Raw genomic sequence first — 144,179 nt, 5'->3', positions numbered from 1 at the left:
CATGAATACTGTATGTTGTACATCAAAAAATGTATTCAATATCAAAGCAGCCTTTTTTTTTTTTTGGAATTTGGCTACTTTTCCATTTTTAGCTTTTTCTGATGCAAATGATTCTTGTGTGTGGGGGGGGGGGCTTTAATAGTTTATCATTTTAGGCTTTTGAAAAATTATTTTAAAGAGCATTAATTGATGACAAAGTAACCTTTTTCAAAAAACTTCTCATAGAATGACCATTTTAGCAACTTTCTTCAATACTTAAAACTTCATATATGTTAAATTTAGATCAACATTTTTCTGAGTAGGCTCTTTTAGGAATTCACTGTGACATTATTGTGACAGGGGGAAGGGAAAGGATAACAAGAAGTGTGACATCACGCGTTGTTTATAACAATATGCTCATGTTGAACAGCGTTACATGTAACAAGGAGGGAGGGGGGGATTTGTTCAAAATTTTGCAACATCCTTTATGGACAGCCCCTTAATTTAATTTATATTACAATTTCAGAGTTCCTGAAAGCTTATTAACAGAAAACCCAAGGAGTTCAAAATTATATAGTTCAAGACATTTTGCCTTTTTTAAGCATAACAAACAATCATAGAGCATTTGGCAAAAACACGTTGTGTATCCACTGCTCAAAAGTAATCTTTCGCAAGCCCAGAAATCATGAATACCGTTAACTCAACCACAATTTGTACATAAATATCTTAAAACTTAAAGACAACAGTGCAAAAAAAAACATATTTTTTTTTAGTTTGCGCACAGAACCAGCTTGTTTGAATAACATTGCAGGGGCGTAGTTGGGGGAAAATGTTTAAGTATCGAAACCACGACCTCCGGCGTTCAAAGCTAATCTTCTTATCTCAGAACTACGGAAGCCCATCAAGGAATGTTTTTTGATCAAAATAACACATGCTAGCGTATGAAACAATTTAATCGAAACCGAAAATATAAGATTAGTTCAGTTAAAAGCCTGTTTCAATAAACTTGTTTACATATTAACTGAATATCAACACCAAGTTACGTTGCTTCTGATAGCAACAAGTATATTCGCAGAAAATTTTGATATATGTATATTGTCAGCTTGGAAAATCCATTTCGAATAAATGCGTGTACAAGGTTGAAAAAATAAAGAAATAAAAAGTTGCAAGTTAACCGTTTCAAATATTGAAGCAGTATGCTGAAATTACAAATTACAGACAAAGATATCAGAAAGGAAACTGACAATTGTTTGTGTAATGGAGGAAAAGTTAAGTAACCTTAACTGCATGAATTCTAATCGATAAGATGTTAATTTATTTATCTGAGAAAAGTACTTACCTCCGAACTTTAAAATTTATTCCATGAGGCGCCCGATTTTTTTCTTCGCATGCAGGTTGTTCGGTAGCGCAAATCGCTGACTCACTCAGCAGACACTCAGACACTTACAAGACTAATCATATATATATATATATTTTTTTAATTGCCTCTACATTCCGGTACGTTTAAAGGATGAGATAAATTCAAGAGTATTGTGTTCAAGAATGTGCATCCGAAGTTACATATTTCCTATTTCATCTATTTCAACCAGAGCAAGCAGCACTCTATTTGCTTGAAACTGCACTGCTTTCAAAGTTTCGCGCCAAAGATCGACGACTGGTGGCGTAACGAAGCGGGGGGGGGGGGGGAGAGGAGTTGTCTGGCCTGTTATCACGTGGGTCTCGCCTTAGGACACCACAATAACCCTGATAATTTTCATCTTTAATAATGGAAATCTTATTACTAATAACATTTTCAGCTGCTGTTTCAGCAACAGACGCATCAACAGCAGGAAACTCTCTTCCTATTTTCTGTTCTAGATCTCATCATTTCTGTTATTTTAATATTTTAATACTTTCGTAGAAAGAAAAATCAATTTTCTGTAAATCAGTAGCAATTTTCTCAATTTTAGTTCATTTAAATTCAACAGAGTTATTAAGTACGATGAAATTGGCTTTTTCGGTACTGTACATTGCAGCTTGGGACAGTGCCCAAACCTGCCCCACCTTCCCCTACTCTAGAGATTGATACATAATAAATACTTATTTTGCGAAGTGATTATTTATTTTCATGATTTTCAACAGACTCATTTCAAAATACATTTTCCTTTTCGCCCCATTAATGCTTTTTAGGCAATGGAATCCTCCCAAACTTTTCTCTAATATTATATATATATATATATATATATATATATATATATATATATATATATATATATATATATATATATATATATATATATATATATATATATGTATGTATATATATATGTATGTATATATATATATATATATATGTATATATATATGTATACATATATATATATATATATATATATATATATATATATATATATATATATATATATATATTAAAAATTATTTTGAATTTTGACATCTGGAATTCAAATTATGTTTTTCTCAATCACGAGTGTGTGTGTATGTAAACTTATGTGTAGGTGTGTGTGTATGAGCGTGTGTGAAGGATATGGATGCAACCTGGAAACGGTTTTCGCTAGAGGAGCAGTATCAGGAGCGGCCAGTCTACGGTGGTACTGCAGAAGGAGGCGGGGGGGGGGGGGGGGATAAAATCAAAGGAACATCAAAACCGTCAAGTGAGAACAATAAGCAATGTAATTGCTCAAAAAAATGCATATTTAAAAAGAAATGAAAGAAGAAGCATGTCACAAATAAGCAAATTATTATTATTATTTTTAAAGAAGCTTTTTTATTCAAGATTAGAAGTACCGTTAAAATGTAAAAAAAGATCATTGAAATAAATATAGTAAGTGAATTTAAACCATTGGAAGCTCTCTAAAAACTTGAAAAAAAAATCCACCTAAAAATACTTAAACCGCAAACAAATCATTTAAAGGTCAATTAAAATATTAAATAACACTATATAAAAACTTTTCAAGAAAAAAAAAAACTGTTTCTGATTTAACAATACTGTTTCCTTTGCTAGAGCTCTAAGTATTCAGACTTTGCACATTGCTAGATTAGTTGTTCTCAGTTTGAAGAATTTTAGTTTTTCTATTAGTTTGCGTTTTATAATGTTTTTTCTTTGGGGGCTTTTAATGAAAATAAATTGGAAAATTCGTTCGATTTACTGATCACTAAACCGAAGTTTTTGCATGGACATTAAGTATCTTCCTGTTTTTATGATGGCACTAAAAGAAAAAACAATGATTGGAAAGGAGTGAAATCGTTTTACATAGTGTAATTGAAGCCCAGCTGGCATTTTTGTCAGTTTTACAAATTAAATAGTTAAACTCGGTTAATACGAAATGTCGAAAATTCACGAATTTGTTCGTATTAGCCGTTATTCGTAACAACCTGAATGAGTGGTACTGTGAAAAAACGAAAGAATGATTACCTCTATGTAAAAAATATTGCTACAAATAAACACTTTGTAGTCTAACTGTTGGTGCATTCAGAAAAAAAAAACACTCATCTATATATATAAAAATGACTGTTTGTCTGTATGTCATCCATGGACTCAAAAACTACCCGGCAGATTTTCCTGAAACTTTCACCGTTTGTTATTTTTGGTACTGGGAATGTTTATAGACCAGTTCGAAAAAAATCCGATCCATAGTTCCTTTTTTATTCCAATTTAAGTCACAATCCATTGGATAAATACGAATAAAATGATCGGCTGCAGAAATTAATTCGCGTGAAAGATCTCATTGATAAGAAGTTAGCTGTTGCCATTTTTCTTGAGTTTGAACAAATAAATTCTTTCTTTATTGTTTTATGGCTTTTCATACAACGGGAGGATTTAAAACTTTTCTATTTGATATTTTTAGCGATTGATTGATCTTGCAAACTGCGTGAGTACAAAATTTGAGTATAGTCACGGCTTCACTTGATACCTGGACCGATTATTATGAAAATTGCTATATATATGTATTTTTCCACGGAGAAGGTGCATAATATGCTCATTGAAGCCACTCGCCACCAGGTGGCACTGCAGAGTAGCAACTTCTTCCCCGTTCAACCGATTGTCATGAAAATCAGTATAATGATGTATTTTTTTTTTTTTTTTTTTTGTTGGCGTTGCAACGCGCGTCGGGTACAGCTAGTTTCTTATAAATGAATGTTTACAAAAAATTTTGAAGATGATAACCAACAATCGAGGAAGAGGTTGTTATCCACAATGGTAAATTGAAATGTCCACAGGTAAACAAATGTACGGACTTTATTTTCTATGCATAATTTTTAATATTTTCTTCCCGATAGACAATGGAACTTCTATTACCTATAAAAAAAAATGATGAACATTTCGAAAGAAGAAAATTACAGTATTCACAATCATGAACATTTTTAAGTAAAGAGATTAAAAATTTTTTTTCGTTTTAACCGATAGTTTCAATTTAGTGTACGAATCATTCGTGAAATTCTTAATGCAATTAGATAGCAAACCAAACTTTACGAACAAAACGTTCGTTTTAGCCGTGATTTCGTATTAAACGTGATCGTATTAAGAGAGCTTAACTGTATTGAAAAGGGAAGGATTACTCACCGCTGTTCATACAAGTCTCGTAGAGCATCTTAGCTTTGATGAGTGAGCCTCCGGTGCGATACAGAGTGGGAGACTCTAAGGCACCTGTATAGCAAAGGATTAGTGCACACAATCACGAAATAAGTTTTCACAGTTTTACCTTTATGCACAATTTCCCGATATGCAGGTTCATTAAGTTTTCATTCAAAAATGAATGACATTAAAATCTAAATATATAGCCCGTCCTCGTTTAACCTGTAAAACCTCTGTTTTCACAACTGCTAGCCCTAGGTTAATACATCTAATTGCAAAAATTATCAAAGAAGCAGAATGGGGTCGTTTTCAAAATTAAAAAAAAAAAAATTCTGAAAAAGCATGCTTAAAAACATAGGATTTGACAATTTTTTAAATAATTTGTTTAAGTTTAATATTTCAAAAAAAATACTTAAATTGGTGCGCTTCATTGTTTGTTTCTGCCGATGACATCACAAATGATGAAATGCCATTCAATGTTGCCATTCTAAATATTTAATTCCCATCATTACTCACGTGTATTGGCGACGATAGGTTTGATAGCAAGCGTAGAGCCATGGCCCCACTTAATTTGTATAGGCCGTGGCAATCGCTGAAACCCATGGCAACAAAGAGGGCGCTACAGGGCACCCCTGTTTTCATTACTCTGCCATTGATTGGTGGATGCAGGGGTTCCCTGTGGCGATTCTTGCGGTCAAACTGAGCGACATCCAATCAAAAATAAACAAACTTTGAAACATTGACATTGATTGGTGGATGCATGAGCTGCATCGGTTTAGCACAGAAAAGTTAAAAGTTGTCAAGACCCGTAAGCGTAAGCGGAAATTTAGTGGGGCCATGGTAGAGCGCAATTTTAATTCGCTTCTTGATTATCATAACGTGGAAATGCGGTAGAAAGATGCGGCAAAGTGCATCATTTGTGACGTCATCAAGACCACGCCTTGTTTGAAAAATGGGACATTTTTAAAAATTAATTAAAAAATAAATGTTGGGGAAAATGAAAGTATTTTCTGAGTCTATGTTTTTTTCTTATTCTATCAATTTCAGTGACTAAAACTAGTACTTTTGACTGAAGGAAACAATCCCATTAAGATACTGAAAGTTTGAAACAAGAGAGAAAATTAGTGAAAAAAACACGAAATATAACTTTTTATATGGACCCCAGGTCCCCTAGCTTATGTTTAGGAAAATAATCTCAATTGAAAAGTAATTCCAACACAACAAAAATTGAAGCATTTGTGACCTAAACTCATGAGATATTCCGTTCAAAATTTTAAGGGGCCGTGCAAAAAGATGATATTGAAACTTATCGCTCTTTCAGAAAAACAGCAGGTTGTCGCGGTAAAAAAAAAAAAAAAGATACATGTATTTTTCATAGCTATAGAAAATAAATGTAAATTTAATGTTATAACACGTAATACTACGGTGCAGAATTTAGAAATTGAAGGTTTGAAGATGAAAAGAAAATTAGTGAATAAATTCGAAATCTTACTTTTCATATCCACCCTAGGTCCCCTTACTTATAGTTTAGAATATAAGTTTCGTTGAAAAATAATTCCAACGCGACAAATATTCAGCGAGACATAAACTATTCGGCGTTACTACTCGGCGTTTTGTATTTACACTACTTTACATCCGTGGTTAATAACACCTTTTGGCGTAAAATATAGCGGTTAACAAGGATTTAAAACTATATTTGTGCATAAAGTGTGCTTTTTAAATTGTACGAGATTTTGTTGCGTGTTTTTACGTATAATCATAGCATAAAATTTGCATTAATTTTTCACTAGCAATGAAAAATCTAAGCATTTTGTCTTTGTACTTCAATACGTACATACAAAGTCCAAGACACCTTATTATAATTATCCCAGAGACGGTCAATATAGATGTTTCGATTTCCTATGAGTTTGTAATTAATTGAGCAAGGACTGCTTAACGCATAAAATGAATCTTTAAATCAGACTGAGGATTAAACAGAGGAAATCCAGAGTAACCTAATTAATTGGCCCGGAACTGCTTAACACATAAAACGAATCTGATCATCAGACAGAGTATTAAACAGAGGAATTTCAGTTTAACCTAATTAATTGGCAAGAGTGCATAAAACAAACGCATAAAACAAATCTTTACATTAGACTGAAAATTAAAAAGCGGAAATCCAGAGTAACCTTTGGGTAGTAACCTAATTAATTAGTCAGGAACAGCTTAGCGCATAAAACTGATCCCTACATCAGACTGATGATTAAACAGAAGCAAATCTATTATCCAGAGTAATCTAATTAATTGTCCAGGGACTGAGTAATCAAATGGCAAAAAGGGATTAAAATGCAAGAGTTTCCTTTGAAAAGACCGTTGACCAAACTTGGGCCGTATTCTCAAATGGTCGAAACAGTTTCATCGGTAAACAAATACTGCGCAATGATTTGTCTACTGGTGTAGTCCTTTCGACTATGCGAGAATACACATTGATAATCGGTTGAAGTAAAAAAGAAAAGGTATAAAGGTCTTCCTTAGCACGAAGTATCTTAGTTGAATCAACTGTTCCAGCGAGCGGTTAGCAGGATGTGTAACCAGGTAGAAATGGGGAGGAATCGTTCTGCATCCTTTACGCAACAGGTCAGCTCATCAGACACATGTGCCGCTACCATTCTCATCCCGATGAGTTGAATCAATTTTTTAGTTGATTCTACTCATCAGTGCATTGACAAGTGTTTGCTCTACACACGATTAACAACTAGTTGAATCAACTCCGTTCAGCTTTGACAGCTTTGTGGAGCAGCTGCTCGAATAAGTACGGTTCATAAACAAAAAAAGTTGATTCAACTAAGTTGCATCAATTCAACTAGTTAACAGGCAACTTTTGGAAAAGGTGAATGAACTAACTGCAATGTGTTTAGGAGGCCTAAGACTAGTGGTAATAATGAGGATTGAGCAGAAACTGCAAAATGCACTCACGATAGATGAGCATAAGTACTTCGTCCTCCATGTTCTGCGTGACGGACATGGCGTGGATGTTCTCCGGTAGGACCGTCCTCCGGATGTAGTGGCCGCAAGCGAACTCGTAGAAGTCCTTGCACGGGTGCACGGTCTGGTCCAGCTTGTCCAGGATGGCCCCGGCTGAAAAGTCAACAAGGATGAACTGTATAATAACTTATGCAAATGAACTCAGTACTTTGTGTCCTTTTATATGAAGTAGTCCTAAAACCGGCTGGGGTCTAAATACAGGCTACCTGCTGAAAATGAGGGAAGCGGATCGTGAGCAGTCTGAACAATCACAACAATTGTGCCAATAGATCAGCATAAAATGGCTAAAGAGTGGTGAACGAATCACTTTGTATGTTAACGGACATGCTTTCTTGAGAACCGTTTTATAAGAAAAAGTTGCTTTTAAAGAACTCAAAACTTTTCGACGTCTTCGTTTGTTCAATATAATTTCATGATTTCTAAATTATTCAGTACAGTAAGTGGTTTCAAATTCAAAACATATTATGTGGGCTTTTTGCTGGGCACTTGTTTTAAAATATTTTTTTCTTAGTAGTAGTTTAGTACACCATTAGCTTAAAGTAGTGGATGATCTAAAAACGGGCTACCAATGGTGGTTCAAAAAACGGACTATCTCTCTTTATGATTTGGGTGATTTCAGCTCCCTGAATCCACTATCAAGTGCCGAAGCTTCATTGTCCAAACAAGTTAGTCCATAATTAGTTTCTGCAATCCCCACTATTGCAAAGAAAAAGAACAATCGTGATCACAAGACTGCAATGTTTTGCAACCATAACTAGAGTTTTGAAACATTTGTGACTTCTGCGAGTAAAAAAGGAAGTAAATGATTTTGATTTTTCATAAAATATCTGAAATAGTAGGAGAGACTGGGGTTAGTTGTACCAGGGGCGAGTTGTGCCACCAAGCCTCCTGACTGAGCCAACAGGTTTTACTCGCAGCACCTGTTGTGTCATGTGAGTGATCAGGTTGTTGGCTTTTGAGTCTTGTGTAAGTCTGGAAGTAAAAGCGTTGGACTGTTTTCAAGATAAAAATATTTATCATGCTTTCTGCAGCAAAAGTAAATTTTGTGACCTGCGTTGGAAGTGTCATTGCCGCTAAGGATACTGAGGTGTGAAAACTTTAATAACATTATTTTAATATCTATGTTTCGAGCTGTTATTCCATGCATTTCATTTGTTGATCATGATAATATTTCGGAAAATATTGAGCAATGTTCAAAATGGCGTAACAGGGGCTAGTTGTGACAGTCAAGGAGGCACGTTGTGACAGTCAAGGAGGCGCGTTGTGACAGTCAAGGAGGAACGTTGTGACAGTCCCCCTACTTGCTTCGGTCCGTTACCCGCCAGAGATGAGAGCGTTGATGGCCAAAATGATGGTGGAAATAAATAAATATGAAGCTGCTACCAAAACCAGCGCTTCAGCAAGAAATCTAGTCGATGAGAAGAATTCAGAAGTTTTCAGAAGTGAGAAATCTCATTGGGTTAGATGAGTCTATGACTGTTGACATTAGCATTGTCACAACGGTACGTTTTATAGGGAAAAGACTGCCACCTAAAGCTGGAAATCGAAAGTGCAACCTCTCCGCTCGTAAATGTCTTAAAACCTGTCATTCTAGAAATAGCAAATAAAAAGAAAGAAAATCGAGCAGAACAAAAAGCAAGAGAACTCAAGAAAACAAACCGAAGAAAAGAAAAATAAACTAGTGAAATGCAAAAAAGTAACAATAGCGTTATGTAAAAAATGAAGAAGAAAAATCCAAATACCTCTGAAGATGATAAAAATTGATTATGTCTGGTTTACACGAAAACACTGGTTTACATGATGTCTGGTTTACATTTTTCATGTATTTCTGCCTTAGCCCTGGCTATAGGGCGGTAACTTACTGAATATGTCTGGTTTTTTTTGGAGAAATACTAAATTTCAAGACCTGTAGAAGACTGGATACAATGCATGACTCTTAAAAAGCTGGTCTCATGTCAAATGTACCAAAAAAGAAACCTTATTTTATTTGCAACAACAGCACATCGGATGTTGAAACAAGCGATGATAATGAGTGTTTATAAAAACAGCTAAATTCTGTAAGATATGGGCCTATACATTGTAACGAGTCAAAGATTGACCTGGCCAAAAATTAGTGCTCTTCTACGTTTTATCTTTCCTGATTAACACAGTTTTTTGATGTGCTCTAAAAAAGAGTTCACAAGTGTTAATAATTTAACTATGTTACTTTCATTTCGTTTAAAATGTTATTGAAAACATAAAGCTGTTCTCTTTTGTATTAAGATCATTATAAATGAATAAATTGTTCATTCTTAACTTAAAATATCCCATTTAATTGCATTTCTTACCTAATTTGTACATTTTACAACGTATTTGTACGCGTTTTTTGCGTGTCACAATGTGTCTCAAGCATATCTCTACTAGCCCCGCCACGGGGCAAGTTGAAACAAACTTAGAGGCTCCACAAATTCCATTTTATGTCATGAAAAACGTTTAAAATGTTGATAATTGTTTTATAAATATTTTTGCTCAAGAGTTACTCTAATGATATGATGCACTAAATGTTTCACATCAATTCAAATCTTACAGTAGTATCAAAAATGACGAAAATGTCACTACTAGCCGCGGTCTCCCCTACTTAATAAAGTTTTTGAATGAAAATTTCATGCTTTTTATTTATTTTTAATGGGATAAAATACTTTTTCCTCAAGTTTTGGAACATCCTTTGGCCCAACCGTCATTTTTCCTTCTTTGTCAGATCATATAATTAGAGGCAATTAAAACTGGTATTTTGTGTTTAAGTCCTCACAGCTTCAAGAACGTTTTTAGAAGCAAATGACTCTGAAATGATCCTTTTTGAGTGAATACGTAAGTTGCTGGGTACCAAAATGAAGTCCGTTTTGGGTATCCTTCCTCTAACCGTTGCGGTGCAATCTTTTCATTCAATTTCAGAAATGTCTGAAGTCAGCTAAGTTAGTTTTTACCATGGCTTAGAGCTAACATTTCATGTGGAACAAAAAAAACCTTTTTTTTTAAACTTAATTCAATTTTGACTTCTGAATTCTTGAAATAAATTGATGGATAGGTACTCACGTCAATTTATTAATAGGTCACGAGTGGACTAAAGTTCCCAATAAATCGTCAAGCTACGCTTTATCAAAACGAAACCCAGCAACCCCCACTCATTCTCAAATATTTGCAGTTAAATACAGGATAATGTTATAGTTACATACACCAAGTTGGCATCTTTATACGTTACATTTTTCGGACGCGAGTGTAGGGGAGGAGGAATGTGACTGGAAAACTCCGGTACGCAGTAGATGCCATACATTAAAAACATATTTTTTACATATTTATATCTTACCTGCTTTTAAGCATGACTCTTTTGTGCAAATAACAGGTTCAACTGGTTTTGTCTTTTCTCCTTCCTTTGTTTTGTCTTGAAAAATAAAAGTGGCATTATTGAGAGGTATTTAAAACACTATACCAAGAAAAAAAATTAGTTATTAAAATACAAAATCAGCATTTTAAATTAGTAATAATAACAAAAAATTCAAACACGTGTTTCGAGTCTTAAAATAATTTCTTCATTTATCGTACTAAAAAAAATCACATTTTAATAGCTTTCAAATAATTAAAATATTTACGATTTTTCGGTTTTAACTTGTACTTCATGATCCGTATTGTAAATTTCTTATATATCACTTATGGTGGCTGAAGCGGATGCAGACTACCGTCTTAGAATGACGGGTCATGAGGAAGAATATAGGGTTTTGGGTTAAAAAAAAATTCTGAAACTGCTTGGGTGTTGAAAAAAGGATCGAATCGGCCAGGAACAAGGCACCTAGTAGGGCATAAACGCAACTAATTAATTTTATCAACAATAAAAGGAATTGAGGAGTAATTTATTAAAAGGGAAAATATCCACTTTTTAGAAAAAATCATTTTATGACATTTTCTAAATATTTCAGATGACTTTTATCAAATCACTTACTCTCAAGAAGTCCAAACGGGGAAAACCCTCTTTTATTTTAAGTGTAAAGTTTGTCTTTTTGATCAAAAAGTAACAAATCCAGCCTCTGCACGCTTTATTTTGAACAAAAGTGGACATATCCTGAATGAATCTGTAGTACGAAGATTTTTAGATTCGAAAGAACGCATGTTCAAAATCCTCAAATTTTAATCCACGACTTTTAGGTTCATGTACTTCGATAACAGAATTTGAGAAGATGAGATATTAGGGTTTTGGTGAAATTGGAATTTCCAACATTCAGGTTTTCGTTCAAAAGAGCACATATCCAAAATTAATATGACGATATCTCTCTTTTCTTTTACACAAACATTTCTTACTCTGGGCCGTGATTTGCTGTTATTTTGTGCTCAACTTTGTACCCAGAGAAGTTGATAAAACTATTTTGCTCTTACCCTAATTCATTTTTCTCACCTCTTTTGGAAAATGGATATATTCCCTTTTGATAAATTAGTCCTCAGTTAATATTTTAAACATTTACTTTTAAAATAGTTAATTAATTGAAAACTTTTTTACATTTTATTCACAAAATATTTGAACTCGACGTGGATGGATAATCCTGTCTGCTTAAGGGGAGGGGGGAGTCGTTCAAGACTCCAATGACTCTCCCCATGTATCCGCCCCTGTATGTTGGCACAATGAGCATAGACAGAAAAGGATATGTGATGGAACAGCATCAGCATTCACCCACATCTCCAATAATCAGGTTGTCTACGATTGGTGAGCCAAACTAACTGTAAATAATTCAGTTTTTCAAGCTGAACTTTTCTCCATTTTTCACGCTTTACACTATATCGCATCAAAAAATATTATCTCGAGCACTGCAATATTCTCAGATAGTATGTCTTCTCTCAAAGCGATAATGGACCCGATGCATACCTCAAAGTTGGTCAGAGACATTCAAACTCTCTGCAGAGAAAACCCAAATATAAAACTAAACTGGATTAGAGCTCATATGGGACACTTCGGCAATGAACGAGCCGACTTTTTAGCTAAAACCGCAGCAATGAGTCTTACACATCCATTCGTCTATAAAATTCCGTTGCCAAAATCTTTCCTCAAATATCTCCTCTGGTCTGAACTTCTTCAAAATTGGCCAGAAATCTGGGACACTGCAGAAACTGGTCGGAGAGTTCATGATTTCCTGCCAAATGTAAAACTAAAACAACGCTGCAAACATCCAGTAGAAGTACAATTTCTAAGTGCACATGGACCATTTCCAGCGTATCTACACAGATTTAAGTTAATTAGCTCACCATTATGTGTATGCAGTCAACCTGGAACTCCTGAACATTCATATTCAACTGTCCTCTAACCAGCACTTTCCATTGCATTTATAATTCCAACTTTTCTTTCTCCAAAAATATTTCACACATTCTAGAACCCTCACCGGGGTTGGTACGGTGGTGATTGGTGGGGTTTAAATAAATAAATAAATAAGACAGAAAAGGATAATAGAATATGAATGGGTATTGAGAAATGCTACTACAGCTAAGTACTGATCTAAGTTTTAAAAATCTGTGCCAATCCTTTATACTCACCTTTGATTTGAAAAGTGGTGAACAGTATGAGGGCCGTACATGCTGCTAATAGCAATGGCGACACAGTCATTCTGAAAAAGAAAATACACGCGCATCTGCAGATTAAAAACTATTATGATGTGGGCATTCGGAATCTTTTTTACTAATTTTATACGTACCACCTCTTTCGAAAAATTGGCACTAAATTATAATTAGCTTTAGTTAATGTTGAGATCCAAATGTGAGCTTCTTTTTGAAAATCCTTACATCATTTTTTTGAGTTAAAGTAGGCTATTTAATGCGCCTACTATACCTGTGTTTAGCTCTTTAATTGGTGTTTACACTAGAAATATTGAACGCATCTCCCGTTTTGAAAGATTGGCAATAAAATATCATCATTCTGATTGCATGTGGCTGCCGCTGTTATAGTTGATAGACACTCTTGGCTTTTAGTCACAATAGAAATAACAATCCATACGCATGACGTAACAAATACACAATACGTTTAACAAAATTTAATTTGACTAAAAAATAAAATTTAAAAATATATATTTTTCAAAAAATATATATATAAATGAATAAAATAATAATCTTAATATATAACTAGTATGTTGTGGCCATCACGAAACTTTCTTCTATATTTTTCCTTTTTCTGATCCCTCCCCATGCTTGACGAGGAAGCAATATTCCCAACAAAAACAAAATTACACATGCAAAAACTTGACGACCATCCCAATGTCTGAATTATTGCAAAAGCAAAGCAAAGAGCGAAAATTGAAAGTTATTTTAAAAGCCTTGCTTGAATTAATTACAAATATTTTATTTGTTAACAAACATAAGATGGCAACAGTTAAAAATTTTAAATCATTGAGATAATATTTCCGATAATTTCCATACAATTAAAATCACGAGAAATACGCAGACGACAATCTATTACGATTTATCTTTCTTATTGTTGCATTAATAAAGCTATTTTTATTCGCAAAAAAAAAAAAAAAAAAAAAAAAAAATCAACACCTCTTGGAGCGATTGGCGTCAAAATTGAACCAAAGCCTGTTTACGTATGGATTCACATATATTCCAAATTTCAACCAGAACGTAGCATTACTTCTTGAGATATTGTACTCACAATGGAAAAAAAGAACGCGCGATTGCGCTACCCCCTTTTTAGCTGTTGACACCAAAATAAAATCAGCTCTTATACCCTCTAAGGGCTACTTGCCGATAAATTTTTCTTTCATTCCGTTCATTATTTCTTGAGATACAGCAGTCACAATTGACGACGAAAAAACGTTCTATAGCTCAACCCCCGTTTGGGTTATTGACACCAAAATTGAATCAGCACCTGTTCCTGTTAATGGCAACATATGGACCAAATTTTGTTTGATTCCGCCAGTTACTTCCTGAAGAATAGCAAGCACGCGTAACTCAAAAAACGTCCCATTGCTCCACCCCCCTTGGAGGAATTCGCGCCAAAAACCAATGGGCACAAGTTCACATACGGGCACATATGTGTACCAAATTTCGTTCGATTTCATGCGGTAGTTTTTGCTGTAGAGCGGCCAAAAAAACTGGTCACACACAGACGTGACACACATCCATACACACACACACACATACATACATACACACACACACACAGACAGACAGACATTTTCCAAAAATAGTCGAAATGAACTCAGCACACCTCAAAAGGTTCAAATCCGTCAAAATTCGAAATTCGAAAATTTGCACGAATCCAATACTTTCTTCTATATATTAGATATACAAGAAAGTAAAAATCAATGTCCTGAGATAACATATATATATATATATATATATATATATATATATATATATATATATATATATATATATATATATATATATATATATATATATCAACGCACAGCCAATACCGCTGAAGCCTCAGACTTGAAATTTGGCAGGCATGTCCACATGATTACGAAAGTATCCACTAAACTAGTATGTTGTGGCCATCACGAAACTTTCTTCTATATTTTTCCTTTTTGTGATCCCTCCCCATGCTTGACGAGGAAGCAATATTCCTAACAAAAACAAAATTACACATGCAAAAACTTGACGACCATCCCAATGTCTGAATTATTGTAAAAACAAAACAAAGAGCGAAAATGGAAAGTTACTTTAAAAGCCTTACTTGAATTAATTACGAATATTTTATTTATTAACAAACATAAGATGGCAACAGTTAAAAATTTTAAATCATTGAGATAATATTTCCGATCATTTCCATACAATTAAAATCACGAGAAATACGCAGACGACAATCTATTACGATTTATCTTTCTTATTGTTGTATTAATAAAAATATTTTTATTCGCAAAAAAAAAAAAAAAATCAGCACCTCTTGGAGCGATCGGCGTCAAAATAGAACCAAAGCCTGTTTACATATGGATTCACATATATTCCAAATTTCAACCAGAACGTAGCATTACTTCTTGAGATAGGGCACTCAAAATGGAAAAAAAGAACGGGCGATTGCGCTACCCCCTTTTTAGCTGTTGACACAAAAATAAAATCAGTTCTTATACCCACTAAGGGCTACTTGCCGATAAATTTTTCTTTCATTCCGTTCATTATTTCTTGAGATACAGCAGTCACAATTGACGACAAAAAACGTTCTATAGCTCAACCCCCGTTTGAGTTATTGACACCAAAATTGAATCAGCACCTGTTCCTGTTAATACCAACATATGGACCAAATTTTGTTTGATTCCGCCAGTTACTTCCTGAGGAATAGCAAGCACGCGTAACTCGAAAAACGTCCTATTGCTCCACCCCCCTTGGAGGAATTCGCGCCAAAAACTAATGGGCACAAGTTCACATAGGGGCACATATGTGTACTAAATTTTGTTCGATTTCATGCGGTAGTTTTTGTTGTAGAGCGGCCACAAAAAACTGGTCACACACAGACGTGACACACATACATACACACACACACACACACATACATACACACACACACACACACACACACACACAGACAGACATTTTCCAAAAATGGTCGAAATGGACTCAGCACACCTCAAAACGTTCGAATCCGTCAAAATTCGAAATTCGAAAATTTGCACGAATCCAATACTTTCTTCTATATATTAGATATAGAAGAAAGTAAAAAGGATTTTTCGAAATATAAATTAGTTCAGGAGAAATTAATTAAAACCCCTTAATTTCTGTGAAATTAAAACCTGTCATTGAAATTTAAATTCCTTATTTTCAGAGGCTTTCCTCCATTCAAATCATTATTCAGTACTTCATCTCAACTTTTGGTGGATAGCGGAATTTTAAATTTGATATTGTTTTCGTTTCTCAAGTGATTCTTTGAGGCTTTTCTCAAGTCAAATAATAATGTTTCTGTCTTTTGCTTTCATTTTTTCAAAACTAGAAACGAAGTTTTTAAGAACATCATCACAGGTAGACTATCCTTTTGAATTTATGAGAGTGCAGTTTCCTGTAAAAGTTTGCTTTGCAATAACCGTTAATAAGTCACAAGGGCAGACATTAAAAGTAGCAGAAATCGATTTAAGAAAAGACTTTTTTTCAACACGGCCAATTTTATGTAGCTTGCTCCAAAGTCAGTTCATCAAGCAGCTTAATTTTGCACCAGAAAAAAAACTGAAAATTTTGTATGCAAAGAAGTTCTTGCTTAAACATAGGTATAACAATAAAATGTGGATGGCCTGTGTTTGCAAAGAAAATCAATATTTTAAAAGGATCGTTAATGACAGTTAAAGAATCGGTTAAGGACAAGGGTATATATATATATATATATATATATATATATATATATATATATATATATATATATATATATATATATATATATATATATATATATATATATATAGCCCAGGGGCCCCGGGACCCTCCCACAATTAGAAAAAATTATTAGGTAATAAGTAATTATTATTGGGGATTTTCGTAACTAGGTGCACCAAGACCTGTTATCCCCTGCTAATTCCATTACCCGAGCAATGCCGGGTACGGGAATGCTAGTAATAATAATAATAATAGAACCGATTCTACAAAAACGCAGCTAAAAATTGCTCAAAAAAGTAAAATATAATTTTATTTTTTAAACACCATCGGATACTAATTTTAGATATAACTTTTGATGTCAGCTTGATTTCGGCGCAAAGCAAAAAATAAAATCATACGCAACCGCAATTCAATACAAGTATAAATTTTACTTCACTCAGGTTCTTCAAGAACATTGGCACACATTACATTGATAACAATATGTTTGCGTGAAGGTGTAAATGTTTCGTGCTTAGTTTTAAGTGGATTTTCTGAAAAATATAAACGAAATATTATTGCATTAACATTTTATCTATGGTTTTTGCCCCGAGTTCAAAAATTGCACACACTCACACGCACACACAAGTAATTCAAAACATCAATATGCCAATAGATTTGCACACAGGCGTAAATGTTTCGTTAATAATTTTGAGTTAGTTTTCTGAGCAGAAAAAAATTGAAATTTGCAAACATAAACTTTTAAGGTTAGTTGTTATTTTAAAATCATTAACATTGTTTTTCGTTTTTATAAATTCAATATATTCATCTGAAGCGTTTTCAAATGACACTGAATTTGTATTTCTACTTAGGTTATAAATAGCTCAAGTTGTACGTACAATTTTACTTTCAATAACGATTTTTTCAAAAAGTCAATTTTAAAAACATAATGCTCCTTTTTCTAGAAAAACTACTTCACATATTATACTTTAAAAAGTTCACCACATTTTATTTATATGTTCAGAGCTATACTTTAGTAAATTTTTAATTTGGGACTCACAATTTTTCCTAAACTGCTGTTTTTATGATCAAAAATGTGTTTTTTCCTCTTTAAAAAGTCACTTAAAATTTGATAATTTTTTCAAATAAATGAAGTTGACTTAAAATTTCACGTCAGTTCATTCTTTGATATCTCTTGAAAACACTGAACATCGTATGTTTCTATCATTAAAACGTTTTGAGAAAAAGGTGCAGAAAGTTTAGCAATGTAACATTTTGCGCATACAGTTTACCTACTCCCCTCACTCAAAACTGTACTAACTTACGGATAAAAACAAACGTCTGTGCATTAAGGCTACAGTGGACACATTTTTTTTTTCAATTACTGATCTAGATGCCTAAAACTTGTATGTTTACTACGTCCAAAACAACAGCAAAAATTGGGTACAAAAGAAATGAATACTTTTTCAGAAATTTAAAATTAAAAACAAAAAATTCAAATTTAAAATTGCTCTATGCGCCTAATATGTTTTCAAACTTTGAACTTCCGCTTGTTTTTCAATCATTAGACATAATTTCACTGTCGTACACATTACATGTAATGTTTTATGAGAAAATTTATAAACAAATGGCTGAAAAGGAGAATTTATGTGAAATTTTAAGCAAATACGGTAATTTTAACAACAAAAGAGTTGAATTTCTAGTTTTACGTAACCGTCATTAATGAAATTCATGCGTACAATTATAACTAGATATTATCCTAATGTGTTTCCAAAGTTTCATTATAATTCGATAAGTATTGTGGTGCATGGAATATTTTAAGTATATATTTTTATGTAAATAATGACAGCAGTGCATACGTGCTGCAAAATGTAAACTAAGGGCGTGATCACGGATGCGCGAAACAAAAGTTACCCATGATTCACTAAGTAATGCATGGAATGAAAAAAAATCTTGTTGTCCTGAATACAACAGATGATATAGTATTTAAAAAAAAAAGTTAAAAATATTTTTCGATTTTTTGCTGAATTTTCAGCACTTTTAGTGTCCACTGTAGCCTTAAAACATAAAAACTAATTCCACCGCTTAAAAAATGCACCTTACCTGTTTCTTCATGGGAGGTCGAGATTTAAAAATCCTGTGTTGTGGTCATCTTCATGAGCAGTGTAAGGGAGCTTCTTTCTAGCAGCAGGAAGCGAGACAAGATCGCACGGGATGTTGCGGTACACAGCGGACTAATTGATCCTGTCCCATTTAAAATCTGTTACGTAGCTGAATTTGATCGTTCACGACTTGTTGTAGTCTTGCTATTTGATCTAGATTTTTCTGTTGTGTACAGTTTTTTTCTTTCTCTGTTTATACATTAAGTGGAGTCAGTACCGTAAATAATTTCGAAAATTCGATTTTTTAATTTTTATGTACTTTGAAACTCCATTTCAATACCTTTTTAATGATACAAACTTCTTGATCGTGCTCATATTCGAAATTAGTTAAAATAAGCTAAAAAAAATTGTAAACCTATTTTGATGAGGTATAATTTTCCCCTTTAAAGTGCAATATCTGGAGATGATATTTTTGAAACTAAATGTTCCTTTTTCTCAGAAACTAAATTGTGTTAAGCTTTGCAATTTTTACCACCTATTCCATACACCTAATTGCATATACTGAAGTAAATGTTTTCTCATATTCGAAAAATATTTTTTATGGAGCTGATTTCGTATTGCAAAATGGCATTTTTTTGAAAAAAAAAAAGATTAGTGACTTACAGATTAGATTTAAAAAAAAAACTAAGCTTTTTTCCAGTAAAATTTTTCTTTAGTATAGAGAAAAGAGTCTGCTTAAGGTACAGAAAAAATTTCATAATTGTATCTTTAATGGATTTTCAGGAAAAATTACATGAACCAGTGCAAATATGTCAGTGCAACGGTATAGAGGGTACTAACTCCCATTAAATGTACTTTTTAGTTATATGCTTGAACTATGAAAGTATATAGGTAATGTGTGTGACGGAATGACATTTACAGTGAAGTTTTAGTGATTATAATAAAAGTTATTTTCATTAAGATTGACATTTTTTTTCTTTGCATTTAATCGTTAATAGTTAAAAAATTATGAAAAATATTTGAAAAACATAGCGGAAAAATAATTTTTATTGTTTGCTAGCTTTTACACGCGACTTTGCTCCCATTGATGTAGATTTTGTCAATATATTCAAATTCCAATTAGTATCATTAATCCTCAAAATACCAGATAATCATTAAGCGTTTCATAAATTTCAAAGTAATTCTACAATGCGTTAAAGTGGTCGCTTGGCGAGTCTGGTGATAAAAAAAATGGACTTGGCATCCGCCAAGTAATGTACATTTTAATTGATTTTTTAGTGGGTTTTGAACGTTTTGTTTTATTTATTTGACGGATTATCTTTCACTTTAATATCGAATTTAATAATATTTTTACTTTAATTGATTTGGCAAGATTTTTTTTTATCACTTTAATGCAACTTTTGAAAAGGCTGGGGCGGCAAGATATTTGAATTTTTCGTCACGACCGCGTTATCGTAACTCTGCCAACTAAATTAATAAATAATGCAATTTTGGGACCATTTTCCATTTTTGCAAATTAAATATCATTTATGTTGGCAACAGCCCGACTGCATTGGGATGTTGAGAACATGGTGATTGCATCTGTCGGTGTAGCGCAACAGCTCCTAATTAATGTTTTGTAAATAAAACCATCTTTCGTATTTGTTGCGTCCACGTTAATTAAGCACACTCGGCACACCTCAGGCACGGATAACATACAATTTAAAACTGCGTCACAAAGAAAAATAATCCTCCTGGTGTATTTTTTTAAAAAATGGCTGGCTTTATTTAGTAACTGTATTACTTTACATTATTTCAAAAATGTGAAGCTTGTCCATTTGGAACCTATCAAAAGTTTTGAAAAATCTTTACCATTTAACAAAATTTTTTTCTTTTTTTTTCAACTCTGGGAATGTACTTTAGTTAATTGAGACTTTGGTTGGCAAATTTCGGAAAATGATCATTTTTTCGTACATCAACAAAGCCGTTAAACGTTAGAATTCTTTGGCGACAATTGGAAAAATTACCAAGAGAATTTGTTTTTGAAATCTTCCTGCAAGTTCCACGAAGTTCAGGGTTAGTCGAGTAATACGTTAGGGCTAAGAAGCAAAAAGTGTTTATATACCATACTTTGTTTTTAAAAAAAGTTTAACATAAAGCCAACACCATCCCTTCTATAAAAAGTTGAAACGGCAGGACTGTTCTGGTCAATTAAAGAAATTCCAGTCAGTAATTATTAACCTGGAGCAAGACAAACCTATGCAATTTGTTTTTTGAGCAATCACGATTGTTAATTGTTTGCATTTGACCGTTCTTGTTGTTTGGTTCCTTTTTCAACCCCACCGTTCTCTGCAGGCGCGGCTCCTCCGGTCCTGAGCACTGTCCCCCGGAATCTGCTTCTCCCAGTCAGTGGCGTCCATTTCCTACACAAACGCACGCTCATACACATACACACTCACATGCACACACACGAGCGCATTTACACACATACACTACACACACGCTAACGTGCATTCACACAGTTCTACGCACACACTCAAGCCTACACATACGCAACTATACACACGTAACCGCCCTTGGCTTGGTGGTACACTCGTGATTGCGAAAAACATTATTTGAATTCAGAACTTCGGAATTCAAATTAATTTTAATTTTTTTAAATATAATATATATATATATATATATATATATATATATATATATATATATATATATATATATATATATATATATATATATAATATTTTTTTTGGCGACTTTTAGTTTTCAAAATGGTTGCGATTTAATACTAAACTATATTACATCTAATGCACACAGGGTAAGGAATTAGAGCCAAAAAGTTTGTACCAGACTCTTAAATTTAATTCTAAAAAAAATATACATGCACTTATTCATGCACTTATTTTAAGCAAAACATTTAATTTTGGCCTCAAAATGGCTACCTGTCTTGGCAAAAACACGTTGAAATACAAAAAACTCAAGGAAAGCTTCGTTTTATAATCGTAATATGAAAATACTTCTTCCTATCTTAGCGAAACCGCTTTAAAAATGAAAGTCCAAAAATCAAGATAAGCTTCGTTTTAGATTATGAGATCAACTTAAAATTGCGAATTGGTGGGTGTTCCAATTATCTCTCGAACCTCGGGTGACGATCACCTCTTGCAGTTTTTCAAGGGCTTTAACATGCTGCAAAATTGAACAAATATGACTTTTTTCGCTGAGATATTTGCAAATTTATGATTTTCTTTAAAGTTGATATAAAAATCACGGAATGATTTTTTTTTTTTTTCAAAATGAAAAGTACCCTATGTTCACCTCGGCACCAATAACAACGTGTAGGGGTCATTCTCTAGAAAACGTAACTTTTGAAATCAAATATTTTTCAATTTCAAAATCTTTTGTTTTCTTTTTTTTATTTCTTACATGAAAGCGTTACCTACTAGAAGTAACCATAAACAATGGCCCAGCTAAGTTCCAATTTATTTACTCAAAAATTAAAAAAAATTTAAAAAATGCCTTGTTCACGGAAAAAAAAAAGAAAAAAACTTTTAATATTTAAAAATTGAGGCCAATTTAATATCAAAGTAGTAATTTTGTTAATTGTGCAAACAATCAGCTATTTTAATGATTAGTGGGAATATAATATTAAGCTCTCTTAAATAAAGTACGGCTTAATTAGTAGTTTCAAATATATGTTTAAAAAATAGTATTTAGTAAATTTCAGGATATACTGGCAATTTATAATTTCAGTAGAATGCCTATTATTGATGTATTTGACACCATCATTTATTTTATATTCAGAAATAATGACATGGATAAGGTCTGTCATGGAGGTGAGGAACTATGTGCATTAATATAGACCTAATAGATACATTTTTTCAGGGAAAAATTGTTTTTCTTCGTTGCTACGATCTGCACATGTTAAGCATATGAAAACATGTTCACTTCTTTTTTCAGATTGATTTACATCACTGAAATTATCTCCTAAGGTTCACAGAGGTGAGAAGTCAGAATAAACATACTAAGTTTTTTAAGCAAAATGTATCTTCTTGTTTTCCGACAAAAACCTCACAGCTTCAACTATGGCTGAAAATAAACGATGGGGCTCCCTTGTATCATGGAAAATAGAATTTGATGTCATTATTTCCACGTGTTAATGAGGAATGGCATTTTGTGTTTAGGTAACGGAGGTGAGAATTTATTGTGTGACACGATTCCTTGCCCTGTCCTACTAAAACGAACTAAAACACAATATTAAAAAATTAAATATACTCAAATAATTAGTATTTGAGACACTTGGTGAAAAGAATAATCAATAAATAAGTATATGATTTTAATTTAACAAGTTATTAAGCAACATAAACAATCCCACATGCCATAGAGGTGAGAATTCGCATGTTGTGAACCAAAAATATACTAAAATAAAAATTATTATTAAAAAATTGTTTGCAGGTTTAAATAGATACATTTTTGATGAAATTAAAAATAATTGTTAAATGAATTGTTCCTTAAAGTTTTTACTGTAAAAAGAGTGTGACAGAAAAGTTACACTTTTTGAAGAATGACCCGTATGGAGAATTTCAGGATGATCGGTTGGGTAGTTAAGGCGTGAAGAGGTAACAAACAAACAAAGTCACTTTCACATTTATGATATTAGTAAGGATTTGAATTATTATTATTATTATTATTATTATATATATATATATATATATATATATATATATATATATATATAATAATAATATATATTGCTTCGTAACGGAACGATATTGTTCTCGAAATTGAAAATTTTGAGGATTTTTTTTATGCTATACTTGCATCCCGGAGTATCTAGCCTAAAAAAGCATTAAAATATAAAATATAACTAAAACTATGCGTGCTAAAAACTAAAAAGACATGTAATTTCAATGTTTTTTTTTACTGAAAGTAAAGAAAATGTCATATATTCAGTTATGAAATGATTGGATATGCTGTCTTTTTTTGCACTTCCTATTTTTGCTGTGCATTATCAAGGCATTATAGATTATAACACTATTCACACAGAAAGCCGTGTGCACATTAGTTACTTTCATTACAATAAATCACCAGCATTTTAACCTAATAATCATAAAGGTGAAATTATGCTTTCAACTTCTGTAGATATTATTGGAAAGTGCATGAAAAGTTTTTTTCCTGTTCAGAATATTTCTCTTCTTCCGCAATTAAGTTGTACTGGGTGTTTATAAAACTTGCACAGACAAAAAAAAAAAAAAAAAGAAAAAAATGAAAAAACATATTTAAGATTTATGCATAATTATGTTTTTAAAATTTTTTATTCCTACCTCCCCTAGTTTTTTCTTCACTGGTAGAATATTGGCTCAAAGATTGCTGGTGGCGCTAACATCGAATAATGAAAATGGCGTCTATGAAAGAAAAAATTTCCAGGATCACTATAAAATGAGTTTTGAGAGTCAACCTCCCAGAACTTTGGGTTTCAACACAAACTGTCAATATTAATGACAGTTTATAACCGTATAAGGACTGTTATGACCAAACCCTAACGCCCAAGAACGTATATCCTAGCTTAGCTGGCGCTCGACGTGAATTTAAAATCGTCTATATCTTTTCAGAACTATGGAAAGTGCAAATGTAGAAGTGTATTAAAGCTATGAAAGAGAAAAAAAAAATCGTTTTGAGATAAGAGTCAAAATGAAAAAAGATTATGATAATTTGAAGTAGTTTTTTTCCCCTTTTTTTCCCAATACAATTTTTTTTTTATCAATGCAAAGTTTAAGGAGCACCCTATATTTCTACCTATGATCGAACCTTTTGAGAAATCGAACTTTTCAACTTTCTCTGCTTTTAATGCTTCAAGCAAATTTATGTGGTAAGAAACGAAACACTATTCAAAGAACTGACGTTGTAATTTTGCTACTCAAAAATCTCAGTCACTTAGACCTACTAAACGCTTCTTAAAACAAATACTCTACATAGTAGGGGTAAACCTAACTTGGCAGTGTCGTAATCCTGCAGTTAGGATCTCCGTTGTCTTCATAATGCTGCCAGACTAGATTCGCCCCCATTATAATCCAGAATATCTTACCGCATCCCCTCCCCCCTCTTTGGACAACACGTAAGAAAGCATTCATTTCCGGAATGGCTTTCCATGCATAGATCGTCCAATTTTTCTTCCCTTCTATGAAAAACAAAAGGTTTAGCAAATATTTTCTTCATTTAAAAAATCTAAAAGCATCTGAAAATGGTATGCATTTTTAAAAAATGCAATTTTTATCGATTTTCATGCAACAAAAGTCAAAAAGAGCAAAAATATAGGTAGATATACTTTTAATTAAGACTATTAAGTTAGTAATTTTGATTTTTTTTTTCAAAGATAGATTTCACTTATTGTAGCAAGTTGGAATAATAGTTCTCGTGGTATCTTTCTCATTTCTCTTAAATGATATTCATTTTCGTAATTTTTTAACTTAATTAAAACATCCTCATTGTGGACTCATCCGTCTTAAATCAGTCAACAACAGGTGGGACACATATGTTCTCTCATTGAAACTGAGATTACCAACAAACTGTTAGCTAAAATTACTTAATCAAAGCTAAAATTACTTAATCAAACCAGTGAGAGTTCGCAAGCAATGTTGCGGTTCAACTCGAAAATGAACGAACAAGCTAAACTTTCCGCCCTTTAAGCAAGAGCTAAAGCGGAACAAATGGAATTTACCGACAGCTTGGTACCTAGAACTTTATCCACATTTTCTAGTTGAACCGAGCAACTTCTTGTTGACTCTTGCTGATATGCTTAACTAATTTTAGCAAACTGGAAGTTATATTGTGTTGTTAATGATTCAGTTATATTTATGTTTTGATCAACAAATTTGAACATAAACACGTTGTAAAAAATTAAATTTATAATTGTATTGCTTCTTAAAACTTGATAGCATTTAAAACATTAGAATTTTATTGCAGGGTTCCAAACATTTGTTAAATAAAAACGAACTGATGTGTGCATCACATGACTTCCTTTTACACCAATTTAATGTTATTTCTCCATTATTGGCAATTTGAATGTGATTCAATTGTTAACTCTCTAAATATCACCAACAGGGGCCAAATTGAAACCGGATTCCAAAAAAATAAATAAATAAATAAATAAATAAATAAATAAAAATCGCCAAATTTGTCGCCAAGTTGGCGACAAAACTTGGCGACCAAAAGACTGGCGATATATTGCCAAGTGTCCGCTAAATTATGACACCACTTGAGTTTGCAGCGAAATTAACAATGATTTCCCCCAAAAAGGTGCAAAAGACCCCTTTAAAAACACCTGAATGCAACTAAAAGGGGAGGTGCACAACTAGACCCCAGTAGGAGTCTACGTACCAAACTTCAACTTTCTAGGACATACCGTTCTTGAGTTATGCGAGATACATACTCACATACGTACCTACATACGTAGATACGAACGTCACCCAAAAACTCGTTGTAATTAATTCGGGGATCGTCAGAATGGATATTTCGAGTGTCTATAACGTTCTTAGGCATATATCCACATGTAGTAGGGTTGAAAAAAAAAAAATCTCAACATTCATTCGGGGGCGAGCAAAATGGAAATTAAGGCCTATTTTTGGGTCAAATTTTTTTCGTGAATACGATACTTCCTTTACTATGTGAAAGGAAGTAAAAATAAATTCAAGGAGACCCACTTCAGTTAAAAGTGTTTCGGGTAATTAAGGTTCTACTGCATGTAGAGATTGCATGAACAATGTAGGAAGCAAGAAAGAGTCCTCTAGACGAAGTAAAAATTGACACACTAAAACAAAAGTTCACCATCTTTTTTATTACACATGCTATGGCATTGTAAATGAAGTGATTGGGAAAAACATGAATCAGTGGTAAAAAGTCATTAAAAACAATACGTTTGTAAACAAATTCGTTTTCTGTTTGAGTTAGTAAGAAGCAAAGGGATGTAAATAAAAATTTTAAAGTTTTGATTAAAACGAGTTAAAAGATCAGATCTTAACTAAACTTTTATTGACATTTTTTTTCCTTAATTTTGCCGTATAGCAAAAAAAAAAAAAAAAAAGAGAGAGGTTTTCGTACAAGTTGCACTTTTTATCTCTAAATTATTAATTTTGGCCCGTACATACCTTTTGCTTCTTACTGCCCCATTTGATGATACGTAAAAACTTTGATCACATAATTAAAAATTATAATTGAAGCAGTTTTAAAATGCATTTAGCATTTAAAAAGGCATTTTAGCCATGAACGTATCAAACGTATCCTAATTAGAACATAACAGTTCTTTAGACATTCTACCATTTCTGTTGAGACTTAGAAGCAAAATTCAATCAATGCTTAAGAAACACCTGAAAACATTGATCTGCAAATGTGACAGGCATAGAGACATGAGTTCTAGGGAAACGCTTCAGAAACAAGGCGCCGCATGAAATATTTAAAAAAAAATTATTCAGGTATTTGCTTTTGAAAAACTCCTTAAAAACAAGTAGCTGCATAAATCAAAGTTACGAGAAGCATGTGCTGTCGAAAAACTAGTTAGACATCAGGAGTTGAACAAAACCCTAACTTTTGTACTCCAAACACTCATGAGAAGCTCCTATTAAAAAAGGAGTGGTATAAAATAAAAAAAAAAAGCTATAGGCGTATGCGCTTTAAAAATACCTTATAAACAATTAGCAGAATAAAAAGCAAATTTGACATAAAAGACTTAAGAGGAGATATTTCTACAACCACCAGAAAGACATGATACGTCCATAGCTAAATTGCGTAATGTTACAAAATTTTGAACCAACTGAAATATACTAAAACTTGTGGTTGAAACACTACAGGTCAAGATTTAAAAAGTTCACGAAGACGGCAGTGTAAAGTAGAAGTTTTACTTTATCGTGAGAGGCGTATGCCTTTATTTTAAGTAGTTAAAAGTCGGACGGATGTTAGTATTATACAAATAAATATTCCACTGAATTTCTATACACTTTTCACGCAACTTCATTCTCTATCACAGTCGATTTTCAAAACTAAAACTATTAATCTGGACAACAGCCACTCTTGTAACGTCCCTCAATGTAAATTTACTCCAGTTACCTTTTACATCAACAATATTACAATGTTTGGGAGACAGTAAATAGTTCTAATCTCGAGGTTTTTCTGGATGAATCACAAAAGCTATTATTGTCGAAAAGTCAATTTGAAACATCACTGTTTCAGTTTCTTAATAAGATCATCCGTTTGATTATGAACACACAATCCAAGAATAAAGGCTGCTAATACGAATATTTTATTCGCAGTCAGCTTAAACAAGTTCCTTGAAAAGTTGTTTTTCTTTTAAACATATCAAACATTCTCGTTTTCCGCAATACAAAATGATTTGAAAGCTAAAAATCGTTTTCAACTTGTAATGAAATGATTTTAATGCACGTATGGCATGAATATGTCTGTTTGTTTAATATTTTTGAAACGGAGAGAAATCAATATTACATAAAATATTGACCTTGACCAAGTTCAGTATGTCCTAAACTTTAAAACGCAAAGTCGAACATCATGGAGAATCGTCTCGCTCTCCCGCGGACTTAAGACCTCTTGTTTGCATGCCATCGTAAGCGATGGTGAATAGAGACTTCTTTTCCATTAGGTTAGACTTCTTTAACCTCAGTGCTGTGCCATCTTTTCCGATACCAGAATCAGAATCTTCATCTTCCCCATCTGTGTGCAGCAGAAGGTGATCTTCCGGCCTCGAATTTTCATCTTCTGTGGTTCTCACTCCTAATCTGTCTGAATCTTCGTGATTTTCGCGACTGTCAACTGCGTCTGTATCGTCTAGTCTCGTAGCTTCTGAATCTTCCGTAGATAGTGGATGTAGTCTGGACATTCTTCTTTGAGCTGGACACTCTTCTGCTGCTTCCTCAGCTTGTTCCGGTGGGGGCTCTTCGGGTGCCTCACCCTCACCGTTACCATTTTCTTCTTCTGCAGCTGCTTCTTCTTCTTTCTCTGCCTGATCTTCAGCTTCTGGTTCTTTTTCTTCCTCTGCTGGTTCAGTGGGACTTTCCGGGGCGTCTCCACCCTCTTCATTTGGTGGTTCTTCAGGAGGATCTTCAGGAGGAGGTGCTGGACTTATAACAACCGTTCGAGAATCATCATTAGGCTCATCCGCATCCCCTGGTTCTGGTGGTTGAGCTTCTGTGCTAGCCTGTTCCACAGTTTGCTGTCGTTGAATTTGTCGCTGTGCATGTTCTGGAACACGGTGACGGTACATATCCGGATGTGGTCCTTGAGTTCTATACGGTTCCGCAAGTTGATGATGGTGATGCCTGTGGTGTTCTGGATGGTGGTGCGTGTGAGCAAATTGATCAGGGTATGGATACATAGGATGTGGTTGCATGTTCGGATGTGGTCCTCTTTGCATCCCGGCGAACCCGTGGGGACCATCTTGAGGATATCGTCTGTAATCTGGAGCATTGAACTCCGGTCCATCCCATCTCTCTAGTGGCATCCTGCCAGTACGAGCATATTCGCCCTGCTGGTTAAAGGGTACCCAAGGAGGACCGTGCGGATTAAAATGCCGTTCCATTTCTGCTGGGTCATCTGCAGCAACAATAACATCACCTTCGGTTCTGTGATACCTAGGAAAACAAAAGTAAAGATTACCGTTCGAAACGTGTGGTACAAATACATTTATTTTCATTTCTTTGAGAGAAGCATAAGAATTATTGGGTTCACGAAAAATTTTCATACTATTGAAGTTCGACTAGAATATCCATTTTAATCCCGTCCTTTGAATAAAATGAAACTAGTTTTCTCCTCCCGTCAGTGCGTACGTGCACTTCCACGAGCGTATAAGTAATCACTCCATGTATAGGCATCGTTATATCTATGTCCACGTCCATCGGCTATGTCCACGAATAAGCATTACAGGGTTCGTATTCAATTTCAGAAATAAAAGGAAGGAGTTTTGAAAGAGTAAAATGAGATTTTGAAGGAGTACTAATGGGCTGTCATTAAATGATGTCGCACTTTTTTCAACACATTTGACCCCCTCCCCCCTTATCACAAAGCGTCATACTTCACTTAACTCCTCATCTTGTCACATGGCATATTTTTTTTATAAACAGTATTGTTACAATAACTGTGTGATGTCACTCTTTTTGACACCATCCTCACAATTTCATGAACCCGGAAATTCCCTCCAGAGCTAGCTGGGCTCGTTAAAGGAAATATTACCAATACAGCATCAACAATGACTTTACTGGAGAAACTATGCAAGTTTCGTTTCCGAAACATTCGATATGTGAACCTTTCGCAATGCGGCAGATATCAGGTCTTACAATTAATTCTTCTCTCACTCGCTATAACATGTTACGATCAATGGTCGGACAGTTTCCAATAAGAGGCATCCCCATTATTTATATTTCGGAAACAAAACTTCTACAATTTCATTCTTCAGTAAAATCATCATTGTTGCTGTATAGGTACTCTGTTTGTTTTAAAAAGGCTTCCAAACCCCGGAGAGAGTTTTGATATGTGTACATGTTTATAACAGAGATAGACTAGGGTGCTGTGAAAGAATTACAATTCTCTAAAGGGTGCCGTGGGTCGGAAAAGCTTGAGAATCTCTGTAAAAACAATTGTTTTTTTAACACAATGACTTATGTATTTTTAAATATTAAGACAACCTGAAGTTTGCTGCTCTGGTGGAGGGGAAAAACAATCATCATAAAAATTGAAAAAATAGCCAAGTACCAGTTAAACATGTTTTACTTTACTTATGAAATGTCTTAGTCATCTAATAATATTTTAACCTTCAACTTTTAAGACTTAACCCTTATGACGAAGTTAGTTGTCAATCGAAGTATTTTAAGTTACTGTCATAGAGGAAGATTATGTGGTCTTGAACAAAAAAGAGGGAGTTTTGAAGGAGTTAAAACCAAAAAGAAGGAGTTTGAAGGGCCCTTCCAAAAAATTTCCTTAATGAAGGAGTATTGGAGGAGTTTTGAAGGAGCGTACGAACCCTGGGCATAGCCCAATTTTATGATCTCCAAATGCATTTTGACAACTTCTGTTGTATCTCATCACATGTATAGTATAACTTCGATTTAACAATACCCAATTTAACGATATCCTCAATTTAATGATACATTTCCCTGGTCCAGATTTGATGGCACTGAATGTCTATACTCCTCGGTTTAACGATGTCCTTTATTTAACGATAACTTTTTCCAGTCTCTTTCCAATCGTTTTATCGGGGATATACTGTACTATATATTGCACTCTAAAACGTTGAAATTTTGCAAGTAGTATTTGTGAAGCGTATAATTTTGCTTCTTGGATGGTCCAAGTGGTCTTATTTCCAGTTTTTGAGCCAAATAATTGCGAAGTTTGCTTTTTGCATGATGGAAATTTCTCCATGTAGCTTATTTCGCATAGCCGCACAGTTAACCGAATATTTAGCATTATGAGTCGAGTGTTAGTAGTGACATATTTTCCATTATCTTTTTCTTCAACTTTATTTTTAGTTTACTTCATATTTTTACTATTTAGTTTTAAAAAAATGTACTTTCGAATGATTTCGCCTTTCATATTCTGGCGGAAATCATTTTTAGGCATCCAAAATGCCATGCTGTTCAAGAAATGGCCTTGAAAGCAGTTTAGATCTAAAACAGATAATATTGCACACATCTCTACCTCGAGAAATTTGGAACTTTTAACTTTGGAACTTGTTTTATTCGCTCACCTAATGCCTCTTTCTTCATTACGTTGTACCCAAATTTCGCTAATTTTTGAGCTATAGTTTCGCGGATAGACACCATTAAAGTAGAGTCGTTTCTTTATAAAAACCATTTAACACTGAAGTGAAAAAAATCCACAAAACAATTGAACTAAGTCATTAACTATGCTTAAATTTGGGTGAGCCAGAAGGTTTTTTCGATTAATTCTTCCATTGCATTTTTTTCTCACATTTGTGACAGCAAAAGTTTCTAAATTTCATTTCATAAGACGACTTTTTAAAAATCGTTAGATCTGTTTTAGCTTTGCAATTTTAGCATCCAATGATCCCCTCCTATTAGATGAGGGCAACTACATAAGATTTTGGGCGGGGGGGGGGGGAGGGAGGAAGGGATTTTGCTGTTGGAAGTAATCTCTTTCTCTATTGGTTTAAAAGCAAGAACTGTGCGTATTCCTTATTGGAAGAGACATAACTTCCTTGCTTTTGCAGCTTTCTACGGAGTTCGCGAAATCTATTGTTTAATCCACCATCGGACTTAGGAGAAAGCTTATAGCTGTTTGTAAAAGATCATTGGATGCTGAAAATCCGCCCACTGAATGCCACAGTCTTGTTTACGGAGGTTTCACTACTTTTCTCTATGTCTTGCTATATGGATGCCTCACTTGCAAAATCGATTAACTCCATAAAACAAAAAGTCGAGAAAAGTGATGAAGACGGTGTTATAGGAGTGAGGTGGTGTTATAGGAGGAGTCAATAGGAGTGAATGCGCCCTCGTGTTACATTTTCTGCCATCGCAGGATCAGAATGTACTGAAGCAAAACTGAAATATAAATTCACATGCAAAGCATTGATAAAGCACTATTTAGGCAGAAATGAGGATTTTTTTTTAAAAGTGGAGTCAATCGATTTTGCAATTGAGGCATCCATATCGTCGCCTCAGAATAACAGTAAGATATCTTAGTATTATTTCTGGGATTAGCTATCTTATTAGCTCTGAGGCATCGATATGTGTGTCCCCATGTTTCGTATTAAACATGTTTGTGTGTGTTCAACTGTCTGAATCTCTGCTTTTCCCAACCTTTCAGCACATTCAGACCTGGAGAACTTGAGCTGCTGCGTGGAGGGGGACGCCTCATGCGGGGGTGGTTCTGGTCCAGGCTCCCTGTGCCTGTAGGAGGCCGGAGGCACCCTTAGATGAGGATCGTCTGCGTTGAGGGCCGTCTCGCTCACGCTCCGCAGGATCTCGCCGTCTCGGACGTAGGGCCGCTCCTCCTCGTCTTCTCGCATCGGACTGCGGATGTAGAGGATCTCCGTCCTCCGGGGCCCTGCAAGGAGAGTGGGGGGTTAAGTCAATGCAGAAAGCACACGGTTCTGACAAGTTGACCTCCGATCCACCAAAGTAGGGGCGTGGAATGCGGGTTTGCTTTGCAAAAGCTGATTATAGACGCTGTTTTACTGTCTGACCACGGATTGTATGAGGAAGACAAACTTCCGGTTTATTGGCGGAAATGGACGCATCTATTAGTTTTTAGGAATGTCAGTGTATGCAGATTGAGTGTTAACCTCTAAATGAGTCTCAGTCAAATGAGCGGAACTCGCGCATAAAATATTTACTTTTCCTTCTCATTCAGATAGACTTAGCTTAACTGGACGTTTGCCAATTCCATACAATCCGTGGTTGGACAGTACTCTTAGGAGGAAACCATGCGACAGTGTAATAATAAAACAACGTTTTAATAAGTTGTAGTTAAAAGAGCTTCGTAAAACATGTTTTTGGACACATAAATTTCTGTCCTTTTGACCCGCTATTGAAATATGATGCTTTAAAGTCAGCGATATTAAAGAGAAATGTCACCAAATTTAACGAGTTTTGGTGAGAAATGGAAGATACCTTTCGCACTCTTTGTAGATTAATGTTTTTCCACATGTTGACGGTGCAGTAGCATGGTATCCTCAATGCCTCGCTAAGTCACCAAGGCAATAGGCCTGATTTTTTCTTTTATTTTCACTGCTCTATTTGAATTGTTACCCATTTAATGTATTTTTCATTATCACACGTGCATTTTTCGTTATTAATTCTTGTGGTTTACCGGTCAGAATACTTATTCTTTCAACAGAAACATACATACACTCGCTGAAGGTCAAGCATCATGTTACCAGAGTCGTACTAAAACTCCTAAGTAGTCAACATGAAGCAGCGTTTTTTGTTTTTAATACTCAATTTCATATAATTAATTATTTTTATGTGTTTTTTTAACTATCCCTTAATTTCCATCATATTTTTTTTAAATACCCTGTACTTGAATGTTCTTTCTATGTTTGAAGATTTTACTGTACAATAGAACCTCGTTCATTCGATCCCCGTTTATGAGAACCATATTTGTGGGAATAAAAATAAAAATATGTTTACCTAGATAATTTTTAAATTTGACAGGAAGAACGTAACTGTAAGTACACTATACATTTGCTCCTTTATTTTTACCTACTAAAGGTAAAGCACTTGCATGGCCATGCTTTATACAACCGCTACACTTGTTTGAATCAGAATGCAGGGAAACAATTCAATGTGAAAAAGTATTTTGATATATTTTTACTGTATTGTAGACAATTCTATCCATTTTTTGTAATAAAATTTGGGTATTTGTCGTTATCTGGTGTAGGTCTTCTTATTTAAGGAAGGTGTTTTGCTTACTTACCCGTTCTAATCGGAGTTTCGAATAGGGTAAAATTGGGAGAGACGCCCGTATGAAGTGAGACGTCATACCTGCGGAAATTCAGTGATTAAGAAAGAAATGGCTATATTTCTTGCTGTTTTTATTTACTTCATTACACTGTAAAAAAAAACTGTAAATTTTGAAGAAGTTATCCGTATTTTTTACAGAAAAAACTGTTCGTAATAAAATACAGGATTTCTCTGTTTTTTTTTTAATCTGGAACCGTGTTATACTTTGTTTTTCTTCGAATCTTCGAAATTTCGCCCGCGTGTTTGGATTTTGGTTCTCGTGCTCGAGTTTTTTGATCTTATATTTATTTAAAGCGAGTAAGTCTTAAATCGTTTGCAACTTCCATTTCATTGCATCCTAATCAATATTTTATTATTATGTTTTTTTTGTTATCTGTTACTGAGGCATATTCGGAAATGTACCTTTGTATACATGTATTTCGTAGTAGTATAGTAAATATTGAAATGTATTTATGAAAGTATAGTTTCATTTTTTAATCTTCATAAAATAATAAATCAGCTTGAATAAATAATAAAAATACGGAAGATTTCTGTAAAATAAACGGAAGAAAACTGGCGTCCCTGGCTGACAGTTTTTTTCCGTTATTTTTACGGATTTTTTTTTACAGTGTAGACGCTTCCTTCTTAACGTGTCAGTTCCCCATCGACTGCGCTCGAGTATGACGTGTGTATGGCGAAAAGATTATTTTAGTGCGCACATTTTTTCGACGAAAATTTTGAGTTGCAGCTGTTTCAATAAATGTTAAATGTAAAAACAAAGACATCGCAAGATAAGAACGAAAAGCATTAATGTTTGATTTGGCTTGTAATTAACTTATTTCAACTACATTTTTTGCAATATATGTTAGTACTAAACGTACTGTATGCCTATGTGGCACACTTTCCAAAAGTGTAAATAAAGTGGTGTTTTGTTTAGTTTTTTTTAGAATGGCGAGAAAATATGTGCGAAAGCATACGGTAATCAGGGGGGCAGTGGAGTGAAGATAACTTAATTCAGGCTATTGAAAAAGTAAAAAAAAAAGGAGGAATATCGAAAAATGAAGCTCACAAACTTTATGGAATGCCGTGCAGAATGCTATATCAGGTCTTAAAGCTTGTGGAATATTTCCACTCAATCCTAATGCTACTCCAGATCATTTCTTTGCAATGTCTGATTTAGTTGATGTAGTTACTCCTGACATTCCTCTGGAAAGTTGCCTTGCCACTTCAGCTCTGTCCCAACAAAGACCAACAATATCCAGACAAACATCCACTGGTAAAAAAAACCCCTACAAAGATTTTTTGAGGGGTCTTATCTAATCCCAAAACAAACAAGCTCGAGAGTGAAGCGAAAATAAGTTGTTTGTGTGTGCGGAATGATGGGAAAATTATTTCTTAACAAAAAAAAAAAAAAAAAAAGACAATGTTTCCTTATTCCAAAAAGGGCTGCATGAAGCAGGTACTATGTACCTTCTTCATTGTAATAATTGTGGTAAGGAAATAATCCGCAAAAAGTTAAAAAACACGTCAACGAACAATGTCAACGAATAATGGGCGTCTCTCCTACACGTTATGGGAGAGATGGCCTAACATCCAATTTTTTATTATTTATTTCCTTTTATATAAGTATAAAGCACGTTAATGGTAATTTATTTATTCAGTAATAATGTAACTTTAAAATAAAACATACAGCGTTGATTTATATTTCATTTTTAAATTTTTATCTAATTTCTACAAAAAGTCTGGCTTCTCTCCCACTTTTCCCCCCATCCGGATTGCCTTTGATTCCAGTTAGTGCGGCCAAACGATCTTTTTACCGTATTTCGATTTTTATGTTATTTCGAATTACTCACCCTGTAAATGGCAGCTGTTTTAGAAATAAACTATAAATTATATTATTTACCATCTTCCGAGTCCTCCCCCTCTGCTGTGGAGGCCGCGTCGACTCGGAGCCTGGGGCGCACCACTTCTTCTGACGACCACGTAGTTGCCGAGTCTCCTCGCTTCGGCCTCTCCGGCCATTTCGCGCACCATTCTATCCGTGCCGGGGCTCAGGGGCCGCCCCCGCCTGTAGGCGCGCTCCATGCCGCCCCGCTCTCCCGCCACGGCGGGGATGCCGCCGTCCGGGTAGAAACCGCGCCTGGCGGGCGACTCATCTGAAACAGAATAACTTGTTCTAGAGGATACTCGTCATTGGAAATGAATAGATAACGCGAAAAATAATAAATAAGTGAATGACAATGAAACACATACAGAAGTATTAAAAATAAATAGTAATACTCGTCATTGGAAATGTATAGATAAAGAGAAAAGTGATAAATAAGTAATGACAATGAAACATCATACATAAGCATTAAAAATAAATAGTGATACTCGTCATTGGAAATTAATAGATAAAAAGAAATATATAAATATATAAATATATATATAATTAATAAGTAAATGACAATGAAACATACACAAGCATTAAAAATAAATAGTGGTACTCGTCCATTGGAAATGAATAGATAAAGAGAAAAATGATAAATAAGCAAATGACAATGAAACATACATAAGCATTGCAAAATAAATAAGTAAATACAGGGAGGGCATATCAACCTCCTACACTTTTCTACTCGTTTTTTACCATGTCAAAACGGGTGTAACAAAGTGGCATTGGTCAGCTGCAAGTTTCAACGTAAGTTGGTGTTATCTTCATTCCCCAGTTTCTACATTAAGCAGGATTGTTGCAAATCAATTTGTAACCACGCTTTTTAACCCCTGACACACAAAAGAAGTAAAGTTATAAGTTTGACGTATCTGTGTATCTGTCTGTGGCACGCTGGAGCCTAAACGGATGAACCGATTTTGAAAAAGAAAGTTTTGTTCGGAAGGCGAGTTAATAGAGAGTGTTCTTAGTTAGGTTGCATCTTTGGATGACATTAATTATCGAAGATATTAATTAAAAATCTCTAAAAGGACTTTCGCGGACTTTTGCAGTGAAAATATCTTTAATTTTTTTCCAATTTAGTACAAAAATAAGGAGTATGTTTTCTGCGTCTGAAGGATTGTGTTTGGAAACTTTCAATGTTATGTAGAATTCGAATTATTACGCTTTTTTAAAGCAGATTTTAAATACGGCTAATAATTTATTCACGCGATTGGTAACCAAATTCATTGTTGGCCGAGAAGGAAATTAAAAGCAAATATTTTAAATTGATTTTTAATAGCATAAGGCTTTAAAAAAAATTTCAATTTTTCCCTCTTGATTCTACATTTGCGACTTCAGTCGGGGATTTTTTAATTTTTAAATATCAATGTCTGTACAAAAAAAATCATAAAATCCATAAAATGTGTGAAAAAAAACATCGATTTGATGAAAAAGAAACGTTTTAATTTTATTTAAAAAAGTTATGTGTTTTAAACGTAACAGACCTCGACCTCGAGGCACATTAATCCATGACATTTTAACTTCACTTGTAAAACGAAAACCAATTGCGACTTAGTTTTCAATAAATACTTCAAACTGTTTTTAAATCAAGCATTGGATCCAGTGACTCGCTGCATGCCAATCACAAATCAAACATAACACGACATTTTTCAAAGACTTGTTTTTTTCTGGATTAAAAAGAAAATATCAGTGATAGAAGTTTACCGATACTTTGTGCGTAGGAAGTCGTGGTGGCCTGTTGCGCCCTATGACGAGGGGGAGGGCCCTTTCTTCGTCGGACCTCACGTGACTTTTCTTCAAGGTCGTCGCCTGACCCTCCTGCCAAGAAGCTCGAGCGCGACTGTCCGCCCTGGAAGGGGAAAAAATAGTGAGAGCTAGTTATTGCACGAATGTAATGGTAATTAACAAAAACATTAGAGAACTTAGCACCTCTAATTTGCTCGGATAATCATGTTGGAATGGCTCTTGGGGATATTTCTTTGGTAATTATGCATTGTAAAAATAAAAAAGGGGAAAAAAAAACAAAACACAAAACAAAAAAAGGGGGGGGGGGGAAACCCGAACACTTACAAGTTTCCCGTTATCAATTTGACATTTGCATATTTCCAGGCGTATTTATTTGCCCTTAATGATTATCTCATAATAAACTTGCAGACAAAAATCTTGAATAATATACATAGTATTATGAAAAACTGAGTGTAATTATTACAATGTGCATATAAAATTTAACGCAGTTGAAATAGAATGAATCTTTTTTGAATTTAAGAAGTACATTGTATAAATGAAAGAAATGATCTTGCTTTGGGATTTTTGGTTCATATTTTCGTTCCTACTTTTCCAATTTTTTCATTGCTAATAATATATAAACCCTTCCTAACGAACACCCCTCAAAAGCGGAGAGTCCAAGACGGCGTGCTGTCATGGCAACCAGCAAAGAAAACCTGTTTCGGAAGGAAACAAATGTGATGGACGGAACGGACGGCAGATGTGTGAACAGGCCCTTATGCGGACAACTTTTAATTCCCCGGTTCCAAGGCAAATGACACTATTCAACCCGTCTCATGCGGACACCCTATTGCGGATAAAAAATTGTCCAGTTAGTGTCCCATATAAATATATGCACACGGTAAAATCCCACTAATGCGGACACTAACGGGACAATTTTTTTGTCCACAATAGGGTGTCCGCATGAGACGGGTTTAATAGTGTCATTTGCCTTATAAAGGGTAACTATTCTGTGAAAGGTTATGAAAGTACAAGATTAATACTATCCTTAAGGTTATGCAAATAAAAGATACATAATATGTTGCAGGTTATGCACGTAAACAATAAGTAATATGTTATCGTATCTTGGAAACATGAACCGTCAAGTTTTACCTTTTTCTAGATTCCGTGCTTAGATTCACAGCCCCTTCTTCTTTGTAATGAATGATATTTTCTTCTGGTGCTACTTTATTCTTTAGTTCCAACATATCTCGGCTGGAAAAAAGAGAAATTAAATCTAATAATAATAAAAAACAGATCTCATCATGCTTCTATTAAATTAGTGTTACGCGTACAAGCATTGAATCTTTTCTGCTGTCAACTCCAATTCTTAATGGAACTTAAACTAAAAAGTGATCACTTAAATATTTTATTGCTTTGCTGTTTTTTCATTTCGCTGCAAAGTTCATACGAAATTTTTTTTTAAATTGATGTTGCCTTTCTTCTTCCCAAGATATGGAAATTTTACGGTTATTGATTATGTTTTGATATTTATTGTAGTTTTAATTGGAATTCATATTGAGTGTGTCTGAAAATCACTTTGAGGCAACAACTACAGCGATTACTCATTTTACTGCCTTTGGCTTGCGACCATATTCCCTCTTATAGCATTTCGGACTAACTATGTTTTGGAGATGTTTTGAAGTTAATTTCTGCGGAATATCTATGCATATTTTTAACCAAGTAGTTGAAAATAATTTGTTCTTAAGCAATCCGTACGCAGGAAAAGTTTTTAAGTAGGGATTAGTTTATCATTCAGGGTGGCATGTAAGCAACCTTTACTTAGCTAGGACCCCATAACAATTTTGCTCCTCCTGTTTGGCCAGTCGACGCAAATGAGTATATGTTTTTTTTTCCCTCACCCATCGTATTTCAATTTTCAAAAATTCTGAATTCTAGTTTGAATGTTTTATTCCCCGTCCCGTCTTTGAATAATGTCTGAAAGATCTTCTTTTGAAATAAAACAATAATTAGAGTATACGAAACAAGCTATAAAAGAGAGATATTGTTTTACAGGATAGCAAATCAGCAGTCACCACGATTTCTAGCAAAGTAAAGGTTGTTCATATGCTTCGGGGTGCTTAACCAAGGCAACGCAACAACAGGCTGAAAGAACTTAGCCTTTAGTTGTCTTGATGTAACATTTTCATCATAAAATTATAATAATAATTAATAATGGATTCTGCAAAAATTTTAGTTAAAACATTATCGAAAAAAGGAGGAAGAATCATTACCCTTCAGCGGTCTTTACGCAACAACAGTATAGGAAGAGAGCGATGATGGCCAGGATCATAAGGATCACCAGAGCTATGAGAAGCCAGAAGACAATATCAAAGCTACTACGATTGATGGCCTCTATCTGCAAATAAGGGACAAACAGAGCAAGCACATTTAGTCATCAAGCAATCTTTTTCATTCAAAAGCTAAAGCAATAGACATGCATGTATGCATCTTACCCTTGTCGATGACAAGTAATAGTTTTGGCCCAAGAGGTTCCTAGAAAACATACGAAGAAATATTACTAACGATATAGAAGGGTAAACAAAGAATAACTTCAGGTAAGTACTTATCGAATCGAGTAACTGTTTAGCAAGCCTTTTTGTGCAAACTTTACAAGACAAAATTGAACAATGACTTAGCAAATACTTTTATACAGGCTTTACATGGTTAACTCAGCCTTCATCGAACAAGTCAGGTTGTGCAGAGTTTACATACCAAAACTTCAAACCTATGATCGTCTTTTTCAATTTTTAAAATCCGATTCATATGATTCTTTGTTTTGAAAATTGACCTTGAGGGGGTTCTGGACACATTATGAAAAAAATGTTATTAAACAGTTTAGAGTTTTGAAATTTTTTTCATTGATTCACCATCTATTCAATGAGCAAAATCATAATATGAATACTTAAAAAAATATTTTAGTAAATTTATTTGTTTTTCATTTTTTAAAGGGGCTGCTTTAAATTGTTATAACTCCTTGGTCAATTTTTAGCCTACTTTCCCAGTAAAAGTGAGAAAAAGAAGAAAAAAGCATGAAAGAAGGCTTAATGCATCTTAAAAATGTCCCAAAAAACAAAAAAAAGTCATAAATAAATAAAATAATTAAATAAATATCAAAAAATTAAAAATTGGAAAGTAGGGTATTGAGATGGGGAAAAATGTCTGTCGGTCTGTCGGTCTGTCTGTCGGTCTGTCTGTCTGTCCCCCCCCCCCCCCCCTAATGACTTTTGAATGAATAGTCCGATTTGAACAAACCTTTTTTTTTGTTCGAAAGATCTCGGCGAGGACACCTCATTCCCATGTTTCACTTTTTGATTTGAACTATTTTTTGTTCAATTTTGAACAGTTCAAAAAACTTAACATTAGCTCCTATGGGGAAATTCAAGGCAATTCCGAACTGTGAGGCGAATTTGCTTCAAACAAACTTTGTAGGAAAAGCTTGTGATGAAAAACTTGTATATAAAATATATTTTTGATTTGAACAATTTTCTGTTCAATTTTGAACCGTTCAAATCCCTTAACATTAGCGCCTACGGGAAAACTGAAAGTCAATGTAGATTCCGTACTTGAAGGCGGATTTACTTCAAACAAATTTTGTTGGAAATAGCTCTTGACGCCAAACTTCAGACTCCGACTCCGAGAATTTAGGGGCACCTGACTCCGACTCCGACTCCTGTGCATGACAATTAATCGGACTCCGACTCCCCGACTTAGACTCTGACTTCGTAGCTTTGGCAAAAAATTATACACGGAGGACAAATGACTGACTCCGATTCTTAGATATTCGTCTCCGACTCCTTTATCCCAAAATGAGATTGACTCCGACTCCGACGCTATGGTTTTAACTGTGAAATAATTATTGTTGATGTAATTTGTTTTTATTTTAACGCTAAAGTTTTTATTTAGGTATTCAGTTTTCGGTGAATAAACTCGAAGTCATTTATGTTTCTACATAAAGATATGCGCAGACGATTTTTTTTTTTTTTTGACAATGAAAAGTATTTATTTACGTTTACATTTTATTGTTTTTATTTATCTTGATAAGTGCATTAATTCATTTAAAAAAATATTTTTGGCAACAGGAGAAAAAGAAACGATTTTTTTTTTGATATGATGTATTTATTTTAATGAGCTTATTATTTTTAATAATTATTTTTTCGTTTTGAAAGCTGTTGAAGAATTTGTTTTTAATGGAAAAAAAAGTGCATTAGCTGCTTTGTTTAAAAGGTGCTGCTATTTTATTTGTTCGTTTTTTGTTTCTTTTTTTTACGCATCTAATTTTTTTAGACGAGTGAGGAATATTTTATTCCTAGAAAGTAGCTTAAAATATTGGGAAAATATGTTTGAAACAATTTGCGATTTTAGCTATTTTTTTGAGAAGGTACTAGAAAGTAGTATGGGTATACGGGAAAGTAGGCTCGTCTAGTTCTAGACAGAACTTCTTGTTAATTTAAAAAAATGCACAAATATTTAAGCTTTAAATTTCATTCGGCGATTTGAAAAAAATGGTTATTCAATAAAAAATAGAAAATATTTGAAGAAAAATTTCGAAAAATTCGAAGATACATTTTTAAAAAAATCATATTTTTTGCAGTAATTTTTTTTTTCAAACTTGCCGAGTAAAAATTAAAGTAAACTGTTTGAGAAAGATATGCTCCAAATTTTATTTCTTTATCAGTTCTTGACTTAGAAGAGTTTGAAAGCAAAAAAAAAAAAGGAAAAAATCGCTTCATGGAGAAAAACGCGTTTCAAGTTTTAAAGTTAAATATAATGTTAGTTAAATGCATGCAACAAAAATAAATAATAGCTTTCGTTCTAATTATGATAGAAACAAAATTCAAACGTACTTTTAAGCAAAAAAAAAAAAAAAAAAAAAAAAATGGAGAAGTTTTTTAAATGATTGAAAAAAAAAATTGCAAAACTTTTTTTGGCTCAGCAACGCATCTTCTGAGACGCATCCTTTGCTCAGCAAAAAATATAATTTATTGTTTGTGGAATTCATTGAAATTTATTCGCATTATATAGACGGAGAGTCGACGATTTTAATAAAATTTATGAAACCAAATACGGATCTAACATACTATGGATCCTTTTAGGGAGTACATGAAATGCACCGGCAGCTCAGTCATTCCAGCCGAGGACTGCAGTTTCGTGCATATTAGCACTCATCAGTCAGGCATAGGAAGTGACTGAGCTGGAGGTGGAAAAACCTCTTAAGGAAGCCAAGAGTGCCAAACAAACTGGTAGCTCTTACAAAATTAGCACTGACCAGACGAGTGACCATGGTTCGGTACAACTTGAAGATAGCAAGCAAGGCAGTGGTATTTTTAGTAAGTTACCGCCAGGGCTAAGGCGGAAATACATGAAATACACCACCAGCTCAGTCATTCCAGCCGAGGACAGTACTTAGGAACATTAAACTTTAATAAAAACATTAAACTTTAATAAAATAAACGTGGAAAAAGTTCACTTTGCCCCACATATGGAGAGGGTAGGGACTGAGGGAGTGTTGTACAACAACCGATTCGTCTGCTGCCATTGAATTTCCTGTAAGCCATTTTCGTTTATTTTGATCATATTTTGCCCTTGCTTTGATTATGTTTGATGAAATTTGTTACGAATGAACCAATTGGTTTCAATTTTTTATAACGCTTATAATGGCTTCAATCATTTAGTCTTGATAGTTCAAGTCCACCTTCGCATAAATATTACCAATTAATTAGTATCTCTGTTTTTTATTTATGACCCATCTTTTGGAAAAAAAACTTATCTAGATTTTTTTTTTTTTTTTGAATTAAGTGAGACTTACCCAATAATGTTCTCCACGTTGCTTAGATCCACCGTTGAAGATAATGGATATGATACCCAACAACGGATGATTGATCTGGAAAATTATATATAAATCTCTTAATATTGCGTTTTTTCTTTCACATAGATGGAGAATGTGAGGGCAAAGCGAAATAGTTAAGATAACTTACATTTTACAAAATTAACAAATTGAATTTTTTATCCTTGCAAATTACAGTACATAGAGGAAGAACATTAAACTTTTAATAAAATAAACGTGGAAAAAGTTCACTTTGCCCCACATATGGAGACTAATGAAACATTTTCTATTGGATTGTCATTTTCAAAACTATATATAAATTGAAGTATCAATCAGTTAATAAATTAATGAAATACGCAGGCTGTTCAATAAGTAATAAGACTAATTTTTACTGCCGCAAAATCACGCAGCGGAATGTTAATTTCTGTGGCATGAAAAATGTTTGTTGTCTGTATTAACAAAAACTACCGATAGTTGGCTCGTACAGACTCATGTTTCTGAGTATCACCTGATTGAATTGAAGCCTGTTGGCAGGCGCCTACAAGACGCAGCCAGTTGTCAAAATGGAAGCTTCATTGGGACAAAGTTATGCGATAAAAGTTTTTTTTAGTCTGCAAAAAGCAGCGTCGGAGATCTTTGATACGATACGTGAAGTTTTTAACGATGAAGCAATGTTTAGAGTCAGTACTTTTTGCTGGCATATAGCTTTTAAGTAAGGCAAGCAAAATATGGAAGATATCGAATGTGAGGGACAACCTTCAACGTCTGTCACAGAGACAATGGTTATCACTGCTGCCATTATCATCAAGGGGGATCGGATAATTATTTTACATCAGTAATTTCTGGCTGTATCCTTAACTTAAGAAACCATTCCGAGGCAAACATTTTGAAAGCAGCAAAGCATGTCTAAATTCTGCGGAGGCGGTTTTGAACAAGTTTTCGCAAACTTAACGTTCATAAGTTTTTAAGAAGGGGATAGAACGTTGGAATAAATGCATTTCGTCCTGCAGAAGTTATTCTTGAAAAAACCATGTAAGTTATGACGATTTAAGGTGCTCTGTATTCTTTATAAATTTAGTCTTATTACTTATTGAACAGCCCTCGTAATACATGCATAAAAAATTAATTATTTAGACAAATAAATTAGTATTTGAATGAAATGCAAGAGTCATAGAATGCCCTTTAAAAGAGAAAGTTAGACTGACATCTGTATAATTAAAAGCCTTACTTTTCGTTGCTGGCGTTATGTGGATGCACTGAATGAACATTGACATGAGCTCCAGTCAAAGTAGAAAACCCCCTGCAATAAAATTAAGGAATAAGTTAAATTATTTGAAATAAATGAAAATAAAGAACTGCTTTTTTAAAAATGTATGGTTGTATAGAAATGAGTAGTAACTTTTAATATATATTATAGTTCCCACAGTGTAACTGACTTCAACCTCATTAGAATTTCAAATAGCAAAATAATAATAATAATAATAATTCGTGGGCCATTCCACGGAAAACGATAATTTTGTCCCGCACGTGACGCTGCATATATTTCATAAAAACTGATAATTTGAAAGGATGATGAACACAATTTTGTTGCTTAAGACATCACAAACGCATGTATGACTTCATAAGCAAAAACTTTCTTCAAAAATTATTTCTTTTTTATGAAATATAGGAACCGTCACGTGCGGAACAAAATGACCAATTTCAATGGAATGGGCATATACATACATTTTTTTCTGTTGTTTAAATAATTATTTCTGAACTAATGAGGTATGTTTCCTTTACGTTGGAACCATAGCTTTCAAAATCTGCAATTTGTTTCGTCATTGCTGTATTAACAGAGCAAAAATATTAGCTTATTCATAAGCAAGTGACCAGAGGTTGACTTTGGATGTCTCACACGTGACGCATGTAAATAAATTTTATTTTGAATAACACAATTGTTTAATGAAAATATAATTGTGTCAGAAGTATCTTTGTATCAAATGTAAAGATTAAAAAAAATGCTTACCCCTGTTTCATTAAAATATTAAGAGATATGACGAAATTTAAGCGTATTTTTGTCTCGCACGTGACGGTGGAATAACTTCGTACATTGTAAACCAGTAGTATTGTAACTGATAGATGCTGTTGATAACTTTAAAAATTGATAAAGAGTGACATTTATCGCTAAAACGTTCTGCATAAAACGTTGGGCCCCTTTTCATTCCAAAATAAATAATATTACTGGCGAAACAAATGAGGATAAATATTCGTAAGTTCACTTCAATTGCATTATAAAAGATTTTTTGCAACGCCGAAATACATGAATTCAATCGTTTGCGCAATTTGAGTTTTTCTAACGGTTTTTTTCATCATTTATATTTCCTGTAAAAAGGCAATGTTTTTGTCTCGTGCAATTATGCATTTTATGTTTTTACTAGTAGTACCCGCACGGCTTTGCCCGTAGTAGAAAATTAAAAGGTCATTCGGTTCGCCTGTATATTTACAAATAAGGAATGACGAATTTCTCGCCAATTGGCTATGTTCATTCGCTCTCCCATTCCACGTCATGCTCATTTCGTAATTTACTCGTCCATCTTATGATAATTTTGCTCCGGAAAATGTTCTTAAAATTAGAATAGAAGAAAAACAAAATCAAATTTTTGAAAAATCGCTTCGAGGTTCACACCCCCATGCTACAAACTAACTTTGTGCCAAAGTTCATGAAAATCGGCCGAACGGTCTAGGCGCTATGCGTATCAGAGACATCCTACAGACATCCAGACAGAGAGACTTTGAGCTTTATTATTAGTAAAGATTCACCATCATTACTTTAGGTGATAAGCTGAAAATTTGAAAGCTGTGGTTTTCTCCCCCCGGTTAGTTTTGAATGCATCGACAATGTATCTGAACAATCTGCGATTGGTGTAAATTAAATTAGCATAGTTTACGTTTCAAAGAGGTAGATTAATTTGAACAAAACAATTCTCTGTAACCAGTTTATTTTATAAAGCATTAAACTTCAAGAAATGTGTAGGTATTAAAGCAATATGTTTTTAAGACAATTCTTTAGAATGGGGTAGTTTCCGAAATTTATTTTTTTTTCTTCTGAAAGAGCATGCTTAAAAATAAAAGATCTGGCCATTCTTAAAATAATTTGACTAAGTTTAATATTTTAAAAAACTTTAATTAGTGAAGTTTCATTGTTTACGCTTCTGCCGAGGACATCACAAATGATGAAATGCATTCACTGATGCCATTCAGAGAGCAAAATATTTAATTCGCTTCTTTACTCTCATGTATTGGCAACGATAGGTTTAAAAGCAAGCATAGAGAGCAATATTTTATTCACTTCTTGATTATCATAACGTGGAAACACGGTAGACAGATGCGCCAGAGTACATCATTTGTGACGTCATAAAGACCACGCTTTTTTTAAAAATCGGCGTATAAAATATTAATTAAAAATTAAGCGATGAAAAAATGAAAGTTTTTCTCGCTCCATGTTATTATTATTATTATTATTATTTTGCTTATTCTATCAACTTCAGTGATTCAAGTAGTACTTTTGACTGAAGGAAACAAACTCAAATTAACTTTATGATGAACTTTTTATCGACCAAATTTTCACCTCAGAGTAACAATAAGACATTTAAAAGTAACCCAGCTATTGTTAAAGTATTGCTGGGTTGCTTTCAGATGCCTTCCTGTTACCCTGAAGCGACAAAATGGTAAGTTGAGATTAGTTGATTTTTGAATTCCACATATCAAAATGACGGTGAGAGTCTTAAGTTCTTAAATAATTGCAATACAAATAATTACTTGCACTATTTTTTTAACCTTTAATACAAAGTTAACTATTATTACAGAAACTGCGTGGGTAATTTAAAAGAAATATTTAAAAAAATTCACCTTTCTAAATCTGGTTTTCTTTCTGATGCTTGTTTGGCGGACAACGGTATGATGAAAGATATGGAACGATTCAAATACTCCTGTGTTTTAGAAAGTACAAAAATTAAAATAAAATAAATACAAAAAAAAAATAAATAAAAATTTCTTATTACATAATTGGGAAAGTTCTAAAAACTGCATTAATGACTCATTTATACAGAGGATAAATAAAATGTATACTGTTGTGTTTACCAAAATACCGATATTTGAGGGGCTAACAATAAAAACCACATTTGTCCAGCTTCAACAAAAATTGAGTTACCAGCTGATTAAAACATTACATTATAGTTCCTATAACACTGTATTGTAATTTCAGTAAAAAAAAATATCAGATCATATTTAAATTCACTTTTGAAACTTAAGAGTCTTTGATCAAACGACAACGTGTCTAATGTTCAATGTCCATAGGCTTGTTTTAATAGAAAAATACGTCCCTTTGGCCAATAGAAGGATCCCATTTTGGTCACGTGACAGGGAAATGATGTCCCCAGGGAAATGGCTCTGAGAAGTTGAGCTCCGACTCTGTGAATGTTTACCTCTGTTTCGGAAAAAAAGGGAGCGGTAATTGGAGCTAAGTTGAGTTGAGACACTTTCTTAGTCCAAATATTCCAACTAAAATCCGAGCCAACAACACGTCTATTTTTCACTTAACTCCCCTAAAACAGGTAAACATAGTCATGGTCACAGTTCAACTAACCAGAGCTGCACTATATATATATATATATATATATATATATATATATATATATATATATATATATATATATATATATATATATATATATATATATATATATATATATATATATATATACATTCAGAAAAATGTTTTTGCGAGTTCAAGCATAATTTTTTAAATAAATTTTCGTGGTTTGTTTTCATTATTCTTTTATAATAATTATTTTTTCACGTATAGTTTAACTTAAAATTCATACAGCAACAAGAATTTTTGTTCGAAATATTATTAATAAGTGTTTGAGGGGAGGGTCATTTTTTATTGGCATAGTGCAGATGATGTTGAAATAATTACTGAGGATGAAGCAATCTTGGTTCTTCCTCAGTTAACTTTACATAGCAGTCATTTAGTGTTTCCAATTTTTTTTTTCAACTTATAGTTTTGGCTAATTTACCGAAATTGATCTCAATCAACTATATTACGTCCATTAAACACACCATTCTATGTAAAAGTAAAATATATACTTAGAAGTTTTTAATAAATTTCACAAATGAAATTGTTTTGTTTTTGCTTTAAAATTTTCCGTGATACAGATTTAAAAGACAGTAAATATCTCATAAACAGATGCATTTACAAAAAATAATTTCCACTACAAATTTACATACTTTATCATGTAAGTACTTCCTTATCACTTTTTTTTTTAGATATTCTTCATTTAAACTTAAATAAAAACCTCTTACTTAAACCACTTACCTCTTACTATAAGGTAAGTGGGACACCCATCCGATTTTTTTTTTAATATAATCGTTAAGAATAGTTAAAGCAATATTTTAGAAAATAATGATAAACATTTGTTTATTAATGATGTCCGAGATAAAACTAGACAAATTTAATATATATATATATTTTTTTGTTTCAAAATTTTTGCATAAGGTTTCAAAAATAAACTATTCTCAAAAGGGGTCCCACTTACATCAACCAAACCTATTGCATTTTAAATATAATTTTTTATAATATAATTTGCATAATGCTTTTTATTCAAAATGTTTGGAGTTAAGCAACAGTATTCGACTGTAAGCACATGCAAATTGCGTGACCCTGAGCGGTTGATTCAGTTTTTAAGGCAATTAGTTATGAGTTCAGTTTAAATTCAGGGTGAGATGGAACAGTCTGCTTGAACTTGAGGTTCATGGATATGATACTGTCCACCTCTGAGAAGTTCAGCTATGGCCTTGAGCAAGTCCATTTCTTTGAAGTGAGACCAATCAGTAAGAAGAGGAATTGTTAGGCGCAAAATTGGGCTACCATTGCAACCCTTTTATTGGCGAGAAAACGCTGTACCGCTTGCTACTTCTGACCTGAATAGTAATATCGTTCGCCAAATGGGCAATAACACTGCAAACTGAATCCACAAGTTCTTAAGCCGTTTTTCCTCACCCATATTTCAACAAATGGAATCGTTTGATCGGTCGGGCAGCCGAGCTCAACTTGCCAGAGGTGGACAATAGCAAAAGCTGCTGCATGTTCATATATAGTTGGTGAAAGTTAGGACTTAGATCAAATATAGGCTCTCATAAAATTAACTTTTTTCCCGTGCATGCATTGTCTTTAGTGTAAGGCTACAGTGCACACATTTTTTTTTCAATAATTGATCTAGATACCTAAAACTTTGGTACATTTATTGCATCTAAAACAAAAAAAAAAAATATTTAAACAAAAAAAATTCACACATTTCAAATTGCTCCATGCATCCCAATTATTTTTCAAACTTTAGATTTCCACTTGTTTTTTAATCATTAGGCAAAATTACATTAATGTACGCAGTACATGTAACGCTATATGGAACAGTTCATAAAAAATGCCTGAAAATGAGAATTTATGTGAAATTTTTAGCAAAACAATGATTCAGCGAAACATTGATTTTAACAACAAAAGAGTTGAATTTCTAATTTCACGTAATCGTCATTACTGAAATTCATACGTTCAACTATAACTAGATAATATCCGAATGTGTTTCCAAAGTTTCAATATAATCCGATAAATATTGTGGTGCATGGAACATTTTAAGTTCCTGTTTTTATGTAAATAGTGACAACAGTGTAATAAATGCTGCAAAATGTAAACTGTGCGGCGTGATCACAGATGAGCAAAACAAAACGAACCCGTAATTCATTAAATAATGCATGGAATGAAAAAAAAATCTTGTTGCCCTGAATACAGTAGCTGATATAGTATAGAAAAAGGCTAAAAAAAGGTTTTCGATTTTTTGCTCAAGTTTCAGCATTTTTAGTGTCTTTTGTAGTCTTAGCTAACTGTTTTTTTTTTTTCGGTCTCTTGCTTATTGATGGAATAAAAACACCATTCACGAAGTTTCTCCTGATAGAATTTAACACTTTCAAGTCTGAGCTATTTCGACCGCATATCTTCCTCCAGACTGGGATTTTTTGGTGCTTTGCATTATTTCTTAAAAAATAGTTGGAAGATATGTATTTTAGCGATTTTTATTGTATTACATGCTTCAAGATGTTTTCTTTCGTTATGAAGGAACTATTTAAATCAAATAAAAAACGATTTTTAGTAAGAAATTATCGGAAAAAACATGTTTTAAACAAAAAAAAAAAAAGTTCCGCATTGGAAAACATCAATTTTAACCATAAAAGTTTACATAACCTAAAATAAAAACTTACATAAAGCTTGAACAGGTATCTGAAAAATAGGGATTTTTTTTTTTGCAAAAAAAAAAAAACAATATTTAATGAAATTTGTTTTTGTAGGGTACATTTCAAATCACGAACTCTAATTTAAGCCGAAATTCTATCATGTTTAATGTAGTTATTAATGTCTGGTGTTGCCATGTATGTTTTTTGTTTGAAAGTAAAAGTACATAGTATCTAAAAAGGCTAGAAACGTATATCACTCGTACTTTTATAGCTAAGACAGTAAAAATGTGACCCCGAGAGAATCTCGGGCTTAGTTAACTTCACCAAAAACGGCAACCCGAGTGACGCTCGGGCATAAATTTCAAAGTGTAAAATGGAATAGAAATTTTGCAGCCTTTTCTTTGAGTTCTGTACCTACTCAGGATTTAAATATAGTATTTTTGTTCTTACCTGGTAGTGAACTTGCACTTTGACTGTGGAGAACTTGACGGGCACCCCCTGGTCGTGCGCCCGTACCGTGAGCGTGATGACGGGCAACCCCGGATCCAGCATGTCCGGGTTGGGGAGGAGGGACGCCGTGAGACCCAGTTCTCCTGAACGCGGGTCGATCCGGAACTTCTCCTGGTAGTTTCCGTTCACGATCTCGTACGTGATTTCGCTGTTGGGACCGGGTCCGTCGGCGTCGTAAGCCTGCGTGAGAAATCGGTTCGTGAGTGCTTGGTTACAGCAGTGCAATTCATTATTTTTTAAGCATTTTTATTATACCAACTAGACCACTTAGAGACTTCGGGATTTCATTAAATGATTTGCTTAATCATAAGGTACCATTTAACGCTGAAAAATTAAAATTCTAAAACAAAATTATTATTTCGTTTAGGATGAAAAACAGCAAATTTCATTTAATTTCTCCATTAAATGTTTAAATATAAAACTCATTGTTGCAAATTTTATTGCCTTGCAACAGTGATCGCCCACAAAGTTGCGATTTGGCAGTTCAAGGGGGCTATAAATTCGTGAGGGCGATAGGGAGGATTAGTATTTGAGCCGCTCAGAAGCCAATGCGGTTAAGTCCAAATCACAAAATTTGAGAAAATTAATGTTTTTTGATACATTAGTTTTTAAAATTCTTGGTGTATTAATTTTAATTAGAAAAGTGTATAAAATCTTTTTTCGAAATGAAAACTCTGCAAAAAAACAAGATATGTTCAGGATGTGTAAGTAAAAACGTAAGTATTTATTGAAATAATGACAGCATCTTAAAAATTTTAGGACTTATACCTTTTGGCAGATGAAAAATATAAGAAATTTATGTAAAAATAATAAAATAACATTTATTGTCAAAAGTTTTATGTTTATTCATCATAACAAACACCATCTTCTTACGAGTTATTTAAATGTAAATCTTGATCTCCATGTGTTGTCCTTAATGTCTGTAAAAGTTGTGTTTAATTGGAGGTGTATACTTTAATAAACATATGGTGTCTTTTTTTGTTTCTCTTGAAATTGTTCTGAATATAGGTTGAGTTATATTTTTTAAATTCACTGGCCACCTATTTTTTCTTTTTTTTTATATCAATTACATGAAAGGTATCATCCTCGTCAAAATTATGTTTGAACTTAATGCTGCTTGGGTTTGACCTTTCCAATTTTATGCATCTCATACTAAGCCAATTAATTGACTGTTAGTCCACTTGTTGATTTTTTTCTGTTGGTAACAGCTTCTTCCAATGGTTTTGTGGAAAGAAATTCTTCTGGATTCTGTCCTGAACATGAATCTGAATACATTATAATTTTTTGAAAATCCTTTGCGTACAGTTTAATGTGTTTAGCTAAACACGATGACACTTCTTGTGAACCCCGCGATGCTTGGGTTATAGGCCAAACATACATGTAGCCCTCGTTAGTCTTTAAATCATGGCAACCAAGTTTGTATATAAATAAGTTTCTCTTGTAATAAGCCACTGATGTGGATAGTTTCGGAAATGGTAATGCTTTTTCTAAATCAAAACTAAACACGTATATTTCGTCTGAAGCTCTTAGTCGATCATTAGCCATACTATTCTATTACGGGCAATTTCTGCATTTCGCAAGTGTTTGTATGTTTAACTTCAGCTGCATTTTTTCTTCATCTATTGTAGATTGTTTTTTATTACCAAATAATCAGATTTTGCACAAGTATCTTTTGAAGGTTGCTTAAATTGTAAGTTAACTTTTGTCGAAAATAAATGGTAATAAAACTTTTCCTTTACTGGTACAATTTGCTCTTCATTACATTGTTCGACATACAGGTTATACATTTTTGCAATAGAAAGATCTGAATTCAAGTATCTGCCACTGGATTATGACTTCTTGTACAATGAATTTCTTGTTTTTCAGTGTTGCCAACAAATATTGAAGGAAGAAGAATAATTTAATTTTTATTTCAAAGTTTATGTAAAAAAACATTGATAAAAGGTGGACTTATTCACAATGGCTTCTGAAATTATTATACAATATGTTCAGAAGCTATTAAAAAAAGTGCTGTATAACCATAAAAAAATAACCAACGAGTAAATCCTTTAATAACTAAAAAGATTGATATTTATTTCGTCAAAATTTCCAAAAATCAGAAAATATCCAAAAATGGATTTAACCGCATTGGCTTCTGAGCGGCTCAATTTAAAAGACAAGATAATGATAATAAAAAGTCAATTAATACCGACGGGTCTGGGGGATGGCGTTTACGGTTTTCAACTGCCACACAATGTTTCGATTAATACAAGCTAAATAGACGAAAGTCAAGTTCAGAATTCATCATTTCATCCCACAAAATTAAAGTGTTCCTAAATTCACATGGTTTAATTGTTCAAGATGGATAGTATTTATACTAGTAAGTGCTTTTTTTTTCCTAATTTAATTACTCTATCTGATAATTAAACAATATTTAAAAAAAATTAAAGGTAAACGAAGGAGTTTTTGCTCGTTTATAACCTTTCAAGTAATGGTTATGATTTTAACCTTTTGTATCCGGCTACATTTTCTGTATATAATAGCTGCACTTTTTCCATTATTAGTAAGAGGTATTATAGTCAGCATACTCGAGCACAACATATTTCTTTTCTCTAGAGTACTTTCTTTCGAGTAGGGATTTTTTTTGAAGAAGTATTGAAGCACCCAAAGCTTTTGGTGAAAAAAATATGTTGTACTCGAGTGTGCTGACTATAATACGTCTAATTAATCATGGGAAAGATGTAGCTACTATATTCAAGAAACTTAGCCCGGGTACAAGTCTTTCCATCACTAGAAAGTTTTGAAATGGGCCAAAAATCCTTCCTTCATCGCTCAAAAAATTTTTAACATTGTCTAACTATCAGATAGATTAATTAAATTAGGGGGAAAATGCATAAATAATAACTATCTTGAACAATAAAATCCTATGAAATTAGAAACACTTTAATTTCGTGTGATGAAATGATTAGGACTCGACCGATGCATCGGCCAGGCCGATGCATCGGCGCCGATGGTTCAACAATTTAGCCATCGGCATCGGCGGCCGATGCTAACTTGCAGGAAACATCGGCCCATCGGCCTTAAAAAACATCGAAAAGCCGATGGAATTGGCCGATGTTTTTGAAAAAAAAAGGACCTTTGTTGTTTTACTTTTTAATACAAAGTAAAGGGAGTTATTGTTTTCATATAAAATTGTTTACTTAAATTTCAGTATGAATTTCTATTTTAGTCACCCCTGAAAGAGTTTTTTATACAGCATTCAGGTACCAAATAAGTTAATTGTTTCGTTGTTTCTTGCGGCTGGATGTACGTATGTATCTCTCATAATTCATAACTCAAAAATGGTAAACTGTAGAAGGCTAAATTTTCGCATGTGGGGTGTGCGTACGTTCCAGTTGTGCACTTCACTTTTTGTTTTCGATCGGGGGTTCTAAAAAGCCTATTTACTCATTTTTTGTGGCTATTAATTACTTATTTCAATGCAAAACTAATATAGCGTCTCAGACTGACAATCATTCGGCGATATATTGCCGAATTGGAGACGATGGAAACAAATATGAGATGGCGAAACCGGTTTTGTTTCATTTTGTTAGATTCCACTTGAAACGATGGTAATTTTTAATTTTTTCGATATTTGTAATATGAATCACAGTAATGCAGTCTTTTCTGTATTGCTTCGGCGGTGCTACACGTTTGAGGCCTGTCGAAATACATTTTGGGGCCTTATTTCTCTAGCAAAGAAGTTGTAAAACATTTATCATAAGCATTTTTGTAACTCCTACGGTTCCCTTATGGTTATGGGGCCTCTCGCGCAATCGCATCATTTGCCATATTTTAAATCCGCCACTGCACGTCAAAACATACTCGGATGCAAGTTTTAACAGGGTTTTTCTGCTCAATGTTTATTATTATTTTGAACTTTATTTTTTACGATTATTTTTTGTATTTCCGAGAACACTTGCGTGCCCCTCCTCCAAATCGAACAATTTCTGAAATTAAACTCTAGTTGTACTTCTGAGTTGTTTAAAACTAACACCATTCATAAAATTGAAGATCTTTTTTTCAAGCTTTTTCTATTGTTGTCAGAAATTGATTAAAGACGCTTTGAATGGAAACATAATTCGGAAACCAAAGGGACTTTTGAATTTTTTCTTCGAAAGTGCTGAAGTAGATTCAGAAACTCTTCCGAGGCGTTGGTGGCAGCGGTTCTGTACTAAAAAAATGAGGCCGAAGTTTAATGTTGAGAGTCACTCCAAAATCAGAGGGTGACCCCCCCCCCCCCTAACCCACCCTCGTCGTTTCAAGCACTTCTTAAATATTTAGCGATTATTTATTTTGGTCAAGAAATATCATTTTGCGTATTTCTTATACTTTGTTTCACCTATATTTCGTAATGCGCCATCTTTTTCGCATCATTAATAGCGATCGATTTTTTTTTCTGTTGTAAGTAACTATTTTTTTTATATAAATATATAAAATAAATGAATAAGTTACTTTCGTTTTCATCATATTTTTAATAATATGTTATAGAAAAGTTTCAAGGATTTTCTATTATGCAATTTTTTAAATTTCAGAAAATTATTGTTAAATTTCAAATTTTAATTTGAACTTGTTTGTAGTGCTTCATAAAAGATTAAACAATCAAATTGTTCAATATTACGTGTGAAAACATCAGATCAAGTAGTATATGTGTTCAGTTATTAACTTGATGTAAATATTGAGTTTGTTTATTGTGGCTGCGTTTTAAGAACCTCACTCTTTTCATGGCTATTTCTTTTTTTTCGCAAAATTTATGTCACGGTTATAGCTTTTATGAAAAATGCAAATTTTTCCTTTCATAAATTTTAAATAAGTATAAAAATATTCTTATTATGATTTAATATTATAATTTATCTGTTCCCTTTTTTGTTTAATTTGATGACTAAAAATGTCTACGTGCAATCCCTCCACTTTAATTGCGTAATTTGTTGACGGTTTCATAGTTTTATTCTTAATTTTTTTTGAATGATTAAACAACATAATTTAATGTTTTTAACGATGTTTAGTGTACCTAAATCCTTACATTATTACAATATTACTGAAATCTTAGTTATACGTTCAATTAAAAAAAAAGCCAATTGGTTATTAAACAGTCTCTTTGTTTTTCTTCCCTTATTTTTATTTTATTTTATTTTATTTATTAATTAATTAATTTATTTATTTTTGATGTTGTTTTTTCTCTTCCATCATACAGCAGTCAAAAAAGGAGAAGCATAACTACACCCTATACAGATTGTACGTAGTACGATCCAAAAGTTCGGGGGACAAGCTTTATAAAACCTTATCCAAAATAGTTCACATTACCTAAGCACATCCATCTTCAAAAGGGCACCTTGAGAGACTATGTATTTCTGCCAGTTTTCATATAACTCTTGGAAACACTCCTGGAAGCCATTTTTCGCTACCTTCTGTGATGCAGCTTTATCTTCTCCTGATGAAAGAAGCGGCGTCCATGCAATTTTTTTTTTTGCTGGGAACAGGTAAAAGTCACACGGAGCTAAGTCCGACGAATCGTTATGTTATTTGTTTGTCACATCAACGTTGGCAGAAGTGCATAGTCGTTCAAGGTGAGTATTTTGTAGATAGATGTACTTCGGTAATGTGAACTATTCAGGGTAAGATTTTAAACAACTTGTCCTCGAACTTTTAGATGATACTACGTACGTATGAGTTTTCAACTTACTATTTCATAACGTTTTTGAGTGACGCAAGTTTACGCGCATGCAGCCATCACATGAGAATTTGCGATAAATAACTAAGGAGGCGTTCAAAATAGATATTTCGGTCATCTATATGTTCTTAGGTACATATGCATGCCGAAAAAACTTGTGAAGTTTAAATTGGGTGATCGTAAAATAAAAATTTAGGTCGAAATCTGATTTTTTCTCTTTTTTTTTTTTTGTGATTACAATTCCTTATTCGTAGAAAGGAAGTAAAGTGAAATGAATCAATGATCCTTTAAATCTCTGACAATCTTATCAATTTATTTCTGTTAGATTTTTTTTTGCCATCGGCCAACGGCATCGGCCATCGGCCATCGGCAATCGGCCATTTGGAGGAAAACAATCGGCCATCGGCCATCTTTGAACAATCGGCCAACAATCGGCATCGGCCCATCGGCCAAAAAATGCCATCGGTCGAGCCCTAGAAATGATGTCTGGAACTAAACTGATTTATTCAATTACAAACGGATACGTACCGTTGAATCTTATTAATCACGTGACGGAAGGGAGTTAGACATAAACAAATAACTAAGTATCATGTTTTGGTTTATTGTTTGCATTATCCCAATACCAAAGTTTAGAATTTTGAACATGACTTTTGTTCACCTAGCTTGTACTAATCGAAACACTGTGTGCCACCCTCTTGAATAGACCATGGATCCGCCCCTGGGTGTTCTCTGAGCGAAAGCCACAGGAATGTCGGACATAACGTCCAAATCCAGACAAATTGAGACAAAGGAAAAATTTTAAAATCCGGACGTTTTGTCCAGCCTGCTCAGAAAACTGGACGTTACGTCCTAGCTGTCCAAAAATGAGGACTTTTTGTCCATGGACCTTTTGTCCGTCGGCCCTTCTGTCCCTCGGACGTTTTAGACCTGGACGCTTTGGACCTGGACATTTTGTCTGTGGACGTTTTGGATCTGGACTTTACGTCCCTCGGACGCTTTAGACCTGGACGTTTTGGATCTGGACGTTTTGTCCGTGGACGTTTCGGATCTGGACGTTATGTCCCTCGGACGTTTTGGATCTGGACGTTATGTTCCTCGGACGTTTTGGACTTGGACGTTTTGTCCGTGGACATTTTGGATCTGGACGTTATGTCCCCCGGACGTTTTGGATCTGGACGTTATGTCCGGCTCCCAAGCCACGGGCACTTACTTGCACTCTGAGTGTCTCGTAGAAGCTTCTCATGTCGGGGTTGAGGACGGCGTCGTATCTGGGCTGTAGGAAGACGGGTGCGTTGTCGTTGGCGTCGGAGAGCACCACGCGCACTTCCACGGTGTTCCGGTTGCCCTTGCCCTGGTCGTCCCTCGCCTCGACCGTCAGCTGGTACTCCGGGATGCGTTCGCGGTCCAGACCCTCGCCGCTCAACAGGCTCAACTCGCCACTCACGGGGTCCAGGCGGAGACTGCAACGAAAGAAGAAGACTTTGAAGTCCCTTTGAATAATGCAGTAAAGATGATTTGCACCACTTTACAATATTTATTGCACTAACTGCAATTTAGAAAGACGACGGTTCAGTTATTTAGGGATACTTTGAACCTTGCAGTAAGATTGTTTTTTACCACTTTACAATGCTTAACGCAAAACTGTAAGAAGATGTTACAGTTCTTTAGGGCTACTTTGACCCATGTAGTAGGGCTACTTTGCACCACTTTACAATGTTTAGTATATTTAATGCAAAAGCATAAGTCATAAGAAGTTGTTACAGTTCTTTAGGACTACTTTGAATCATGAAGTAAGGCTGTTTTGCACCACTTTATATACAAGGTTTAGTATATTTAACTTCAGGGTTCATGCGAAAACTGCAAAAAAAGAAAGACAATGGCCCAGTCATTTACGGCATCTTTGAGCCATGTAGTAGGGCTACTTTTGCACCGCTTAACAATGTTTATAATATTTACTGCAATAAAAAAAGAAGATGGTATAATCATTTAGGGCTACTTTGAGACATGTAGTAGGGCTGCTTTGCCACACTTCACAATCTTTAGTTTATTTAACTTCAGTAAAAACTGTAAAAACCCTTATACTACATTTATTTAGCAGGCTTTTTGTATCCCGAATAGAGATGTAAAATTTCCGGAAATTTTGAAGTGGTGAAAAAAAAAACCGGTTTTTTACCGGTTCTTTTCTGGAAAAATTGGAAAAAATTGGAAAATTTGATTTCGTTATGAATGAAATTTGGGTTTCTTAACAGCTCTGTGTTTCTTGTAACATATAAAGGGTTAAGCATTAAAAAAATATATGCTGTCCAGACATCTTCTTTTTCTGCTTGACGGAATACACATAAAAGTGAGATTAATTAGAAAAACCATTTGGTTTTATAACTACTTAGAGAGCTTTCATGGTCAAACCCAGAAATAAGTCAAATCGTCACTCAACCAATAATATTGGGTAATGTGTGTCTAATCATAACAATTACATTTTATAATTTAGATTGCCTTTGAAACTTCTGAAAATTTCGACTTTCAAACATGATTGATACATTTTTTTGGAAGAAAAATAATACAATGTTACTGTCGGAGAATGAAAGCTATTGAGTTTTGATTTTTTCCAATCCAGTCTAAGTCCAAATCAAAACTAAATTGGTTTTTCTTAAGCTGAACCAAAATTAAACTGGAGTTAAGTTTATTCATACGGCCATGCTAAGCACAGTAGTAAAAGTAGTCATACCAGCCCTTTTGAACAAATTTAAGTTATTATAACTAAGTGTTTATATGTTTCGCATTTTACTTAATAAATAAAATGTTTTAGGGTCATTTGATCAAGAGCTATTGTTTTGAAAAATTCTTAAAAAAAAAAAAAGACATCTGAGTCAAATATATGGAAGAGCCACACTTTACAATATCTCAGCTTGAGCCCAACTGCAAAGTCCCCTTTTTTGCTTAGTACGGCAGTATACAAGGTGCGGTAAAAAAAAATATGGGACAAGAATTGTATCATCGAATGGAAAAAAAATAATTTAATTTTAATGAGTGCCTAATTTATTTTTGTTTCTCACTTTATTAGGAAATAATTTACAATATATTACCTAGTTTATGTATTGTTTTTTCGGTTTTCTTACAATTTTAAGCGAAATACCTGCTATTTTAAGTTGTTTAACCAAGTAGAACCACAGTTCGTTTGCTTGTTGTGCCTTGACAAACAGTATTTGAAACTGCATGCCGTTTCAAGTGTCTTGGAAATAATAGTTGATGTCCTGAAAGTGTACAAAAATGAACAGTGAACATTTCAGTTAATCGTCAGGTCATCCAAAAGTGAGTTCAATGAAATCCTCGGGTTTCCACGAGAGCCGTTGTTTGGGAATTTGTGACCGATAAGTGCGACTAAGGGAAAAAACAGCTCAAACAGAAGTTTTGCAAGTTCCAAAAATTCAGGCATTCGTATGACTCTAACGATGCCAGAAACGTTTGAGACGGGCCTGCAAGTCCACGATGGAGGATTTCGATGGAAGAACTTTCACTGATTTACCGTTCAACCGGTTCATATCCCCCAGAACCATAGGATTTGATCTGTAGACACCATAGGCTCCCATATAGGGGGGGGGGGAAGTGGGGGCTCAAGCCCCCCTTTAGAAATGAGAATTCCTTCCTTTTAATACGTTTTTCTTTGTAAAAATGTAAAAACATTTTTTCTCCAGCCATTAATGAATTGGTTCTCAAAAATGTTAAATTTTATTAGCTGTAATCTGTACTAAAGCCGGTTTCCATGGGGAAAATATCCTGCTAAACCATGGGGAAAATATAAGAGTCCCGCCCCCCTCTTAAAATTTTGCATATGGGAGCCTTTGGTAGACACTCCAAGCACCTTAGAAAGTGTTAGCTATCGCCAAAATCCAAAATCAGGCTTGGTCAAGGTCAGGACCCATGGAATCAGGACAAGGGACAAAAATCTCTAGTTTTTTGCGGATGAGGAACGTTTATGAATAAAAAAGTGAACCAGGACATTTTAGAAGTTATTGTACTTCTGTGGGCCTAAGAGCACTTCAGCATTGTAGAGACTGGACATTTTCCTTTAACTCCACACCGATTCATATGGCCAAAAAGACAAGAGTGGTGCAAAGCGCATTGTTTTTGACAAGATATCATCTTTTGAGTGGACGCTCTACTCGCTCGACCTCAATCCCATTTATTACACCGTATGGCCTATTTTAGAGTCAAAAGTCTACCCTAAACTACACATAAATTTAAACTCTCTAAACTAATTGCTTTATAGGAATAGGATTGATAAAAGGACTTGCTGCCCTTGAATGAAAATTTAATAAGCAGTTGCATCTCTGTATTACTGCAAAAGGCTGCTAGTTTAAAACCAATTAAATGTAATGATTGCTAAAGGTCTTCTCATATTATTATTTTTTGTGTTTTATTAGTTTATTTATTTTTAATAAAGTTTCTTGGAAAATTGCTTGCCCGGGTTTTTTCCGCACCCTGTACATTTGGTTTGCAGTCAGCAGAAACATAGTTTTGTGATTAAAGTTATGCTTGCTTGTTTTATGAAGAAGGAAAATGAATTCTTCACTAAGGTTATTGGTTTAAGCTTTTTTGTAAAAAGTATTGTTACACATTTTTTGATATATATGCAAATTATATTGTCATACAACAACTTGCATTAAGGTTAAACAGTATTTTAACATAAAACGGGAGGGGGGGAGGAAATTACATCAGAATTTAAGCGTGAGAAATTTCTAACCACTTTTTGCTGAACATTTCAATTAAAACCCTGAAAAGTTGAAAAAATTCTTTTTTTTTTTTCAATTTTTCCGAAGTGGAAATTTATTCCTTCGGAAAAAAAACGGTTTTTTCCGGTTTTTTTTTTCGGAAATTTTCCGGTTTTTCTTCCGACTATTTTCATCTCTAATCCCGAATATTTTTTTTTCTCACCGTGTAAAATGTAAATAAATAAGTTGGTAACTCTATACTCAATCAGCTAATGAGTTACCGCCCCCAAGTAGCCGTCCGCATGCAAAAACTTGAGCCATGTAGTAGGGCTTCTTTGCACCACTTTACAATGTTTAAAATATTTAATGCAATAACGAAAGAAGATGGTACAGTCATTTAGGGCTACTTTTAACTTCAAAAGAAACTGTAGAATTTTTTCTGCTACACCTTGATAACATAGCAACTTAATATGACATAAACTTTAACCTTTTTTTCAACCGTGTACAATAATAAATACGTGTTTATAAATAAGCTGGTACCGATGTACTCAATGGGCTGTGAGTTACCGCACTCAAGTAGGGACCTAAGGCAAAACAGCAAGCATATATCGACAGCCAGTTATAATCAGAGGCAGATGTCCTCTCATTGATGTTCGATATGAGAAGATCAATGACTGGACATCTGTATCCAACTTGGTAATGACTCTTCTGGACTGACAAAACTGCAGTCTGTCGATGTCGCAACCAAGCTGTTGGTAGTTATCCTGGTTTGAACACGGCAAATTACGGCTTTTATCTTAAGGGGGTCTAAAACCCAAAAATCGTCAAATTTTGCTTTTTTTCTTCTTTTTACTTCCTTTTACAAAAAAGGAAGAATTGTATTCGCGAAAAAATTTTCAATCAGAAATCGGCCTTAATTTCCATTTTTCTCACTCCCGAATGAATGTTGAATTTATTTTTCGACCCGACCACACGTGGATATATGCCTAAGAACGTACCGACACCCGAAATATCCATTTTGACGACCCCCGAGTTAATTACAACGAATTTTCTCGTGACATCCGTATGTACGTATGTATGTGCGTATGTGTGTATGTGTGTATGAATCTCGCATAACTAAAAAACGGTATGTTCTAGAAAGTTGAAATTTGGTACATAGACTCCTAGTGGGGTCTAGTTGTGCACCTTCCTTTTTGGTTGCATTCGGGTGTTCCTAGGGGGTCTTTTGCCCCTACTTGGGGGGAAATCATTGTTAATTTCGATGTAAACTCAAATTGTTTTATAATTTCCCGGACACTTGACGATATATCGCCAGTCTTTTGGTCGCCAAGTTGTGTCGCCAACTTGGCGACATGTTTGGAGATTTTTTTTTTTTTAAATTTAGTTTTAGTTCGGCCACTGTTGGTGAGAGAGTAAACAACTGAATCACATTAAAATTGCCAGTAATGGGGAAATGACATTAAATTGGAGTAACAGAAAGTCATGTGAAAGTCAGCTCGTTTTTGTTAATAATTTAAAAAGCTTCTCCGTTTCTTTTCTGCTTAAATTGACGTTTGAATCTTCTTTCTATCTGAATTAGAACAAAAGCTCTAATTATTTTTGTTGCATGCATTTAATTAATATTATTTTTAACTTTAAAACTTTAAACTAGTTTTTTTTCCATGATGTCATTTTTCCCGAATTTTTGCATTGAAACTCTTTTAAGACAAGAACTGATAAAGATAAAGTAATGAAATTTCGAGCACATATTTTTCAAATAGTTTTTCTTAATTTTTGTTCGGCAAATTAAGAAAAAAAAAATATTTTTTTTAAAGCAAGGATCTTAGATTTTTTCGAAATTTTTCTTCAAATATTTTCTATTTTTATTGAATTAATATTTTTTAAAAAACCGAATAAAATTAAAGCTTAGATATTTGTGCGTATTTTTTTGAAAAAAAAAATGAAAATTGACCAAGAATATCTTGAATTTTAGCGATTTAAAGCAACCCCATTTAAAAAAAATAATTAAATTTAAATACTTTTGTATATTTATGTTATGATTTTACTTATTAAATAGATGGTGAATCAGTGAAAAAAATGTAAAAACTCACAACACTGTTCAATAAAATGTTTTTCAAAACGTGTCCCGGACTACCTTACGCTTTTACTTCTGTTTTACAGTTGAACCGCACTATTGCACGAGTACTCTTGCTGGTGAGCTAAATTCATTTCAGCTACCAATTTGTTGGTAATCTAAACTTCAATGAGAGAACATCTAACTCGAGAAACTGCAGTCTTCAGATGTCATAACTGGGCTGTCGGTATGATTACACGTGGTTTTTCCTTCGCCATGATTTGTGGACTAGAAGTTACTGCCTTTGTAGTAGGGCGGTTTTTAACCACTTGAAATTTTTAAACATATTTTAATTCAAAAGAAACTGTGGAAGGTTCAAGATGGCATACTGCATTTTTGAAATACCATTACATAAAAATACAAATTATTTGGTTAGTTAGCAACCAGAATGAATGACCTGTTTAATCTTCATTTTCCATATTCAATGACATTTTCAGTAGCTTTTAGTTGGTTATGCGGTTCAAATGGTTTTTTCCTTGCGGTCTAGATTTTTTGCCGCCTTAAGGCTTTTTATGATAAGCGTGTCATTTTCCAGAAGACCAAATTCCAGTTTTCTGATTTCTAACATAACCCATAAGATACCGTAGTTCCATATGCTACTTCCATCAGTCACGCTAGCCTTCTTGCTGACACGCTTTTAGGGGGGAAAACCAGTTTAATAGGCCAAAATTTAAGAGGTTTTCTTGATTTCTTTTAACATAAAAGAAACAATCAGAATTTCTTTAACACTGGAGCATATTTTATTCATCTTTTGAAGTACACCTTGTAATTTTTTGAAGTTATTTCCCACCAAAATTTGTGGAGTTAGAAACTGCTGTCCGTGGGTAGTCGCCATCACAACTTGTTGCTGGTGTGCATTACCGAAGCCACAATTTTGGCCTCTAATCATTACAATTTTTCTTTCCCGTAAACAACATTTTCCCCTAGAATATGAGCCAAATTTTGATCAAAAAAGTTGAAAATTGCATGGTTTTGTTTGATTACAATGTTCTATTTTTTCATTTTTTTTTCACATTTCCCCCTTGCATCAAAAAATATTTTTATATTAATATCATTAAAAAGTTAGGTTCATATGGAGTATAATTGAATAAAGAGTATACACAAATTTTCAGAGCGATTGGTCAAAAACTCTTTGAGCTAGAGTGCAAACCAGTTGAAAAAAAGTTGTTTTGAGAAAAACGCGTTTAAAAAAAATGCTGTGAACGTTTTCGAACCTCCACAGTCACTTTTAGTGCTCATAGCATCGGAACTAATCGGAATTTTCCCCTCAAACTTTAGTGACATATTCTTGAATAGTTTTAATAATATTTTATGATATAAAAAAGTGGATGTTTTGACCGGTCTAAACTGGTTTCCGCCCTTAAGCAAGCTTAATGTTTTGTTCTTTACATTGCCCACTTTGTGCTCGCCCAGTAAAGGTGGATGCCGGTTTCCAACGATCCTGAAAACAATATGTTACTCTTGATAGGGTGCAGAAACATTTGGAAATTTGTTCTTAAAGATTTCAATAATTGCTTCAAATGAATGAGAAGAGAAGTTGCGCAAAAATTAAAATTCTTTCATCTCTATGAAAAATTATCTTGACAACACGACAAAATCAAATGCTACTGAAAGTGTCAGTGCGCATGGAAAATGAGAGTAAAAATGGTGTGTCGTTTCGCAAAAAATATAATGTTAATTTTTTTGACATTTTACTAGCCGTGTAGTATCCCCTTTCAAGTTTTTATTTTTCAAAATAATTAGGCAACATTATATCATCCAACCATTCTGAAGAGACTGCTTTCAAACATTATTTGAAACTGTTGAAATTCCAAGTACTTTTTTGTACTAATCAACGCAGTATGAAGTTCTTGTGCTGCCGTAAACTAAAAAGGAATTTTTTAACAATAAAGGACTTTTGTTGTGCAAACTTCTTGCAATACTTTCGTTAAAGCGATGCATTTTGCATCCCGGTGGCCATGTGGCTAAAAATGACTTTAAGAGTACGGATCACTTTCAATTGAGTTAATCATTCATTTAAAACGGATTTTATAATTATTATCTCTTCATTTTAATAGCTGTATAATAGTTCAGGGAGATTTTGTTTCCCGTTTTATGCTAAAAGACGCAATAACACGATTGAGAGAGAGTGAAAAATGGAGGAATTGTGGAATGGGGATCAAAGCTCCCCTGAATGTTTGTATTTCTTCTGTTAATGAATGAAAGAGTAGGTATGTGAAAGCCAAACACAACAAAAGGTGGTTTTGAGAAAAGTACGCATGAAAAATTTCCCCTTAATGGCGAACAGCCAATTTGATATCTTTATCTATGTTTTGCGAGGAAGGCGAAGTCATCATTTCTCCCGATTCTTTGAAGAGTATAGATTTGGATTGTGTCAAAAAAAAAAAAAAAAAAAAAACTTTCTGCATCAATTCGTATTGTTTATATATTTGTATCTCTATTGTATCTCTATTTTTAATGTGGTTTTGAGCTGAGTTTCTGGTGCCACCTTTTCAATGTCTCTTTGGCCAAAAAGAACAAAAAAACTTCGGTAAGTAACTAATATTGCATTTTTAATACGGTTTCTATTTTAATAGTGGTTTCTTGCTTAAAACCCCAAAAACGAAAATACATCAATATTTTTAAAAAAAATGAAATATTAGATGTGTAGATATACCACATACTTCCCAGCAATAGGTCCATTAACAGCTGTATATCTCACAACACCATAGCTTCCAGTGTCTTCATCTGTGGCCTGTAAGAAATTTTACTGCTTTATTGCAAATAATAGAGCTTATTTCAAGCGTTTAGCACCAAACTGCTCAATCTTTTTTTTTTATTTTACATTAGAGACAAAAAAAAAAAAAAAAAAAACTCTCGTTTCTAAAAGCTTCTTTTTTCATTTGAGAAACCTTCGGCGGTTGACTTCATTTTTGTTTTATTTTTAAATTTATGTTTCCCTTACGTTTTTTTAGTGGCGATATTGTAAAAGCATGGATTGAGTTGGTTTGAAGTACTGTGCAGCCTTGTTTATCCAGACTACCTGGGACCAAAGGCATTCCGGATAATCGAAAATACGGATAATCCAGAAAATATGGGAATAAGCAGCTTGACCATTCATTACATTAAAAAACTATATTTTATGGACAAAAAGTTCAAGACATCAAAACAATTTTTCAGTTCATTTCTTATCAAAGATTGGTCTACGGTTTTTTGGTTTAAACACGTGCGTTGTTTGAATAAAGGAAGATGAGCCAAATGTTTTGTCATTATAATTCAGCTGCAGTGGTACATGTTAGATTACCATAAATTCATGCACTATCTATGCTGATGATAGGCAGTGCACTGCATCGACGGTACAGTAAAATAAAAATTGAAGGTTTGGAATACTTATTGTTGCAGTTCTGCTATCAGAATTTAAAATTATTGATGTGAACATACATTTTCAAAAGGCTACAAATTTTATCCGGAGATCCGGAGATCCATGGTTTATCCGGAGATCCGGATAAACCATGGTCGGCTGAAAAAAATGTCGAGATTCTACTGTAAAGAGGATATTTGGCAGCATTTTGTCCTGGTTAAGAGAGATTCGTTCCAAATCGCTCTGTGACGCAATAGTTTAGGAAAGCAAATATCAAATTATGTGAAGAAAAAAAAAACACTTTTGAAGCTTTGTGGATTGAGTTAGTTTTGATACAAAATGAAGGGTTTGCAACAACACAGAGTTAACTCTCTTTTTTTGGTCGTTTGGTTCAACAAGGAGTTATCTCCGGTTGATAGTTCTCAAGTTATTCGGTAGAATGAGTTAGCTGCTTCATTCGCTTGAGGCAACATGGAGTTAAATCCAGGATATTTCCCAACACTGAAAAAAGAAGTTAACTTTTTGTTGCTACACACCCTTCAACTGTCTTTTTTACGACAATTGTGTGCTTAAAAAAGAAAATCCTCTAAAAAAGAAGGCGAGTAATTATGTTGTTTCTCAGTATCTCAAACCGATACTTGAGCTGAAACCACGAGTTCAGATCGTCAGGAACTTTCTTGAATAAACTGTCAATAAAGATGTGTATCTTACGTAAATTAACCTGAGCTCATTCGTTGAATCACAAATTTTTGCTTAACGAGTTGCCTATTATACCGGGTGTTTCAAAATAATGTATACACACTTTGAACTTCCATAGAAAGTTTATTTAATATTCTACAAAGTTAAATTTCAGAATTTCCCGCTCCACAAAACTAATGTTATTTCTTAACCAGGTGGCAGCATAATCGAATAGAAATATCAACATAGCGGAAGTACGTTTGAGATTTGAAAAACGTAAGCAGGTTATTACGTGGTACTGAAAGTTGGTAATGTTAAAATTCAAAGACAGTGGAGAAGGAATTATTTATACAGAACCATCTTCAAGATTAACAATTACGCGCATCCGAGACAAATTCGAAGTTCATGGAACAGTGTGTGATGTGTATACGATGTACAGAATCAGTGGTGACTAGTACTCGGAATTGTATTGATGCTGCAGGTCACCAGTTTGAACAGTATTAACATTTGTTATTTACGTTTTATTTACATTGTAAATAAATATTCTATGGAAGTTCAAAATGTGTATACATTTTTTTAAGTATCCTGTATATAGAAATAATGCCAACTGATTGGATTAACAAAAGTCCTGGTTAAATTTAAGCTAAATTCCAGGATTTACGGTCATAGTTCATCCAGAATGTCTTCAGCAGACAAAACAGAGGTCCTCTTATGACTAATGAGAATAAGCCAAAGAGAAATCCTCTCAAATCCAATGTTAGGCCAATCAGAGGCAATGTACTTCATCAGAGGCGACGTCGAAATCAGGTCAGTTAACGGTGGTTAATTTGAATTTTTATAAATAATTAGTACCCTTCTCAGGGAAAAGTACTCACTTGTATTTTCGTGAGCACTGTACCTGGCGGTGCATCTTCTGGCAGGGTCACGTTGTACACTTCACTGGAAAACTGTGGAATGTTGTCGTTCGCATCCGTGAGCTTCACGCGAATTTCAGCAGTAGCCGACAGGGGGCGCACTGAAGCTGTCTCTTGAGCAATAACCTGAAATTCAAATTTACATTATACACGGGCGGAAAAAAATCCCAACATCAAAAAAACTTCTGCTAGCTGAGCGAAATCCGGGTGACGTGTTTATACATCTGAAAGATGACATCGATTGAAATTCTGCGCAGTAGTGCGGCGCTGGGAGTGCCACTCAGAAGTTGCAAAATAGGGCTGCTTTAAATGCATGCTGTAAAGTTCGTGAGAGTTATTTTTCTATGAAATTCGGCGTATTGAGTTTATATTAGCCTAGAATGCCTTTAAGAAGGCGAAGAAGCCATTATCAACAAATCACCGGGGTTTTTTTTTTGAGGTCGTGTAATAGGGCTACGAGACGGTGAATTTTCTTTCCGCAATATTGCATGAAAACTTGGCAGAAATGTATCCACTGTGCACGATTGTTGGGATCGGTGGTCAAGAGATGGTACTGCCTCAAGAAGAAAGGGTTCCGGACGTATTCGGCGTACGCTGTGGTGCATCGTAATGCATCTACGGCAGAGATTCGAGCTGCAGTTGGCACCACAGTGACACAACGATCTGTCAGAAATCGGTTGCTTTACAGACAAACGCCGAACCAGATGCCCTATAGCGTGTATTGCACTGACACCAAGACGTTTGCGACGTCAGTGGTGTCAAGCCAGACCTCATTGGAAGACGAAATGGAGATCTGTTGTGTTTTCTAATAAAAGCAGATTCTGCCTTGGTGCCAGTAATGGCCATGTATTGGTCAGAAAGGGGACAGAGGAACGCCTACAACCAAACAGTCTGCGGCCTAGACCCTCTAGACCAACACCTAGAGTCATGACATGAGGAGCAATATCCTATGGCAGCAGGAGCACTGTCGTGGTTATTCCAAACACACTGGCTGCAAATTTGTACGTCAGTATGGTGTTTCAACCTGTAGCACAGCCTTCAAGGGAGAGTTTTCCAACAGGATAACGCACACTCTCACACCGTTGTTGTTACGCAACGTGCTCTACAGAGTGTTGATACCTTGACTTGCGAGATCACCGGATGTCTCCAACTGAACACGTGTAGGATATCATTGGACGACAGCAGCTCCAGCATCATTCACGGCCAGCACTGACCGCCTCAACATTAACAAAACAAATTCAACAGACATGGAACCCCAAGTCACAAAGTGACATTCGGCACCTATATAGTACAATGCATTCACGCTTGAAGGTTTGATTTTAAAAATTGTGGAGTTTACACAACTATTAATGTAACAGCATTTCTCATTTGAAATGCATTTTCTTGATATTAAATTAACATGCAATCTTCAAAATTTAATCAATTAAACGTGTTAATTAGACAAATGCATTGTCCAAATTTCATTACTCTACAATATTTTTTCCTTGGTGATAGGATTTTTCGTGGCAATGTATTTGCACTTCTTTTCCTTCTGAAATTGCATTATTTGTATTTTCACAAAACGAATTCCTTTTTGATAAATGCATAAACATGGTTTTACAGCAAATGAATTATACATTCGCTCATACAGGCAACAAAAATTAAAAATATGAAACATTTACTTTAGGAAAAGTTATAAAATTTAACGAAAACTGACTAAAACGAATAATTGTTTACGTGAAAAAAAGAGAAAGACTTTCAATACGTTGAAAGTGATATTCATAATTACAAACTTAACTATAAAATAGTTTTATTGCTAAAAATGAATTTATTCAAATGCTGAAAGGCGACTCAGAGAATTTTGTGTGGTGAAAAAAACAAATGTTTCAGTGTTTGTAAATTAAGCAAAATGTTTAATTAAATATCTGGTCTACTATCTTCTTAGTGTTGAGCAATTTATTAATGGTTCTGTTTATTGAAATTAAAGTGATAACCTAGATCACTACTAATGATTAACTTATATACTAACTCTGAATTCGAGGTACTTGGTATCTGACGTCTCATAATCCAGCAAGGTGAAATTCTTGACCAACAACGAGAACATCAGCTCGTTCCTTCCCCTGGAGGGTTGTACGCTAAATGTGCCCCCGTCGCCATCCAAGACCAGCTCAAAACTACCGTTCTTTCCCTAGAAATGTAAAACGAATCGAGATCATACTAAAGGGAAACATGCAACAAAAACAAAACAGGGTACACATTGTACGCTGTAAACGAAATACTGAAATTTACGAAAAAGAATACAATGGACTCTCGCAACAACGCGATTTGGCTCACACGAAATGGGTATAATGCCAGGTTTTCACGAGTAACGCATCTCTGAGTTAACATGTGCTCTTTGGTCTAAACACGAGATTTTTTTTTTTTTGGTAGCGAATCGCGGGATGGAAGCATTGGTTTCAGTGCTGAGTACTCAAGGACGGATTCAGAAATTATTCAAGGAGAGGGCGGTTAATGTTTTAACTGACCTCATACTATGCATTATATTTACACATGCTTTGTGGGGGGGGGGGGGGGCTTTCAATTTCGTAATAATTCCGGGGGAATGTCTAGAAACTCCCTCTGCCTAACATCATCGAAAGTTGTCTAAAATTGCGCTTTTTGGAACTTCTTCAGTTTCGAAAAATTACCGGAGTAAAGTCACTGGACACATTCCTTCCTCTAACGCTATCTGAGGTGATTACACTCGTATCTTTAAGACTTAAATTATGCAAAATGCCTGGGGGAGGACCTGACCTCCAGACTTCTCTGAATAACATCAGCCAAGATCTCCTGAAATTGCCATTCTGAAAAGTCTCTGGGAGGAAGATTCGAACCCCATTACTTCCCTTGACGTCATCAAAGATGGCTTACACTTGCTCTTTAAGACTTCAATTCGGAAAAATTAACGATGCAGGGTCCCTCAAGGGAGGAGCGATCGCTCCCATTGCCCCTCCCTTGTATCCGTCTTTGTGAGCACTAAATCAGTTCTGAGTGCTTTGAGAATAGATTTTAATCTCTTTAACATCACTGATGGAAGAAGTTTGCACACCGCGTCAGTCAGTGCGCTGCTTCATTTAAAGCTAGTGAAGATAGGAAAGGAAAGTTTCTTGCAGTTAAAAGATTTTACGCATCGTAATAGTATTTTTAGTTGAACAGCCCAGTTTTTTAAGTACTGCATAAATTTGAACTTTTAAGCAAGAGACGATAATGTACAGTTAAGGAATGGTTTGCAACAGCTTGAGGGGTCCTTAAAAGTGTTCAAATGATAGTGCATGTTCATCAAAAAGTAGTATTGATGACCCTTTCTTACAACGCGAACTAAGAGCGTATTCTGCCCGCCATCCATGTTGGCAACACGTTTTCCGGTAAAATTTTGTATTGGAAAAATCATATTTAAAAAATAGCAGAAACATCAACCAATTGAAGCTGGAATCGTGTGCTGCTTTTTCAGCACAATTTGAAACTTGCTCTGTACTATAAGCGTACAATTTTAAAGTGGGATTTACCTGGAATCAAAGTCCAACATCAGATGAAATCAATCAGGATAAGGCATCATGTGAATTAAATCTATTTTTGACATCATATAAATTGAACCAGGGTACAGAAAAGGGGGGGGGGATGAATAATAATAAGGGTACAACATCATGTTATGCGCATTGAAAGTTATTAGAACACTGATAATTTGACAAAGGGGGTGAGAGCTTTCAATACAGAGCCTCGTGTCAGCCCCAACGAGTCGCTCTCAGTGGCAAAATTAAAGTTTATTGCTGGAACAATCAAAGTCATATTGAAGGAAACATGCATCAAACATCAAATCTGTGAATTAAGTACCAGAAGAACCATTACATTACTCAGGAGAAAACACTATCGTCAGCTGAAACTTCAGAAGAATATTACAAGAGTTTATTAGAACTGCGATCAAATTTTTTCCTTCCCTGCCATCCAAAATAAGTAACCCTGAGTACCCCCCCCCCCCACCGACGACCTCTACGAAGACACCGAAGCTGTCAGGACCGCCTTTGGTCCAGTTTAGACTTTTACATGTATAAATAAACCAACTGCAGCATCATGTTAAATCATCAAGGGACAAAATCATACAAAATGACTTACTTTATGCAATTAGATGTACCCTTTTTTATATATATATAATTTACAAAATATATGAAAGGAAGGGTAAATCTTATCATTGCATGCAGTTCTGTCAAGGGCTACATAGAAGACAAAGTTATATAATTGTTTAGTTGAAATTTTTAAATAGACGAACCGTGACTTTACTGCACGGAAAACGTGCCAGTTCAGTGATCTTACCTGATCATCGTCGAAAACTTTGGGGACTTCCGGCCCTTCCCAGATGACCGCGGTGAGAATGGGACTATTCTCTTCGATAGTCGCCACGTACCGCCGACTACTGAACCTCGGAGGCCGGTTTTCGGTATTGACCAGCACGACGGCCATCGTCGCCTCCGAACTGGCTGGAAGGCCGGGAATCAACTCTGATTCTACCTCCGTAGCCTGGAAAATATTAATAATATGAAGGTCGAACAATTACCATTGGTGTTAATACAGGGCATTTTATATTTTAGTCCTGCCTGACCTACGATCCGAGCGAAATTGAGCGCATCCATACGACCAGATGTCAAAGACGGATCCAGAAATTTTTCAAGGGAGGGGCGATTGATTTTTATTATTCTTACTTTTTACTATGTATACTGATTTTAAAATATTGATAACAAGGATTGTGGACTTTCATTCCGAATAGGGTCATAAACCCTAACCTCCTTTCGCTCCACATCAATGAAACTCGTCTAAATTTTAGTTTTTCGAACTTCATTTTCAAAAAACTACCGGTGGAGAGTCCCTCGAGGGAGGGGCGATCGCCCCCATCGCCTTTCCCTTTATTCCGTCCCTGCCTGATGTTATGTTTAAGCATGGCCCCACTTAATTCTTATAGGCCCTGACAATCGCTGAAACTCATGGCAACAAAGAGGGCGCTACAGGGAACCCCTGTTTCCATTACGTTGCCATTGATCGGTAGATGCAGAGGTTCCGCTCAACGCCTCTTGCGGTCAACATGAGCGACGTCCAGTCAAAAATAAACCAACTTTGGAATGTTGACATTGATTGGAGGATGCATGAGCGGATCATAGATGCATTGGTTTAACACAGAAAAGTCATAAATTGTAAAGACCCTTTAAGTCAGCGCCATATAGTTTAATCTTACAAGCTGAACAAAGCGTTCTAGAAACTTCCAGAACAATTTACAGTCAACTCTCGATAACTCAAAGCTTTAGAACTCTGATCTTCCTTTATCTCGAACTTTTCATTGGGTCCCAAGCTCTTGAGCAGATTGTGGGAACTGAAGCCCTGAATAATTAGCGACACGTCCGCCATCTTGGGGGTAAACGATGCTGTCTTCCAATATCTGATATAGGTAAGTAGCGAGTTTTGTTTCTTGATTGTGGTTCCTTATTTCCTTCAAGTTGATCCACAATCAAGAGGCACTACAATGTAATAGCAAAACACGCTACATCTATCTAGGGTTTGAATGGGAACTTTTCATAACTTGAACTTAAAATATCTTGAAGGTTTTTAACCGGTTCCTTGGGACTTGAAATTATTGAGAGTTGATAGTATTGTCTTTATTCGGTATTAAGAAGAAATGTCATGACTTTAGAATCAAATAATCAGAAAGTGGTTCCTGGGAAACAGATTTAAACTTCACATTAATAAATTAAGCATCAAATAATCATAACAACAATTGTTGGTTTGTGCTCTTCTTCTCTTCGTATCATGTGTCTCCTATCCATTTTTTTTTTTTTTTTTTTACATTTAAATTGCATTTGGCTTCTAGTTCGCGAGATTCAAATTATAGATTGTAGTCCTCTGATAAAATAAGGTTTGTCACTACCGATTTTTTATTCTATTCCATAAAATTGTAATTAACAACTAAATAGGCCCCTGTAAGAAGGGCATATGTTAAAAATTAAAAATTTTATTTTTAACTTCTAGGACAAGAAGGATTAAATATCGATGATGATCAAGTGTAACATATGCTATTCTTTCACTGTAACATATGAATTTCTTCTACAGACTCATTGAACTATTTTTTTTTTATATATATTAACGATAGTAAAACTAAGTGTGGGGCAACTGCCTGATCTGATTTGATTGTCAATTTTGGTTGTTGCTTTGTTTGTACCGATTGTGCCAAAATCGCAACAATCAAAATATTCGGCGCCATTTGATTCTAAATGAATTTATTGAAACATGTTTGTACCGGCAAGCTTGAACGATTGTTGGACAATTGTATACCAGCACGATGCTGCAAATGTATAAGATTATTCACGTTACACCAACACGCTCAAGTTTGAATGTGCAAGCATGCTTGAGCATGTGTCGACACTTTTATAAGCAAATTAAAAGCGCGAAGGAACAAAAAAAAAAAAAAAGCAGAAAATGTTCTGTCATTACTGAAACATTTCTCACTTGATGCTACGAATTAATCAGTTAGAAGCAATCAAGGAACAAAATGTTTTGTTACCGATCTTCTACCGATTTAAGTTTGATCAATCTTTATCTTTACTAATAATGAAACCAAAAGTCTGGGTCGCCGGAGCTATGTCAATTACGCGTATAGTGCCTAGACCGTTGGGCTGATCGTCATGAAATTTGGCGCAAAATTAGTTCGTAGCATAGGGGTGTGCAACCTCAAAACGAATTTTCGAAATTTCGATTTTGTTCTTTTTCTATTCCAATTTTAAGCCCATTTTGCCGAGCGAATTGCCATAACATGGACGAGTAAATTAAAATAACATGAACGAGCAAATTAGCATAACATGAACGAGCAAATTAACATAACAAGAACGAGCAAATTAATATAGCATATTGGAAAAAAGTTCATCCTCCTTTATTTGTAAATATTCAGGCGAACCGAATGTCTTTTTAATTTTTCAACTACGGGCAAAGCCGTGCGGGTACCGCTGGTGTTGAATACGATGAAATGCGAATGAAGACATACCTGGACCGACAGCACGAATGGTCCCGCTGTTTGAAATGCCTCCCTCAGAAGCTCAATAGAAGACGCTAAAGTGATCACTCCAGTCCTAGAGTGCATGTTGAAGTAAGTGATTCCTTGAGAACCTGTTGAAAAAAAAAGCCACTTGTAAAATATACATACAGTCAGACCCCAATTAAACGAACCTCTGTTTAACGAACTTCACGATTTAACGAATTTTTCTTTTCCCCCGACTAAGATGAAGGCAAAAACCCCTATTTATCGAATAATAAACCCTGAACTTACGAAATATTTTAGCAGCCGAAAACGCTTTTTTGTTAATTTGAGTTAGTCTATCCTGTCCGAAGCAGAAAAAGACTTTTCTTTAAATCAGAAATTTTTGACTGGCGAGGGGCAACCAACAAATATTGATTCTGACGCAGAATGCGATAATAAAACTCACATTAAAACTTAATTTTTCAAATGCTTTACATGGCCTGGAAACTTTTAAAACATCTCTCATGCAATTGACTGCAAATGACACAGTATTTTCTTTTTTCTATACAGTCGAAAGAGAATTATTTTGAATCAAGTATCAAGGAAATTGTTAAACATCTATTACTAAGCAGTTTAAAATTTCAAATTAACTAGTGTGTAATTAGTCGTGGACTGCTGCATAAAAAGTGTATACTTTCTAATTATGGATATTTTTGCAGAGTTGCTTGTTAAGGGTTTTAGATAAGGTACGTACAGTACAAAAAATCACATCCCGATATTACGAATAAATTTCGGTCCCCATGAATTCGTTAAATCGGGGTGCGACTGTAGTACAGTCAAACTTGCTTATAACGAGCGCCAAGGGACCATGTTCTTTGCTCGTTATAACCGTGTGCTCGTAAAAAACAAGTTCGTGCTAAAAATCATATAATCACATACAGATTTGCTTTGTTTTTTTTCCCTTTATTATCTTTGAACAGTAGCAAAGAAGTTGGTTATTTTGCTTCGCTGTCTCATCATCTGTTATGTTGCTAGTTCAAGAAATACTCGTGGCTCAATAAGCAATGTCATTTGCACCCCTGGATTGGAAAATAGAAGCGTTTTTCTGAGTATGAAAAGCCATTGAGTATATTGAGGGTTGTCCCACTTTAAATATTTTATATTTGTCTTTATTGTCGTCGCTTTCATTACTTTTATCACTACATTAATTTTAAAATTGAGCTACTATATCCCCGAAAGTACAGGGTGTTTCAAAATGAATAGCGGGGTTTTAACACGTTATAATATTTATTACTCCAAAATTACAGCCACAAGTGATATATCAAATGAAAGAGAAACTCAAACAGTTTTACATAATAGCCTACAAGTGTTCAAAGTGAGCACCGTTCGTCACTCGGCACACGTCAAGACGATATGCGAGGTCTTCCCAAACTTTGATGAGTGTCTCATTAGTAATTGCTGCAACGGCTGTTTCAGTCCTGTTCCTTAATTCGGTAAGGTCGGCTGGCAGTGGAGGCACATACACACGGTCCTTAATAACCCCCCAAAGGTGGAAATCACACGGTTTTAGGTCGGGTGACCGTGGAGGCCATGGGAAACAAGTCCTGTCATTACTGTCAATCCAGCGGTCGGGTACAGTTAGGTTAAGCCAATCGCGTACCTTATTATGCCACTGAGGCGGCGCACCATTTTGCTGAAAGATAAAACACAAAACGCTTTCTGTTCTTTAGTCGCCATCTTTGCTATAAGCGCTTTCTAGCGGATTGCAGCAGAAACATTCCACGCGCATGCGCACTGATGGCAACAAACAAAACTGAGTTTCTCTTTCATTTGATGTATCACTTGTGGCTGTAAGTTTGGTGTAATAGTTATTATAACATGTTAAAACCCCGCTATTCATTTTGAAACACCCTGTATTTCTCGGAACCGATAACATGGGAGTAGTAATTGCAATACCGGTATTCCGAATTCTATACAAAAGAAACACACACACAAAAGAATTTATACAAAAATAACAGGCAAGAGACCAATTTATTTGAAGATAAATACTTCCAGACAATTAGAGGAGATGAATCGCACATTGTTAACAGTACCACCGACTTGCGTGAATTCAGAAAGAGTACTTACAACTGTAGGAAAGTTGAGTACTAAAATGAGTTCCAAGAGTAGGAAATTCAATAAGAACGTGATGGTTTTTTACTATTATTGATTTTTATTACGACATTTGTTCCTTCATTTTATATTTGTTCACAATACGTTTTCATAAATAATACAATTTTGTAAAAATTTATGAAATGTGGCATCGAAACAAAAAGTTTTCGATCATTTTTTGAGAAATTTTAAATACCGGTATTAATTCCGGTATTACGCTTTAAAAATACCGAATACCGGTATTGAATTTTCGATCCAGTATTGCAATCCCTACATGGGAGTCAATATACATACATATTCAAATGCTCCGTATGAATTCAAATACTTCTTTATTCCTCAAATGAAAACAAAGTAACATCATCACTTGTTCTCCAACTTGTTTATAACAAACTTTCGGTTTTCTTCAGACTGTTAAAGGAATTTTACAGACTATTAAAAGCATAAACTGAGCTGGAAGCCAATGGAAAATTTTGAATGTCAAAATATTTCTCGCTTTAAACGGGGTTTGCTAGTTAAAAGCGAGTTTTGTTCCCATAGACTTGACATTGCACCAACCAAACCATTCCGAGTTTCTCGCTAAATCCTAATTCTCGTTAAATCAGGGATCGTTATAAGCGAGTTTGACTGTATGTATTTAAGCAAAATAAGGAACTCTAACGTGAGAGGGAAAACTGCTCTTACATTTTGCATTGTATATCAAGAGAAATCCCTGATTTTTCTGCATGACATGAAAGTAGTTTGAATTTGGCAATAAAATAAAAATGTGAACTATAGTTGTGTTTAACTGATTTCAAGCTGAAACATATTTAAGTTTTCAATTAGAACTAGTGATCATTGCTGAACACTGTCCTTGATAAATACGCTTATTAAAAGGTATCACAATTTTTTAAAGGTATTGAACTATGATATCCACATACAAACACAAGAAACTAAGAAATAATAATATATGTTATTTTTAAACCCTATTTATCAGGCAAGTTATTTTAGGGGAAAATGAGGAGGAAATTACCCCTTCCCCCTGAGTTTGAAAAAGGAGTATATTTATAAAAATGTCGACGTGTATTTTGTTATTAAATTAACAATTAAAAACTAGACTGTTTTGTGAAATACTTCGTTGCGTGGTAATATTTTGAATAAAGGTGATGCAACTTAAGTTTTAAATTTAAAGTAAAGCTTTACATGCATTAACATTGATGAACTTTTGCAGTGTTGCTTGTTTTCAAAATCAAATAAAATGGATCCGTCAATGCCACGTACGGTGATATATTGAATGATATACTGATATTTTTGTAAGGAATCGTGTTACATAGTCTAAATATAAAATGATTTTGACTATACGTGCATGCGTTCACCTGCGTGCGGAATGATACAATTTATTTAGGAAAACCTTTTTTATTTAGGAAAACCATAAAATATTTAAGAAACGTGTTTTAGGGTTATAAAAGCTCTTTCTTTTCATACGAGAGACTAGTTAGCTGAATTGAAACTGAATTAAATTAAATAGAAAAATTAAAAACAATTACCTGGAACAAAACTGTAAGTGACATTTCTTTGATTGCCGAAGTCTCCATCTTCTGCAATGATTTGCGTAACGTAGTCTCCCTATGGGCAGAAAACACGCATAAGAAAATAATCATGTAATGCTAAATTTTGTGAGCTAATAAAATAGGAAGATTTCTCATCAATGCTAGAGTTTTCATGCAAGAAATAACAAGTAATAAAATCCAGTACTGGTAAAAAAAAGCGTCTTTACCAAATGTAAGCTGTCAGAGACTTGAATGACAGGTGGCAAAGGGTGGAAGACAGGGGGTGTGTCCTGGGCATCTCTCACAGCTACCAGGATCGTCAACATGGCCACATTTCTAGTGTCCACGTCTTCGTCTGTCCATGGGTTCTGGGATGGTCAAAATGATATTTATTTATTGTTTGGAGGGAAAAAAGGAACGTTTCTTACGATTTTCATTTAAGGAGGGATCAATCAAAACCATACATACACAATTTTTACAAAAAATGAGTTAGCAGCTGTTTCAAATATTACAAGATGCTTCCTACAACACTGCATAGTTAATTTCAATAAAACTGTAATGTCATATTTAACATCTATTTTAAATTTTAAAGTTCAAAATGAAACAAGAACATGTCCATGGACTTGTTTCAATCAAAAAACATGCCTATCCGGCTAATAGGAGGTACCCATTTTGGTCACATTTGGACATAGATCTGATCTACTGTCAAGCTTTGTGCTACTTACTGTTCAGGTTATGGTGGACGTCTGTGAATGCTTTAGGTGCTTAATTCGTTAAAAAAGAAAAAAAAATGTGGTCAATAAGGTTTTTATCAAGGAAAAACACGTCCACTAGATCCATTCAAATGAAGACATGTCCCAATTTAAAATTTTGAATGCAGGTTAATTGGTCTGCCTACATTTAAAAGCGTTTTCTTAAGAATATAAATGAGGCTAAATCAATTTATACAAATATCTAAATACGTATGCCATAAACGGTTAGTTAGAAAAACATTTGTTATGAATTCCCGAAAATTGGTCGGATTGGACACGCATGGTCTTGATTAGTACCTCCTCATTTAACCATGCAAAATACTGACAACTCGATTTTGAAATCCAGAGAACACAGTTTCGTCATTGGTATGAGCTAGTCAGTCTAGAACAGTCAATAATAGAGCTGGTGGCAGGTATCAGCTGATTGAATCTGAGAGTGCCAAAAAAAAAAAAAAAACGGCAACTAAAATAAATTCAGCCCAACAACGAGTGTATGTACGGTTACTTACTGCTTATTTATAATAGTTTTTATAAATAAATATTGATTTTCTCTCTTTCATGCACGTTTAAAACTACAACGCAGCTTTTAGTACGCTTTAACATCCTAAAATGACGAGTCAAGGCTAATATGTAAAATGAAGAAATGATGAAGATGTTGCCGTGAAAGATCGAAATTAGGACATGTCATAATCACCGGAAATATTCGGTCTTTTGACGATGTCTTTGCTATGTGAGTAGTCATTTATCGGCGTTTGTCAACATCTACCACGATTCAGTTTTCACAGAAAGGTATACATAGTAGTAGAAACAATTGGTAGGTGCGGGGGTCTTTAAGTGTCAAATGTCAAATATATATAGTTGTATAGGAAAAGTTTTTCATTAATGAGGGTACAGGTGTACCTAGTAGGGGATCCCGTTGCTTTTAACACAGGACGGCAATAAATGAATTAACCATCAAGAAAAATCCATACCAGTTTTTTTTACCTGAATTATTAGGACACAAGACTGTAGGAGAAGGAAATCTACTCCAGATTCAGGTACCTGTAGATTCTACGACCCACCATAAGACTTTCGAGCCCACAAAATTATCGAGTATATGTACTGCGCAAAAAATCAAAGGATCTTTAAGGTATAGTGGATTGAATCCGAAATATTACGATTTCCTAACTACTTGGCTTCCCACTGCCTTTGAAACTTTGAAAAAGGAGTCTAAAATTCAAAGTACTCTATAATAAGTTGCCACAAAACTTTCCTTCCATTTGAAAAAAAAAAAAAAAAAAAACTCATAAATCGTACATTTTGTCATACATGAAATATGTACCACATCACGAAAAGTCTCCATGCATCAAACCATCTCATGTCCCCGCATCCTCATATATATAATAACCAATGATCGAGTAACTAGCGAGATTCAACAATGAAACTTGCCCCACGGCATGATCAATTCATAATAGGTTTTGGTAACGTTTAACGCGCAGGGAAAGGCTTTACCGTGACAAGACTGAACACGATTTGGTCACTTGACTGTTTTACTGGTAAGACTGTGTCAATGCAGGGAAGGAAGAAACGAAACAATGGTCAACAATGAGCGCTACCTACTGGAGTTTAGGTTTTATTCACTGGAGTAACGGTTAAAATTTCAACTTTCAAAATATCACCAAACAGGCAAGGGCTTCGTTCAAATGCAGAAGCAATTTTCATCCGTCATACCTTGACGGGTGACTTTCTAGTTAAGAAGAAAAATTAACAACCAGGTAACCGAAACATGAATACTATTGTCGTGCCTCCGTGGCTCTCTGGTAAAAGCTTCGTCTGCAAAGCCGAAGTCGTGGGTTCGAGTTCCGCCGGTGCCCTGGGTGTCATTTTCTTTTATTGTATTGCGAATCATTCCTGTGTGTGTGCGTCAGGAGTCAAAGCGCTTTATACGTAGTCCTCTATGTATGCGAAACTGTTTAGCTTCTGTATAAATATGATTAAAGATATCATCCATCTACTAGCTACTCATGGTGTTACGACCGTTATCATTAACTAATATACTGTTGCAATCTCGAAATTGACTTTCATATGTTGCACCTGAATGTTCGAAACTGAGAATTTGCCAAAATGCTGAACTTCCTTTTAGCTATTGACACCAAAACCCAATCACCCCCAGTCCCAATTGAAATTCTTCTGCATGCTAACTCCTGCTGAAGTTGAGATCATCCATTGTTACTTGAATATTGCGTTGGCAACAGTCCCAACGCAATATACACTTCACCAGTGTGTTGATTTCGGTGGGCGTTATCTGTTTATGTGTATTAAAATCACTTCTATTGAATTATGTGATTGTGAATTCTTTTTTAATTTTACTTAAATGAGCGTGTTTGTGTCAAACGTTATCAGTATGTTTAGAAAGTAGAAGTTTTACTTTGAAATACTAGAAAAAAATAGCTCTCACAGATTACAGTATCGTGAAATGTATTCGATATTGGATAGAAATTTTTTTACACTTCTGGAGCTTAGAATATATGACATTTTTGATACTTAAATATCGGCAAGTAGAGGTAAGTAACTATTCCTCTTTTTGATTATTGGTATCTGATGTTCTTTATTGCATTTGATTGCGGATTTGGAAACACTGAAAAACATAAAAACGCGTTATCTTACTTTTGCAATACAACTTTGTAGTAAAATAAACAAAATACGTAGTATTATATGCTCTAGGGCGAGTCGAAAGACATAGAGACATTAACTGAATCAAGAAAATAATTATATCAGACAAAAATTCTGTACATTTGATTCTTCTGAATAAAATATTTTTTTTACTTAAGCAGAGTTTAACGAAATTGAAAATGAAATATTTTAAAAATTGAAAGATTTTAAAATAGGACAACTAAATGTTTGTTTTTAAGTCAAAGATTGATCGAATAATGGTGAAAACTCGTACCAAATCTGCGAATCAAAATCATCTTTTTTAGTTTTTAAGTATAAATTATACCATGCATTTCCTAAATATTATGCAATCAATATTTTTGCTAAACAAATATCTAAACGTCTGAGGTAGATTTAAAAAATTAATCTCATAAGAATAATTCGTTAACAGACACTGGCGGATTTTCATCATAAAATTTCTGCAACAAATTCGGGGAGTGAATTGAATTCGAAAACAACAACGAAATTGCGAATAAATTTAACTCTTGTTTTGGGGAACATTGTCATTTGATTCAAGCGCATATAAATGCTTGCTCAAACATTCGTGTAAAAAGTTCCAGAGTTGACCGTTTTTCATGTACAGTAAAACCTATCGTTTGCGGACTAGCTAGGATTAAAAGTGTTTCGAATGATCGATAATCCAGATAGTATGGGTAATAAGCAAAGTAAATTCCTAAATAAGAAGACTTATTGTTTATTACGAAAAAAAATCGTACTTTGCATCAAAATTACATCAAAATAAAGACATTAAAAATATGAAAACAATTTTTCACATAATTCCTTAACAAAAATTGTTCTAAAAGCACGGTCAATCTAATGCTTTATCATTATAGCTTACCTGCAGTCGCATTTGTTAGATTACCATAACTTATTGCACAATCTATGTAGGAGCTCTGCATTTAATTGAAATAAATGTAGAATGCTCGGTGTGCTACTCACTGTTGCGTTCTTACTTTCATAATTTATAAAAATCATGTATCTAAACATAGTTTTTTTTTAAGCTACAAATTTGATCCGGGAAAACGACGGCCCGGATAAACGAGTTTCTACTGTACTTTCCATGATAGTGCTGTTAAAAAGTAGAATTCTAGTTATTTTTATGTCACTTTGGATACCTTTAATACGTTACTTTTCCGTTCGATATTGATTCTACCACCTGAAAAACCCTCAGATTTACGTATAAACAATCGTAGAGCGTAAATTGCCTACGCAAAATTCAAGACTTAGTTATTTATCGTAACGTTGAGCCATGTTTGTTAGATTTTCACCATTTAAATTATTTTAGTATATTCGACTTATAAAAGGTACTAGAAGGTCGTATGCTGCACTGTCCAAGCAATAAATTTTCCACTCCTTAGTTTACAAACCAAATGTAGGCAGCATTTACGCGGCTTATTACAGCATTAATTTAGAGGTAATTACAGAAGAGGTAACTAATGTTTGGAAGCTATTTTTGAAGTTATTGAGATTGCTCTTCATACAGTTTCATATTCTCTGCAATATTATAAATCACTTTGTGATGTTGTGAAGTACAAATTTGAAGTTTTTAAACAATTAGAAATTTTATTTTGCTGCAAAAATGTTAGTTAACTGCAAAAAAAAAAAAAAAAAATGAATTTTTGGCATCTTGAATTCAAATTATGTTTTTTGCAATCACGAGCGTGTGTGTATGAATACGTGTGTGTTTGTGTAGGCGCATGTGTGTGAGTGTGTGTGTATGTATGCATGGATGTGTGTGCATGTTTTGTGTACGCGTGCGTGTGTGTAGGCGTTCGTGTATGTGTGTGTGTATGTAGGCATATGTGTTTGCGTCTGTGTGCAGGCATGAGTGTGTGTATGTGTGTGTAGGAGTGTGTGTTTGTGTCTGTGTGCAGGCATGAGTGTGTGTGTAGGATATGGACGCAACCTGGAGACGGTTTTCGCAAGAGGAGCAGCATCGTGAGGCCGGTCGATGCGACGGTGGTGCCGACAGAGGGTGCTGGTGGAAAAATAAAATGATAGGAATTCAAAACTGTCAAATGAGAACAATAAGCAATCCTGATTGCCCCCCCCCCAAAAAAAAAAGCTAAAAATGTGAATTGCTTGTGTGAAAGCAGAGGAATTATCGTACCAAGGCGTAGACTGTGAGCGTGAATAGGTTCTGTTTCTCGTAGTCCAACATTTGTACGAGGAAGATCTCCGCCTTGGTGGCTTCCTTGAGGGGACTGATGACATAACGGATGGCGAATTTGTCCGAACCTTCGACTTCGAAGAGCACCGGGAGGCTGCTGCTGTTTCTCTTCCTCACCACCAGGTCTCCTATCACTTCCTTCTCTTGGGTCAGCTGCAAAAAGCAACGAACACGTATTACAGTAGGCGCCGCTTAATGTAATCACTTTGGGGCAGGTACAATTCGATAACAATAACCGACTAATAACAATAACCGAAAAGAATCCAGGAGACACAAAATAATGGTTCTTTCCCAATTAAGGTGCATTTATTTTGGCAACCTCAAATTAAAATCACAGTGACTCAACTATACGCGCTTTCAAATTATAAATTATTCAATTAACAGAATGGAAATATATGAATTATAAAAAGTTAAAGCTAAATTATGCAATTTTTAATCACATAGTAATAGGTGAAGTAAAATATGACCGTTTTCCCTGACATTCCTAAACCAGTTTCAAAGCACATTCAGATTTTCTATCTTTTCCAGCATGGTTTTGCTTGTTGTTTAATTAACTTCGCTTTGTTTTCAATCTGGACACAATTCTGTAATAGTTTACAAAGCAATGGCAACAACGGAGGTCCTATCATCAATGCCATGTCCAGCGACTGAATTTTTTTTCGGTGCAAAAGAAAGTTTTCTTAGGGGGAGTCTGTGGTCACTGGGGACGAACTTTCTGTAGCTTCATTCCTAGAAAAATTTTGAACTGCTATTAAAAACCACAAAATGCTACACAGAAAGTTAGTCTCGTCAGGATTTACCTATGTATTTCTGCTAATTGAGGAACAATAACGGGGAAAAAATTGAAAGTTTATGAAAAAGTGATAACAATAAACGAAGCCACTGATTAAAATATCCGACTTTTTTAACGTGTGTTAACATACAGGTGTTCCGGGACTTCGTGATTCTGATAACATTAAGCGAATGATAACATTAACAGTAATCACATTAAGCGGCGCCTACTGTATTGGCGAGTCGTCGGAACAGCGAGGCCACTTGGTTTCTTCCGAATGTGTAATCAAAACACTTTTGAATAAAGATAAATAAATACCTTTGTGCTGAAAAGTGAAGTAAGAAATAACAATGTCAAAAAGCACAAATTGCAGATTACTGCTGACACGTGTTTCGGTGTTATAACGAACGCCTCTTTCAGTGCAAAAGAAATGAGCTTAAGGATGAAAAGACATCGGACAAAATGGCCTTGACGGATGTCTTTTCATCCATAAGCTTATATCTTTTGCATTGAAAAAATGCGTTCGTTGTAACGCCGAAACACGTGTCTGCAGTAATCTGCAATTTGTGCTTTTTGACATTGTTATTTCTTACTTCACTTTTGAACTATTTCATTGACCTCTCGACCATAAAAAAATAAAGAAGGGAAGTGTGGGGTAAAGTGAAATAGTTGAGATGTTGCACTTTTTCAAAATGAGCAAATTGGAAATTTATTTTGAAAGTTGCAGTATATAGAGAAAGAACAATTTTAACTTTAACTTTCATTAAAACATTACTTTTTAGTTTTTGGCAGTAAATTTGTGCCCTATAAAAAAAGTGGAAATTTTTCTTTTTTTTTTTTTCATGGGGCAAGGGAAAAATATTTTTCTAATGAAATATTTTCTATTCGATTATAAAAAATATTTTTGATCAAATGACTGACTGAATGAATAGACAATTAAAAGCTAACAAAACAATAACCTAATAAAAAATAAATTAATTAACGTATGAGGAAAAAGTAATGAGTGGATGATACAGTAAATGAATGAATAAAAAAGCGAATTATTAAATGAAGTAATGTAATTTAATTAATTAATAAAAGAATACGTAAGTGATTTAGTAATGATTGAAGAACTGAACGATTTCAGTATTTAAAACACAAGTAAGCTTAATATTAACTAAATAAATACTGCACTGAATGTTAGTAGACCTCAATTAATATTTAATATGTTAATAACAAGCATTTTATAATAGGAAAAATAATATTTGACTTAGTTAAGAAGAAGCTGTGTCGCTACTAGAAACCATGACTGCGGAGTCGGAGGCCGAGTCATGAACTCGGAATCGGCAGTCTAAAGCATGAAAATGCAAAAAGTCGGAGTTGTTCGTTTTCCCTTTCAATAATTACCTGTTGCCAAAGATGCGAAGTAAGAGTGGAAGTCGGATTGATTATGGGGTAAAAGCGACGGAGTCATAGGTTTTAAAATTTTAGTGCACTCTTCACATACAGTGACAGAAATTTTACAAAAATGGTCACAATGGATTCAGTGCACTTTAGCCCTTTACTGGTCAGGTGGGCTGTCCGACATTCCGGAAAAATTGAGTTCTTGAATTCGAACAACTTTAAATTAATTTTACAAAATACTAGAAATTTAATACATCAATTTGTGAAAAATTAGTTTCGAGTCTAAGAAATATCATTTTAGGGTTACACATATTCCACACTTCACCACATAGTCGGTGGTTAAAAGGGGTTATTCCGTTCGAGTTCGATAATCGATTATTTTCACCAATCCGACAATATTTTATTCTGTGTTTTTTTATATATATATATAAAAGAAATCAAAATGTCTAAAGCGTCTTTTACAGTTTTCTTCCTAAACAAATAATTTCAGACTATCATCCTTATCTTAGAAAATTTTCAGTTATAAAAGTAACATCTAAAAAAGTATCAAATGTTTACCTCTGAAACTGTGATGAGGGGTGGGAACTCTAAAAAAGGTGATTTTTGATTGGTGGCATTTGTAATGATAATACTGGTTTCTACTTCTGTTGTCTGGAAAAAAAAATCACAGTAAAACAAAGTAAAAATTTAAAGTACGCATTAACAGTATTTCAGTTAAAGGTTAGATTTTCTTTCCAACAGTGGCGAACGATTAATAGATAATAGATGAAAAATAAATTAATCATTTAAAAATCATTAAAAATTAATATCATTTAAAACTTTTTATTTAAATCAACAAAACTTTTTTGTTATATATTTTCATTTAATATAATGCAGTGTATCCGAATATAGCTTACCTGAATGCCGTCTGTGACGTAGATTGTAAGCTTATACGCTCGTTCCTGAAAGACCAAATAACATTTTTTTAAAAACAGTTAATGAATCTTCAAAAAGAAAAACAGATTTTAATTAAATAAGTAACAACATTTGAAATTTTATAACATGTTTTGATTCTATTCTTCAGAAAGAATGTGACTTATCAAAAAAAAAAAAATAATAATAATAATAATAAATAAATAAAAAATATTTTTCGAGTTTCTTTTAAGGCGTGGAAGTTCCTTGACATTTTTTAGGAGTAAAATTCATTTCAAAACTATCTTTCTAAGACAAAGATGAAAAATGGTTGAGAGAAAAAGACGTGTGTCATTTTGGTTTCTTAGCCTGGAGATTGTTTGATATCTTGAATATTTAAACTCAAAAAGCATTTAAATTATTTTTTTAACTTTTAATTGCTTTCCCCCGATTTTAACAATGCTATTTTTTTCTCAAATCAAAGCCTAAAAATACGAATGACTAAGTTTTTGACGCGTATTTAGAACCATTTCACGGAAGGAGAGAGCCACGGCAAGTCAATTGCCAGTTTAATCGTCGGATTCCCTACCCCCTTAAAATTTATAAAATTTATATTTATACTATTCCAATTTGGAGCCGGGCCAGTACAATATCCGGGCCCTCAGTTTTTGACTAGTCTGACAAGGTCTCTCATCGGATCTGCATGAAAGAAATGACATCTCTCAGGTGTCGTTGTATGTCGAGGACTTATGTTATTATAGATCTATTATAATTCAGAGAAACTTTTTCATAGTCGAAAGCATGAAACTAATTATGCAGGGTTCGCCGATATATATCAGTCGATATATATCCTGATATAAATCGCGATATATATCCGATATTAATTTTGAAAATATCATGATATTTTGATATTTTCGATTTTTACTTTTTCAACTACGGTATTTTCAATATGAAAATTGTATTAATCATAATAATATTGTTCATTTACTATTGAAAGTAACCAAAAGGTTATGCAGTATATTTGTATGATGTATTAATACATCATTAATACAGCTAAGTAGCATAAGTATTTTATATTCATAAAATTATTAGTAATGTAACAATTTTAAGTCATATCAAAAGTGTCTAGTTAAATATTAAATGTTGATTAGAAAAAAAGAAAATGTCTAACGACTGTGCACCAACTAATGCATATTTATTTTTATTTCTGAATTATATAACTATGTAAAAGTAGCTAACAGAAGAAATATGAGTATAATAGCTAATGCTAAATTAACTCCATAAAAATCGATAAAAATGTAAAATGAAATATTAAATATAAATAAGGAAAGAAAACTTAATTTTTTAAGTCCACATTTTGTAATAGTAATATCAGAAAATGAGTGATTTGAGGATGCTTTTACTTTTTTTGAAAACTTTAGTTTGCGTTAAATGAAAATACCGGATATTTATATCAAAATATCCGGTATATATCAAAATACCGGATATTTTCGTAAATATCATGACATTTTCGAACCCTGGGTATGAAAATCGCAGTTCCAATAACTCTGTTATTGGTCATAAGCTGCTTTCTGCACAACTTAGTGCTTGAAAAATATGTTGTTAAATGTAACATTGCTAAACATCTGGTAACAATATATTTTTGCACTGTAGTTGCAAAATAAAGTGCTTGTACCTGTTTTTATGATTAACAGAAATTATTTGTACAATTTATTATGCCAAGAGGTTAATGTACTATATTCAACTGTGGCGTCGCAGAGACGTTAAAAGGTTTGTAATGGCACATGAAAAGAATGACGTCTCTGAAACATCAAACAGTCCAAGATGGCTCATCGAATAATTGACGTCATTTGCAAATGTGTGAAGTTACTTTAAGGTTTCTGTAGCTAAGTGATTTTATTCGACTGTTCAAGGAATCAGAGGGTGCATTCGGAAACAAGGATCGGTCGCCTCGGTGCCACCGCAAGCGTTCGGAAACGTTGCGATGGAACCGGTGACGTCACTCAACCGCGTTCTGAAACGCTGCGTTCGTTTTCTGGCGGTCGACTTGGTAGCAACCTGTCGCACCGCTGTGTGGAAGCGGTTAGTGAGATCACAAAGTCTATGTTGGCCAATCCGGTCATGGTTCATGTTTTGATGGTAACGCATGTGACTTTCCCATCACGAAAGTTACGTTTTGATTGGAGCGTCACTTTCTGCTGAACTAGAACTACCGCGGTGTAACCACGGGCGTTCGGAAATACAGCTGTTCTACCAGGCTTTCTAGAGAAATTCCAGATACGTCATAACCACACCGGGCTAACCACGCGGTGTAACCGGTGGATTATTTCCGAACGCAGCCAGAGTGTACTTCTATTCCGTTACTACGCGTCGGGCAGATAATCAGATCATAAACAACTTAAATTTTGTTGAAACATGGAGCGCCTGAAGGTACGAAATGCATGTTATTTAATCAATGCAGAATAAACGAGATGTTTTAAATCATAGAAATATTCTCGAATATTGGTCAGGTTTTTCCAAGAGCGCATTTTTCATGTTTGAGATTTGTGATAGTATTCTGTATTTACTTAAATGTCGTCACATGTTAAACTGTCAAATGTTAGAAAATAAACATTTTTCAGAATGATGTTTTTACCGTGGGGACGGATCTGAGGAAGACATTGGCTCTCGTTTCCGTTACGGACCGGATATCCAGCAGCTTATTTCCAACCTCACCCCGGACTCCAAAAGTCAGGACGTTGTTGTCTGGATCGGAACCCCGAAGACGATAGATCACAGAACCTGAAATTTAAATGAAAAAGGATTACAAGGTAGAATTTTGCAAAATTTCAAATTTATTTTATTTTGTTGTATTTCTGCTCTTATATGTTGTTGTGATTTGAACCACTCAGAAAACTGAGACCGAGTACTATACAATACTATCCGTTTTTACACAGAAGAGTGCAACGTCAAAACTAAGGCGAAGGTCAGACTTCTCTCAGACAACACACAATGGATGTAAGCATCATGTATCAATAATCCTAATTTCATCTTTTAACTATCATACTTCACTCCAGACCAGGAGCGAAATAGCCATTTATCAATATCCCAGAAATTATGATCTGTACGGAGATCTTAGGGAACTTAGTGTCTTAGTGACCACGATGCGTGTCCCAATTAGCACGCACGGAAAATTTTCGACCGCCCACTATGGAGGCCGAGAAACCGATCGAAATAATCGGCGGCGGTGTATTTGTAGCTTTTACAAACAAAGGAGATGTGGACCCTACCAACTCGTGTAATTAAATCAGCTAATTCAAGTAACCTTCCTTGAATTTTGTGGTAGGAAACAGATAATTGTAATATTTTATCGCCCCGCAAGGTATACAATGTTAGTATTTTTAAAAAGAAAAATATTTTTACTACCGTCATTATTGTTGCAGCTTTTAAACATCACAAGCGTAAAAATATTATAATATATTCTTGAAGGAAGGATGATATAGTAAATAATTTCTATTAATTAAATTTATGAAGTATTCATGTGATGTATCGCATTAAAAATCAAAAAACCTTTCTCGGGAAATTAAATTATAAGTACTACAATGTATAAACAAATCTAATACGTTTTCTACGTTGCAGAACTTTTTCTGCAACTTTGAGACACTCAGTGTAATTTTGAAATAAAATATAACATATATGACTATAACATGAGAGGCGTCTAAAAGTACCGGTTTTAATAACTGATTCATTTGAGGGTATACGAGTCCGGCAAGGTTCTGTGCCTAAATCTTTCATGTCTTAGTTAAGCACATAATTTATCATTATTATTATACACGTTTTGCTATTCCAACAGCTCTGTTATTGGTCTTAAGCTTTCTGCACAATTAATTGCTTGAAGAATATGTTGTTGTCAAATGTAACATTTCTAAACGTCTGGTTAGAATACAGCAATTCACTGTAGTTGCCAAAGTAAATTGCTTATACCTGTTTCAGCATTAGCAGAGCTTTTTTTTAAGTATTTGAAAAAAAAAAAAGTCCTTTCACTCATGCAGCAACACAACAGTATTATTTTAATCCTTAACTTGCGTAAGAAAGTTTAAAAGCCTTTTCAATTAGCAATTGGGTTACATGCATTGGCACACCCAAGGGAGGGGTTCAAGGGATCCAACCTCCCCTCATCACCCTCGGTTAATTTATTACACCTCCCCTCCCCCAGCTCATCACCCTCGATTAATTTATTACTCTTTCCCTCCCCCATGTCCTTATTTAATGAAAACTTTTTATTCAGTAATTATTTTTTTCTAATTTTTTGCTTCAGACATTTGATATTATCAAGGGAGGATTTGGCGGGGCCCTGGGGTGTGATACAAGAATGGTGGACATTAAATCCTAGACCGCCCTTTGAAAAATTCCTATGTGTGCCACTGGTTCTTTGCAACCCAAAAACAAGTATCCCATAAACCCTAAAAAACAAGTCTATTTTGTGATGTGATTTTCAAAATTTTGTTTCTGCTCTAAAGGCAGGCATTCGCTCTGAATATTACTTCAAATTTAAAAAAAAACGGAAGCACTTACCGACTTTGGTATCAATGGGAAGTTTTAAAATTCTCATATTGTGCGATAAGTCAATAGTTGGGGCCACTCCTGAAAAATGAAAACTGATTAAATACAGATTTTTTTTTTAAATTTTTGTTTTCACTTTACAAAATCAGCTTCTTCAACAAAACTAGACTAAGAGTAATACCTGCAAACATTTCTTCGGTTTTTAACATTTTCAATACTTAAGATTTTGAAATTTATTTTCAATATCTACAAAGTTAACCAATTGAACACAAAAATAACGCGCAAACAATGTCGACGTTTATAATTTGAACATCTGTTTTTCTAAGTTCTATTATTGTCAGCTTCACTATTGCTTAGGGTGGTTCAAAAAAACTTTTTTTCAGCTAGAGCCCAGGAGACCCCCTATTTTTTTTTTACACTTAACAATAGTATTCTGCTGTAAAAGTTTTAGCTTCTTACTCAAATTTTAAGACATTGCCAAATGACCCCTCCAATTAACATGAGCCGTAGCATAGAAAATGCCAAAAATGTAGAAAACATTTAATTTCTCCTGCTGTTTTTTTTTTGTAAATGATTATTTTATTGCAATGCATATACATATTATTAGTGTATATTATAATATGTAGCCGATGTTTTTTTCAGTTCAATGTAACTTCCTCCCCGTACGTTGGAACTTTGGGGGAGGGTGTTGAGCACCCTCTTTCAGTTGAAATAGGAAGTTAAAATTCCTTCAGTATATATTAACCACGAGTGTAAAAATATTGAGGGGTGTCCTGGTATCTCGGAGAACCTTTTTTTTACATGTATTTTTGAACCACCCTACTACTGCTGTTAACAAAATCTTGCTATATTAAAATGTACATTATTATTATTATTATTATTATTACTATTATGTAGGCTGAGTTACAGAAAAGAGCGTCAGGATTATTCAAAACTAACTTTGGGTTTCTCAGATGCTTGTTAATGCCACAGTTCTCTTATAGACAATTTGAAAATGGTTCTCTAAATAGGCATGAAAAATATTGCTTATCCCAAACTTTTGGGAACGTCCTCTAAATAATATTTGAACAGGATTAATTTTTGCGCATGAACATAAAATTACTGTGTAGTCACGAAAGTTCGAGGTAATTGGGGCTCACACCAACTCGGATTATCCACAAAATGATTAGAGATTAAAACTCGGATTATCCCAAAATTCTTTAGAGATTAAAAAACTAAGACTACTGAAAACTGGGATTATACAAAAATACTTCTAGTTTAAAATTTTACGATGACGCAAGAGCGTAGTGAATTCTTCTCTTTTTTTGTAAAATGAAAAAAAAAAGGATTGTCTTTACGAAAAGCTTTCAAATTTTAATATTATTTTCCAGCTTAATTTCCTTAAACAAATTTGAATTAGTTTTTTTTTCTTTCATTATATGTGAAATTATTTTATGTTGTAAACTTGTAGGCAAACAAAATATGCAATTTTACTCTCAATGAATCATTTTAATGTTTTTTTTTTCTAGTTTTGAGTAATGCACGCTAACAATATAACAATGATTGTACACAAAAATAGTAAGTCATAGAAGGTTAAAATTTGTATATACTTGCTCCTACAGCGTCAAGCTACGGATTCTCTTTTTGATTGCAATATGATATTCCAAATGAGCGGATTATTTCTTTTTTTAGGCAAACCAAGGATAATTTTATGTTATTTTTCGTATCATTGTTATCTAAGGGGGATCTCTGAATGCCCTTCAAGAAGTCAACGAATATATCGTCCCACTTGGCGAAAGCTGTTGACACCTCTCAATACCTTCTTATTTCTTTACTGTATGCTGTTACGGAAGTTATAAAAAGTTGAGTAAGATTGTGCTTAAATCCTGATTTTTAAACATTTTTCCAAAATTTTGATTTTGGACGTAATGCTTTTTACCTTTAAGGAACAGATTTATATTATGATTCATTTCTCTTACTAGTATTTTTTCACGGTTCCGTCGATTAAGGAAGGCGATTGGGCTTTGCGATACGATACTGAGATTCCTCTGTTCCTTTGTGCGGAAAACAGTCATTTTATTTAGCGCCTAATAATTGCATTATACTTGAATATACTTGAATTGTGTATTAAAAGAACAATCCCATTAAATCTGAGGGAAAAAGACAGACTATATTTAAGTTGAAAATAGTAATTAAATTAAATTTATATCTCACGTCGGCTATTTTTTTTTTCACCCCTTTTAAGTCTCACACATTCTATGGAAAAAAAGAATAGTGTACAGCTTTTGTCAAAATAAAAGCCCATTGAATAAAAAGTTCTTATAAATCCTGTTTTATTTAATACAGGATTTATAAGAACCATAAAAGCCGGTTGAATGAATAGGTGCTAATAAATCTTGTTTTTTTTAATACAAACGATATGATTTTCAGCACTAAGAGTAAACTTGAAGTGAGATAGTTTAAGACAAGCTTTGCAAAAGTAACAAAGTCGGAACGATATGGTAATTCTTTCGTGTAAAAAGAGCAATTTTAGGCTACAAGGTTCTAAAAAAATTTCGTGAACAAGGTTGAAAATTTAATGTTATGTTCATAAATTTATTCAAAGCAACAACTATTCTTCAAAATAAATCCCGACTTTTATCAATCGCTTGGTGCCTTCGATCTGCAAGTCTCCGGATCTGGTAAAAGTACAATTCAAATGGCTACGAAATAAAGCAACTCTTGACACGCTTCAACTTTTTCTGGTGACTCGAACCCGCTTTTTTTCAGAAATTGAGCAATGAGTGGAAAAAATCGTAATCGAATGGTGCATAATCAAGACAGTGCCTTCGATTTTTTGATTCCAACAGCAGAATGTCTAATTGTTAATCCTTTCTTTCAACATCGATGCAACAGCACCCGAATCTCCAGCTGAGTGACCTCGTAACCATTATCAGACATCTTGCCAACAAAAATAATCCCAAAGAGATTGGAAAAAATTGAACTTTCAAGTTTGTCTGAAACTTTTTACAACCTAAAAGTTTTAGTCCCAAAATTCAAATTGGAACTCTTCGGAACTTTATATTTCGAGCCCCACTATGTGTCTTATGTAAATTTCTGCCCTATAGCCCTATGTAAATTTCTGAGTTTCAGAAGCTTCCGTATCAAATTCGGCAACGATCTGCCGTAAGATGTTTATTTGTTTGGTGAACATATGGGCAAACACTCAGACAAATCCAAAAGATTTGCATTCATTTATACATATGCATAGATTTGTAATGTAGGTAAAACTTTGTGAATAAAACTTTCCAAGGCAAAGAGCCCTTTGTCCCAGCCTTACCTGTAGCGGCGTTGACGAAGGCCATGAGTATCAGGCACAGGCTCAGGATCATATTCAGGCTTCCCGCCGCCGACGAGGCCTCATTCTCCGGCTGCGGAGACACTCCTCAGTGCCACAGGAATATCAACTGGAAAATGATAATAAATCAGTTCATGATTTGCACTTAACATGCAGCATCGCAGAAAAACAATTCATGATTCACACTTGAAATGTTGATTAGTAGAACCCAAGAAAAACTCTTCATTATTCGCACTGAAAAAGTTAACATTTAGCAACCAGGAAAAATAATTCAATATTTAAACTTAAAAAATTGATGCGCAGCATCCTGGAAAAACAATTAATGTTCCGCACTTAAAAAATCGATATGCAGCATTCTAGTAATACACATTATGCAAAATAATGTCAGGGATGTCATTGAAAAAAAAAACACAAAGAAAAAAAAAAGATTTTTTTTCTAGTGCTACATTTGTTTGTTTATTATTTTCTGGATTTGCTTACGTTTAATCTAAAAACTGAGCAATAAAGAAGATTGCTTATTGATCTCACTTCGACCTCAGCTTTAGGTAACCGATTTCAGTGGCTTTTTCTTTTGTTTGCTCCCAACAGTCACGTGAACCTATTTACTAAATATGTACTCCAAAATTAGCCACATAACAATGATTGTTACGTCAAAGTCCATCGGAAACGCAGCCCTATTTTTTGAAAAAAAATCCATTAAGAACTTGAATGATTTTGCAAAATTAACCAACTGATTTAGATACGAGAAATATACGCTATATCTACTGTACCATTGAGGCAAAAAGGTAAACTTTCTTATTTAATGTATTTTCGCTATAAAACCATCGAATTATATATGATAACACAAACAATTTACTACATTTCAATTTATCAATGCTTCCGAAAGTTGCAATGAAATGCTTCCATTTGTTCTGCAATTTTGTTTAAGTGAAATTACTCATTTGTAACAAAAGTACCATTTTAATTAAAAGTAATAAAATCTCGTCTCTTTCTTTTTCCAAAAGTACAAATCACGCGAAGAGAAAGCTTATGCTATATTAACGTAATAAACTGATGCGAAAAGTATATGAAGGCTTATTTGGTAATCCCTGAACTGATAATAGTATTCAATCCGAATTTGAAGAAAAATATAAAAAGGGTATGCACACAAAGTGTTAAGTTTTAGGAATACGGAAACGGAATAGTTAGATAATTGCAGTTCTTGATTTGAAAAACTTTATTTTTTTTTAGAAATGAGATTGAAAAGTTTTATTTATTTATTTGTCCTTTTGCTTTTGCACATGGACACAAAAAAATAAGATTAAAAGTTCTAAGCGTCAGATTACCATAATTGTGAAATGCTTTCTTCGTAACTTATTGACTTGTACAACAAGTACTGTTGGTGTACTACTTGTTGACAAGTACTGTTATCACTCCTACATAATATTTTGTGTGTCTTGCTTCTGCATGACGTTGTGCTACCAATACCATTTTGTTTTCAGAAAAAAGTTTCCTAATCCTTGAATTGCAGTTTCTTTTCAGTCAAGATTGCCAAAGCAGAGTAATTAGTATTCTTAGTTTCAAGAGGGGGGATTCATGTAGAAACGTGTTATTTATGCTCAAGTCATTTTTTATTTGTGAAAACTAGTTGGCCCCTGCCAAGCATTCGCACTCCACAACGGTAATTCGAAATTCTGATTTTTGTTAATGATATTTTTTCGAAAAATAGTCAAAATGTAAATAATTTAATTTTTTAATCAATGGTGGTGAAAAAGCACTTCAAAATGATGCCGTTTTTTGGTAGTTTTATCATGTATTACGGAAACACTCACAAAAAAACACTTAATTAACATTATTTGTGATATGGCGATTTAACATGTTTAAAGAAACATTTTCTTCTCTGATTTTAATGCAATAATACAACCTGCAATTCGTGTACTGTAGATCAGAGGTTCTCAAACTTTTCTTATTTATAACTCCATCGAAGAATTAACGTTTTAACTTCCTTTTACAAAAAAGGAAGTATTGTATTCGCGAAAAAATTTTCACTCGAAAATCGGCCTTAATTTCCATTTTGCTCACCCCCGAATGAATGTTGAGTTTATTTTTCAACCCGACCACACGTGGATATATGCTTAGGAACGTACAGACACCCGAAATATCCATTTTGACAATTCCCAAGTTAATTACAACGAGTTTTCTCGTGACGTCTGTATTTACGTATGCATGTGCGTATGTGTGTATGTATGTCGCATAACTCAAGAACGGAATGTCCTAGAAAGTTGAAACTTGATACTCAGACTCCTAGTGGGGTCTAATTGTGCACCTTCCTTTTTGGTTGCATTCGGATGCACCAAAGGGGGTCTTTTACACCTTTTTTGGGGGAAATCATTGTTAATTTTGATGTAAGCTCAAGTGGTGTTATAATTTGGCGGACACTTGGCGATATATCGCTAGTCTTTTGGTCGCCAAGTTTAGTCGCCAACTTGACGAAAAATTTGGCGATTTAAAAAAAAATTTTTTTTTTTTTAATCTGGTTTTAATTTGGCCACTGTTGGTGATATTTAGAGAGTAAACTATTGAATCATATTCAAACTGCCAATAATGAGAAAATGACATTAAATTGGAGTAAAAGGAAGTCATGTGACGCACACATCAGCTCGTTTCAAAGCATCCTAGACTATGTCTCTTTCTATATATATTGAAATCGTGGACCCTTCGTGGCACCTTTCGCTTCTTCCAACGACACCTTAGAGTGTCGTTGGTACATGGATCGACAATTTATTAAATCTTTCGTTCTTTAAGAGCTTCACAAAAAACAAATGAGAGGGCATACCAAAACTTTGAGCATACCCAAAAGCTTTGCATACCCAAAAACTTTGAGCATACCCAAAATAATGCTCAGGCGGATATCAGATATTTATATTATTTTACAAATGAAATTGTTTAATTTTTTCTGCTGAATGAAGTTTCCTAGCGTAAATATTCTTTCTTTATGACGCTTTTATTTTTGAGAATCTCTTGAGTGTGAGTCTCATTTTCTTAATAATTGTTCTTATTTCTTATTTATTTATCAACTAGTGGTACCTGCACGGCTTTGCCCGTAATAGAAAAATTAAAAGCTCTTTTGGTTCGCCTGTATATTAACAAATGATGTTATGGTGAACTTTCTCGCCAATTGGCTTGTACCCATGTAACAATTCCACGTTATGATAATTTCGTTTCTCGCCAGTTGGCTTGTGCCCATGTTACGGTTCCACGTTATGATAATTTCGTGATTTACTCGTCCATCTTATGATAGTTTTGTTCTTAAAATTGGAATAGAAAAAGAACCACATCGAATTTTCGAAAAATCGCTTCGAGGTGCACACCCCCATGCTACAAAGTAACTTTGTGCTAAATTTCATAAAAATCAGCGGAATGCTCTAGGCGCTATGCGCGTCACAGAGATCCTGATTGACAGAGATCCTCACAGAGATCCTGACAGAGAAAATTTCAGCTTTATTATTAGTAAAGAAGATGACAATTCACAATTCGGAATAGTCTAGTGTTGCATATTATGTGAAATAGAACTCATTAGGCTTTCCTTACGATTAAAAACTGTAATTAGGTACTGTCGTAAAAAGTTTCTCACTAGAATTAGACCCCTGGCGTACAGAATAGATTGACTAGAACATTTTTTTTTCTTCGATAAATATAACCATGAATGAAACTTATTTGCTTATATTATTTTTTCAATTTGACCTACCTTTAACATTTGAGTTTCTAAATCATTAAAAATAGAACTAGAAAGAACTGCAAGAACATGCAATAACCAGAAGATAGTTCCCTTAAAACTAGGTTTACTCAGTTCCCGATGTACTTCCTGTTTTTCATGAAAAATATTTATTACAAAAATGTGATATTCCTACCAAGTTACAATCTTACAGATATTTTGCTACTGTAAATTTCATTGATTAACAAATTCACTTCAACGCAGAAAATATCCACAGAGGCAATCATTTTGTCTTCATCTCTTTTGTTATACATTCAGGCGATTGGGTAAAGTTGTCCCGGAAGTCAATCTGTACTAGTACACTAGGAAGTGAAACACGCCTCCTACATTATTTACGCCGACTAAAAAAATCTACTGCTAAAGTAACCCAAAATACTATTGTTAACGAGGAAGAAATATCTCGTAATGCCTTTGCTCTCTCACCGTTTCGATAATGATGCGGTCATTTCATCGAGAGTGACGTTTCGAGCGAAAGTGACGTAATGACAGTCGATGATGTCGTCAGGAGCAGTGGTCCAATGGAAACATCGTTAATTGGATCGTCAACACTGAAAAGAGGTTACGTCGTTGTTTTGTTTTCCCACCTATAAATTTTGATGTTTTGTTTTGTGGTTGTTTTATAGAGTGGAATGCAGTGCAAAATTCTGAAAATAGCTGTCATGAAAATGATTGAGATTCGGAGACATGTTCTTTAAATTAGAATTTTATGGTTTATCAAAATTTGAGCTTTTGTTTTTCTTTTTTTCAAATTTTAATGACGAGACTTGAAAGTGGCGTTAAGGATGAGTGTGTATCAAGTTGAGGCCACAGCTAATGATATTTTAGGGGGGTCCTCGGAAGTTTTTCAAAAATATTCTCGTTCTAGTAATATTATATTAGTGATTATGTACCTCCTGTTTTTATATCGCAGTTACATAACTTTTATTTAAATAGAAATGAAGCATAGCCACGGTAATTCCGTCAACAAGATGAAAAATCGGATATTTTTTTAATATGAGGCGTAAAATGTTTTGGAGAAATTTTGGGGCCAAAGAGGAAGTTTCTTTAAAGGAAACTAATTTGTTTAACAATTGAAAAAAAAATCTAGTGATCGATATTACAATGGAAGTAAGAAACACTGAATTTTGAAACGCACGGAATTTTATCTATTTGCAAATATTACAAATTACAGTCATAAAAGAATGAAATCTCTCAGAACGCATGCAAAATCAGAAATTTGAATAAATGTTCTTTAAATGTACAACACTATTTACACTCATATTTTCTTAACAATTTTATAATAACAAACTAGTAACAAAAAAAAAAAAAAAAAAACCTGTACTGAAATTTTGATTCGTCAGAATTTCTTTCAAAATTCTGAGCATTAATAATCTGCAAAAGCATTAATATGACGATGGTAGCGAAAGCTAAATAATTTTAATACCATTGAGATTTTTAGGTTTTCATGGAAGTAAATACTTTAATTTTCTGCTGTGATATCAAAATATAAATTTTCGCTTTAAAAGTTTTAGAATTTTCTTTTAAATAACTATTGTGTTAAAAATTTTAAAAACACAATACTATTATAAATCTTTTTTTTTTTGCTTAGAAATGAATAATTTAAAGATAAAATGTGATAGATATCAATGCAGTAAAAATATGGAAATGAGTTTGGTTTTTTTCAAAATACTTTTCACTAATTATCTAAGCCAAAATCTAGGTGAGGTGCAATTATTTAGGATGGCTTTGAGCCCCTTCAACTGCTTCTCTCACTTGGCAATGTTATGAAACAAGTTTTCCACGCACGTTATACAAGAAAAGATTCGCAACATTGTGCAAAGCTGATTGCATCATTCAATACTTCTTATTCTAAAGCTTTTTTTTTTTTTTGCGAGCATTCCAAAACTTCCTTAATATTTCATCAAATTTCGTAAGTAAGGGAGTATTTCAAAGATTGTTTTACCGCCATCGGCGAAAAATGAACAAACAACTCGCGCCTTGGTTATTTTCCAGAAAAAAAAAAAAAAAAAACACACACACACACACACACACACACACACATATAAAAACGGATTTTTAGTTCCTGCTGGCAATGCTTTTCGCGAGTCAGCTAGTTATTCATTGCTCAAGTGACTCTGGAAACCAGTTTTGTAGTTGTTGCAATTTCGTTTTCTGTTTTGCAATATTCTGTGCAGTATTATAAATGATAGAAAACTTGTGACGTTATGAAGTACAATAGGTGCATTTTTAAACGTTTACAAACATTATTTTTCCACTTTTAGGAGTATTACCCCCGTTTTATACCAACAAATAAAATTAGATTTTTAAGTTCAAAAACAGTTCAAAAGAGAAAAACTGTGGTTCAAAGTTACTTTGAATGACTCTAATAAGTTTGTCACATGCTCATTAAAGTTTAGGAGTTTTATAAGGAATACAATTAGATTATTTGAACAGTTTCAGACGGAGAATTTATGGCTCAAAGTTACCTTAAATAACTCTCATTAGTTTAGTATACAATCATAAAAATTTGACAGTGTTATAAGGAATAAAATTAGATTGTTTCAATGTATATGGGACAGTTTTAAATAGGAAACATGAGGCTCAAAGTTATATTGAGTAACTCTAATTTGTTTATCATATGATCATTGAAATTTATAGAGGATGAAATTAGATTTTAAAAATACGAGTGGACCCCAGTTTCAAAGAGAGAAATTTTCGCTCAAAATTACCTTGAATGACCTTAATTAGTTTATCACATATTCTTTTAACTTTTAGAGAATACGTGTTAAAATTGCAAAAAAGAAAGCAAAATTACAGCGCATTTGTTACACAAACCAATACTGCTGTACTAAAAAAGTGTACTAGATTCGTTTCTGACTAATTGTTTTTAAATTACTAAAATCAATGTTAGTGAAACAAAGATTTCTAACGATTGCATAATACATACACGGGTTTCGGGGTTAAAATAAGCCCCATATTCGATGCAAATGACATAATCTTACGAAAGGGATCTTACAAAGGAACATCCGCTAAAATTTTCGTTCGTTTTTATAATTTTGTAAACGTTTTCGCAACCATAAACCTAAACCAATTGCATTGATAAAAAAAAGTTTCTTTAAAGCAAACCACGGAATACACGCATGTAACTATTTGCATTTTTTCTGCTGCAGTAATGTTGAAGCTGCTTTTTATCTCTAGTACGAACTATTTCTTGATCTTACTGGCCTAAACAAGCATGAGATTTGAGACAGCAAAAGACAAATGCTGTCAATTTAATTTTTTTTTTTTTAAATATTGTAGGTATAATTTATTCGCTTTACAAAGATTGCTTGTGCTTTTTTACTAATGCAATTACCGTAAAATAGTGTTTTGTGCAACATTTTTTTTTTTCCAGATTGGCAAACTGAAAACGTTTTTTTACATTGTTCTTATCATTTGGCCAGATAATTAGACAGATAGATTTGAGACTACTCAACGGATACTGAATGGATTTGGTTCAAATTTTTGGATTGCTTTTAAGAAAACTGAGAGAAAATTCTTTGCATTCAGTAAATGTTAAAGGCAATAAGTGAAAGAATTCTTAAATTTTGATTTAATGAGAATGTGTAAACCTAGACTTCTTTTAACTAATCAACCATAGTTAAATAAAACGCTTAAATGGCATTGGGTATTTTTCAAATATTAACAAATTGCTTTTCTATCACTTTTTAATTTTTTTTTTTTTTTTGGATGTTCCATCACTGAAAAAACTGGTCGATTTGAAATTATTAAATATAAATTTAGATTTCTATGGACCCTTGCGAACAAAAATAGTTCAAAATTAGAGCTAGGTTTTTAATAAAGGAAGAAAAATACTTTGTGCTCAGTAAATCTTCAAGATAAAAAGTGCATGTATACGTACTTTCTCATTATATCTTTCAATATAAACATCTTGAATTAAATAATTACAGAAAAATAAAATATTTTTATATTAAAGCGTATTTCTCCAAGACTGACAAATTGCCTATGAATCTCCCTTTCAGTTATTTTCTTACTATTCTTATCAATGAATGAAACTGATCGATTTAAAATTACGAAATACTAGAAATTTATTGATTCTGCTTCAAATAAATGGGTTAATAATCATTCCGTATCGACTGTCCTAGCCTCACGGCATTACGGTTTTCACTCACATGTTTATAATTTAAGCGGTCGTAGAAAAGTGTCGAGTTCACGGGCATTGCGTGTTAAAATGCGTGCAACTGAAAATCATTTGGAGAATCGATGTATGTAAGGGGGAAAGATTTTTCAATACCATCAGAGGCTAGCGTGTTGTTTTTCACCACCCCAAGGTCGTTCCACTCTAAGCCAGGCACTTACATTTGGACTTACTATAGAGATAGATTTGCTTTGGGTTGATGTCTGAAATTAGGGAGCAGAAAGAAGAGACTAATATCAGGTTATTTACTAGTGGGAAAATATAGAAATGAACATCAAAAAAAAAGTCAAATTAATTTAAATTTTGTCATCTTGTATTCAAATTATGTTTTTCGCAATCACGAGTGTGTATGTAGGCGTGTGTGTTTGTGTGTAGGGGGTTGTGTGTAGGGGGTATGTGTATGTGTGTAGGCATGAGTGTGTGGGTAGTTGTGTGCATGAGTTTTTGTGTGCGTGGGGGAGGGGTATGTATATGTGTGTAGGCATATGTGTTTGTGTCTGTGTGCAGGCATGAATGTGTGGGTAGTTTTGTGTATGTGTGTGTTTGTGTGTGTGTACGTGTAGGTGTCTGTATGTATGAGTGTGCGTGTATGTGTTTGCGTGTGGGTGTATGTGTTTGTGTGTGGGTGTGCATGTGTGTGTGTGTAGTTGTGTATGTATGCGCGTGGATGCAACCTGGAGACGGTTTTCGCTGTAGGAGCAGCATCGTGAGGAGCCGGTCGACGGTGATTCTGCAGAGGGTGGCGGGGGGAAAATAAAATCATAGGACATCAAAAAACAGTCAAATGAAAGCAAAAAGCAATCGTGATTGCTCAAAAAATCGTGAATCTCGGCCGTAGAGAAGAGGGGTAAGGGGGTGGGGGTTGAGCAGTTTATGTCCCCAGAGCTCCTTATTTTAAGAGTAGGTAACCCCATTGCCGATCCCGGTGAGGTCATGCTTATGCAGAAACGAACAGTTATGACTAAAAACTTTGCCCAGAGAAACGCCTAACTCCTATTTTAGATGCCTTTCATCCAAAATCAAGACACTATTTGAAGAAATAGTTCTAGAGTGTCTGACAAAGTGAAATAGCTGGGCAAAGTAAAATGGTGAAACATTTGTTCTGCAATTAGCGCCACCAATGTCGTAATATTTTAACTATGTAATAGCACATGTTGTCTTTTCCAGTCAGGAAAAAACTACTGCCGAAGATTAATATTTTTTTGCAGAAAACGTTTTTTTTTTTTTTTTTTTTCAAATTTGCCGGATAAAAATTGAAGTAAACTGTTCGAAAAAGATATGCTCTAAATTTCATTACTTTATTTTTATCCGTTCATGATTTATAAGAGTTTTGAATGCAAAAAATCGGGAAAAATTGCATTCAGGAGAAAAAGGCATTTAAAGTTTTAAAGTTAAGTATAATATTAGTTAAATGCATGCAACAAAAATAATTATATCTTTTGTTCTAATTAAGAACGAAAGAAGATTCAAACGTCCTTTTAAGCAGAAAAAAACGGAGAAATTTGATTTAAAAAATTGTAAAATTTGACGATTTTTGTATCACGGACCCCCTTAAGTAAGAAGAGATACCCATTTAGGTATATTTCTTTCCGTGAAAAGAATTGTAACCCCCTTATTACACAGTGGAAATGTTTTCCCCCCTGAAATTAGAAGATTGGTGTTTACTGGGGTTTGAAATAAACTTTTCGATTTCAAAATTAAGTTCAGACGAAATTAATTCGTAAACTTCATTAAAACTCTGATCTTTATCATCACTATTAGTCATTTTGGTTTTTGGCAACAATAAGGAAGCTTATCCCACCAAACTAACCCCAGGCCAGAGTTAGTAAATAAAAGTGCTTCAAGCGAAAGGAACGAGGGGAAAATTGCAATGGGTCAACAAATGATGTCACACTTTGAAGTTTTTCAAAATTATGAGTTTGTTGCAAAGGGGACGAAGATATAGTAACAAAAAATGGGACATCAAGCGTTTTTATAACAATATGTTAATGAAAAGTAGCATGACATTTGACAAAGGAAGAAATGGGTGAGGTGAAGAATGACACTCATAAAGGAGAGAGAGGGAGTCACAAAATTAAAAAAAAAGTGTGACTTCATTTACGATGAGCCCTTAAGCTTAGTTCCTCTATTTTAGCTCATGATTCCTTAGCTTAAAGATGAGGTCGTGGTGACCTGATCGGACTTGTGACCGGAGGGTTCCTGGTTTGATCCTTGCCGATCGAAGATCCACCATCTTCATTAAGGGTGACTGGGGGACGTTAAGTATGTTCGTGGTCACAAAGTCCTCCAAGTGAAACGATGCCTCTTGGGGTGCTGTGCTTGAAGTTATTCGATTTCAGGTCTGGTTCTAAATTATCGAAATGTCAATTGATGGTGCTGTCATCAATCATGTTGTCTGAGCTAAATCGGACTTTAACCTAGAAATCGGCACTCGATTAAACGGAAGCCGTACCCCTCTGCCTTAAAATCGAGTAGAATTGCTACTCGGGTTCGAGTTCACAAGTAGAAAGAGTAACAACAACAAAAGAAGTTTAAAGATAAAATGGGGAGCACATGGGTCAAAGCAAAAATTAGGTTACGTGGATTTCTCTGTAACACCCGAGAACATACAAAGAACTGGGTTATAAATTTGACGCGTCTGTGTATCTGTCTGTGATACTCCAGTGCATAATCGGATAGACCGATTTTGATTTTTTTTTTTTTTGTGTGTGTTTGTTCGAAAGGAGAGTTGATCGAGAGTGTTCTTAGCTAGGTTGCGTTTTCGGATGACATTAATTAACAAAGATACCAATTAAAAACCTCGAAAAGGTTTTTTACGATTTTTGCAGTGAAAATATATTTAAAAATTTAGTACCAAAATAAAGAATAATTTTTTTTTTTTTTTTTTTTTTTTTTTTGCGTTTGAAAGAATGCGTTTGAAACTTCCATGTTATACATAATTCGACTTATAACGTTGTTTTAAAGCAGATTTTAAATACGGCTAATTTTTGATTCACGCTATTGATAACCGAATTCATGGTTGGCTGACAATGAAAGAAAACGCAATGGCTTAAAATTTTTATCTGCTGCTAGTTTCTATTTGTTAACAAATAAAATACTTGTAATTAAGTTTTTATCGTGCAAGGATTTTAAATGGATTTTCAGTTTTCCCTCTTATTTCTGCATTTGCAACTCAGTGGGGGATTTTTAGTTTTTAATTTTAGTTACCTGTTAATACAAGAAAGGTAGAGCAATTATTCTTACGAAAATTGCATTTGTTTCTGGAAAAAATATTTCGAAAAGGCCCGACGGTATTTAAAAAAGAAATACTTGTTGAAAATGTGGTGGAACTACAGTTAAGGTTGAGATGTTCAAAAACCTTCACTTTGCTTGAAAAATGAAAATAATATAAGCATATCTGCTGCAAACTTTTTCTTATCTTATTAACCTGTTATTGATTCAAAATGCAACTTTTGTGACAGAAATGAAAAAAGAAAAAAAATCGACGACACTTTAACTCAAGTGCTGGTAAAATTATAATGACTCAACTATCGAAACACGTTAGATACAGAATCTTACACGATTAAAACTGAGCGTATGTACCATATCTCTGTATCTATCTATCTATCTATGTCCAAGTTACTTCTCCCGAACGCCAGTAAACTGATCATCGAGCCAGGTGTCGATGGATTCGTCATTTCCCCGTCTTTGTCTGCTTATTTAACATAATCCTCCGATAATGATTAGCGGAGATATCAGTTAAAAAACTATTAATTAAGATACTTAAATTTCGACATAAAATCCCAATTTTGTGAAGGCTTTTCTCCATTCAAATTATTACTCAATGCTTCATCTCAACTTTCCGCAACAATGCTTTTGTTAAAATGTATAGCGGTGAAGAAAATCATTGAGATAAAAGATCTGTTGCCATTTTTTGTCTCGAATATGATCAAATAAAATTCTGGCTTTTGTTTTGAGGCTTTCCTGTAATCGAGAGATTTAAAATGTTTCTTTTTTGGTTATTTTTGTGCAATTTGTCGCAAAATCTGTGTTTCAGTTCAGTTTTTTATTCAAGCATGATTGTTGAACACGACTCACTTGACGTAACTTTCTATTTCGAGGTGCATCGTGCAAAGTCGAGTGTCGCAGCTAGTATCTTCAATAAAAGATTCTTTTAAATTTTGTTGTTTTATTTTACTCCGCAAAATCTATCCAGTTACAATACGTGCTACGTATACAAACCAGGAAAAAAAAACACTTCGCATGTTTAGTTTATCTGAGCCTCAACAGACTTAGTTCACTTTTCTCTCAACCCAAATCAGTGATAATTGCTACTAAATTCCCAAACTATCCAGGGATCTGATTTCTGTACTGGATGACAAACGAGGAACCGAAGCATCAGAGCGATTCAACACAAAATCGCTTCCTCCTTCTACAAAGAGGTTGTCCACCTTTTGACCTACTGGACACACCCAGCCTGCCTATCGATCCGGCAGCACCCCCCCCCCCCCCCATCCTCCGACCGGAAGCACCGGACTTTTTTCCTCCCCCCGATCCGAAGGTGCTTATGGTGTAACCGTGTTATGTAGTTTGGAGACTGTCACATTTTTGATAATATGTATGTAAAAGATAACTAAAGTATCGATAAATATGTTAATTCTGAAAATTAACTTGAAACTCAAGCAGCGCAATGAATTTACTAAACTTCAACAGACACTGACTTTGCAGAATTAGCTAAATCTGCACGGTAAGAATTCTGTTCTGTATGAGGACTAATTTATCAAAAGGGAACATATCCGTTTTCCAAAAATGTTCAGGAGGTGAGAAGAACGAATTAGGGTAAGAGCAAAATAGTTTTATCAACTTCTCTGAATACAGAATTAAGCACAAAATCACAGAAAATCACGGCCCAGAGTAAGAAATGTTTGTGTAAAAAAAAGGAGATATCGCCATATTAATTTTGGATATGTGCCCTTTTGAACGAAAACCTGAATGTTAGAAATTCCAATTTCCAAAAAACTCTAATATTTCACCTTCTCAAATTCTCTTACCGAAGTACATGAACCTAAAAGTAGTGGATTAAAATTTAAGGATTTTGTACATGTGTTTCTTTGGATCCAAAAGGGTTCGTACTACAGATTCTTTCAGGATATGTCCCCTATTGTTCAAAATAAAACGTGCAGAGGACGGATCGGTTACCTTTTGCTCAAAAAGTCACACTTTACCCTTAAATAAAAGAGAGTTTTCCACGTTTGAGCTACTTGAGAGTAAGTGATTTGATAAAGGTCATCTGAAAGATTTAAAAAATGTCGTAAAATGAATTTTTCTAGAAAGTGGATATGCTTTCTTTTGATAAATTACTCCTTATGTGTAAGAAACTGTTCTTTAAGAATTCACATAAAAGTAAGTAACTGCAAGCAATGCTTAACGTACTTGATTTAGTCGGGTAACTCTATTAAAAGATGCGCAGATATGGTAGTTCCTGTATCTCAGAGCTAGACAAACGTAAGGCACATAATCACTACTTTACAGGAGAGTGGAAAAACGGTCGCTTGGGCAATACAAAAGGTTGGACACGATCTCTTTTAACACTGGTAAATTAGTATAAAGAATTGTTTCTTAGGATTACGTTGATATGAATTTGATGCGGATTAGGACTGCACTAATAAATGGAAAATTGCATTTTTCGGATATAAGTTAGTCTTGCTCTGAGGTAGAGATTTTTAACATCTGTTTCCTTACAAAAGTTGCAATTAAATAATTTACGAAAATTAACAACCAAAGAGAATTCCAAACCATTCTTTAAATGGCGAGTTCAATACATTGTTGTGGATGTGACACTTTTATCCGGGAATTTTAAACTTCGGCTTTTAATTTGTATATATTAGAGAATACAAGTAACTATTTATAAAATATCCAAACATATTTTGAAATTATCAATAATTTATGCATGTTACGAATGTGAAGTCATACAACAAAACTTTAACTTTATGATCATTATTTTACCACATTTTTTTTCCTGTGATAAAATTTATGCTGGCAAAATCTTATCTATTTGCCTAAATTCAGCATTTTAAAGACCAATTTCATCAAATAATATGTGGGTCATTCTTCAAAAAGTGTAACTTTTCCGTCACATGCCTTTTACAGTAAAAACTTTAAGGAACAATTCATTTAACAATGCTTTTCAGTTTCGTAAAAAATATATTAAGTTAAACCTGCCAACATTTTTTATAAGCAATTTTTATTTTAGTATTTTTTGGTTCACAACATGTGAATTCTCACCTCCGTGGCATGCCACACACCGTGTGACTGTTTATGTTGTTTAAAAACTTGTTTAATTAAAAGTATACTCTTATTCATTGATTAGACCTTTCACAAGTGTCTCAAATACTAATTCCTTAAATATATTTATTTTTTTAATATCGTGTTTTAGTTCGTTTTTAAAAGACAAGAAGCCATGTCACACAATAAATTCTCACCTCCGTTACCTAAACACAGAATGCCATTCCTCATTAACTCGTGGCAGTTATGACATCAAGTTGTATTTTCCATGATACAAGGGAACTCCCTTGACTAACTTGTTTATTTTCAGCCATAGTTGAAGTTGTGAGATTTTTATCGAAAAACAAGGAGATAGATTTAGCTGTAAAAACTTAGTATGGTTATTCTGACTTCTCGCCTCCATGAACTTGAATTTCAGGGATGTAAATTAATGTAAAGAAAGAATTGAACATGTTTTCATATGCTTAACATGTGCATATTGTAACAACGAAGAAAAAGATATTTCCCTGAAAAATGTATGTATCCATTATGCCTATATTAACGGCGAATTCCTCACCTCCGTGACAAACCTTTTGAATGTCCTAATTTCTGGGTGAAAATAAATGATGGAGGGGAAATGCATCAATCTTTGGCATTCTACCAAAATTATAAGTTCCCAGGATATTTTCAAATTTACTAATTATTATTTTTTATCACACATTTGAACTATAAGGATAACTACTAATTAAGCCGTACTTTAATTAAGAGAGCTTAATTTTAGATTCCCACTAATCATTAAAATAGTTCATTGTTTGCACAATCAACAAAATTACTACTTTGATATTAAATTGGCCTCAATTTTTAAACATTAAAAGTTCTTTTCTTTTTTTTTTATTTCTGTGAACAAGGCATTTATTTTTTTATTTATGAGTAAAGTAATTGGAACTTAGCTGGGCCATTGTTTACAGTTACTTTTAGTAGGTACCACTTTCATGTAAGAATAAAAAAAAAGAAAACAAAAGGCTTCGAAATTGAAAAATATTTTTAAAAAATACAAAAAATACATTTTCTGGAGAATGACACATCACTTTCAGCTACTAATAGAAACCAAATCATTAAATTTATGAAACATAACCTGTATATGAATGTCCTTCCAGGCGTATTTAGCAGACTACGGCACTGGGTTACCTTTTAAAATGACCAATTTTCTTTTTTAGTATTCCACCGTAGCTGTTAACAATTACCATTTACGTAAACGCGAATTATGAACCTGTTTTATTCTGGGACACAAAAAAGGCCTTTTAAAACATTTGCATTTTTCAGAGGTGTGCGCTTAGGATAAAAAGTATTACCTTGCAGCCCTTTCGTTTTACAGGTTTATGGGCAATTCCACGGGTAACTAACTTTTGTTTTTGAAGCAAAACAATACGCATTATGTTTCAACTCAAAATATACATTGAAAAAACTCTTTTCCCGTGGAATATTGATTTTTTTAGGCTAAACTCAATGGTGAATTTTCAAAATACATTTTAACGATTTAAAAAAATGTATTGGTAACTGACTGACATACTTATTTTTAAAATGTCAGTTAGTTACCATGTTTTTAATTAATATTTCAAAATCATGCAAAATGTATTTCGGGAATTCAACTATGCCATTAAATTCAGCTCAAAAAATACAATATTTCTGCGCAAAAGAGCGTTTGCACAACATATATTTTGTGTTGAATGTTACAAAATACCTATTGTTTTGCTTCAAAAACCTGAGGAATTGCCCTTTTACTAACAACTTGAAATCTTTTTATGAAACATGAAAAATTCATTTCTTAAGGAAAAATAGTACAAAATGTGCACTTGGTTTGCATAATGGTGCTATATTGTATTCGTAATAACATGTGATATTATGAAAAAATGTTTACATTCGATAATAAGGTTACTACAGTACTAAAAAAGTGTTTCAAAGAAATGTATCGCAAAGCTAAAAAGATAAGTGGTGAAGTTTTTAGTTCCTATTTTTTACAAAAAAGTTATACTTCAAGTCTATGTAATGAGAATAAATAACAAAATTACATGATAAGTGACAGTGATCAAATGCTTTACAAGCGAAAAATACTTTATCATTGCATGAACTTATATTTTTAAAAAGAGCTTTTCCTCTCATTATAACTGCAAAATTTATTTAGTATTTTGTACAGCTATGTTGCCGTGAGAAGGTAAAGCGTAGCATATGCAGAAATGAGTTTTTAAGATATTTGAAGAAACTTGTTTTTGATTCCGTACGTACGGGGAATGTTAAATATTAGGAAAATGTTGTAGTTGGACGCGTTTTATTTTTGGTGGAAACCAACTACTCATGCTTGTAAAGGGTGTCCCAAAATTAACGCAAGATTTGAATTTGCCGCCATTTTTGCAATAAATGGTTGACAACCCTGAAAAAAGAACAATTTGACAGCTGAGAGTTTAGGGTAATCAAAAATGGAGCGTTATACGATACAATAACGCGCTTTCATTATTGAACAATTGTTTCAAAAATAATAAAAGTTGAGGCTGGTCAAGCAGTTACTGTTATTGGCGCTCGGTATCGCAACACGGTAATGCACGGGTGGTTGTGGGCTTGTTGACATAGACCTTTGAATTCAAATAACCCCATAAGAAGAAATTTAAAAATGTTAAATCACACCATCTAGGATGCCAATTCTGATCACCGAAATGAGAGAGCACGCGACCAGGAAATGCCTTATGCAGTCATTGAAATGTTTCACTCTCTCTAGCTGTATGGTACAATAACACCCCATTTTTACTAACCCTAAACTCTCAACTGTCAAATTGTTCTTTTTTCATGGCTGCCAACAATTTATGGAAAAAATGGTGGCAAATTCAAATCTTGCGTTAATTTTGGGAACACCCTTTACAAGGAAGCTAAAGTACAATAGATGGCAAAAATGCATAAAAAATAAAAAATAAAAATTTTGCAGATACTGCAAGGTATTTAGGCTCTACTTTAACTCACTGAATAAGCCATATACTGTATCATATAAAGACGAAAAAATCTGCATATAAAAACAAAATTCCTTTACTTTCAAATTAAGATTAAGGTCAGAAATCGTTAAGCAAATTATACTACATTAAAAACAATAAGCAGCAATAAGCATTCTGATCAGCCCTCTGAGATATATGTGCAATAAACTTCGAAAACATTGCGTGGTTATCAAATCCATGAATTCTTAAATCAAAAACGCTCGCCTATTAAACTCAATGTTACGGCCATAAGAACCAATCAGCCACTAAGAAATCCATCGTTCTTCATCTCATAAACCCAGATATCGACTTTCGTAGAACTCCCTGGGGAGCCGTCCGGGAAAACTGGAGAAAACGGTGCCAAAATATCCGGATCTTTGTGTCAGTGGCGCTGTTCCGACTTATGACCCACGGACACTTGGCAGAAATCTCTTTCCTTACGTCTCCCGAAAGGTGGAAATCTGGAAAACGGGAGAATATTATTTCCGGGTTAATGCACCGGGTTAATTTCCTCGCGTGATTGGAAAGTAGAGCTGGAGCATGTTAATGTGCTCAAGTGGGATATGTCTGGTTAATTTTAATAAGGATCACGTGATCAGAGTGGAGGGGAAAGTTTAGCAGCTTCCTTTTATGTCTGTTGTGTGATGACGCAAAAGTAGTCATTTATGTGGAACGTGGCTAAAATTTCGATTCTGGTGACGCATAGTTCAACTGTTGACGGATAGTTTTGATGTGTGTTGTATACTGATTTATTTATCATCCTTTAATACTGAAGTGAGAAGAAGTCTGTTAATACCGTTAGAAGATTTTAAAACTGCTATAAAGAGAACTGCAATTGAGAGCGTTTTCAATCAAAATTATTAGCAGGATTTGTTCTCATAATAGGAATATGATGTTATGGCCTTTTTTTTTATTTTTTACCAGCATCCTCCTTTTTTAAAAAGAAATTGTTTTACCCCCCCCCCCCACTCCGAATTCCTCATTTTTTGCAATATTCCAGTTTCTTAACGGCTACCTTGAAGTAATAATTTATTAAGGGGGGAAACCAGTTTAGATGGACGAAACTTTAGTGTTTTTCGTGATTTTTTTTTCTTTTTTAACAAAAAAGAAATAATCAGACTTTCTTTAAACTTTTAAGATATTTTATTCATCTTTTGAAGTAAATCTTGTAATTCTTTGAAGTCATTTTCATCAGAATCAGTGGAATTAGAAGCTGCTGTCCAAGGGTGGTCGCCATCAGAGCATGTTGCTGGTGTGCATTACCGAAGCCAATTTTTGCCTGTATTCATTATATTTTTTCTTTAAGAACTTTTTCTCGCAAACAACATATTTCCCTAGAATATAAACCTAATTGTGATCAAAAAACTTGAAAATCGGACGTTTTTGAGGTTTTTGATTAAAATGGTATGTTTTTCAACCATTTTTTTAAGCATTTCTTGCATAAAAAAAAAAAAAATATTTTTATTAATAATATCATCAAAGAGTTAGGTTCATATAGAGTATAATTTATTATAGAATATTCAGAAATTTTCAGAACGATTGGTCAAAACCTCTTTGAGCTAGAATGCGCACCAGTTGAAAAAAAAAAGTTGTTTCAAGGAAAACGCGTTTGGAAAAAAATGCTGTGAACGTTTTTGAATCTCCACAGTCACTTTAAGTGCTCCTAGCATCGGAAATAATCGGAATTTTTCACTTAAATTTTGTCAAGATATTCTTGAATAGTTTGAATAACATTTTATGACATAAAAAAGTGGATTTTTTAAACGATCTAAATTGGTTTCCCCCCTTAAACAAGGTAGAAAAACAATACCATATTTTATATGAAATAGTTTTTAGCACCAAAGCATATTAAGTAGTTATTTTGCTCTAATATAAGTTTTCATAGTTTTTCTCCTTATGTTTAACTACTCATGCAAGGTTATAGAGAAAATTATTCTTAAAATACCACTAAGATAACCCGGTGGTGGTCTTGCTTTTAAGCAAGCTTTCTCAAATCGGGGTGTCATGAGAGATACAGTAGAACCTCGTTTATCAGGCATTCGTTTATTCGAATCTGCGCATTATTCGGATCTAATCTGTGGCTTAAAAAAATTATGTTCACACAGATAGTTTAAATTATGATAGCAAGAACGTAGCTATAAGAGGGCTGCGGAGTCGGATTGATTTTGTGGAAGAGGAGTCGGCGTCCGGAATTGAAGGTTGATAATTTCAAGGGTCGGAGTCGGACACATTTCCCTCAAAATCCGAAACTCTATAAAACTGCCTTTTTTTGCGTCACATCAGAGCACCGCAAAAAGAGGTAATTCAAACCTTTACGGGAAAGAAATTCTACTAAATTTAGTGAATAGTTTATTGCTTAGTCATAGTTAAATTATGAAATATGTACTGTTCAAGTAATACGTACTAACAGTCCTTCATTTTATTTTACTTTCATTTCTGAAATTACTCGTTGAAATTTATCGTGCTATTCTAGTATTGGTAGCACATGATAAAGATTGTGCTCCCGTTTTTTAGTACCGACACTATGCTTAAATCCGTCAAGATTGTTGCGTATAAATAAAGTTAATACCAAAATTTCACAAAACAGGAAATAAATAATTAAAACTGTAACTTCTAACGCGCTCACATGAATACACGCACGTAAGTTTTTTCTTTTTTCTCTTATACATACTTCTCATCTACAAACGCAGGGGTGCCTTGAACCAAAAATTTAGGGAGGGTGTATATCCTCAATTTGCCTAATAGAAGACAAAACGTTGCCGAATGATAAAAAAAGGGTAAGCACACATAAGTTGTACAACAGCTAATAAAGAAGGACATTCGGATGTTTAGAAGCTGCAATTTTGCCCCCAAATCTGCCGGATCGTCGAACAAGATTTGCCGAATATGTTAAATCTTTAGACGGTCACAGTGATCTCCTGTGACCTCCCATCGGGACGTGCTTGTACGTAGTTTCAGAATTTTTACACCTGAAAGACTTAATGATTAGAAATAACATTTGAGTTATAACTCCAGTTCTATGGGTGCTATTGAGTTGTACTATAGCTCATTTTAGAGACATTTTAAAATGAGTTTAATTTGATCTATTTCTTAAATAATATTAAAAAAACTCTTTTTGAGAACAAAATTTTAAATTAAAAAATTTAAAATATAGTGTCCTTTCAATTTTTTAAAAAGTATGTATGATTTTTAATGCAAGGGAGAGTGTTGTATCTTGGGACGTTTGTACGTTGGGACACTGCTAGTTTCTAACAATCTATTTTTAGCAGCCATGTTTTTGTAATCTCTAATAGTAGCTTTCACTATTATATGGTGCCATAGTAAAAATCAGCATCAAATGAGTAAAATTGACGCGTGAGAGAAAGAAATTTTTATGACTCAAAAGTAAATATTTTCTTCATTTTTGTTTCATTTTCGGTCTTTGTATTTGTAAAACTAATCAACTGAATTTTATTTTGTTATAAAAGAGTAGTACTTGAAATATTTTGGTTATGAAAAAATAATGATGTGCATCTAGATTGACCACCATTTTGGTTTTTCTTAAACGACGTGGTGGTTGTACCTCGGGACAGCTAAACATATTGTACCTTAGGACACATTTTAAGATACAAAATTTGCATGGTTCTTAATAATTATGACATGTTTGGGAACATGGAACAATGTTCTAATCTTATGATGTCTTTTAAACACATTTAATGTCATAATTCATTATTCATAATTCATAATTCATTATTCATAATTCATCATTCGCAATTCATTATTCGCAATTCATTATTCGTAATTCATTATTTGTAATTCATTATTCATAATACATTATTCATTGCTCATAATTCAATATTCATTATTTATAATTCCTCATTCATAATTCCTTATTCATAATTCTTTTTTCATAATTCTTTTTTCATAATTCCTTATTCATAATTCCTTGTTCATAATTCCTTGTTCATAATTCCTTGTTCATAATTCCTTGTTCATAATTCCTTATTCATAATTCCTTATTCATAATTCCTTATTCATAATTCCTTATTCATAATTCCTTATTCATAATTCCTTATTCATAATTCCTTATTCATAATTCCTCATTCATAATTCCTTATTCATAATTCCTTATTCATAATTCCTTATTCATAATTCCTTATTCATAATTCCTTATTCATAATTGCTTATTCATAATTGCTTATTCATAATTCCTTATTCATAGTTCATTGTTCATAGTTCATTGTTCATAGTTCATTCTTCATAATTCATAATTCATAGTTCAAATTTCATAATTCATTCTTCATAATTCATTATTCATAATTCACTATTCATAATTCACTATTCATAAATCACTATTCATAATTCATTATTCATAATTCACTATTCATAATTCATTATTCATTGTTCATCATTCATTATTCATACTTTACTATTCATAATTCATTATTCATTGTTCATAACTCATTATTCAAAATTCCTTATTCATTATTCATACTATACTATTCATAATTCACTATTCATAATTCACTATCCATAATTCACTATCCATAATTCACTATTCATAAATCAGTATTCATAATTCATTATTCATAATTCATTATTCATAATTCGCAAATAATAATTCACATTTCATAATTCACAAGTCATAATTCACAAGTCATAATTCACAATCCATAATTTACAATTCACAATTCATAATTCATTATTCCTTATTCATAATTCTTTATTCAATATTCATAATTCACTATTCATAATTCCTTATTCATAATTCCTTACTCATATTTCACTATTCATAATTCACTATTCATAATTCCTTATTCATAATTCCTTACTCATATTTCACTATTCATAATTCACTATTCATAATTCCTTATTCGTAATTCCTTATTCATATTTCACTATTCATAATTCCTTATTCGTAATTCCTTATTCATATTTCACTATTCATAATTCACTATTCATAAATCACCATGCATAATTCACTATTCATAATTCACTATTCATAACTCATTATTTATAATTCATTATTCATAATTCACTATTCATAAATCACTATTCATAATTCATTATTCATTGTTTATTATTCATAATTCATTATTCACAATTCACTATTCATAAATAACTATTCATAATTCATAATTCACTATTCATAATTCATTATTTATAATTCAATATTCATAAATCACTAGTCATAAATCATTATTCATAATTCATTATTCATTGTTCATAATTCATTGTTCATAATTCCTTATTCATAATTCCTTATTCATAATTCCTTATTCATAATTCCTTATTCATAATTCCTTATTCATAAATCCTTATTCATAATTATTCATAATTCATAATTCCTTATTCATAATTCCTTATTCATGATTCCTTATTCATGATTCCTTATTCATGATTCCTTAATCATAATTCACTATTCATAATTCCTTATTCATAATTCTTTATTCATCATTCACTATTCATAATTCATTGTTCATTATTCATTGTTCATAAGTTATCATTCGTTATTCATTATTCATAATTCACAATTCAAAAATCACTATTCATAAATCACTATTCATAATTCCTTATTCGTAATTCACTATTCATAATAAATTATTCAGAATTCATAATTCATTGTTCATTCTTCATAATTCATTATTCGTAAATCATTATTCTATATTCATAATTCGTAATTCATTATTCATAATTCATTGTTCATAATTCGATATTCATTATTCATAAGTCATTGTTCATAATTTGTTATTCATTATTTATAATTCATTGTTCATAATTTGTTATTCATTATTTATAATTCCTTATTTATAATTCCTTATTCATAATTCACTATCAATAATTCAGTATTCATAATTCTTTCTTCATAATTCCTTATTCATAATTAATTATTCATTGTTCATTATTCATGCTTCATTGATCATAATTCATAGTTCGTTATTCATTATTCATTATTCACTATTCATAATTCACTATTCATAATTCACTATTCATAATTCATAATTCACTATTCATAAATAACTATTCATAAATCACTATTCGTAGTTCATTATTCATAATTCATTATTCACAATTCACTATTCATAAATAACTATTCATAAATCACTATTCGTAGTTCATTATTCATAATTCAGTATTCATAAATCATTATTCATAATTCATTATTCATTGTTCATAATTCATTGTTCATAATTCATTGTTCATAATTCATTGTTCATAATTCCTTATTCATAATTCCTTATTTATGATTCCTTATTAATGATTCCTTATTCATAATTCCTTATTAATGATTCCTTATTAATGATTCCTTATTCATGATTACGTAATCATAATTCACTATTCATAATTCACTATTCATAATTCACTATTCATAATTCACTATTCATAAATCCTTATTCATAATTCTTTATTCATAATTCTTTATTCATCATTCACTATTCATAATTCATTGTTCATTATTCATAGTTCATTGTTCATAAGTTATCATTCGTTATTCATTATTCATAATTCACAATTCATAAATCACTATTCAGAATTCATTATTCATAATTCATTGTTCATTCTTCATAATTCATTATTCGTAAATCATTATTCTATATTCATAATTCGCAATTCGTAATTCATTATTCATAATTCATTGTTCATAATTCGATATTCATTATTCATAATTCATTGTTCATAATTTGTTATTCATTATTTATAATTCATTGTTCATAATTTGTTGTTCATAATTTGTTATTCATTATTTATAATTCATTATTTATAATTCATTATTCATAATTCCTTATTCATAATTCCTTATTCATAATTCACTATCAAAAATTCAGTATTCATAATTATTTCTTCATAATTCCTTATTCATAATTAATTATTCATTGTTCACTATTCATAGTTCATTGATCATAATTCATAGTTCGTTATTCATTATTCATAATTCACTATTCATAATTCACAATTCATAATTCCTTGTTCGTAATTCACTATTCATAATTATTCATAATTCATTATTCAACATTTGTTGTTCATTATTCATAGTTCATTCTTCATAATTCATAATTCGTTACTCATTATTCATAATTCACTATTCATGATTCCTTATTCATAATTAATAATTCACTGTTCAAAATTCCTTATTCACAATTCCTTATTCATAATTCCTTGTTCATAGTTCATTGTTCATAGTTCATAGATCATTCTTCATAATTCATAATTCATTACTCATAGTTCATTCTTCATAATTCACTCTTCATAATTCACTCTTCATAATTCATTATTCATAATTCACTATTCATAATTCATTATTCATAATTCACTATTCATAATTCACTATTCATAATTCACTATTCATAATTCACTATTCATAATTCACTATTCATTATTCATTGTTCATTATTCATAGTTCATTGTTCATAACTCATGATTCGTTACTCATTATTCATAATTCACAATTCATAAATCACTATTCATAATTCCTTATTCGTAATTCACTATTCATAATTAATTATTCATTATTCATAATTCATTATTCTATATTCATTATTCTATATCCATAATTCATGATTCATTATTCATAATTCATTGTTCATAATTCATTGTTCATAATTCGTTATTCATTTTTTATAATTCATTATTCATAATTCCTTATTCATAATTCACTATCAATAATTCAGTATTCATAATTATTTCTTCATAATTCCTTATTCATAATTAATTATTCATCGTTCATTATTCATAGTTCATTGATCATAATTCATAGTTCGTTATTCATTATTCATAATTCACTATTCATAATTCACAATTCATAATTCCTTGTTCGTAATTCACTATTCATAATTATTCATAATTCATTATTCAACATTTGTTGTTCATTATTCATAGTTCATTCTTCATAATTCAGAATTCGTTACTCATTATTCATAATTCACTATTCATGATTCCTTATTCATAATTCATAATTCACTGTTCAAAATTCCTTATTCATAATTCCTTATTCATAATTCCTCGTTCATAGTTCATTGTTCATAGTTCATAGATCATTCTTCATAATTCATAATTCATTACTCATAGTTCATTCTTCATAATTCACTCTTCATAATTCACTCTTCATAATTCACTCTTCATAATTCATTATTCATAATTCACTATTCATAATTCATTATTCATAATTCACTATTCATAATTCACTATTCATAATTCATTGTTCATAATTCACTATTCATAATTCATTGTTCATTATTCATTGTTCATTATTCATAGTTCATTGTTCATAAGTCATGATTCGTTACTCATTATTCATTATTCACAATTCATAAATCACTATTCATAATTCCTTATTCGTAATTCACTATTCATAATTAATTATTCATTATTCATAATTCATTATTCTATATTCATTATTCTATATCCATAATTCATGATTCATTATTCATAATTCATTGTTCATAATTCATTGTTCATAATTCGTTATTCATTTTTATAATTCATTATTCATAATTCCTTATTCATAATTCACTATCAATAATTCAGTATTCATAATTATTTCTTCATAATTCCTTATTCATAATTAATTATTCATCGTTCATTATTCATAGTTCATTGATCATAATTCATAGTTCGTTATTCATTATTCATAATTCACTATTCATAATTCACAATTCATAATTCCTTGTTCGTAATTCACTATTCATAATTATTCATAATTCATTATTCAACATTTGTTGTTCATTATTCATAGTTCATTCTTCATAATTCATAATTCGTTACTCATTATTCATAATTCACTATTCATGATTCCTTATTCATAATTCATAATTCACTGTTCAAAATTCCTTATTCATAATTCCTTATTCATAATTCCTCGTTCATAGTTCATTGTTCATAGTTCATAGATCATTCTTCATAATTCATAATTCATTACTCATAGTTCATTCTTCATAATTCACTCTTCATAATTCACTCTTCATAATTCACTCTTCATAATTCACTCTTCATAATTCACTCTTCATAATTCATTATTCATAATTCACTCTTCATAATTCATTATTCATAATTCACTATTCATAATTCATTATTCATAATTCACTATTCATAATTCACTATTCATAATTCATTGTTCATAATTCACTATTCATAATTCATTGTTCATTATTCATTGTTCATTATTCATAGTTCATTGTTCATAAGTCATGATTCGTTACTCATTATTCATTATTCACAATTCATAAATCACTATTCATAATTCCTTATTCGTAATTCACTATTCATAATTAATTATTCATTATTCATAATTCATTATTCTATATCCATAATTCATGATTCATTATTCATAATTCATTGTTCATAATTCATTGTTCATAATTCGTTATTCATTTTTTATAATTCATTATTCATAATTCCTTATTTATAATTCCTTATTAATAATTCACTATTAATAATTCACTATTAATCATTCTTTCTTCATAATTCCTTATTCATAAATAATTATTCATTATTCATTATTCATTGTTCATTATTTATTGTTCATAATTCATAACTCCTTATTCGTAATTCACTATTATTAATTCACTATTCATAATTCTTTCTTCATAATTCCTTATTCATAAATAATTATTCATTATTCATTATTCATGGTTCATTATTTATTGTTCATAATTCATAATTCCTTATTCGTAATTCACTATTCATAATTATTCATAATTCATTGTTCATTATTCATAGTTCATTCTTCATTATTTATAATTCTTTATTCATTATTCATAGTTCACTTTTCATAAATCACTATTCATAATTCCTTGTTCATAATTCATTGTTCATTATTCTTAGTTCATTCTTCATTATTCAAAATTCGTTATTCATTATTCATAGTTCACTGTTCATAAATCACTATTCATAATTCCTTATTCATAATTCATTATTCATTGTTCATAATTCATTATTCAAAATTCATTATTCAAAAGTCCTTATTCATTAATCATAATTTACTATTCATAATTCACTATTCATAATTCACTATCCATAACTCACTATACATAAATCAGTACTCATAATTCACAATTCACAATTCACAATTCATAATTCACGATTCATAATTCTTTATTCATTATTCACTGTTCATAATTCGTTATTCATATTTCACTATTTATAATTCACTATTTACAATTCACTATTCACAATTCACTATTCATAAATCACTATTCATAAATCACTATTCATAATTCATTGTTCATTATTCATAATTCACTATTCACAATTCACTATTCATAAATCACTATTCATAATTCATTGTTCATTATTTATAATTCACTATTCACAATTCACTATTCACAACTCACTATTCATAAATCACTATTCATAAATCACTTTTCATAAATCACTTTTCATAAATCATTATTCATAAATCAATATTCATAATTTATTATTCGTAATTTATTGTTTATAATTCACTATTCATAATTTAATTCACTAACACGAAAAAAAATTTGTTTTTGGTGCAAAGTTGGTTTAAGTATATATAGCTGTTTCCTGAATTATGAAAACTTTCCCATGGTAAAACAGGATGTGTCCTAAGCTACAATAGGATGTTGTACTTTGGGACAGCTATTAACCTTTCCTTTAAATTGCTGGCAATATTTTACTTTCAAAATGTCAGAAATTTAAAAATGATATTGAATAGAAATATGTTGGGGCATTTTAATGGGAGTTTCATAATTTTAAATTTGATTCAAACAATTAACAAAAATATTTCAACAAAAATTAAAATATGAAAAATATCCCAAGGTACAACACTCTCCCATATAGCCTCTAGCTCTCTGCATTAAATTCGAATCGAAAACATACTTACAGCAAATTTATAATTTCTGATTTGTATCTTTCAAAATTTTAAATGCTGGTAAATAAACTGTTGGAATAAGTATGTACAAAAACCAAATCTGTCATTTTTACTTTTTACTATTAGAACAGAGAATGATAAGTGATCATAACACAATATGTATTCTTTTTACTTCCTTATACGAAGTGAAAGAAATACTGTATCATCGAAAAGAATTCCACTCAAAAATCGACCTTAATTTCCGTTTTACTCGCCCCCGAATGAATATTGAGTTCTTTTTTCAACCCGAGTTTTCTCGTGACGTCCGTGTGTACTTATGCATGTGCGTATGTATCTCGCATAACTCAAACATGGTATGCCTTAGAAAGTTTAAATTTGGTACGTAGACTCTTAGTGGGGTCTATTTGTGCACCTCCTCTTTTGGTTGCATTCGGATGTTCCAAAGGGAGTCTTTTACACATTTTTGGAGGGAAATCATTGTTAATTCCAATGCAAACTCAAGTGGAGTTATAATTTGGCAAGCACTTGGCGATATATCGCCAAGCTTTTGGTCGCCAACTTGGCGACAAATTTGGTTGGTTTTTTTAGTTTTAAATTTGGTTTCATTTTGGCCACTATTGGCGATATTTAGAAAGTTAACCATTGAATCACATTAAAATGTCCTATATTGGGAAAAAGTATCTGTATAAAACGCTTTTTTTTTTTTTTTTTTCAGTTCGCAAAAAATTTGGGGTAAAAATAAGTGTTTCTTTGCTTACTCCAAGGTACAATTATCATTATATTGGCGTAAAAAGAAGTCATGTGATGCCCACATCAGTTCTTTTTTTTTTTCTTTTTGATGGGCGGGGTGTAGCAAGCTAATACCTTTTTAAAAAAATCAAAATTGAAGAATATATTAAAATTTTAGCCAATCTTGTATTCTTCGTACCTGAGAAAATAGCGGAACAGTATTGACTGAGCCCAACATAATGTCGGTTCAAGCCACCCTAACCAAAGGAATACATTATATAGTGAACTCTTTTCTCTCTCAAACGCCATTTATTTTCGCCTTATTTTAAATATTTTACAATTTTCGTCAAAGTTTTCCCAGAAAACTAACCCACAAGTTCACATTAATTGACCAATATAATTTACAAGTTCAAGGAATAAGTGAAACAAAAGTAAAGGTCAATGAAAGTCACGTTCACTTTAATGACGAGGCAGCCAGTGAATCTGAGTTTTGTTATTTTAGCTTTCTTAGAGATTTTCAGCATTAAATTAAAAAACATAAAGGTTAATGAAAGTCCCGTTTAAGGAGGAATGCTAAGGATTATCAAATTGTTTTAATGACGACAACAGCCAATGAATCTGAGTTTAATTATTTTATTTTTCTTAGAGATTTTCAGTATTAAGTTAAACTAACGTAAAGGTTAATGAAAGTCACGTTTAAGGAGGACTACTAAGAACTATCATTTTAAATGACGACAACAGCCAATGAATCTGAGTTCAATTATTTTAGCTTTCTTAGAGATTTTCAGCATTAAATTAAACTAACCTAAAGGACTATGAAAGTCACGTTCTAGGAGGAATACTAAGAACTATCATTTTAATGACGACAACAGCCAATAAATGTTAGTTTAATTACTTTAGCTTTCTTAGACATTTTCTGCCTTAAATTAACTCATGGTTGTCATGTGACTTCATTATTCTGAATGACAATGAACCAGTGACGTCACGCAAAAAGATCTTAAAGAGGAATCGATCCCATATCTGCAGCAAAAACATTCGTTTTTCAAGAATCGAACCATTTTCCGATCGTTCTTCTGACCGACCACCAACACTTGTTGCGGAGATCTCTTCTGGTCAATGCCCTACGAATGTCTGAAAAATCAGGAAACTACATTTCAAATTTAGATTCCCTTCTCTTAACGAATCATTCGCAGAAATAAGATTTTCGAACCTGAGATTTTCTAAATGAATGGTTTTATTACGTATCGAAGGTTTCTTAGAACTGATTCGATTTGCTATTCAGTAAAATTGTTCCTAATTATGTTAATGAATTGGTAGTTCTAATTGCATGTCTGTTTCTTGCAATGCCTTTGAGATGTCGGATTTCTCAGAAAAAGTTCCTTTTGAATATGCTTCATTAATGACAATTGTGCAGATTTGTTACTGAAAACGAAGTGATAAGAATGAATGAAGTCTCATTAAAATTATCATCAGAATATGATTTAGAAAAGAAATATTCAATGAGTTCTCATAAAAAAACTCATTTGCCTTCAAAGTTTTGATTTTATTATTATTTTTTTTTTTTTTTAGTTTTTTCAATAACATACTGTCCAACCACGAATTGCATGGAATTTTCAAATGTTCAGAAAAGACGAATCTATGTGAATAAGGGGGAAAAGTAAAAATTTGATGCGCATATTCCGCTCATTTGAATGAGACTCTGCTTCTGCAAAAGCGGACATCGGTAAAAAATGATAGATTTGTCCATTTTCGGCTGTAAAACGGATGTTTGTCTTTCCATACAATCCGTGGTCAGACAGTAATGATGTAAACTTTCAGATTGAAATTCATCATATAAAAGACATGTTTCAGGTTTTAGACAAATTTCTAAGATTGCATTATTTTTAGTTGATTTTGAAAATTATTTTATTTCTCTATCTCTCTCTCTCTTGTGAAATTAAACGAGTTGGAAAGTCTTGTGAAATAACATCTAACAATGGTATAAATGCAAATAAAACGCGAAAAATTAATAAATTAACTTAACATTTTGATATGGGAAAGAGAACCATAATGCTAGATCAACATTTTCGAGAAGTCAACACATGCAGTTGAATAAAATGAACACTCAACGTAATATATATTTTGAGAGAAAATTTTTAAAAAAAACTAGAAAGAAGTAAACACTAGTTTCAAAATTACAGGCGCTTTATTGTCCCAAACAGAGAATTTTCTATCAATTTACACACATTTTTCCCAATTTGTGACGTTCCTGCTGATAGCGTTAGTCCTTATCGAAGCCCATGGTTGAGGAATTTCTAGGACCCTTGCATATAGAGCAGACAACAAATTGATCAGTTTTTTCTTTAAATATCTCTACATAGTATAAAATGAAGTCTCCAAAAAGCGTCTGTGCGTTTGAACTCGCAAAATTCGAGAACTACCTGGCCGATTTCGCTGACATTTTCACAATTTGTTCCTTTAAGTCCTGAGAAGGTTTGCTTGCCAGCTCGAAAAGAATTCGATGAATAGTTCTTTTTTTCTTACTATTTAGGCCTAATTTTCACGTAAATTCCCAAATATGAGGGTGAAAGATTACTTGCACAAATTAATATTATGCATCGTTGGAAAGAGTAGATTTTCCCGCTTTCTACGCAATTTGTTTCAATGCTCTAACCTTCTTCCGGCGGGAGTTATTTTGAACACGAATTTGTTTAGGCTTAGTTGAAATTTAGGCACTACTTTCTTTATTAAATCTATCAATAAAAAGTGAAGGAATTGTCCCACAGTTTTCTTTTTGACACCATTGGAAAAAGCGACATTTTTTACTCCAGATCTATCTCAACCTTTGGTCGAAAAATTAGGCTTCTATCTGGAAAGGGAAAAAAAGTTACAAGCCTTTTTAAATCAGTTTCAAAAAATCTCATGTCCATTCAAATTGTGAACCATTTTCTTTCTCATTTTCTCTTCTTAAACTTATTTTATTTTGTGTCTCCATGGTTACGCTTTTTAAGTTCATCTTTCTCGATTTAATTTCTTAAAAGTATTTTAATATCTATCATTGTTTGGAGGGGAAATTTTGCATAATGTTTTTTTATGTATTGTTAAGCCTGATTAAAGAATATGCGTCACTTGACACAATTTTTATTTTCAAGGTAGACCGGGCAACGCAGCTAGTCTATACATATAATAAAATAAGATGTTTGTGTGTGTGTGGCGCGCATCCCGGGAAAACGGTAAGTCCTAGAAAGGGGAAATTTGGTATACAGGTGTAGTTTTTGCTGAAGTTGTGCACCTCGGGATTCGATTTTTGATATTTTAATTAGAAAAAAAGTTATTTAATGTTTTATGTGATTTTTAGCACTTTTTAGTACTTTTAACCTCACAGGCCCCGAACCAATCGCGCCAGACAAATATTTTTGGTACTATAGTGTCGGAAATTTAATTTTAAATATGATGAACAAAAAAATTTTGAAGATAGAGCAATTTTTGTATTTTTTATGAATTTTTGAAAAAAAAACCTTTAATTTGCATGTTTTCCTGGGTTTTATTTTTTTCTAATATCATCCTGCGAGAAGTATCAAAGCCTCATTTCTGAAATTTAAGTTGGTAATAGTAAAAACATTTCGCCCTCTTCAGAAGAAAAAAGTTCTTAAAAATACGCAATAGTTTTTTTTTTTACAATTTTTTTTAATGCTGAACACATCATGTCCTTTCACGCATCAGTCGAAAAAAGCGTTCTTCTATCTTTTATGCCTGTGACGTCACTACTTGGGTTTCGATTCGATATTTACGATGGAATCTTAATCGCAAGCAATGTTAATCTTTTTTTTTACTATATAGCTTACTTCTACATTTTCTGACGTGATGACCACGTGTTTTTTCGGCAGCGCTTGCTTTTTTTCTTTCCTTTTTTTTGTTTTTGTTTTATTTAGGGATTGTATTTATTTCTTTTTCCATCCCCCCCCCCCCAAGCTGGACCTTTCGCTGTATCTATATTACGTTACATTTCATAGCTGTGCGCATTAATTCAATAAAAACAGCAAGATTTTTTTTATCTTTGTCAAACGCTACTTTTTGCACACTACGGGGAATTTGAGCTTTTTTTTTGCTTTACTTAAATAAAAAAAGCGGGTTTTTTGAGTGTTCTTTGTTTTTATTAGGAAATGGGCGAGGAGGTCAAAATAAATAGAGATGGATAAGAAAATGTAGAGATAGATTGTAAAGGTAGATAGTCGCCGAAAGCGGCAATCTTGGCGTAAAAATGTGAATGGCACAAAAAAAAAGAGAGATGGATTGATTAATACTGCTGCCAAATTTATTTAAACAACCGCCGAAGGCGGCAAACTTGAAGTAAAAAGGTAAATGACAAGTTAGCCAAACAGCCACCGTAGGTGACTGCTTGCACATTGGGTGTCAATGCCCCCCTCCCTCCCTCACATACACCATGACTTTGAAAAAACAATGCTTTCACATAAAAGTGGAAGTGCTTTTTGTTATTTTTCGACAAAATTTGCATGAAGAGTACGTCGTTTGTGTCTCCCCTCCCCCTCCTTTAAAAATATTCCAAACGACGAAACTGGACACAGATATAGAAAATATTTTATTCAAATTATTAATGATATAGATAGATATAGATTGATTGACACCGCCACGAAATTTATTTAAGCAGCCGCCGAAGGCGGCAACATTGGCGTAAAAAAAAAAACGAATGATAATACTGATTTATAGAGAAAAACATTGATTAATGTCGTCGCTAAATTGTTTAAGCAGCCGCCGAAGGCGGTACCCCTGGCGTAAAAAGGCGAATGGCGTAAAAAGGCGGACCAGCTGGTCGCGGCAGGCGGCTAGTTTCTAATAAAATTGAGGAAAACCAAGGAATAAGTTTTTGCTGGAACTGTGAAAGGAACACGATCCACCCTTTTTTGTTTCGTGCCGAAGCCCGAATCTCTTTTCAATTTAAAAAGAAGTCATTTCTTTACTATTTTCTGTTCACTTCTTTTTTGAATTTAAAGACCAGCGAACTGTCTCATAGAAAACTGAACCTCGTACTGGTAATAAAACTTGCGTAATATGAATTTTGTGCCTTCTATGCATCCCAATTTTCCCCGAGATTTTATAAACTTTTAGGAAAACAGAAAAATAATGGATGAGGAATTTCTCGCATATATGTTATTCTAATGTTATGTTAAAAATCAAAGGACATTAAAACGGTTAAGTGCAATAATACGCAATTCGTGATAGCTTAAAAATGCATTTGGGAAATAACACATAAGATACGTTTCATATGTACTTTGATTCTTTTATGACCTTAAAAAGTATAGATTTAATTCTCTTCAAAAATGGCGAATTATTTTTTTAATTACAGCATTAGAGATGGAGCTTATAAAGAAAATGCCGTAAAATGTGCGCTAATAAAGAGTAATGATGATTAATTAAGTAATAACTTAAATGAAAAAAATCCAGTAAATTATAGGCCAATTAACGGTTTAACGCACGGTAAAGTGTTAAGCCCAGATCTGGATAATCACGCTTATTAATCCCAGAGCTCTAATCATTTCTTTGAGGGTAAAAGGGGTAAGATTATTGTTTTGACATTTTTTCTGACCGCAATGTTATGTTAATTGACGGGGATTTATCCGCTCATATACACCTTTAGAAGTGTTCCCTGCTAAAAGACCGTTTCCCTCTAAGTTATTGCAAGTCAAAAAAAAAAAGAGCTAATGTGTGCATTACATGACTTCCTTTCACTCCAATTTAATGTCATTTTCTCATTATTGGCAGTTTGAATATGATTCAATAGTTTACTCTCAAAATATCACCAACAGTAACCAAATTGAAACCAGATTTAAAAAAAAAATTAAAAAAATCGCCAAATTTGTCGTCAAGTTGGCGACAAAGCTTGGCGACCAAAAGACTGGCGATATATCACCAAGTGTCCGCAGAATTATAACACCACGTGAGTTTACATTGAAATTAACCATGATTTCCCCCAAAAAAGAGGCAAAAGACCCATTTGGAGCATTCGAATGCAACCAAAAATGAAGGTGCACAACTAGACTCCACTAGGAGTCTACGTTCCAAATTTCAAGTTTCTAGGACATACCGTTCTAGAGTTATGCGACATACATACACACACACACTTACGCATACACGCACATACATACAAGATGTCACGAGAAAACTCGTAATTAACTCTGGGATCGTCGAAATTGATATTTCGAGTGTCTGTACATTCCTAGGCACATATCCACGTGTGGTCGGGTTGAAAAGAAACTCAACATTCATTTGGGGGTGAGAAAAATGGAAATTAAGGCCGATTTTTGGGTGAAATTTTTTTCGCGAATACAACACTTCCTTTTTTTGTAAAAGGAAGTAAAAAGACAGAATCATCTTTGAACAGGTGAAACATTAATAAGAGAAACGAATTGGTACTATTTCCTAACAGGTACGTCACTTGGCGCAGTTTTAATCGTGGCGATTATTTTTCACTTTATTTTTTGCCATCAGAACTGTTATAATTGCCTAGAAACTACTCGTTTGGCGATATCAAGCATTATTTTGTCTTTTAAAAGACATCTTAAAAAAATGATGCCATTTAACAAGACTAAGAGCTCCGGTAAAATGGAAAAAGAATCCACTCATTAATTAAGCCACGAACAGCAAGAAATATAGACTACTAGTGGCACCCGCACGGCTCCGCCCGTAATAGAAAAATTAAAGGTCTTTTGGTTCGCTTGTATATTTACAAATAATGTATGGTGAATTTTCTCGCCAATTGGCTTGTACCGACGTTACAGTTCCACGTTATGATAATTTCGTATTTCGCCAATTGGCTTGTGCCCATGTTACGGTTCCACGTTATGATAATTTCGTAATTTACTCGTCCATCTTATGATAATTTTGTTCTTAAAATTTGAATAAAAAAAGAACCACATCGAATTTTCGAAAAATCGCTTCGAGATGCACACCCCCATGCTACATGCTAACTTTGTGCCAAATTTCATGAAAATCTGCCGAACGGTTTAGGCGCTATGCGCGTCACTGACATCTAGACATCCTACAGACATCCAGACATCCTCCGGACAGAGAGACTTTCTGCTTTAATATTAGTAAAGATTAAAAAAATGCACTCCATTTAGTAACATGGAAAATCCCTATAAAGTAATACGACAAATAAATAAAATCACTTTAAATACTCCATTCAAATTGAAAATAATTAGCAATATTAATATTCTGAGCCATCGATAAACAAGAATAATAAACGAGTTTGCTCCTCTTACTCTCCATCTTTATATTTATACTAATAATAAAGCTGACGGTCTCTCTGTTTGGATACTAAGATCTCTGTTGTCTGGATGTCTGTGACGAGCAAAGCGCCTAGACCGTTCTGCCGATTTTTATGAAATTTGGCACAGAATTAGGTTATAGCATCGGAGTGTGCACCTCGAAGCGATTTTTTGAAAATTCGATTGTGTTCTTTTTCTTTTTCAATTTTAAGAACATTTTCCCGAGAAAATGATCACAACATAGATGAATAAATTAAAAAATTATCATAACGGGAACCGTAACATGGGTGAGCCATTTAACATAGCAAATTGGCGAGAAATTCATTATCCATTATTTGTAAATGTACAAGCAAACCAAATGACCTTTTTTTTTCTACTCCGGGAAAGTCGTACGGGTACTTCTAGTCTTTACTAATAATAAAGCTGAATGTCTCTCTGTCCGGAGGATATCTGGATGTCTGTAGGATGTCTGTCAGGATGTCTCTGACGCGCATAGCGCCTAGACCGTTCGGCCGATTTTCATGAAATTTGTCACAAAGTTAGTATGTAGTATGGGGGTGTGCACCTCGAAGCGATTTTTAGAAAATTCGATGTGGTTTTTTTTCTATTCTAATTTTAAGAAAAAAAAACTATCATAAATTACGTAATTTTCACAACGTGGAACCGTAACATGGGCACAAGCCAATTGGCGAGATACGAAATGATCATAGCGTGGAACTGTAACGTGGGTACTAGCCAATTGGCGAGAAAATTCACCACACATTATTTGTAAATATACAGGCGAACCAAAAGACCTTTTATTTTTCTATTACGGGCGAAGCCGTGCGGGTGCCACTAGTATAACATAAAAATTTAATATTAGAAAAAGAGGAGCAATACTTTTTGCATTGAAAAAGGCGTTCCTTGTAACGCCGAAACACGTGTCTGCAGTAATCTGCAATGTGTGCTTTTTTGACGTTGTAATTTCTTACTCTCTTGTTCAACCCAAAGGTATTTATTTATCTTATTTATCTTTTCTGAGACTGGGTTACTGTCACAGTAGTTTTGCGAAAGTATTTCGACTCCTATAACAAGCACCAATTTTTATTGAACTTCCCAAAAAAAGGCAAACATTTTCAAGTTCAAGCCTCAACTTCTCTCAGCCAACCTATAGCTCTTTAGTTAGTTGCTTATTCGAATATTTTTCATTACCATACTAAGGTGTAATTTCATTGTCATATTAAGTAGAATTCCAGATGATCTTTGCTATATCGTCGGCACTCAAAATATGGCTTTAAAAAAGAACATCTAAAACACAAATTTCGCTTCAGATTTTTGAACCAGTAGGATTGCATAAAAACCAGAGTATCCTGTTTGTTCCAAAGGTCGGTTTTCTAGTTATATTTCTGCAATCTGAAATAATGTTTATGACGTCCAGAGACTGTAGTTTCGTGTTTGTAATGGACATATGGGTATGGAATAGTCAATAACGGAGCTAGAGCAGATGTCACTGCTTAATACCCAAGCGCTGCCTTCAATTGACGAGGTGAACCGCACTTTTGCTGATATCTAAAACTTATTTTAGCTACCAGTTTGTCGACGCTCTCAGTTAACATGAGGTAGCGTCTTCTTCCAGCTAAGTTATTATCTTTTCCAGACTGATGAGTCCGTAACAAGGATGAAACCGCAGTCTCCGAATGTCATAACCATACTGTCGGTCATTGCATCTATTTCTGCTTCAGTCTTGACTTAGAGCGGTAATTTACTGCTTAAAAATGCTCATGCTACCAAAAAAAACTAAAAAAAAAATGCAGGGAAATTTTTGTTTAAGTAATTTTTTCCAGGGGGTTATTCTGTATCCAAAAATGTTTAAAAGAAAGGCACGTTTGTCACCAGATGCTTATAACAGGGATGTTCTTTAACAAAATCTTACCAAAACTAGTCAACACTTAATTTCATAAGGACCAATTATCATTGAATATTTACTTCGTCCCACGATCCCTAGTACAGCATTTTTCCAGGACAAAAAACTGCGTTCATGATGAGGTTCCTGTTGCTCTCACTTAATTCAGGGAGGCCAAACCCCCTAAGAGCAAATGCGCACCCCCTAAATTTTGCGAAGCCCCCCCCCTCCCCAAAAAAAAGCAAGAGCCAACCCCACCGCCTAAAAATTTCAATGGCGCACCCCCGCCATTGAAGAACCCTCCCCACCAGGTGGGACCCCCGGCTTAAATGTTGTTCGATGAGTTAAAAATGATTTGGATCGAAAAATCGTCGTGCTCATTTTTTAAATGCACTAGTTTCAAAATGATCAATTCACATTTATTCACTGATAAAAAGGATAACATTTTCTGATATCTGTAAATCTCAATCTCAACATCACACCATTTACGTCTACGAAGAAAACCAAAACCAGGAAATTATTTGCATTACATTTCGATTACTTCAATGAAAAAAATCTCCCAGTGCTACGACGCCAGCAGTGTTATTTCAGTTACATATTTTTAACCTCACAGAACACGTCTTTTCTGCTGGTAATCTATAGATGAAGATAAATGGTGGGAACGAAATGGATTTGCCCTCTCCGAGAGAGGTCGCTGTCGTCGGGATTTATTCGCCGTTTACCGTGATATATTAAGTTCCTATGAGAGTAGTAAAAGGTTTGAAAAATCTTTAAAATGGTCGTGCTGAAAATAAAGATCTTAGATCTGGGTTTACCATACAATATAATTTATGTGGGGGAATATAAGACAATGTAAAATAGTGGGGAGAAGTGAAATGGTGAAATATTTACCCTGCTTTTCGCGCCTAGGCAAAGTGAAATAGTTCATTTCATTTAATTATTCAGTCTTTTTTCAAATCATTACGTATTCATTTATGAATTGTTTCATTTACATTCCTTCGGTCAATAATTTCCTTATTTATCCATTCATTCACTTAATTAGTTTTCATTTGCTTTTCCATTTCCTTTTTATTCATTCATTAATTCTTTCATTTACTTATCTATTTGATCCAAAATATACCTAATGATCGGAAAGAAAATACTTTATTTTTCACTCTGTCCCATAAAAAAAAAAAAAATGTTTCAGGGTTTTTTTTTTTTTTTTTTGGAGGAACAAACTTCCTGCCAAAAGTAAAAAATAATGTCTTTTAAAAAAGTTTTGTTTTAAAATGTATTGTTCTTTCTTCATGTACCGTAATTTTCAGAACAAATTTTCCCTTTGTTCATTTTGTAAAAAGTAAGTTATTTTAACAATTTCACTTTGCCCCACATTCCACAGCTTTCTTTTTGCAAAGTTCAAACTAATAATAAATTAAAATATGTTTTAAGTTTCGGTAACAGTTTATAAACTGTCTTGGAAAAAAAAGAGAAAAGTTGTGTGCTCCGCAGCAGTGCAATTAAGCTAATCATAAATTGAAACTGAAAACACTACTGTCGTTCAAAGTACTATGGTTTCACAGATTTCTCCATTTTTAACTGCCCCGTTCGAAATCTAAATGCTTAATGACATCTATCGGCATAACAGTGAATAAAAGCTATAATGTCTACTACTAAAAACACCAATTACAAAAACCAATTTGAAAAGTAATGAAACTTTGAAAAAAATCTAAATACTTAAAACAACCGGGAAGAAAATCTAAATGCTTAAAAATCAACGATAGTTTGTTGTTCACTTTTAAAACTCAAGATTTTTATCTGTTAAAAAATAATAATTCCGATTTGTACGATATTTTTACGGTAATTTTATTAATGCTTTTAATTTTATGAATATTTTTCTCAAATGTTTGTGTTTTTACATAATGATTAAATTTAATTCATCTTTACACTCAAATATTTTTAAGTAGATAATTAGACTCGTACAATTAATTTAAGTAAAAAACATTTTTTTCATATTATTAAGAAAAGTTTAAGTTTAGAAGATATGAATGATATTTTCATAACTTAATTAATACGCACATAACTTTTCATGATCAAAAAGTAAAAGACAGTTTGGCTGCTAAATAATATAAATATTTGTTAATGCTAAGTATTAGAACCTTTCGTAATCCGGCCTTACGGCGGATCCAGTGTGTCCGAATTAATAAATGTACGGATTAAACAAAATAATCAAGTGAGCCAAGGCACACAATCTATTGTACACAGTGAACATTTTATGTTGAATTCAAAAGAAGGGAATACAAAATTTCAAAAGAAAAAAGTACAAACATACATTTAAAAAACGAAAATATGGCCTACAAAAGTACATTGCTGAGCTACCTCGCCTTTCTTTTAAATGGCAGTCCGGATTAAGCGAAGTTCGATTTAATAGGGTCCGAATTAATGAGAGTTTACTGTATCATAAATGTAGTTAATTTCATCTTTTATCTGACTAATGTCTAGGAGTGCCTTGTAATTTGAATAATTGTAAATAATACGGGAAGCTTCTTCATTGAAGATTTGTGATACGACTGGTATGCAACGCACAATTGCTTCTAACAAGGAGACCGTACGGTCTCGGAAATTCTGATCTGGATGAAATTCACAGCAGATTCCTAGTAACCCTTAAGAGTATCCACACAGTAGAGTATTAAAGCGCCCTAGGCAGAAAACATTCCGTGAAAACAGCCTCTAAAGTTTTATACGCAACTTATATATACTAGTAGGAGATTTTTCGTCAGCAGCAGCTCGGTGGCTATGTGGTCAGCGTACTGAATTCCTGTGCAGTCCATCTCGGATTCGATACATCTCGCAGCTTTCGTTTTTGTATAAATTTATAAAGCGACTGTTACAGCTAATTGAAATTTGAAAATACTTGATTTTTAAATGCGTAATGTATTTTTAATAGAGAAAATAGAGATAAATTCAGTCGGTTAAAAGTATAATTTGAATTACCACGGCAGCAAAATTAGGGTAGGACTTGTTAATTTTTGTATAAAATTTAACATATTGTTTTTATTTACTAATTATATATTAATATACATACACCAGAATGATGATTATCATAAAAGCATGGAAAACAAAAACTGTTTTGACACCTTGCACAATGTATAAAGGAAGATAGTTTACATTCGCAACCTTTTTGTAAAAGATTCGTAGGAAAAAAATACTTCATTAATATTCATGAAAATTTCGCTTTTGTCCGAAAGTTTGGAAGCATACCAGGCATACTGAATGATTTTATTAAAAATTGGCGATGGACAGTTGATGATGAACTATTGATTGTATTTTTATGCAGTCGTCACGGATATTTACATTTCTGTTATTTTCAACGAGATACGTACAATTTTATATGCTCTATATTAAATTCTTTATCTATCTATAAAAAAAAGACATCGCAAATTTGAAAAAGTGAGGTACATTTTGGTGGAAAAAAAAATTCTTCAAGAGGAATTGAACTCCGGAAGGATTGCACAGGAATCCAGTACGCTGACCACATAGCCACCCAGATGCTGCTGGCAAAAATCTCCACTAGTATATATAGGCTGCGTGTAAAACTTTAGAGGCTGTTTTCTCGGAATGTTCTGCCTAGTGCGTTTTATTACTTTACTGTGTGGACACTCGCAAGAGTTCTATTAATCTGCTGAATTTCATCCCGATCTGAATTTCTGAGACCGTAAGGTCTTCTTGTAAGACTTTTTTTTTTGCATTGTGAACATATTTTTGGATAAATGGCCAATACTCAGGTCTCACACCGAAAAATAAGTAAAAAAAATAATTTGAAAAAAAAAAGAAAGATCGTTTTTTATGATTTTTAAATATTTTAGGGGGAATATATCTATCCAAATTTCCCTCATTGCTTCAAATCTTTCGTATATTTGAACCTTTCGTCTCTATAGCTTTCCTTGAATTTAATAATAATAATAATTCCTCGTCTCTATAGCCTTAGTTAAAACCGAGTTAACATAAAACTAGTATACGTTTGAAAAAGTAATTCTAACACGGAACAAAGTATGTTGATCTATAAAAATTGCCATACATGTTTTAGGGTTTTATTGTAACCACGAAAAAAATATGCACAGGATTTTTATAATGCTAGGCATGTGAAAGCTTGCACGCATTCCTTCGGTAATAATCGTGTGCTTAGCCGCCACTTTCGTCATGCTTGGCATACCAGATCCACAGATCTCACTTCGTTCAAAATTAACACGAAAACGAAGTTTTAAATTTTGAGTGACTAGCCAAAAGGAATAACTGAGAAACAATTTTGAGTAATATAAAAAATAACAATAGCAACAACAAAACAAAGACCTGAAGGAAGGGGATAATTTAGGATTAGCTCTGGAGATACCTGAAGTCAACAATCATCAATGATAAAAGATAACATCCGACGCCAATATCTCAAAATATTTCTTTTCGTGGTTACACTAACACCCCACTTCATTTCAAGCGTGCGTATTGAACTTTATCTATCTACAATCGACTCCCGCTACAACGCGATTCAACTTACGCGAAATGGCTATAACGCGAATTTTCCACGAGTAACGAATTTTAGAGCTGACGCGAACCGAATTCCTCGTCCACAACACAATTTTCTTTAGAAGGAAGTGTCATCTTCGTTATTGACAACTAAATATATATTTTGTGAATGTTATTACATCTCATTAGCATCACACTGACCATCGAAAATTAACATATGAAACTAGTCTAGGCATCAAGTTGTTATTGCATAAAAAAACCGCTCAGCATCTTTCTTTTTTTTCATTCTAAACATTAAAGTTGATGAAATATAATGGCACCTTAGTGAGCTGTTTCATCTAAAGTCTATGAAGATGTGGGGAAAAAAATAAAGTTTCTGGCAATAAAAAGAAGATTCTCGATATGCTTGGACAACTACCAAACGTAGACGGTAGCAACGCAATAAGTATGAGTGAATCTTCCATACGTACGATAAAAAGTCAAAACAAAATGATATCCGTATAAGTTCAGAACTGAGTTTCAATGTTAAAACTTGCAGAATCTGAGTAAAGTATATGAAAATGGAAGCTGCTCTTGCATTGTGGTTTAAAGAGATTGGGAAGAGGGGGCTTTTTGCCATAAATGGAAATGTTATAAAAGAAAAGGTGAAGCAACCGTATTTTAAAATGTATTTAATAAAAAATAACAATCTGATTATGCAGCATAAATTTTCATCATCTTCATTTTTTAACCCATAAATATTATTACTGTATCTACCGTAAAGTACTATTATAGTGCAGCATTTTATTATTACTACATACTGTACGTACCGTGTTGTTTTATTTTATCAATCATTCTTTTTGTGCATTTTAACTATTTTATGTTAAATAAAACAGGTTTTTTTTTTTTTAAATACAGTAAAAGTTGAGTTCTTTATGTAAGAAACTGTAATGTATAGTTGAGGAATGCTTTAAAGCAGTTTGAGGGGTGCTTACAAATGTCTAAAAAATTTTGTATGTTTCTAAAAAATGTTTATGCAAACATTTTTCTACAACGCGAAATTTCGACTTACGCGAGGAGTCTTGGAACGCATCCCTCGCGTAAGTCGGGACTCGACTGTACATGCATATTCCATGCATTATTAGTTTCTCAATTGTATACTCATTTTCTGATCACCCGGTATATTGCTTCCCTCTCCTCCAAGTCAAAATAATGAGTATGATACTGTCGAAAACTGAAAACAATAGGGGGAGCTATTTCCAAAAAAGTGGTGGTTGGTGAGTGAAAACGGCGACCATATTTGAATTCAGGAAGTCATTTTGCATAAGAATCCTCATATATATTGTTACAAGTTCGATGCAGCTTCAAAATTTCTTTAAATAACGACACAGTTCTTACAAAACTCAGGAGATTTATTTACAACTATGTACAAGAAATATCGTTAGCAACTGCTAAGCTAACCATACCAGGCAAATATCAATTAACACCGTTAACTCAACGGTTACACACGTATTTACATCAAAATACGCAAAAACACAGCACAAAGGCACACACTTTCCAAGCGCAAAGGCTGAAAACAAGATTCTATAGTTAGAAAGCAAACAGACTCTTCTTTTTCACAAGACTACCGGCTATTTATAATTCTAGAGAAGATTCGACAAAATTCGATGAGCTTCGATTTCTTTCTGGATGTTTTGTTTTTATTTCATTAACAAATCTTAACATTCAGAAATGGAGGGACCATATACTTCATTCGAATATAAGGGGGTTGTATATTCATTACAAGAAACTATTTACAGGTTACGTTACTAAGACTTCTAGATGAAAGATAATGGAATAAACGCCAAATTTAGCTAGATTACAGCAAATATAATCATAAAAATAAGTACTTTTTACAGAATTTTTAACAATGTATTAGCCAATGATCGAGTAACCCGCGAGTTTCGACATTGAAACTCGCGCCACGGCTTGATAATTTGATAATATGTTTTTGGTAGTGTTTAGCATGCAGGAAAGGTTTTATCGTGACAAGGGCTGAACTGAATCCGGTCACTCAACTGTTTTCTGGTAAAACTGTCATTTCATGGGAATGAAGAAACGAAAAAGTGGTCAACAATGAAAGCTTCCTACTGGAGTTTAGGGTTCATCCACTTGAGTTAGGGTTAAAACTTAAACTACCAAAATATCACCAAACAGGCAATGGCTTCGTTCAAATGTAGAAGCAATTTTCACCCCCACATACCTTAACGGACGATTTTCTAGTTAGTAGAAATAGTATCAGAAGCATTTTTCATGCCGCGCAGTAAAATTAGAATGTCGGGCTTTTATAGTTCACTTATTTTATTCCAAAGAATTTTATAATTTAACTTTTGAGCGTAATAAAAATTAGCATTTATTTGGTTGCGTATTTTTAAAGGGATATTCAAGTTTCTCCAGAATTTTCTTTAAATATTTTATTAGTAGTATTTTTTTATGATGATTCCCTTCAAACGTCAATATTATAATATCTATGCAAAAGACGTGATATCTCATTGAAAACAACCCTGTTGTAAAAATATCCCCACCAAGAAAACCTTTTACTTTTCCCTACAACGAAAATTAAAAAATTTTAAAAACCCCTGACTGAGTCGCAACTGTAGAATCAAGAGGGAAAAATTGAAAAATCCTTTTAAAAGCCTTTATTATTCAAAATCAATGTAAAGTATTTTATTTGCTATTGAATAGAAACTGGCAACAGATAAAAATTTTAAATCATTGCGTTTTATTTACTTGTCGACCAACAATGAATTTGTTATCAATCGCGTGAATAAAGGCTTAGCCGTTATTAAAATCTGCTTTAAAAAGCGTTATAATTCGAATTCTATGAAAACATGGAAGTTCCAAAGTTATTCTATCAGACGCGGAAAAAAATATCGTTATTTTGGTATTAAATTTGAAATTTTTTAACTATGTTTCACTGCAAAAATCGCGAAGAAAAACCTTTTAGAGGTTTTTAATTAATATCTTCGTTAATTAATGTCATCCACAGATGCAATTTAGCTAAGAACACTCTCGATCAACTCTTTCTTTTGAACAAATATTTTTTTTCCGAAAACAGTTTATCCGTTTAGGCGCTAGAGTGCCACAGACAGACACAGATACAGTCGACTCCCGCTACAACGCAATTCGACTTACGCGAAATGGCTATAACGCAAATTTTTCAAGAGTAACGAATTTTAGAGCTAACGCGATTTTTTTTGGAAGGAAGCATCGGCTTCGTTATTGGCTACTAAATATTGATTTCGTGAATGTTATCACATCTCTTTGAGCATCATTACAGGGAAAGTTCCCACACCTAACTTGTCGCGTTGTTAGTGCATCAAATAACCACTCTCAGCACCTTTCATTTATTTATTTTTCTCATTCTAAATATTAAATTTGATGAAAAATAACGGGCACCTTCATCTAAAGTTTGTGCAGATGGAAAGAAAAAGAAAGTTTCTGATTTAAAATGAATATTAAAGTTGATGAAAAATAATAGGCACCTTCATTTAAAGTTTGTGCAGATGGAAAGAAAAAGAAAGTTTCTGATTTAAAAAAAAGGGGGAGTGGCTAAGATTCTCGATATGCTGGAACAACTACAATACGTCGACGGTAATCGCGACAATAAGTATGATTGAATCTTCCATACGTACAATTAAAAGTCAAAACCAAACGATATCTGTAAACGTTCAGAACTTAGTTTTCAATATTGAAGCTTGCAGAGCAGTTTAACAAATTAAATATTAAGAAAATGGAAGCTGCTCTTGTATTGTGGATTAATAAAAAGATCAGGAAGAGGAGATGTTGCCACAAACAGAAACGTTGTAAAAAGAAAAGGCGAAGCAACCGTATTTAAAAATGTATTAGATAAGAATAACGATCTGATCATGGAGCATAAATCATCATTATCTTCATTTTTTAACTCATAAATATTGTTACTGTATCTACTGTGCAGTACTATCATAGTGCAGCATTTTATTATTACCACATAATGTTGCGTACCGTGTTGTTTTATTTTATGTATTTCCCTCCCATTGTTCATTCATATTGTGCATCTTAAAGTGTTTCATGTTAAATAAAACAGTTTTTTTTTATTTTTTAAATATAGTATAAGTTCAGTTCTTTATGTAAGAAACTGTAGTGCATAGCTGAAGAATGTTTTAAAGCAGTTTGAGGGGGTGTTCATAAGTGTATAAAAGAATTTGGTATGCTTCTAAAAAAAATTTATGCATATATTTTTCCACAACGCGAAATTCCGACTTACGCGAGGAGTCATGAAACGCATCCCTCGAGTAAGTCGGGACACGACTGTACATTGATACACAGATACAGTCACGTCAAACTTATAACCCCCTTCCTTTGTGTGTCGGGGGTTAAAAATATCCGGCAGCATTCAACTTGTTTTTAGAGAAAATAAAATGCTATAAAACCAGAAGATACATTATGAAACATATTTACTCCACAGAATCGTGACTAAAAATATCTGAAGCACTTATCCTTGTAAAACGCCTCATACATCGATTGAAACGTCAATAGATACTTGAAAATCATTGCGATTAGCATATAGCGTGACCAGCAGCATGAAATCATAATATGGCAGCTCTACCATCCAATGATCGGGCAGACAGCCGAAGCGCCTTTGCGAACCCTTTCGCTAGGCTGAGTGCCTAAAATAGGCCAGGGACAATGCGGTCTTGAATATTTTATACAAGACCCCATTTTAGGGCCAACAGTTTCTGGTGGTCATCCATGTTCGCAAATGCTTAACCACACCAAGCAGAACTGGAAAGATATATTTCATGTTAATCGAATGTATACAGCATCCAGAGATAATTTTACGCCTGTTATTTCATGCTTTGGAAATTAGAAATAAGATTAAAAAATTAATCTAAAGTAGTTTCATCTTTTTTATTTGAAGTAGAAATGTAGCTCACGGGGGAAATTTCAAAGATAAACATTAGGAATTCGTAAAACCTCTACATTTTAATGTTTTGTTATTTTTTAAATACAAAATTGTGGTGGCCCCCCACTTTTCGCTGACACGAAATTTCCTTATTCCCTTTTATTCCCTTCCAATTTCACCTTTTGAGATATTTAGAGATTTCATGTCGGGTGAAACTACGGGAACTAAGGAAAAATGGAGAAATGAAATGTTGTGCCAGCAAAACGCCAGAAGTATTTTCTCTTAATTTCTCTTTAATTTTCTCTTAATCTCTTTCACTTTATTTTTTTCTTTTAATGGCTAAAAATATCATATTTTCATGCAGACAAGTAATTATTAAGCACAATTTAACTAGAAGCAGTTTAATTGCCCTTTGTAGTATTGCGGGGGCGTTAATAAGAAATAGGTGGCAGCATTGCCAGACTCTGAAACAGAAAAATCCATGGCTGTTGGAGGGTCAGTACCGCTTTTGACTTACAAATTATGGTTGAGATTTTAATTTGAACATGATCTATCATCGGTGTCGGCA

General features: G+C 33.4%; 2 protein-coding genes across 2 annotated transcripts in view; both read right to left on the bottom strand.

Annotated features, from left to right (window-relative positions):
* The window catches only part of LOC129226230 (endothelin-converting enzyme 2-like), a 37,011-nt gene extending 23,815 nt beyond the window's left edge, over positions 1-13,196 (bottom strand). Inside the window, exons 1-3 of the mRNA XM_054860829.1 lie at positions 13,127-13,196; positions 7,508-7,669; positions 4,541-4,624 (exon numbers count right to left, since the gene is read on the bottom strand). Coding sequence (XP_054716804.1) covers positions 4,541-4,624; positions 7,508-7,669; positions 13,127-13,196 — 316 coding nt within the window. The remainder of the gene's footprint in view (positions 1-4,540; positions 4,625-7,507; positions 7,670-13,126) is intronic.
* Positions 13,197-28,492: 15,296 nt separating this feature from the next.
* Positions 28,493-96,414, bottom strand: LOC129226228 (cadherin-86C-like). The gene is given in 27 exon segments (XM_054860827.1): positions 28,493-29,573; positions 32,772-33,000; positions 36,301-36,364; positions 36,366-36,553; positions 38,032-38,086; positions 38,089-38,176; positions 39,205-39,306; positions 40,326-40,450; positions 40,548-40,587; positions 43,901-43,975; positions 45,147-45,218; positions 47,810-47,889; positions 51,635-51,874; positions 58,594-58,843; positions 66,869-66,939; positions 69,099-69,263; positions 71,146-71,304; positions 73,464-73,667; positions 76,174-76,295; positions 79,821-79,899; positions 80,051-80,191; positions 85,377-85,589; positions 88,150-88,242; positions 88,488-88,532; positions 91,118-91,263; positions 93,037-93,105; positions 96,323-96,414. Coding segments are annotated over 27 exon segments (4,248 nt in total). The 5' UTR covers positions 96,375-96,414.
* Positions 96,415-144,179: the final 47,765 nt, after the last annotated feature.

This window comes from Uloborus diversus, chromosome 7, assembly GCF_026930045.1.
Source record: "Uloborus diversus isolate 005 chromosome 7, Udiv.v.3.1, whole genome shotgun sequence".
Lineage (NCBI taxonomy): Eukaryota > Metazoa > Arthropoda > Arachnida > Araneae > Uloboridae > Uloborus > Uloborus diversus.
Note: the sequence above shows the minus strand (reverse complement) of the source record. Positions and strands in the feature narration are given on the sequence as shown.